We start from the raw sequence: 131627 nt of genomic DNA, 5'->3' as shown, positions 1-131627 counted from the left end.
TTATCAGAAAACTGCGTCCAATGTTGTTTTCTCAGGGAGACAAACAAGCCTGGATCTTTTGGGTCAAAATGATACCTGGTGTTTTCTGTTAGTAAATACAACTGATTATAATCTCAAATGTTATGTTTTGTGAGTCTTAAAAGAGAAATTAATTTATAGTACAGTAAAGCACAGTAGTCTGTAACACTTTATATTAACCATCATTAAAAAAGATAAACTGATAGTCTATTAAACTTTAGTTAATATTTATTTTACAGGTAATAACAATTAAATGATAATAATGTTTACTTACATAGTAAATTAGTTATTAACAGTTTATTGTTGCAAACAGTATAACATGTCATACACTACATTAAGTATTTCTTAATGACTAGCAAATACAAGTAAACCTCTAATAAGCTACTGGTAAAACATCTACAAATTACATTTTATTAAATGAATATTAATATTACATTACATAGACAGATGGATCAGTTATATGTAACACTTTCTTAATGGTTGATAATTGGTTTATAAACCATTTATAAACATTATTTTGATGGCTATTATAAAGTTACAACTGGTGATTGAAAGACCTTGTTAGATACGTTGTAAACCATCTATGAGCATTATTTAGATAGATAGTCACTGGTTAATAGTACAAATAATCTTATAATCATTAACAAATACTTAATATAGTATTTAAATATTATAATGTGTTCATCAGTGTGTGCAATAGCAGCCACGTCCATTTGGAATTAGACTCTGTCCTGCACTGGTGGTATTGATAAAACTGTAATTCTACTCAACCTTAATTTTAGCCCATATCAGGTTCTGACCTCTTAAATAATGTTTACCTGACACAGACACACAAAAAACTGAATTTCAAATATGACATCACACTGTTTAAGGTCAGCAGGGGCTTGTTGCTCAATAACCTTTTTTTTCTCTCATGGTCACTGCTCATGTGTTTCTCTGGCTGCTGAAATTATTGCTGCTGCTTGTCTCTTTATACATAAACAGATGCCCTGAACCGTAAATGGAAACCATTCTCTCGCCACGCTTTCACATTCACACAGAAATAAAAAAAGCCTCTTGTGAGTTGAATTCGAATTTTATTTCAGGTCATAATAAAATAAAATACTCCTGAGTATCAACAGAGAATGAAGAAGTTGATTGTGGTAACGTGTGCTTGGATTAAAGGCTCAGTTAGGTTTTGCGGTGGTGGTTCTGATCATAAGCCCAGAACCAAAGCCCAGTCCAGGCCCTCTAAGCCCAGATCTAGGTGCTGAGCCTCAGCATCCAGACGTAACCCTGAGCCCAGATGGAGGCGCTGTTGCCCCTGCCAGCCCTGACCAGCCCCCTCTTAGTGCTGAATGCGTCTGATGGACTGGATCTTGGGGGTCTGGCAGTGGGAGCCCCAGTTCCTCCAGTGCTGGTAGTCTCCGCTGTGTCTCTCACACTCCATGATGTACTGCTGGCCTCTGTAGCCGGGGTACTCGTAGCACACGAAGCTGGAGGAACACATGGCATCCATGCATTAGATACAGTGTAGCACGGTGCCTTGAAATTATATCACAAACTGCAAAGAACTCATGATCGCACTTTATTTACAAGTTTTTGCTGAGAGAATAAGACTTTTTATAGATTCATTTTTAAAGAGCCTGGTCCTGCTGCTTGTAAGTAGGCCTAGTTCTTCAATAACATATGCAGTCACAGCTGCATTTGTCACTCTCTGTATTCATATTCAACACCTCGGCACATGCACACATCAGAGAAAACAAGCTAATTTAGGACACTGTCGCAGGCATAGAGCTTTTCTTCTGTTGTGTGATGTTATGCTGATGTTATGCTGATTTGATTGCTTATTTGATATAGGTTTTGGGTTTAGTTACTACCATCTCAATTATCCTGATAAAATAAAGTCTAGTAATAAATAAATAAGTAAATAATACTTAGAAAGACAATAAAATGATGGTACAGAGGGTATGACTTGTGCATTGACTTACGCTCCGCACTGCACGTGCATGGAGCCCACCTCGGGCATGCACCAGCCCATGGCCTGCAGGGAGGGGTAGTCGTCGCACAGCTCGGCGCTGCGGCCCATGAAGTTCTCCCTCTCAAAGATTGTCATCCGGCTGCTCTGGTGAGCCTGGGGGTGGGGGTGGGGGGGATACAGAGACAGAGGAGGGCAGAGTTAACTTGAGTTGTGGACAGACAAACGCAACAAGGACATAAGTATACAGCATCTGTTTCTATTTTTAGGCTCCCAGTTACTCATGCGTTTGATTACCCTCTTCTTCTTGTCATTTTGTCATTCACTGTTGTCACCTCTTCCTCACTGTTTCTCACACTTCCTCCTACCTATTTCTCTCTCCGTCTTACTTTAACCTCCTGCCCCACCCCTCTAGATACTCACGGCACAGTAGATGGGGCGCAGGGACATGAACTGCTCCACGTGGTAGGACAGGGAGCCGCTGTAGGCGTCCCAGTGGGGGTACTCTCCCCTCTCCAGGATGAACTGCTGGCCCTGGAAGTCATGGTGCTCATAGCCCACCCAGCTGGACGGGATGGAAGGAGAGGCGTGACAGGGTCAAATGGTTGGCTAAAATGCTGCAAGATGTGGTTCAAATTAACACTGAACATAAAAAGGGACATGCAACAGTGAAAATGGGACGGGGGGCAAAGAGTGGAGGTAAAGGCAGAGAGAGGGGGGATGGACAGCGTTTGGCAGCTTAAACCAAATTGACTGCGAGCATTCTAAAAATGTGAAAATATGTGTTTAAAATAGATAATATCTTTCTAACTAGAGAAATCTTCATTATTTGGTGAAAAGCTAAATCCCCAATATGTCAACTTTCCCAAAACTAAGAGCCTTTCGTGAACTAAGAAAAATGACCTCGTTTTACAGGTTGAACGCTGAGTGTTTGAGTTTGTCCAGATAGTGTTGAAATGCTTTTACAAGCCCAAAGGGGCTGGGAATGTTGTCAACCCTTGACGTACCAGGTAACCTTTCAGTGCAACATGAAAATCAAAAGCTGAGAGCTGAAAGGTCATCACATGACAACAGAGGTATGGCCTTGCCAGTTAGAGGGTAATGGGTGTCACGCTCAGACTCTGAAGCGGGCAGAAGCAATTTGGTGAAAAAAGGCCAGCTCTTGCATTGCCTTGGTGGCTCAGCTGGCCGAGGCATCTGCCATGTAAGTGCAATGCCTTGAACCACTATGAACCATCTAATAAAAGAGCAAAGACATTTCCTTGGGGGAAAAGAAAAATCTGAAAAATTTAAAGCCCCTTTTAATCACTCATTTCTGGTGTACAGTGCCATGTTCCAAAGAAGAAAACACTATATGTGCATTTTTGAACTCTCACTGGAATTAAATGATTACTAAGAAATTTTTGCACCACAAAGTAGTTTAAGTATAAGAAAATGTATGTGTGTGTATTGCCTTAAAATGTTTTAAATAACGAAAATATCAGAGGACGAATATAAAAAATGTTTTGCAAATTCTCAAATTAGCCCATACTCCCTCCCCCAAGAGGCTGTGCCTTTTGCCAGGACGCCACTGTAAATAATTCTTAATGACTGTTTGAATAAAGGTTAAATAAAAAATAATCTAAAAAAAGAGTGCAGTTGGCCCTACAGAACCCCTCACGGCAGCATTAAGACTTGGTTGGACACATGATGATATGGGTAGAAAATAAAACTGCAGGAAATTGCTGAATGCTCCTTTAATATTTGATTAAATGCAAAAATGAAAGGCATAAAATACCTGCATTGAAATATCAATATACCATCCAAGTACTATTTTGTTTAGCAAGATAGTTTCTATTTCCATTTTCCAATTTTCTAAATGGCATGCAAGCCGTCATGAATCATTTCGAGACTCTTGCTTTATACAAAATATCTAGATCTGGTACTCAGCAACTGATTTTGAAATAATCAACAATTTGCACTGATGAATTTCTGCTGCTGAAAGATAAGAAGCCTTTTCAAAAGCACTTCATTGATATTTTCGAAATGCTTTTCTTTAAAAAAAAAAAAAAAAAAAATCTGTATGTATGAGTAGAGTCAGTATTCAGACCAAAAGCAAGCTGTGAGAATTACAAGATAAATAGATCTAGGCCAAGGTCACAGGTCTTAATAGTGGTTTCTCAAAGCAGTGTGGGATCTCTCAGAGTTTGTTTTCTGTTTGAACACATATACACATAGTATAAGTTTATGTTGTATAATTTTATAGAGTGGATGAAGGCAATCAAGTGGCTTTAAATTCTCACTGCGGGTTAGTGCAAGCTTTTGAAGAAGAGTAAGGCATGCGCATCAGTTTTGAAAAGCCTACATACAGTACAGGGGAAATGCCTAGAAATGCCCTTAACACTGGTTTTCTGTCCCTTTTAACTCACAGCAATGGCCCTTTACAAATTCCACCTTTCTGTTTCAGGGCGCCTAGGACAAAAGAGCAGGGGCCACCCCCCCCTCCACACACTCACACACACACTGCCCTCCTGCACACCTATGCTGGGTGTGCACTGCCTGCCCTATGGGATGGAGTGAGGGACGTCAGGGGTTACATGCTTTACGTGCCTGAGAGGCTTTCTCTCTGTCTCTCTCTTTGTCTCTCTCTCTCTCTGTCACACACAGACACACACATGCACACAGTTGCGCAGCTGTCCACACAGACTTGAAGGCGTACAGGGTGTGTGACTCACGCTCCACTCTCCACTCGGATGGAGCGGATGTTGTCCAGGCCGCACTCGTAGATGTTGCAGCACTCGTCGGTGAACTCCTGGCACTTGCCCTGGAAATGCTCCTGCTCAAACAGAGTCACCTGCACACAGGAGCACAGGGGAGGCTAGAGTGTGTGTGTGTGTGTCAGTGTAACGGTGTGTGTTTGTGAGTGTGTGGCACTTCACCTTGAAGAAGGGGGCCATTCCCATGCCAGGGAAGAACATGGATGAAGGCATGTGGGTTTTAGTGGCTCTATTCATCTCTAGAGACAGGGAGAGAACAAGGATTAGAGAATGCAAAATGATGTAAAGTGTACAACCCAGAGGCCTTTATTGTGAAATTCAGGGCATAACACCATATGAAATCAATTAAATGATATTAAATAAAACACAACTAACTAATTTCAGTTTGTAGTCAGTGGCCTATAAAGTCAAGAACTGATCAAGTTCTGGGCAAATATCATTCATCTATTCTTCCTAATAATAAAAAAATATATATATAATAAAAGTTTATGCTGTTTAGACAATAAGCTATAATAAATATTTAATCCAGTAATCCACCCCGTGGGAAAATTCAGTAACAGTGTAACATCCTACCTGGCTGCTCTCCACTCTCCTCTGCACTCGTCACGCACCAATCCTCTTTACATAGACTTTTGTGAGAATCTGGCGCTTCCGTTTTATACCGGCGTCCACGCTTGGCGCACGCGCGTGTCCACCGGCCCCATCCAGGCGTGCTTGCATGTGCGCGCGCTTCCCCGTTGCGCGTAAACGGCCGTGACCACTGAGAGCCTGTCAAATGTCAATTGACCAACAATAAAGCCTGGTTTCCGGTCTAATTTCAAAATAAAGCCCCCATTGCCTCCATGGTGCAATATTTGTTCGTGCCACTTTTTTTTTGAAATACAAAATTACATTTTGCCTTAATGTACCACTCCACGTGGCACACTTTCACCAGGAAAAAGGCCCATTGTCCTAACAACATTAAAAACCCTTTGACATCTATTAGAAAGCTACAGTTGCCCTAATAGTCATTTCACATTGGCACCTTATGTCTGAAGTGTTAATCAAGGCTAGAACAAAGCAATAGAATATTTGTTGTTGTTGCTGTTATTGTGTTTTAATGTGCTAATGGTTATGTTCAGTTTTCTGCCTTTATATATTCCCTCTTAACATATTAATTTGTTATGTTAATAAGTGATTTTACCTTTTTTCCTCTTCAGTGTGTTTTTCATTTTAGTCTTGGCTTTTATGTATTACCCTTTTGATATTGTACATTTGTATTGTAAACCCTTCTGCAACAACTGTAAATCCCTTTGTGTCGGCTCCTGGTGCTCCATGCGTTATATAGATAAAAGTGACTTGACTTGGCCAGAGCAGCAACAGGGCTTGGGTTAAGCCTATAGGTCTGAGGACTGCAAGTGTGCGCAAAGACCCAGTTTCACCCCATAGAATAATAATTCAAATACATGTTATTTATTTTACTCCATCCACTCCAGTGCTTCATTATTTTTCCTTTGCAAAAGTGACAAATGTTACTATGAAGGCAACACTTTACTTTGAAGGATTGTTTCCGGTCCTGTCCTGTCTAACTGAGTGGCTTGACGCAGCTGAGCGTGAGCAGCGCGTGCGTTCGTGTGTCCCTGTTTGTGCGTGAAGTGGCTTGTGTGCGCGCCGGTGTGCCTGCCACGTATTTTTCCCCTCTCTGTCCCCTTTTTCTCCCTCTGTCGCTCTCTCCTGCCTCTTTTTGTTCCCCTGTGTAACCCTATGCGGCCTGTCGACTCAGCAGATCATATACAGCGCGGTGGGCCGCTTGCTGGACAGAGCTGGGAGTGAATGGGAAGCTGTTGTTGGTCTATTCGTATAGGTCAGCAGTGCCATCGTATAGCGCAACAATGGCCCGGGCTATAGGCAGAGAATGAGAAGGATTTGGCACGCCATCGGGGCAGCCAATTTCAGTGGAGGGTCCCAAAAATCTAGGAAACTGAGATACACTAGAGCACTGATACTGCTACTGCTACTTATCCTAATAATAACCATAATAAAAACAGTCATAATTATAGTTAAAAACTGTTAGCATAGTGCTTTTTAGGATGCAGTGACTCTGCTAAGCACCACTCACACTGGAACCATTTCTGTTATTGTTCTGGACTGGTTCTGGATCTGGGATGTTGTGTTTTTATTATTGTAGGCTATGTGTTGTGATTTACTTTAATGTGTTTTAACCAACTTGTGAAGCTGAAGGCAAAATCCCACATCTGTGGACAGTACAGATTATCTGATCAATAAACACAAAAGAATGACAAAAAACTGAATAAAACAATAAAGAGCAAATGCACAGGCAGATTAAAGGAACCATAAACACAAGACTTCAGAGGTGAACTGGCCATTTTGGAAAGCTGTGACCACTCAGGGATATAAAACTCTGTCAAATCCACCTGGAATGCTATGCTGTGGAGTCTGTCCCGGGACTTTGATTGTGTTTGATAGAGACTCTTGATTTTGATAGAGTGCCAGCACCCCACCACCCACCCACCACCTACACACCGACGTGCTCTTGCCTCATCTAACCCTTGACCTGTGGACCAGAGCATGTGAGGAGACTGGGATCATGCACATGCAAGCTTGTATAGACAAAGACACCCTCTCTCTCTCTCTCTCTCTCTCTCTCTCTCTCTCTCTCTCTCACACACACACACACACACACACACACACACACACACTCACGATCGCCTGGTCACTTGACCCTTGATGTCACACGTGATCCTATATGTGCAGTCTCGTTTCGATTTGTGTTTGGACAGTTTGCATTTTCCTCTTTCCTATGAAATAAGCAACTACAAGACCTAGGGATATCCCTCTTGCATCTACACCCACTGCAATGCTTAACCACCCAAATGAGAAAAACTTCAAGCCTTTAATTTAATATCTTTCTCCCACGGTGATGAACACTGAGATATTGTCCATATTATTAACCTCTTTGCTCACCCAGTGGTATTACTGTGAGGTTATTGCTCCTGTCTGCTTATTGCTTTTCTCATGATTGTTTTTTCCGGCGCCTCTTGATTAGAGCTCAGCCTCACTGAGGAGAGAAGAGTGAATCATTTTGGGACAGCCTCTAAAATGCGAAGCCGGCCAGCCTTTCACTATTATGAAACTGATGTCGATGTTAGGGCCCGGAAAACACTTCACGGTTAAAAGCCAAAGAGTGAGTGGTGTCAGTGTGGGAAGAGTCAGGTAATGTTTTAGCTGAAGCTTGAAAAACTGTTAATGATATTTCCCAACCAGGGTGGCAACAGTGCAAAATGTGCCACTATACTCTCTATGTACCCTCTTACATGTAGTGGCTGTGTTGGGCCATGTGACAGATAAATGCCCTCCCTTTCCATGTCTCTGCTTTTGTAAAATGAACAATGTATAAATATATCACTCCTGCCAAATGAGAGGAGCTTGCTGCTTTTTCCCACTATCGCACTAAAGAATTCACAACACGTTCAAGAACACAGATGCAAATCAAGCTTCACTTTATTGATTCACGACATTATCACAGAGCCTGAAATAAGACATGTATGTGAAGGATTGTTTGTTATGCATGTATGTAAAATTCAGATGTCATTTTGCTCTCAAGAATCATGGTGGAAGTAATTGCTTTATGTTACCTTTTCTGGATGGAGGGTTCATCAGCAAAAACAAATTCATGCAATTCCTACAAAAAAACAAGTGAATGTCATATATAATGCTTCACATCATATAATTTTTGGATCAGTTTTGCTGATATTATTGGCCTACGAGTTTAATTGTTTGATTGTTATTACCTGGAAAAATGTGATTTATAGAGTGAATATGAATTGGGATGTGTGTTTTTGCAAACAAGCTCTTCAAATATCTTATTGTGTTTATTTGTTTCTCAAATTAAATCTGGATATTCTTACCTCTCTCTTTATGCCTCTTCTCTGACCCTCTCCCAGTCTCTCTCTTCCTGCTCTAGTCTCTCTCTCTCTCTCTCTGCCTCTCTCTCTCTTTGATGATGGGGGTATTTCTATTCTGTGGGGGCTGTGAGCTCAGCGAGTTTGTTTCTGTGTCTATAATCCCCCCTTGCTGGGCGCCAGCATATAAAAGCCATGAGGGGCCCGGCGCACTCACACACAGACCACCAGTCCCATCCCCGAGTCTACTCCTGTACGCACACACTGCCACAGGTAAGACAGTGAGTGGACAAATACAGATACATACAGAAAGAAAAGCAGGAAGCGGGCAGAGAGGCAGGAAGACCAAGTAAGGCAGAAGCAAGGGAAGTAGATAGCAGCTATAGCAGAAGCACATATGAAGGTCATTCCTTTTATTTAATGCCTACAACTGTCAGATACAATGCACAGGGAGTGTCAGTGTGTACATTAGAGATTATTCTGAATAGAAATGATCATGCTTTGGGCTAATGTTTGAAACTTTGAAAGGTAAAATGTAACATCACATCGATTCCAAAAACGTAGCACCGAAATTTCTCTGCACACAAGGACGGTCGTGCACATTTCCAAGTTTAAAGCTGCAGCTACTTTCTAGCTCCTCTTATCAAACCACACAGATAATGTGACTTTATGGGTATAAAAAGCAGTGTAGGTTTGACGCTATGCATGCCAGTGAGTGGAATTGTTTTTTTTTTTTTTTTTTTTTTTTTTTTTTTTTAATTTTTCCTTTGTACAAAGGAATGAAAATATGAGGGGGAGTATTTTGTATTCTACACTGATGCTTTTAACTATAATTATCAGTGTTAAAGCAGGACGTTTGTGAGGTACAGTTTGTATGGAAATTCAGGTTTGTTAATGCCACCGTATATTCACACCTTTCTCTTCCCTTCTCTTCTTCTCCTCTTTGACCTTCTCTTCTCTTCTCTTCTCTTCTCTTCTCTTCTCTTCTCTTCTCTTCTCTTCTCTTCTCCAGTCATCATGTCTGCTGGAGGAGAGAAATCTAAGGCTGCGTCCCAGACTGACGGGAAGGCTGCTCAGAGCAAGAGGTCTGAGATGGGCATGATGTCCTACAAGGTATACACACCCACACACACACCCACACACATACACACATGCACGTACACTATTACGGCACACAAAAGATACTCAGCACAAAACATTCGCATGACACACCTTGACACCCTCCACCACAGCTCACAGTAAAAGCACACTTGCGGGGCTAATGCCCTATCATCTGGCTGCTGTTGGTTTCCATAGCTATGTGAGGGAGGGTGGGCGATTACAAGTGACAGAGCAAGTCCATGTAAGGCTTGTCTTTGCTCAGGGTTCTGCCTGTGCGAAGAGCGCCGTGACAACAATACAGTCACTTCCCTTTGCTCTCTCCCTGTCTTGTCCCTTTGATCGCTCTCTGCTTTGGAACATTCGTAGCCTTTGCCTCCTATTTCCGTCATCCTGCTGCATCCCACTCGCCCTTTGTTGCTGGACCCTGCTCTCTGCTCTGTAGTCACCTGTCCATCTCCTCAGGGTGCCCCTCCTCCCTCCTCCCAATCTCTGTCCCTCCCTTTAATCTCACTCAGATTTCCTTCGCCGCCTATCTTGCCGCTCCATCACATTACCCTCCATTATTTTTTCTTCTTCTTTCATTCCCACTCCCCACCTGCCTCCGCTCCCCCGCCACCCAGATGTGTGTGTTCGACCAGGAGAACTTCCAGGGCCGCTGTATCGAGATCAACGCCGAGTGTATGAACGTGTGTGACATGGGCATGGACAGGGTGCGCTCCCTGCGTGTCGACTGCGGACCGTAAGTAGCCCATGGGCATATGAATGCACAGAAACATGCACACACACACACACACACACACACACACACACACACACACACACACACACACAAACTCCTTATACATTTTAACTGATGTTTTCATCCTCCAGAGTGACTCATCACCAGTGCAAAAGTAGAATCAGTCTTAATTGCTAGACCACCAACATAACTGAGCATGTAAGAAAAGCGGTCTGGAAATACTCAGATAATGATCATTTAATACGTGCAAGGAATGGAGAAACAGTGCATGTAACAACAAAGAAGGAAGAAAGAGAGAGGTTTTTAAAAGTAGCAGCAAAGAGCAAATCAGAGCAAGCAGCCTGAGATAGGGCACAGGAGAGGTCTGTAGATGATGTCACTGTCACAGATGTCTCTGTATCATGCATGTAACAGAATCACCTTGCTCTTTAAAAAAGGGGTATTGCAGAAAACAGGTTTTTCCCAGCTTTAGTGTAGATGCTACAGTCTGGGGTGTTAACTCAAACAATGTTAAAAGATGCGGTGGGATTCTCTGTGGGAAATGATGTCACCCAGAAAAAAACAAGCCAATCAGAACCGACCCTAATTATTTTGTCCCAGCTGTCACCACCAATCATCAAGAATCTTACATTTGCATAAGCCCGCCCCTGTGGGGGAGCTGTCATTAACAATGCCATGGAGGAGGCCACAACCACCCATACTGCCAGCCAATCAGACGCCAGTGGCTCATTGATAATGAAGGAACGTCTCCACGACGACTTGTTAGATTCTAGATGCAAGAAGAGCGCTGGAAAATAAAAAATGTTTCCTCATTATTTTCTCACATTTAAATGTCACAGCTATGGTTCATACTAAATGGCCAAAAATGATGGAACCACTGTTTATCATATCCTATTCTGAGAAGTGAAGAGAAGTTTTGCTTTTCTAAATCCTCGAAAAATCTCTTCGCTCTTTTCTCACCCTCCTCGCTCTCTTCTCACCTCGCCTCCTGACCTTTCCTCCCCGCAGCTTCGTGGGCTTTGAGCAGATGAACTTCTGTGGTGAGATGTTCATCCTGGAGAAGGGCGAGTACCCCCGCTGGGACTCCTGGAGCAACTGCCAGAAGAACGACTACCTGCTGTCCTTCAGGCCCGTCCGCATGGTAAACTCTATTTCTCTATCTATCAATCAATGTTTTCATCAAGATTTCATGGTTTCATCAAGATTTCATGGTCCACTCACCCAAAAATCTATCTATATCTGCACACATTTCACCACCACCACACTCTGGTTCTTGCTTTCATCTTAATTTTGCCCTCTCGCCCATCATTGACCTCCTTTATCCTCCTCTGCGTCCCCCAGGATCCCGAGAAGCACAAGATCTGCCTGTACGAGGTCGGAGAGTTCAAGGGCCGCAAGATGGAGATCATGGACGACGACGTGCCCAGCCTGTTCTCCTACGGCTTCACCGACAGAGTGGGCAGCATCATCGTCAGCTGCGGAACGTGAGTTGCTGTCGCTATCACAACCACAATACACCCACAATGTTGTCACAACGACGCTAGAGCGGCTCCGAGTGAGATGCCGAGACCGTTTAATGGGCAGATTTGCATAGAAAGACCCTTGAAGATATGTGGCAGCACGCTGGAGGCATTTCCTTGCCCCTCTGAAAGATGAAGAAAGCCCGCGTCTTGCTGTGGCTTCCCGAGGCTGCCTATGAAGCAGGACCTCAATTAAATTAGAATTGCTTCTCTGCATATAGCCGCTGATAGGAAAGACCTACAGATATATTCTTCAGCAGGATCAGCAACTGCTATATAGATAAGTACAAAAAAGGGTTGGTAAGACAATTTCTGACAAGTTCTCAGTCGATGTCCAGACTCACAACGTCATCTTCAAACTCTGACGCGCAGGGCTGTAGTCATTGACCGGCTACCTGAGTGCTTCAAGACTTCACAAGCTGAGCTTTTTTATTAACAACAGCGAGCCAAGAGTGTCATGAGCGTCAGCAGCTCAGTTGTGCACCGGCGTCTGTGCTCTCAGAGGTGTGGCAGCGAACGCTGTGCCTTAACAACTGTGATTGCTTCATTTGTAACACTCCCCTGGTGTTTGAGGAGAAAAAAACTAAAAAAAAAAACTTAAACAAACCACCAGAGAGGAGAAGGCCCTGTGGTTTGGAAGCCTGAAAGCGTGACAAACAGATCGATGTATCTTTATTTGTTAAAGCATGCCCGTCCTCATGGATCTCTGTGTATCACCTTTGTCTCACTCTCTTCTCATCTCCTGGGGCTTCTTTGATTCGGCACAGAGTGTACTTTTGTATTTCGTTTCCGCGCTGACTACTTTGTCTTCATTTTCCCCGTTCAATCATCCACTTTTTTACTCTTCACTTTTGCCATTATTGCTCCTACTGTAACCATGGTTTCCATTTTCATTTTTTCCCCCTGTAAATATAAATTCCCCTCTCTGCCTTCCTTCCCTTCTCTCCTCTTTCTCTCTCCCCAGCTGGGTGGGCTACCAGTTCCCCGGCTACCGTGGCAGCCAGTACCTGCTGGAGAAGGGCGAGTACAGGCACTTCAACGAGTATGGCGCCCGTTGCCCCCAGATGCAGTCCATGAGGCGCATCCGTGACATGCAGTGGCACCCACACGGCTGCTACACCATGTCCGCCAAGTGAAATCCAGTGAGGGCGAGGAAAAGAGGGATCGGAGGAGAGGTGGAGGGTGAGGGAGGGCACAGAGATGGAGGCATCGGAGGAGAAGGGAGGCAGAGGAAAGAGAGAAGAAGGGACAGGGTGTAAACTCTTCCTCCTGCGTGGCGTAATCTCTTGGCAGTGCAAGCACGGGATGGAGGGAAGATTTTTGCTATTCTTTTTTTGAACGCTCTCTGTTTGTTGGATATGGTGAATATCAGAAAAAAGATCAGATGAAAGAAAAAGTGATTTAATAAAAACAGGAAGAAACTGGCAGACACATGTGGGTCTGATGACACACGTTCTCTCCATTTTTGTTCTTACTCCCTCGCTATCTCTGTTTTTCAGCCCCTCCAACCCTCACCATCCCACTCAACCCCCTCTCCTCCCCCACTTTCTCCCCCTCACACGCTTCTCGTTCTCATCTCGACCCATCCTCAGCCCCTCTTCAACCCTCAAACAGCTCATAAGCGACCGAGCGGGGACTGAAAGGGGGTACCAGTGTGTGTGGGGTTCGTGTAGCGGGGGATTCGAGGAGGAAGCCAAAGCCGATGTGGAAGAGCGGGGGGGCCGGGGCGATATGAAGAGATTTTGGATTGGCGGTCTACTGAGCTCTCTCCCATTCGTTGTACTCAGATCCTGAGGCCACATTAACCCTGAACTCCAATAAAGCCTCTCTCACCTTGTTCCACTTTTGTTGTGTGCTTCTTTAATTCACATATGCCTTCGATAGTTCAAAGATAGAGCTGAGATCCTGACTGAGAAGGTCGCGGTTCACTGAACTTGCTCAAGGACCCTTTTATTGTTGTGGGCATTTAGCATTTCTCTACCACCATCCACCTTTTTACATTCACATCTCACAGCACTTCAAGATTTTAAATTTGACAAAATAAAGTACAATTAATCATTTTTTTAGGGGCTCCTGATCCCTTCATTTGATATATTTCCTGATGAATTTGATGTTGGGGAGGGGCTTAACACTGAGAGGCATCTTTCAAAAGACGCCTCTCAGGGCCATTTCAGTTTGTAGTTTGTAACATCCTTTGAGCGCCATAAAAAATAACAAATTAAAATGTATCTCAATAATTGTATTATGTTTTAAATTAATAATTGAAATTTAATTGTTGAATTAACATGCTTTTATTGGTCAGAATTGACTAACATTAATTTGATGGCTGGAACTGCTTCTCTGTGGCGAGATGTCTGATGTCAGATGGTAGCGATGATGATGATGATGATGATGATGAGGATGAGGATGATGATGATGATATTGACAGCTGGTTCTCCAGGTTTGGGTCAGTCAGTCTTGAGTGGAAAGTCTTTGCAGGAATCAGTTTTCAGAGGAAGTGCCCACAGCAGTAGGTCCTCCTAAACAGAGAAGCAAACACAGGACGTGCATACAGCTGTTGTAGCTTTGACCTCACTGACACTTTGCAACTCTGATTTCATGTTGTAGGTTATCACACACAGCAGCTGGCTCCTTATTAAATGGCACAGCAAATATGTTCAGTTCCTTTTGTTCATTTTTCATGTCCTGAAACCTCTTGGCAACTGCATGAAGGAGCTTTGCACACTCAGCAGCACATTCACATGTCACAGCAGGCTTTTGCTCCTGCACAGTAGGGTCATCCTTTTCCAGTTGCACTTGCCACAGCTTTAATTTCACTTCAAATGATTTCTCAATGTGAGGCAGAGAGTTGATCAGCTGGTTGGAGCCTTGAGGCCTTGATGTTCAGCTCGGAGCTGTGCTTGGTGAAGTCCACCATGAACGCCAAATCACACAGCCACTTGCTACTGAGCTCCACAACAGGTTTTGCCTTCATCTCCATGAATTGTTTTACTTAGTTTGGAATCTGCTCGCAACAGTTTTTCAGGACTGACACTGACACACAATTTTACTTTGCAGCTCACCTCATCTATATATCTATATATCTAACTCTACATCTATATCTATATAGACAGAGATATAGATATATGCAGTACATAAAAAGATCCACATTTAGTACATTTGTGTCATTCATTGAATATATAAATATATTCTGGCAAGGACAATTTACTAAAAAGTTGAAAACGTTATGCAAATCATTTCATTTAATTGTGATTTTAATACCAAGAAGACAGGGTCAGCTAAAGTGCAATTGCACTATTATCTTCTGTTGTGTTGTTTGAAAAAGATTTTGATTTTGATTCTGATTTTGATTTAATGAGAGAAAAAAAAAACAATAATGTGCTAAAGTTTTTAAATGGACTAACTTTGTCCTCTCCTGTAAGATACAAACTGTACTTTTATTGACCAATACACAGCTCAGTGGCTCGGTTGTTACACCTTGAGATAGTTTGTGATTTCTCTATTCACAACTCAACTTTTGGCACTCAACAAAATTTGCAGTGCAGGGGAACAGAACTCATTTGCCCAGAGGAAAAACATAATTTTGGCACTTTAACGCTATGGATCTCGAGAGATGAAAGCACTCAACTTGCTCCATCCGAGCACTCAATTTGTTTGTCGGAAGCATCGGGTTATTTCGGAAACTTTTCTGTGCCGTACACCTTCATGCATCATTCATCATCATCATCATCATCTCACCGAAGAGTGCACTGAAGCACCGCGTGGTCTGCATACGTCAGCACTCGAACGGTTTTGAATCCCTCAGATGACGCTCTCTCTTTTCTCGAATATGATAAAGTATGCAGCATTCGGTACTTCTCATTTCTTCCAGTAATGCTCATCAAAAATTCAAAAATACAACCAGCCTGGGTAGAATTCCTCGCTGCCATGTGGTGGATCTGTGGATCTGTGGCTCTTTAGTGATGTCAGCAGTGGTGAGTATATTTACAGAGGTTTTACTTTGCGCTGAGTGTTTCCTGCTGACATCCATTAATGAGGGAACTGCCAGCACAAAAAAGGCAGTATCAGTAAAGATGATCAGTGCCAGCCGAGAAATAATGGCTTCTGTAAGGATCGTGCGTAAATGTGATTTCCCTGATTACAGTAACCATATCAGACCACATTCCATATTCTGACTCTCTCATTTCCCAATCTGTCCATGCATAAAAAAAATCACTGACTGTCATCAACAACAAGGGACGTTCCATTAAGGAAACATCTTATTCCGGCTCTGAAAATGATAGAAACATAAAGATAACAGAATAAAATTGAAAAGCTCATGTCCACTATTTATTACTAGGAGGGAAGTGAGGGAGGGGGCGGTGTGGCTAGGTGGTTACAGTATACCCTATCAGAAAAAGTTGAAACATCTTAGACATCTTCAACATCTTCGAACCAAAGAAACAAAGAGGCAGTGTGACACAAAGGCAAAATTCACAGGACTACAACAACATTATGTGACACATCATTAAAAGTTACATCGTCAGATACTCTCACACTTTGAGATGAAGTTTGCGATCTACTTTTTTTTTTGGGTATATCCACTTTCCCTCAAGCAGCCTCATCTACTTTAGCTCTCCATTGCTGCTGTCCCTGTTTTACTCCTTTAGATGAAAACAGGAATGCCAAGTGCTGTGTTTAACAGGCAGTCCTGAAGTCATTCAGTCCAATCCAACCATGATGTTGGGCAAAATTAGATTCAAGTGACTCAAATGCAAAGTTAAAATCGAGCTATGCACATTTAATGTGGCCGTGGTGAGGCAGCAGCTCCTCCAGTACTGATTTGATTCCTCTCAGTTTGCTGTCTCCCTTTTTCTCCAAGTCTTTTTCATTTTTAATAAGACCATCTTCAGCAGAGAGACACCGCTGCCCTTAAAACCCTTACTTTTTTGTGCACATTGCACACGGTGTACAGTTCTTGTAAGTTCTTGCTCATTCTACCACATTCTATAGCTGCTCAATTCCAAAAAGCCACAAAAAATTCATAGATTCAAATTTGTTTGACCCTCCCCTGGACTCAAATTGAAAACAGTGTACCTTCTCTCAGACTAAAATTTAAAAGATCATGACCTCCCCTGTTTTCTTTGAGTGTACCCCTCCCATGAATTTCGAAAGATCCCTTAGTGGTTTACTACATTTCCCAGAATGCTTTGCAAGAAGCCCCCAGAGAACAAACTTGAACGGTTCTATAGAAATAGCAATACTGATAGAACAGCTACATGATTTCCAGCGGAGTTGCTCCAAAACACAACATGACATGTGGCTGTGAAGAAACCGGTGTCTGTGTCTCCTCTATGCGATTGTTGAAAGTTGGCACAAAACAGTGAGCCTTGAAAGGAGCCTTTGCTCTTTTATTCTGAGGGACTGACACAAAACACAAAAACAGATGGTGATTGCTCGTTAACATTTTTCTGGCTTTAAACTCAATTGTAGGTTTGCTGGAAATGTCTTGATGTGCTGTTGTGCTGTAATGAAAATACAATCCAAATAACATAATGGGGCCAGAGATGCACAGTACTACCACCGGTAGCTGTTTCAACAATTTCTCGGTGGATTGTTTGTTTAAGTACAGCTCACCGGTTTTCTTTGTCATCTTCTTCCTCCCTCCTCCTTCATCTCCCAGTGAAACTGAGGTACCTGCTGCATACATTCCCATGTGATCCCGGTCTAAAAATGCACTTCCAATTCAGATTTCTCTCCATTTCCAACTACAGAGGGAGAGACAAACTTCACCTGGCTCACTGGCACATGGTTTATAAATACATTGATACAAGACACCTACAAGGTGCCAGCAGCCTTCCCTCAATAGCCAGTTAAATATGGATTGGAGGAGTACTGACGTCAGGCTGGCAGGCACACGCACACACAGACACGTGCATGTGGACACATACACACACAATGCAAGATGGCACGCACATACGCGTGTACATGCCTGAGTAGAAACACAGCCAGTCACAGACACACACACACACACACAGCACACACACACACACAGCACACACACAGCTTTTCTCCCTACCCTAGCCCTGCTAGTGATGTCACTCTGTGAATTGGGACTACTTCATCCGCATTGCATTGTGGGATAGCTTTATAAGAACTTAATGACTCCTATGGGTGCAGTAGTAACTAATGGGGGCAGAGAAAGAGATCGTAGAGGAAAGAGAGAGAAAGCACACGCAAACAAAAACTGAAAAGACTACCTGTTCAGTTTTAATTCACTCTCTACCTGTTCCCTTATTGCACATGCCACTCCTGCATCTGCCAGCACGGCAGCTGTCCCAGTGTCTGATCAGCTGTTCAGGTGGATGATCATTCATCACCGACAGAGAGTCATCAACACAGTGAATCAAAGCAGGATGAGCAGGATGAGCTGTTCATTATGTTTTTTCCTTATGTGTCAAAGCCCCTTTTAAGCTTTAAGCTCACTTATGCACAGACCTAGGTGGCTGCAGAGGCAAAGAGCTGAGACACGGACACTTGATAAGACACACTTTCATTTCATATCCATCTAACAGAGAGGCTGTAAACCACCCAACTCCCTGCCTGTAACTCCTCAGGAAATCAATTTAATTTCAACTGACCCCCATCTCCTCCCCTGTCAAGCGATTTGTGAGGAGACCGTGATTGCTGCCATCCCATCTTGTTCTCAACGTGAGCTGCTTTCACCGCATCTCAGTCACTGTCTCCCTCTGCAGCTGCACCGGAACTGCTTACCTTGGATGGAGTTCTTCCCAAAGAGTTTACTCAAAGACCGTACGTGGCGAGTGAAATGCAAGCACAAAGCACGATGATTAGCGGTATTGTGTGGTGTGGAGCACCACACAATAAAGACACTTTTTTTTTTTGCTAGTATTTAGAATGTGTCATCAGCACTAATTTTGCAATGTTAGTTGAGTAAGAAAATCCTACATGCAGCATTATTAATAAGTTTCAGTAGTTAGTAATTTAGATGCTGTCACTGTTGTGCACAAAGCGATGTATAGTTTTGGAAATAGCATGCACACGTGTGTTGAGTAGGAGTCAATTGGCAATTTGTTTTTTCTTTATCCATTTATGAGTAATGCTAGTTGGAAATACCAAGTTGGAGTGAGAAAGGAATGACATTTTGATACATATGGAGACTTCTTCGAGTTGCTATATGACTCCATGAAACTAGTCTCTCTCAAGGTTCGACATATTTTATGCACAAAAATTGCACCAATGCATTTGCACATATTTGCATCCGCTTGACGCCCCGCACACACACACACACACACACACATGCATACATGTGCACATACACAAACATGCATGCACATACACACACATAAACACTTCAGCCTGACAGCTGGTGTGCGTCATGCGGTGTTGATGCTCATTCACTGCCTCTATGAAAAGTCTCAGGCTGACTATTGAGTGATGTAAGATTGATATGTAACTCCTCTGCTTTCTGCTCAGACAAACGAGTGGGTGGGTTGAGCCTTCAGAAAATCAGAAAGATGGATGGGGCAGAAAGGAGGGTGGGGGGGGAGAGAGAAACTCAATGCTTTTCATGTTTTTTGGTTTTAAAGTGGTGCCAAAACCTTGCTGCATCCCAGTAGTGGATGCAGCAAGGTTTTGACAGGTACTTCAGTGATGTCTGAAAGATGACCTTGTATGATTAGTTTGCTGCTGCAAAATGAGTGCAAAATGATGCAATGACTGTCCATTTGTTTTAGTTCTCTGCCTAACCCTGTCTTAACACCTATGTTTCACCCCCTGCCTGTCTGTCTCTCTGTCCCTGTCCTTCTCCCCCCTCCAAGACCCCCTGTGTCTTCCTCTCTCTCCCCCGCTTTCTAGCATCATCTCTCTCTGCCACCCAGGCTTCTTCCCTCTTAGTTTAGTGTGTCTGCATTACGTGCCCATCTGCGTCATCCATGAGACATGCCTGAGTCTGAGGGTTAAAAATAACAGATGAAAGGGGAACAGAAGGATGGAAGGAGAGAGGAGATGGGATTGACGGCTAGAGGGAGGGTAGGGAGGGCAGAGACGGAGAGAGAAAGAGAGAGAGAGAGAGAGACTGGGGTCCTGTGGGTGATGGGAGACTGAGCGATGTTGTCTGAGTTGGAAGGTGGCAGCCAAAATAACCAGAAGTATGGGGGATGTGACGTGCTTATGTGCGTGTGCGCGCGCATGCATGTGTGTGTGTGTGTGTGTGCATGTATGCAAATGAATGGCATCTGGGAAATCTTCAGGTATAAAAACAGGAAAATCGTTTTGCTTATTTCTCTGGGAAAAAGCAAATCAGATTGAGTGGGACTGAAATAGACTGAGAAATTTGAGAAGGAGGAAATGAATATTATCTCAAGGACAGCGAACTGAGGAAAACAGCCTCCACCTGGAGTGTTTAAATGCTAATTAACACGCGCGTGCACACACACACACACACACACACACATACACACACACTGTGAGATGGTGTAAAAGGTGATACATTTGCTGATGAAAGGCAATGTGAGAAAAGTAGGAAAAGGAGTTAACTTTAATCCTAAGAGCAAAACAGGGAACTGAAGTTCATCTATCAGTTTAGTCAAAAAGTCATAAATCCAAAATCAACAGAAGTTCTGAACTGCCAAAAAGTACAGACATAATTTCCAGGAAACAAACGATAAGGAGAAACAACTTTGAAAATATGGAAATTAATTTTGAAGATTAGAAAGAGTGAGAGAGAGACGGAGAATCTTTGATCAAATGCCAGGGACTTCCTTGCTCCTCCAATGAGAAATCAGAAATCGATGATGAATTGTGAGAGGAGGAAGCAGCGAGTGGACAGTGAGCTCATTAGCTGTCCAGAGAGAGGCAGCGAGGGAGGGAGGGAGGAGAGGAGAGAGAGATCCAGGAAGTGGGAAAGTGCAAAGTACAGGTATTGATTCAAGCACATATAGGCTTACGAGCACTTGTTATACAAGTGTGCCTGCTGAGATAAAGAGGTGGAGAGAGAGAGAGACAGATAGCTGCATTCACAAGAAGAAGAGGAGCGAATGTAGCCACAGTGTAGCCACACTCTCCTTTACCTTTGATTTCAGGCTTATGATCATAAGGTGCAAGAGGTGACAGGTTGTGCACATACTTTTGTTACAAAACTGACTAAAATGGAGGTACACCATGTTTTAGTAGTGAACAGAAGGAACAGCCAATTAAATCACTCATCTTGTAATTTGAGTACAAAATGTGCAAGTTGCCACACATGACAAAACAATATGAACAATACAAATGTTTCTAGGTGCACATTTTTCCTTAATTTAAAGGAAATATAACAAGTTACAGCTACAGTTATGTTACAGTATGCAGGGAAAAAAAATGAGAAAAAATATCTCCTTGTGTGTGATGTGGTAATTCAGAGGTTTTTCTTTTTCTTTTTCTTTTTTTCTTTTTTAAGGATCGACTGGTGACACTTAAAAAGTGCTTTCAGTCTTGCCTTTGTCCATGTTTGTGCAGTCCAGTCACTCAAAAATGTAATCTCAAGAGTCAATAATGTGATGTCCACATTTTACAAAAGTGAGAGCTACTCAGGAATCAATACAAAAAAAAAAAAATAAATAAAAATGAACGAATAATACACAATGGTGCTTAGAAGATCATTTAGACCCTTCACGGATAAAACACAAAAGAAAAGTAATGACATTCCCTCCGTAAAGAGAATGCCAAGCATTTTGGAAATGACAAGAAAAAGCTGGCGTATAACATAATAGCCTAATTGCATGCCACTTCAATTGCCATTGCACTGCAGAGTCTGTGCCAGTGGCGGCACATGGTGTGGAAAGAAGTCAGCAGTATATGGTTAAGCGGAAGCGGTGACGCAAAGCACAGAACAAATGAAAAACAGTGACAAGAAGGGAGGGAGTATTAGAAGAAAAGGAGAAAGGCAATGAAGGAGAGGGGAAGTGAACAAGATAGGCACGTTTCTTTGCCATTGTGATAATTGGACCGATACACACAGATGTGTGTGTGTGTGAGTAAGAGAGATAGAAAGAGCACCGGAGAGCAATGTATTAGTTTTGTACAAAAATAATGAGCGGTTGAGTGACCTTGCGACAGTACATGTGCTGATTTTCTTTTGTATGACTGATAGTAAGAACATGCTTTCTGTGGCACTTTTATTTCTCTCAGAATGAGCACGTGCGTACATCATTTTGTTTTCCCTGCATTCTCAGTTGGCATTTCAGCCACATTTCAGCCTATTTGTACACCTATTCATCAAGCGGCTTCGGTGCACGTCATTCTGTCTATATGTGCACCAGCAGATGCACAAAAGCTGTTTTTTTTTCTGGCGATGCAACCAGACTGATAAGGTTAGAAACACTTACTCATTTCATAGGGTGCACCAATGAGGTGAACCCTAGTGAACACTGCTGTCCCTTATTGATTTATTGATCTATTAAATCTGTGCCAGTCTCAAAGGAGGAGATGCAACTCAAGAGAAGCAGATGATGTTTGAGAGGGAGTGTTAAGCTTTAGACTTTTCAGCTTACGAAATGTGGACTGTGCGAAAGCGGACAGCGACTCAATATCAGGAAGATGTCCCCTAGTATTTTGTACACTACCTGTGCTTGACTCTTGCGCACATTACTACACATCCCAGTGCAGAGGGACACTAGATGCGTGCTGTTACCTTGGCAACAGACACACCTCACCCTTAAAAAGCATTAACCCCTACCTGCTACCAGCGAGACCATGTTGACGTCACACAGAGTGAAGCCGCACAAGTAAACCTAAAGCAATTAACTTGGATCAAACGCGCGATCCAGTTATTGCGAGGTGCCTCAGAGCAGAAAGCAGGACGACAACGTGCCTGCTCGGTAGGTGATGTGACGCACCGCCCCGACTGGCAACGCGCAATCGAAGGCAAGTAGGGAGGGAATGAAGCAACTGGACAGAGATAAGAGGGACAGATAAAGACAGACAGACAGATGGACAGACAGACAGGCAGTCAGACCAGCTGGAGTAGGCACAGGCTCCGGGGAAGCCTCTGTTTCTGTGTGGGGATTACACAAACACAAAATCGACACATCATTCGTCACATTCATTCAGGAGAGGGTGCCTACACAGTACCGCAAACCTGCTGTGTGGGTGACTGGCACAACACTGATTGACTGACACTCCGCCGTGGCATTTATGCACAGCCATACCTCCGTTTCACACGCGCATGTATACACACCACATAGACAAATGCATGCAAGCGCACACACTCGTACAGCTGGCGGCGTGGGTGCCACTGAAGGGGAAGCCTGTGCGGTGTTTATCCTGTTCGGCCACTGGGCATGAAAAGCTTACGAAGGTTCAGAAGTCCAGATAAGGATGAGGGAGGAGGTGTGAGGTGAAAACAACACACATCACGTAACAGAGCCCCTCGCTTACTCATTTGTTTATCGGGCTCAGCTGCTGTGCCCTCAAGCTTGCAACTCTGTGGTAATGGGCCGAGCGACTTCTCTCACTTACCCATCGCTTTAACTGTTTAATTCAGTTTGTCTGCCCGCCTGTATCTTTCTGGCTGTTAATCTGTGTCAAGACGTGACAAGGCAGACATGTGAACACACGTCACACTCTCCAAAGATCCTCTAAAAAGATGTTATCAGCAATGTCTTCTTAGACTGCGGCACTACAGTATGTTCCATAACTCTGACAATTTATCCCATGTATTTCCATCCCATTCAGCACAACTGACAGCATGTGATGCTGCAGGACTGCACACAGTAATTTTGTATGAATAAAGTGGATAGATGTGTTATCCTAGGTAATGAGGAAAGGAGTATTGTGTATTATTAAAGAGTGATGCTTAAGTTGTCAGTGTCTATTTAACTGAGAGTGTCAAAATCAGCACTGCAAGTGTTTATTAGAGTTGAATTGACAGTTATTAGCACTAACATGTGGGCCTGTTGTCCTTGTGCAGTGTGCGCCAGCTTGCTCTGTACTACTGTGTTGGCTGCCATGTTTCTAATCAAAATCCCCAAAGTAAATCACTTCATATTTGCTGTACTTGGTAATTTTGCTAAATACATAAAAGAAAAGAAACTCATTTGTTAATGTTTCTTGTGGCTGGCTGAACCAAAGGATGGAGTGAAGTGCCAAGCTGCTAGCTTGCTATCTTGCAATTAGTAGTCAACCACAAACATGGACAGCTTGAGGCACAGACATACAAACTTGAAGTGGCATGCACAGCTCATGCATCTGTTGTGTTTTACCGACTCCCTGGTCTCTAGCTAGTCAGCCTGTATATTTCTCTGTGGGGAAAATGGGTTAAGATAGGCCATAGTGCTTCATTACTCGTCGGCCTCGCATTGGTGTTTTGAGCAAAAATGAGACACCAGATGCCACGGTTGATTTGCACGCTGTAATAAGGACAGGTGTCTGAATCGCTGTACCCCGCCTGCTCAGTGGAAAACATATTCAACTGGCTGTTCCAAATGTGAACAAAATCAGAATATGCTGCTTGTATGATGCTGAATTTTGCTATTTTAGAAAACTGCTTTCTAGAGAACTGTAAGTACAAGAAATAGTTTGGAAAATCACACATTTTTCCATACTCCCCTATTTTTCCATACTTATCCAGACTTGGAATTTATCAAAATCACATTCTATACTTTTCCAGATAGTGTATGAGCCCTGTAATTAACCAAAACAATGTTGGGGCGCCCTGGCACCTCAGGTGGTGAAGCGCATGCCACTTGTTGAGGCTGAGTCCTGACCGCAAAGTCCTGGGTTCAAATTGGAGCCCAGGTCCTTTGCTGCATGTCACCCCCTCTCTCCCCTGCCTTTCCTGTCTTTCTCTACTGTCACTATCAAAAGCCTTAACTTTGTCCCAGACTGTCTAAAGTCCTCTCAATCTGTGAGTGGAGGAAAAAATGCACATTAACCTGCCTAACCTTTTTCAGCCAGTTAAAGAAAAACCGATTTAGCAACATCTCTATCATCAAAAGGATTATGTCAGTAACCATTACTGTGCACAGCATGACTATGGAATGTCGCATTAATAAGCCTCCATCAAATTTAGCCTACTACTCAATCATGGTTGTACTGAATGATTTTCTCTTTTGGCATGCAAACTCTCCTGCAGCTGAATCATAATTCGGGGGCATCCTTTTCATTTTTTTCCTTCTAATCCCATCACTCCCTTCCTCGCTCTCTAAGACAGCCCTTCTATCCACTTTCACTTTATCTGTCTTGGTGAAGCGCGCCGGAAACAGACCATAGCTGTCTATATGAAAGCCAGCCAGGAAACGAGCTGTGCGCGCCTCTCCTACCCGTCCTCCGCTCCTCCACAAAGTCCAGTCATCATTACCGGGCACCGTGCCGTGCCTTGCTCCCCCTCCCTTCCCTGTGTTCACTATGTCACCCTCCCTCCTCTTGTTGCAATGTACGTCGAAGAGTCTCCTCCTCTTGGTGTCTGAGTGCACGTCTCCAACGCGCCTTTACGCGCGCAAGCTCTCCAAGAGAATCCCCTGCGGGTGGCCCCTCCCCTTTCCGTTTTTTGCCGCCCGCGATCACTCTTGACCCCGGATCGGTGACGTAGGAGATTCCACGGTACCCACTGCCGTAGGCAATTACGGGTTTCTCCAGTATATAAGGGACACCAGGAGCCATCAACCGGCACTCTCTCAGTCGCTCCGACTCGGGAACCAGAGCATCAGCGGAGATAGCAGGCTTTACTTCGCCCTCTCAGGCTAACTCGCTTTGGGCTTTGGTTCAGGATGGAAACCTCTACGACTACTCGGAGCCGACGATGCTCCATCATACGCAACTGCAAAAGTAAGTTTCATTTTGTACTATTTGTTTGAGCGCACGGACATCATGTTGGATGATGCTGCCGTTCAGCAGGATTTGTGCAACAACTTCTGAGTTACTGAAAACAAGTTTTCAGAGATGCTTTTGATATAATATTAATATCCTATTGATGCAAAATGGACTTGATGCTTAGCTTCGGAAGTTGTATGAGACGATGTGGTTTATAACTGTAAAGTTGCATGAGCAGAGAGTGTCAAGTCTTTCCAGGGACTTTTGGTTACTTTTATTAACTTTAAAAATTAGTTGCTACGTTTTAACTGTTGGGCCATTTCTGTGATAATGCCGTGCGTAACGGTTGGTCCAATGGAGGATACTGTAGGATCTGGCCAATGTATTTAAAGCAAAAATGAATTAATATTTGTGCATCCGAGCCCGTTAGTCTTTCAAAACCTAATGTGCATGTTCTGAAGCAACCATCACATCTAAAACACCGTTTTAATATTATTGCCATTTATTACACTCTAAACGCATGCAGTTGGAAACAGCGCTGCTTGTTTTATATCGGGACAGCGCCTTTTTGGCGAGCTGCTCTCGGTGCTTAGAGGCTCACCTTTCCCGTTTCTTTCCTCCTCCAGGCGGTCTCTCCCTCTGGCTGGTGGTGTGGCTGGTCCTCGGTAAGCCTAATCCAGCTTCGGCGTGCCCGCACCTGTGTGTGTGCTACCCGACGCCGATGACGGTGAGCTGCCAGGCTCAGAACTTCACCGCCGTCCCGGTTGGAGTGCCCTATGAATCGCAGCGCGTGTTCCTCCAGAACAACCGGATCACGGAGCTCAGAGTTGGCTCTTTTGGCTTTGGAACTCAGGTAAGATCAACTGCCTTATACCGCCTATGCCAAAAGCCGGCCCTGGGTTATAGTCTAGATATGACTGCAGCATGTCTAAAAGGAGAGAGATGCTTGAGCTTGAATATCGGAAAACTTCTTTAAAAATAAAGTTTAAAGTTTAAAGTTTACAGTATAAAAAAAAAAATAATTTCTTGCCTTAGCCTATTCCTTACTTATGCAAATGGAGTAGTATGATCAACAACACATTTACTATGTTCATATGGCCTTATAATATTAACATATTCAAAAGATTATAGTAATCACCATTGTGCTCGTGTTTTCTACAGGTTCTGTGGCTGTTCTCCAACAACATCACGTGGATCGAGGCAGGTGCCTTCAGTGAGCTGAGGGACTTGGAGGAGTTGGACCTTGGGGATAACCCCAACCTCCACAGGTTGGAAGGGGGAGCCTTCCGTGGCCTGGAGAAGCTCCAGAGCCTCCACATGCACCGCTGCCGACTCACTGCCCTGCCCCACGACATCTTCCACAAGCTCTACAGCCTGCAGTTCCTCTACCTGCAGGTAGGCTGCTGGAGAGACATGAGCACACAGGCAAACACAGATGCACTGATACAGATGACTCAAAGAGAGAGAGACAGACATTCATTTATTCTATTTATTCAGCCAGCAAGCCACACACACACACACACACACACACACACAGAAACAGACACAGACATATGCACATAGCAATGTGACAAAAGCCATTGTGCCCAGTCTTCTGACCACCTTTATAGTGATTCTCACCCTAATTCATTTTCCATTTCAGGAAAACCAACTCCACTTCCTGCAGGATGACATCTTCTCTGACCTCATCAACCTGAGTCAGCTTTTCCTGCATGGCAACCGTATTCGCACCCTCTCAGAGAACGTGTTCCGTGGCCTGGTCAACCTTGACCGCCTCCTTCTCCATGACAACCGCATCAGACAGGTGAACCGCCGCGCCTTCCGCGACCTCGGCCGCCTCACCATGCTCTTCCTCTTCAACAACTCCTTGGCTGAGCTGCCCAGCCAGACCCTGAGGGACACCCAGGGCATCCAGTTCCTTCGCCTCAACGCCAACCCCTGGTCCTGCGGCTGTGAGTCCCGTGCCCTGTGGGAGTGGTTCCGTGAGGCCCGCGTCTCCTCCTCTGAAGTGATTTGCGCCTCCCCTTCCACCCGCCGTGGCCAAGACCTGCGCTTCCTCCGGGAGATGGACTACGCTCTCTGCCCCCTGCCCGACCCTGGCTCCATTGCCGGCTCCACCACCACCACCTTCAGCACTAAGACCCGCTGGTGGTTCTCCAAGAACAAGCCCCAGTCATCCACCAAGGGCATCTTTGAGAAGCAGTCAGAAACAGTCAAGGCTGGTTTGTATGGAAAGGGCCCCTCCACCTCCACCTCAGTAGTCAAGTACGAGCTGGGTGAGGAAGAGCTGGCGCTGCCCAAACTCGACCCAGAAGAGTACTGGGCAAACTATGGAAATGAGGATTCAGGTATTACCGTGCGCTGCTTTGAGCTCGAATGCCCACCCGACTTCGACCTCCCTCCATCTTCCTCCTCTCCCTCACCCTCCTCTCCCTCTCTCCTCTCACTCCTGGCCTGTTCCGTCCTCACCCTTTTCCTCAACCTCCACCTGTTATTTGGCTGAATCAGACTCTTAGAGCTAACCCCTTGCCTCCCGGCCTGTTTTAAAGGCTGTGAGGTTCCCTGTTAGAACTCAACACCCCCTTTGCCCGCTCTGCTGAGGTGCTTTATCTAAACCAATACTCAAGGCACAGCAAGGGAGATAGGGGGACGGTTAGATTATGTATCTACCACCCACAGGGCTTAACATTTTTCAGGGCTCCTAAGAGTTCTTCAGCCAAGGCTATATATCTACAAACCTTTACAGGTAGGCTTTCTGCGTCTCGCCTGTATGATGTCATGTCATGGTCACCATGATGCCCTGCAATCAGGGTTATGAGGGCTGAGTCCATCATTAAGATCAGTGCTATTTAATAACAGTTGTGAATGATGCTGTCATTGTTGTCACCTCAATTTACTTAGAACTAACTACCATTGCTGTTAGTACATAACTGGCTGCTACAAATACAGCAATTACTGTTATAATCAGTGCACAGTAATTTAAATACTGTACTTCAAGTGTCATGTAAATAGGTCTGAGTATGTATTATGTGAGTTTGTAGTTATTTCAGCATCTTTGGTCCAGCATAATCACTTTTCATTTGACTGTTGTCCAGAAATACTGTGAAGGCTTGTGTTTCTACAGGGCAGAGCACAACGCACTGTGAGAATGAGAGGCAGCAGTGAGAGGGAGAAACATATACTGTGAAGCAGAGAGAAAGAGAGAAATTGGAGAAAGAAGTGCAGCGTGATGAAAAGGGAATGGGTGGACAGAGATGCTAGCGATAAAGTGGAGGCTTAGAGCCAGGAAACTGAGATGGAGAGATGATAGGAGAGAGCATAATAATGACTGACAAGGGAGACGAGAGTAATGGTTTGGGATGTTAAAGGAACAGGAACAGAGTGTGAGATAAAGAGAGAAGTGGGCGAGCGAGAGATGGAGAGAGAGCAAAAGAGGGAGGAGGTAGATGGAGGGAGAGAGAGAGAGAGACAGGACAGTGACAGAGCTGCAGCAATAAGAGAAGCATGCAGGAGACGCAGGAAAAGGACAGTGCTGGCCCAAGAAACAGCAGCCCGCAGGTGAAAAGTAATAATCCATTCCTTATGAAATGTTTGTTTAGCTGTTCATATTTCAAACCATTGGTCCACCATTTTCTGTAAATATGGGTGTCATTGTGGCAGCCACAGGGAAAGAATGTTTCCTGTCAGACGTTTTTTGGCTTTGGATGTGTTTGTTTGATATAATATGTAAAGATTGTTGATCAGATACAGTAAAAGATAAAGTGAACTTTTCTGAATAATGTTGTCAAGGTTTTCTTTGGGGCAATAACTGGAGACAATATTTAGGACTGTAAACAGCAAAGAGCCACTCTGATAAGATGAATTAAAAAAAATGATTTTTTTTTTTTTTACCAAAACCTGTATCAAAATTATGAAACAAACAGCTAGTCTCTGTGTGACTAAAACATGAGTAAATGTGACTAAAGTGGCCTAAATGACTAAACAAGGGGCTGATGTCACTGCTAGGATCAAACAGAATGGCTCTGGCTGTGATGGGCATCTGTCAGTGTGTGGACGAACTGAGGGTGAATGGACTGACAATCTGGCAACGCTGCAATGGGTAATTACGTCAGTGAGCTTGTCACTCTGCTGATGCCTGATGGAATAACAGGCTGGCAAACCTAAATTGGCTGGTACGGAAATGCACGAAGAGCAAGAAGAGTCTGATGGATGAGGAAGGAGGCCGACCGACAAACTGAAAGAGTCGCAACCAAGCAGACAGAGTGCAACCTAAACTGACAGAGGACTGTGTTAAAAATTCAAACCTGAGAGCTACAAAGGCTGCAGCCACAAAAACAGACTGAGAATGTAAAAAAAATGTATTCGCTCTGCAGCAGCGGCAGTGTGAAAAAAAAAAGAGGCTGGAGTGACCAAATACAGGCATCCTCTTACTCTCCTTCAGCAGTTTATTATCCCTCACTCTCTCCCTTTTTCTCCAGTCGTTTCCAGTCCCTTCCTTCCTATCCAAGTTGCCTTGTAGGAAGCAAAATCCAGTAGGTGTGATGACGTATGTGCTCTCTCCTCTCCTACCTTTATTTTTTTTTCTTCATTTTTTATTTATTTATTTATTTACAATGTTTTCTGGACATCTTTTTCCTGAAGCGCTCTCCATCTCTCCTGACTGAGAAAACAGGAGGGGAGAGGGATTCTATAAGAGAACGCAGCAATAGAGGTGAAGAGGCCAAGGCTAAGATCTAGCAGTAGGAGTGAAGGAGTAGGAGGTAAATTAACACACACACACACACACACACACACTAACAAATCCAGGAGTCATTATGATCCTTGCCTCATCCAGAAACAACCTTGCAATCTATTTCTATTCAGTTCCAGTTTCAAAATACGACTGCCCCTCAGAGAGACTCTGGCGATGTTATTCAGTTGAAACTCGCTGTGCTTTGACTACGATGCTGGTACAAAGAAAGCCTCTGGCTGTGTTATGCTATGTTAACCTGGTGTGTGGTTTGTAGTGAATGTTGTGGATGAGGTCAAACGGAGCTTCAGTTCTCTTCTGTGGTCCTGATAGTGAGGCCAGTAACAGGCCACTACTGTTCTGCTTAGTGTTTGTTTATGTTGTATGTCTGTGTGTGTGTGTCTTCTGTGTATGTCTGAGGAAGAAAAAAAATTCTATATGAAATTTATAGATTGACTTATTTGTCTTATTTTTATTGTAAAGGAAAATGGTATTTACAGAAAGAATAAATACATATTTGTTTTACCAAGTTGTATTTGTGTGGGTGTATCATTCTATGTCTTGGCCATAGCCCAGTCAAATGAAATCAGTACACGGGGACACACACACACACACCCACACACACACACACACACACACACACACACACACACACACACACACACACACACACACACACACACACACACTTACTATTGTATAAGTCTGCCAGGCAAATATTCAGTCAACCATGTAACTATGCAACTAACACAGACAGAGTTCAGATCAAAATGCACTGTGTACTTTATTACTGGACACTAATGCAGTGAGGGATATTGTTCCAATGCAATATGAGTATGTGAAGTTTTTCCTAAGTGAGAAATCCATCAAGTAAATTAAAAGGTAACACTATAAGACACTTTATTACGGCATTAACTAACGTTAATGCCGTAATAAACATTAAGTAACAGGTAATAAACATTAAGTAACAGTTAACTAACCGTTTACTAATGTGTCTAAGAATCATGTACTAATGCTGTTCATGCTAAAGTATTAATTTATATGTTATTTAACGGTTTTTGTAGATATTATTAACATTAGTAAATGCCATAATAATCTTTAACTAACTGTTAATTAACCATTACGGCATTAACTAATGTTAACTAACATTAATTGTTGTACTGTTATTGTAAAGTGTTACCAATCAGAAAAAAATTATTGCTATAGCACTTGCTATAATGATTAGAATGAAAAAAAAAGTAGTAATCAATCAAATGGATAAAAAAAAAAAAACTCACAGGATGGAGTGGAGCATCATCTATACACATAAGATCATAATTGTAAAAAAACATGCCCAAATACTCAAATGAAGGCTCAACAGCACTAAATTGTTGGCAAATAAATGTATGTGGTGCTGAGAGGAAGCAGATGGCAAGATCTTCTTCAGTGAGCTGGATATGATGCTACTTTCCCCAAACACCAGTGCCTTAAGCTGCTGTGCATGTGTGAACATCGCTGCTTAAATGCAGAGAAAACACACACAGATTACTGACACTTTGAATGCGCAGACACATGAAGTCACCGCCGGTTACATAATAATTGATGAAAATGATTGCTACTCTTTGAAAAAAACAAAAAACAACAAAGAAAAAGAGACAAAGCTTTGATGTTAAAAACCAATTCACGTTGCCTGTAATTTCTTTCATCAGGGTTATGCTTTTTCAAGCAATTTTTTTAAACAATAAGTGTTGCCACTTTGTTCCCCAGCAGTAGATGGATTATTTTGTTCCATACTGAGGAGCTGGGAGCCACTGACATATTGATCTTGTCACAGTAAAATGAAACATGACCTCTTCAGCTTGTAGCCACCTCCACATGTCATAACAGACACCATTTTTACAATATATATATATATATATATATATATATATGCACTTTATTGTATTTTTCTAAAAAATCATATTTCTTTTACTCCCTGCATAACAGCATATTTTTTTGCTAAGATTCCAGTGGTTTAAACAAAGTAAGAAAGATACTTATATTAGTAATAATAATAAAGCAAGTTTTACCACCGAGAGGTATTTGAATTCTTTGCTATCAAGTTTAACTTCATCGAACAAACACTACCATTTTAGTTTGACATATAAAGCTATATTTGTTTACTACTTGGTGAATTGCAGAGTGATTTTTTCCTTCGGTTTCTGAATGTCAAATTGCATTGAAAAAACAAAAAACAAAAGACAGGCTGGCCTGACAGTGTCATTGTCTTGAGGAGATTTTGCAGCGTACACACAGTCCATTAATGTGTGTGTGTGTGCCAGAATGGCCTTCAGTCTGTGCAGACAGGCTGCGAGGCATTCACAGATAACAGCTACCATCAATAACAAAGCGTACACTGCAAGCACACATGCAGCCATGTAAATACACATGCACACACACATATACACAGATCAAGGTATTCAGTGGTATCACAGCTTGTCATGCCTATATTAGGATGAAACAAACACCCAGACAACTCACGTTACACATTCTCATTGGTCTCTGGGCTTGTGAGCCAAAAGCTTCTGTGACGCACCCACCTTGTAGAGTACGTACCACTGATGTGGGTTTGATTGGACAGCATCCATGTCACTCAGCAGACAGACACAATCAGAGTCACTGGCATGGGCTGTGAGAGGGGGTGGGGGTGGGACATGGATTTATTGAAGCTATACTGAGCAGATGAACATAATTCTTGGCTTATTCATGAGAGAGACAGACAGACAGAGAGAGAGAGAGAGAGAGAGAGAGAGAGAGGAGGGAGGAGGGAGGAGTTCTTCAAGTGCGTCAGTAGTTTATCACAAGTTGCCTCCACATTGTGCTCACACCCTCACCCCATTATAAGCACCACTACACATTATTTGCACATGTACACTATGCACCGTGCAATATTTGCACCTACTGAATGACACAGAGCACCTGTCAGGCCTCTCCCACACACACACACACACACACACACATGTACACGTACATGCAACATGCACATGGTTTCTCACTCTCTTACGAAGAGATACAACACCACCGTGATGTTTTCACAATGTTATTTTGGTTGTTTTGGTGCACTGAAATGTCACCTGGTCTTGCGGTTCCCGTTTTGTTTCCGTATTTTGTTTCCTGTCTCTGAAGTCCTGACGTCATGTGCGCTGATCTTCCCCTCACAGTTTCACATATCCACACCTTCTCTGTTCCTTTTTCCCTCCACAGCATGACCTTCAGCAAGAGCAGGGAAGCTCGTCTGATTCATGGCTTCTCTCGCTCATGCATTCACTTAACAATGTGTCATTCTGTCCTCCGGTTTCTGAGTTTGTTTGTCTTGTTTGACTGTTGGTCAGTCGTTATGACTAATATCTTCCTGGCTATGCTGTTTCTGACTGCTTTGTGCTCACTGTCTTTTCATTTTTATTTTTCCACTGCCATTATTTAAGAAATATTAGACTCTTGATAAGTATTATAAACGCTGTATGGCCTCATCTCTTCCATGTTGCTTTTCCTCCCTTTTTCCCTGCCGGCAGGAATCGAATTATTTTCTATATCAAAGAGATAAGACCAGAGGTGAGTCAATGCGACAAGAATGAGTGAAAAAGAGTTACTGAAAGTCTTTTCATCTTATGTGTTGCTAGAAAGTGTCATATTTGCAAGACATGCATAATCTGAATCATTTATATCATTGTGCATGGAATACACACACATAAATTACATGCACACACAGGATGAGCATGCATACCTGGCTGCATCACACACATAGTGTGTCAAAAGCACACACACACACACACACACACACACACACACACACACACACACAAATGCATACAGATGCATAGAGCAAGCAGGAGCATACTTAACAGTACAGCCCAGACATTCTGTGCAACTACATGGCCAAGCACAGATCACACGCACTTATGTGCCATTAATAAATGTGTGCGAGGCCTGTGCGCAACAAAGACTGAAAAAGGTGAAAAGTTACTGACGCCATATGGGCTGGAAAACATTTCTTGCTGGTGAAAGGAAAAAAGAAAAAAACACAAATTAGTGTGAAAGAAAGGGAGACAGAGAGAAAGCAACAGACCAAGTGCGACGTTTGAGTCATGTGCTTGGATCACTTCGCTGTAGAGAACATTTGGTGGGCTTATATGTGTACGCAGACGCGCTCACACACACACACACACACACACACTGTGTGAACACACCCTTGTTGGCAGACTTTGTCGTTGCTGGTAAGCCTTGAGAATGGCCCGCTGGGAGACAGACGTTCTTGATCACATCTCACGAGCAGGGTAGTCCACACACATGCATGCATGAATGATTTATGTGACGTGATAATTAATTTTAGTGTGCATGTGTCTGGGGAGAGGAGCACGTCATGAACCCCGCAGTGATCCCATTCCTCCTACAAAGATATATCTACAGAGCTCTACCTTGCTTTTAGAATAATCCTTGAATAATGAGGTATAGCACAAGGGATGTCAAATACAATCATCAACCCAGATGCCAGAGACCCAAAGACCCACCAAAAATGCACACAAACACACCCACACACTTACACTTACACACACACACACACACACACACACACACACACACACACACACAGAGGCACACAGACACACAAAACAAATGTCTCTGGGATTCTGACATCATCTGTCAGGCTCTCATTTAAAATGAGGCGATGCTAGAGAGGAGAGGGAAGTGGGGGAGAAACTACAATGGGCTTGAGAGACAAGGAAATAAAAGAAGAGGAGCAAATGCAGAGCGGTGAAGAGAACTGTGCAGTGCAGACGAGAGGGCAGAACAAAAAGCAACGCAGAGGAAGTGACAAGAAAGGACACAAGCGGGGAGGAATGACAAATCTAAAAAGATTACCTGTCGCTGAAATATCATGGATCCAGGCACAGCACCAGCAAACAAAATGATGCGGCACACAGCCCACATTCTAGCAAAAGCACCAAATACTCTGTCTGACCTACAAGTCTGACCTGTCTCCCTCTCATTTCTTTGACTGTCAGACTACATTCTCGTCAAACCACATTGTGTAATTTTTATTATAATATCATACTGACCTCTGACACACTTAACTCGCTGTAGACTGCAAGGCATGACACTGCCCTGTGAAGAATCCGTTGAAAATGCATCGTTTTTGTGGCGTGGCTTACATCTACTACAAGTTGCTGTTGAGCTCAGACATGCCTGCCAATTGTAATTTTTCTCTGCATATTGCCTCAAGAGAACATTAATACAAGCCAAAAACAATTTAACTGTGAAACCTAGATATTTTCATGGCTGTAAAACACTGGTGGCACATTTTGAAACGTTAATGTCCGCATCCATAAAACAGCCAGTGAGGAATGAGCATAACTTCAGTCATAATGCCAACATTATTAGAGCCATATTAAGCAGTCTATACTTACTATCCACAACTTAAACCTCTGAACAAGCTTAGTCTATATTTTAGAGGAGGTTTGGGGTAGTGGTGGGTGGTATATTATTATATAACATACATGGTACATTATTTGTGTACCAATAGAGATTTAGAAATATTTTTTCTGCCCTACTTGAGCATTAAAACAAAATGGAACTAGACCATTACGCACTGTGTGCCACCACTCAGTTTCTCACCACTCAACCTTACAATTTGTGCTTGCTGACGTCTGTGAGAGAAGGTATGACGTGTGTCCTGTAAACCTCTGGCACTGCAATCAACCTCTTTCTCAGCCTCTTTCATGATATTAATGTTATATTTTGTTTCTATCTTAAGTTTGAAACTTGTTGAAAATGTATTGAAAATAGCTGCCTGAATCCTCTCAAAACAGCTTGTTTTTCCTGGTGTCATTGTCCCAAAAGGTATCCTATATCACATGTAGTGGGAAACAACCTACATTCAGTCAAAAACAGATATCTTAAGATTATAAACCACTTAGTTCAGGTTCAAGTTGAATGCTGTATACCACTACCAAATATAAAATTCAATATCACCATAAAATTTTGCCTATATTGTGCCCCATATAGTCAGGGAATAGTCCCCATTCAAAATGTGTGCTGCAGAGGCAGCTGACAGGAGTTGTGGTCTGTGCTTGTCATGGTAGCAGCCCGAGGAACCCTCAGGCAGACACTGTGGTGAGGCAGGAAGCTAAATTGCAAAAGGAGATTGGATGGCACAGGGGCACTCCTGACTCAGCCAAGAGTGAGGCACTGGCAGACCAGAAAGGCTGCAGCTGTGCAAAGAGTTTGGCACGGCAGTAGAGAGCAACTTTCAGGTCTAAAAGAGGTTCTGGAAAACCATTTGGCAGCTCGGGGAGGCTAACTCAACACACTGCCCAGGCTGGTCTCAGCAGGCACGGGTAACCCTCAGCAGGAAGGTGGAAGACTATGGAGGAGCTCTTGGGGAGTGAGTTTGAGGAACTCCTAAAAGCCACCAGACACGCAGTGGATCCAGCTCGGACAGCATGTGCTGGAGCGGACAGGCAGCCATGAAAATCAGTGCTACTGTGTCCACCAGCCGCTGCTGCGTCATGGCAGATGGACACATGGCATTTTCTTTTTATGCTTCTGATCTATTTTTGCCGGAGCTGCTTCCTTTAGTGAAGTATGGAAATACACTTGTTTGACTTGTGGATGTATAAAAATTAAAGACCTAGGCCTATACCAGACAATGTCTTGAGCAAATCAATGAAATCAATGTATAAATATATACCTAACAAATGACAAATGTTTCTGTTCCTTTCGTGATGCGCTTGTCTTGGACAAAACCTCCAGGGTTGATTTTTATCCCAGGCCATCCACGATTTGCAGCATTTTCTTATTCAGCTGAAACCAGTGACTGACTGTGGACTGGTAGAGATTTGGAGGTTTGCTTGGTCAGTTTCATGATCGCTGCCTGGCGATGTTTGCGGTGATTGACATGCCCATTGTTCGCTAAGCAGTGTTGGAAGATGTAGGACAGTCTGAGCCCATCTCCTTGGCAGATCTCAATGGGTTATTTAGAAAGCTCTTCAGCGGTGAGCCGCGAGCTGGTGGGGTGTGATTTTCATCATGAAATGCTCACGGCATTTCAGTGTTTCATGGCTTCTGGGAACAGTGCCTCTGGGCTGTCAGGATTGGTCTCTTCAAGGTAAGCACTGGACTCTGACACAGATATGCCTCGCAAGGAACATCAGTTGGTTCATTCAACATGTATTTGATATAATTGAACCGATTTTGTGATATATATTAATCAGCATCTCTATCATTATCATGATACATACCTACTGCGATTACTACTCTGATTAGTCCTTTTGTGAATGTTGCCGCGCAAAAATTATAATTTTTTTTTAAAATCCCAAATTCGGTAAATATATTGTTTTGCAATAAAACTCAGGTGAAGCTGCTTTATAATCTTGAAGATCCAGAGGTTTGCCCAACAGTAATTCTTTTGGCAAATGTTAAGAAGCTCCAGAGGCTGTGAGCTCAGACAAAATATTTCTGGAAATGAAGGGGGTGAGCATGTCTGATCTCCATATCTCATATAATCATGATACAGCACCAGTAAACAACTCCTCCTACCCACAGTTCCTATTGCTCCGTGTCCTCGTTTCATTGCTTCCGGTGATTAAAATGGTCACAGAGCAACTACACTGCAAATCAACCATGGAGTAATCGTGATGCCGCCCCTCTGCAGTCAAATCCCCTACCCCTCTGCCTTTTTTGTTTCCCTGTGCACATTTTACTAACTCACACAGAACAGCTTCACCTGTTTACCCCCCCGCACACATCTCTCTTGTGTCTTTCAGCACAGAATGCAGTGGTGAGTTTGCATTCATCTCAACCCTTTCCTGGCTCCTTGCCTCCCTGTCTCCCTCTCCACCTCTCCTTCTCTCTTTCTCAGGCACACTCTGTTCTGTTCCACTGGTGATTACTAGCCGTGTCACTGTGGCGTCACCTCTGCCAACAATCATTTAGTCATATTTCTACGGCACCCTTACTTCTATATTTTGACTCCTCCATATATTCATGTCACTTCATGAGCACAGGTTGTGCACGGAATTATGCACGGAAAACATTACGCTTGTTATCAGTGCACCCTTGCAAAGAGATTTAACATAAATCAGAGATACTTTTTTTTATTTGCTTTCGCTGGGTGACTTGGTGTGGGACAAAACAGGACCCCACATACAGATCAGACAAGACCTGCCACGTGACAATGCCACAATTGCACAAGTATCCAAAGCTTAAAGGGATGACAAACCCAATTAAAAATGGGGATTTTCTTATACAGCATTATTCTTGAGTACTGTCTTCATCATGCACCAAGATGTGAAAGTTCCAATAAAATAAAATAAATAAAAACTGAGGTTTTGCTCTGATTGGATCGTTCTACTCTTACATGTGAAAGTAACTTTTAATCACCAGCAAAACCAATTTGACTCAGGAAAAATCCATCAATAGGTGTGGAAAGGACTTCAAATCCCCAGCGTATGTTTTCTATAGCCAATGATGACAATAATAACAAAAAAAAAAAAGAAAAATTATGTACTCTAGTTTACCATCCCTTTAAGCATCCACTGACCTAATGGGGCTGTTCATGTGCTGCACATATCTGCAACATACAGGCAGTGAACTTTAGAAACATAAAACACTGCAACCACCTTGCTTAGTCTCTTTGTGCATTGTTTAGTGGGGAAAAAACAGCACTGTTCAACAGTACCTGGAAGATATGGAGACATGCAGGTTACCGGTGGACTGATAACAACCTAATTTTTTTTCATTCCTTCTTTTCATTTGAATGTGCAGCATGAGGTCCAGTATACATTTACATCCATTTAATGTCATTGCTTCTGGTCATATCACACCCCAAAAGATAATTACACTGTGTGGGCAAACATATTGGGCCACCTACACATTACACTTACAGGAGCTTTTATGACATCCTATTCTAAATCCATAGGCATTAAATGGAGACCCCCCCCCCACCATCCAGATTTTGGAGTGTGTCTGTGGGAAACCCAGACTCATCCATCAGACTGCCAGATAGAGAAGCATGATTCATCACTCCACAGAACACGTTTCCTCCGCTCCAGAGTCCAGTGGTGGTGTGCTTTACACCGCTCCATCTGATGCTTGGCGTTGTGCTTGGTGATGTAAGGCTTGCGTGCGGCTGCTGGGCCATGGAAACCCATGCCATGAAGCTTCCGGTGCACAGTTTTTGTGCTGATGTCAATGCCAGAGGAGGTCTGGAGCTCTGCAGTTACTGAGTCAGTAGAGCATCGGCCACTTTTACACACTATGAGCCTCAGCGCTTGACGACTTTACATGGTCTGCCACCGAAACGCTTCAACTTTGCAATAATACCACTTACAGCTGATGGTGGAGTATCTAGGAGGGAAGACATTTCGCAAACTGACTTGTTGCAGCGGTGGCATCCTACTACATTACTATTACAGTACCACGCTTGAATTCAGTGAGCTCTTTAGAACGAGCCATTCTTTCACAGATGTTTGTAAAGGCAGACTGCATGGCTCGCTGCTTGACTTTATACACCTGTGGCAATAGGACTGAATGAAACACCTGAATTTAATGATTTAGGAGGTGTGGCCGGTGGACGGTGTATCTAGGTGTTACATGGATGAATAATTCAAGCTGAGTCGAGGTCAGCTTGTTGTACTGTTGTACGCCTACATTTAACTAGCAGAGGAAGCTACCCAGATAGAAATGTGTTGGCTTGGTGGGGTTGTAAAAATCAACCCATCATTTGCTACTAAAAACCTGAAGAGGCATGTAATTAATGACAACCTAGTAGCAACCCATCTGGTTATGTGAAACCAAATATGAACGCCTAATTCAGCTTACTGGTTACTTACAATGCATCTTACAGCCATGACATCATTGTTTTTTTTAACTTCTGGCTTGTTGGACTCAGCCATTAGTCATGTCAGTGTGACATAATTCATTTTTGACCTGATGTTTGCTCAAACTCAATGCCAAAAAAAAAATGTATGTTTTTTTTTTTTTTTTTTTTTTTACTCATAATTTTATCTTCCCACTGGACTCTCAGTAAACTTGTAGACAAATGTGGAACAGTTTCTACAGCATACAAAAAGCTTACGCTGTTTAATGGTTTTATTTGTATTTTTTTTTATTCAATCTAGCATTCCTATCTAATCCTCAAGGAGGAGGTGCTCTCTCTGTCTGTCTCTCTGTCTCTGTCTCTCTCTCTCTCTTTAGAGAGGGGGAGTTTTTGATAAACAAGGATCAATACCAGCACTCTCAGGAAAAATAGTGTTGATTTATTAAAGAGAAGAATGCCAACTTGGTACTACACCCACGTACAGGGAAGAGAATCAAGATGAGAGGAAGAATCTCCTGTAAGAGTAAATATGTGGTATATGCTCCGATATGTACACGTGGGATTTATTAGAGAACTGAAAATTCAAATATGTGAACATAAAGGGGCTGGGGGTTGTTTTTTTTTTTTTTTCAGGTTCCCTTTTTACCAACCTAAAGAACAGCCTAAAAAACACCCAGAAGGACTGGATGAAAACTTATAGCTGGGATGTTTTGTGTGGATAACATTTGGCCATGAGCAGCTATGGAAATTTATCTTATAGTTGAATACTGATATATTTAAAGTGCATTTCAAGTGCATTATATCCTGGAAATGTTTATGCGTTATTGTTGGTGCCTTGGTGTTGTTGAAAGTACCATGAAGCATTGTGTAATAATGATGATGATGATGATGATGATGATGATGATGATGATAAATGATCGACACATTATGTCCTTTGATCACCTGCACAGAATTGCTAAAAAATGGCCTGGCTTCCCTTCATTGGCTCCAAACCCATGGCAGGGAAGACTCTGAGGTCCCTTTATTAACATATACTATAAGATTTGACATGGGCTTGCACCAGCCTAGTTATCTTAATTTCCTCCTATTTCACCCTTTATGCTTCATTCATAAATGTACATATTCTCTCTTTGCTCACTTTTCGTTGCCTCTCTAATGTCTTCCTTTTCCCTCCTCATCTTTTGCGTGTGTGTTTCATATGGAGTATGATTGCCTTGTGTGAGTGACACTGCCTTCCTCCCCGGTGTGATCCCCACCCTCCTCCATTCCCCCACACCCCTTGTACCCTGTCTCCCTCCTTGTCCTGGGGGCTTGGTGGCTGGTCATGTGCAGTGATCCATGCATAGATGCATGTGTGTGTGTCATCTCAAGTCCAGATATTATGAGTTCTGTTCTGAAACTTCCACTCTTCTCTCCAGCTCTTCAATTTTCTTGTCTTTTTGTTTCATCACAGCCTTCAGCTGTTGCACTTCATAAGTTAAATCCAGTGGGCCCATCTGTTGTTTTGCAACCTGAGATCCTCTGACATGAACATCAGAGACCTTTTAACTGCCTCCGTTTCTTCTGCTAGTTTCTTAGTAGCCATTTCTTTGGTTTCTCATGGAAATACTTAGTAATTCCAGGTAATCCACTCTTGCTGATGTGTCAACACATTGTGGCATATGCCATCAAAAGTGCCCAAAACTTAACCCTTTCATGCATGAACTATGAAAGCCTTATGTGTTTTTACTCTTCTTAGGGCATGAAAATTTCTGTGAGTCTCCATACTTCTTTCAGGATGCAGGACTGGTATTACCATGTCATTCTAGTAGTATTAATATATTATCAGCAACAAGAACTGACAGTCTCTGCATAAACCTCAATGTAGGGGAGCAGCAGAGAGCATTCTAACAGCTGATCTGCAATTCCGCCATATAAACCATTGCATTTAGGAGAAAATGACTTTTAAACTGTCTTTTTATCTGTCCACTGTAGTGACCGCTATGCGTGAAAGGGTTAAAAAAAATACCAACAAATAATCCTACAGGCTAAAACCTCACTTTCCTACAAAGCTGTAAGCGTGTCTTTACTGCATGGATGCCAAGTTATTTTTGTGATTTTTGAAGGATTGGTGGAACTGAACAATATAATGCATTGAGCCAGCAGCCATCTTTGATAAATTGGAATTTAAAAATAAACAACAACAACAACAAAAAAAAAAAACTGAATCATGCACAGTTACTCGTTACTTGTGCATTTTTCTGCTTCAGTGGTGTAGGAGAGGGTTTATTTTGGGTTTAATGTGACATGCTGACAGATTGTTTCTGAGCAACCAGTGCTGTTAGACATTTTGAACACATGGGAAAGAGTGGGTTACAGGTTCTCTAATGTGTAATCCATAATGTAAGTGTGGCAGATTAATCAGCTCCATCTTTCAGATCACATGGTTTGTTAATTATTCTTGACAAGCATCACTCTCAGAGATTTTACAATACAACAAGTTTCAGCTTATTATATTTGCCTTCATTCATGCGAACATTTGTGGCAGTATTATGCAGCACAGCCAAAAGGCGTCACTATAGTTAAATATAGCATCCAACTAATGCCACCCTCATGTTACTTTTGGCATAGTTAGTCTCACTGAGACTTACAGATATCAAAAAGATCATATCTAAAGTTGTCAGTCCATAAATTAGTCATTTCCCCACCACAATCTCACCCGTTTAACAGCCACTTGCCTTCTGTCGTCACCACCTCGGTCTATTTTCATTCTTGGATAAATGTGGTAAAATGACTACACTATCTACATGCCTTTGTACTGTTTCTGGATAAGCTGTATCTTTTAGTAAGCTCCATCGTAAGCCCTGAGTCAACACAACAACAGTTGGTGTTTGTCTCTTGCTGATTGTCCTACTCTCGCATTTAAACTAGTTTGCACTGAAGAGTTTGAGATTCAAATGGATGAAAAGTGAGCTAAAAATAAAAAATCAGATTAAAAATAGGCATCTTTCTTTTGTCTGTTTTGTCATCAGCGTTTCGTGGCGCATCATGGGATTTGTACCAACAGCAGTGCTGTGTGGGCACCACCTGTTCAGCTGGAGGGCGGTCGGTTACCTGGAGAGAACCAGCAGTGGAGGGGGGTGGGGGGTGGGGTTGGTGGGGGTGGGTCACACCGAGTGTCTTTAGGGATGTTTTTACCAGGTAATCATTACAAAAGGATTTTATACTTAGCCCTCTAAAACCCATCATCACTTCTACCTGAATCTCCACAAGCTCATGATCACAACCAGTACAAAAAAAGCCACTTTTACTGAGAAAATGAGACTCAGGCTAATTGTCCTTTCAATTTAGTTGAGGTCACCTGGCAGTTGCTAACTGTTTTTTTAATAGCCTGTTCGTACATTTTTGCTCAGGAACTCAAACACTCAACACTAAACATTAACTGACCCACCTGAAATGAGTATAAGCCAACTTACATGTGTACCAAAATAAATGTCAAGTGCAAATATGTGTATATGTAGATGTGAAGTCAGAATAAAAAATAAAAAATGGTATAACTGGAAAATTGGGTCTAACCTATTTTTTGCATGATTGTGCTCATGTTCAGATATTCACTGCTGAAGATGATTTTGCTGAAACCACAGGATGGTGCTGTCTGTCAACACAGGGTGACACCAAACAAAGCACGAGCACGCTGCAGTTTCATAAGCAGCTCTGGGTCAAACAGCAGTTGGAGAAGTCAAATACTACAGTGTCAAGTGTATTGTTAGAAAAGTAGCTGGGGTTTGCCACATGGACAAACTCACCCAGCATTATAATTGATACCATAATTGATTAATAATGATCTGCATGTACAATTTTGCCCTGGCTTGTCCATTCAGACCAAATCTTGCGTATTTCTTCAGTGAACTGTGTGAAGACATTTTATCTGTGGATGAACGGCACTGCTTTCTCTATTCCCCTTTGCCATTTCTTTGTGCTAAAAATGTGCATTTGCAAATCTCTGGTCAACTTCCTGTTCCAAGATATTAACATGTTCTTATATTTCACTGAGATTAGCTCAGCTAGAGTCAAAGCCTCCATCTTCTGTTTGTTTGTGCTGTTGCCAAAACCCACAGCACAGGACAAATGCCCTGCTATGCACCCAACATGCTCATCCACAGCCCACAAAGACACACACACACACACACACACACACAGGATCCCACTGTCAACTTTTCTTCAATCCTTCCTACGTTCTTCCTGACATAAACTCTTTTTGGCTGGTAGAGCACTGACATGAAAACCTTGGGGACCCGGTGTTCCTATCTATCTACACATTGTGATATTGCTATCACGCTAGTAATTATTCATGATTATTTAATTATTAGTTGCAAACAAAACAAAGAGATTCCTCACTTTAATGTTTCCCATGTGGGAGGACATCCTTTCATATGTACAGACTTCTCATCAGGCTAAAGCCAGTCAAGGATGAAAGCAAGGATGAAGGCCTTGAAATAATCAGTGTGCTGTATAATCCCTTTGGGATTCTCTTGTATGTGTTGCCACGAACAGGACTGTACACAGTTCTGGATGAAGGAAATGCCTAACGAGATAGCAGAGGGAGACCTGCTCTGAGACAGAGCAAAGTTATTTTGATGTCCAGCGACATCAGGGAGATTACTCTGGCTCCTGGTGGATAAATTAGAGCTAACCCTGACACAAAAGCAAGTCGTATCATTTATCAGTTTATTAGGAGTCTCTAACCCTTCTAATTAACTTTCCTATGATGAGGTGGTAGGTAACTGTAGCTGCTGCATCCCTTTGCGTGGCAGACACAGGATGTGTGCTGTGCCTATAGATCGCCTGGGGAGGCTGAAGTCTGTTGCCTAACAAGCATTTTGTAATTTTACTGTCAAAGTTCTATTCTATTAAAATTTATAATTGAGATGGGTAGGGTGGTGAAGCAGTAGGCTTATACTGTAGCACAAGGCATGTGGTTCTGAGTATTTCAAAATAATGGCATCTGTTAACAGGGCCCACCATGCAACTCCTAAAATTTTTAATCTTTCTGCATCTATCAAATTTGATGGTAAACTAGAGACAAAATAAAATGTGTTTATAGATTATAACGTTAGGAGGAACAATTTTTCTTTAGGCCTATCAAAGAGCATAAAGTGATGGTAAGTGGTATCCAGGCTGGGCTTTGTTTTCATGGCTATATTATATGTATGATTCTGAATTAACGCATTCTGCTGTTATTTTTGAAGAGAAGACTGTTGTTGAGTTGCAGCCACATCATGTGATACAAAGTCCTGCAACTGCATTTCAAGCAGGAGAGACTTATTACAGGAATGAAAGAGAATGAAAAATCTGAAGTAAGATTAATTTATTCAGAATGAGAGAAATGTGAAATAGATCAAATTTTTATTTTGGATTAGGGAAATAGCCTTTGACGCTTTGATGGATGTAGATCGCCGTAAGAGACGATCCCATGGGCTAAAACCTGCCACATGTGAAAGAGCCTCCCCCTGGAGCCTAAACACTGGTGATGGTGATGAGGAGTGGAGAGCTCGATGATGGGATGTCCTCATGAGAGGGAACTTCTGATCGGAGGATTTGACTGGAGAGGGATCCGGCATCCACATATGAGGTGGTGTCAGGTGGAGGAGGTTCATGAAGACCTACATGTCAGCAGAGAGAGAGAGACAGCACTTTTAAAATTTAACAGCTTACCATAGATTGGCTAAAGGCAAGCATGTCAGGATGTGATCTGATGAAGTCAGGAATGACATAGTGGAGCTGAGAGATAGTGGGAAACTGTGCTTGAGACTCACAGGTGTAAGGAGACAGTCTTCTTGTCTGAAGATTGGTTGCTTGGCTTCATATCACAATACATAGACTTACAAAGCCTTCATGCTTGTGTTGACATGGCTGTAGTAACGTGGGCACTCTTGACTGAAATTACATTATATTAGTACATTATATGCTGCCTGGTCAATGACTGACTTGTGGCACCCAGTGTCAAAACGATGTTACACCTGTTAATTGTGTTACGGAGCTCCACTGCAGACAAGGGAAAGTGGAGCAACATACTTTCCTCCAATCCAGGCGCCAGTAGCAGGTCCAGGTCCAGGTCATGTCCAGGTCTGTGGCTATCTTCTATCAAAAAATAATAACCTTAATAGAGGTTTTTCATCTCCATGGTGGTTTTTCAGTAGAAGCTCACATTGTTATGGATAATCCCTTACACAGAACACTTTGATGCCACAGATGTGTGTAAAACCACATTTACAATTAAAAGCAATGACTCCTACTGGACATTTTTCTCTCAAACTGGAAACTGTCACACTGTGCAGTTATTCACAGTATGACAGGCGACAGGCCGAAGATCCTTACCCTTGAAACTGGTTGGTGGTGAGGGAAGTGGAACTGGCAATAAGACTTCAGTGTGGGAATGGGAAGTGCTTGCAACAGTCCAAGTGTCAGCAACTGTAAGATATCCTCCTGTTCCTCATTTCAATTAACAGATTGCATCAGAAACACCGTACAATACAGTGAATTTCGGCAATAGCTGTGGCAACACATCACATCATGTAGTGCAATTAGACCTTTGGGAGTGGGAAACTGAATGGTGCTCTTTAATGGAGCAGAGAGGGCATTCAGTGAATGTAACTATTTGCCTCCATTACTCAGAGTTAGAATTTGGCTACTGTAATTTACATGTTTATAAAGTCATTATTTCAACTGGTAATTGAAATGAGATTATGTCACTTCTGTAATGTTTGGCTGGACTCTGTATATTATGCTCCAGACGACTTGGAACCGGGAAGCCTCCTACTTTCAAAAAGGAAAGCTGTAACTGAACAACCTTCCGAGTCATCTGAAACAGGGATATTGGATCTTTTGTTGATACCGATATGTATTTTCCAGCACTTTTAGCCAATTGCCAATGCTGACGTTGATATTTTTTTTTCCACATAATTGAAGGGAACATGACTAATGATGTGTCATGCATCTTTAATCATAAATATGGACACTTTCAGTTGTTTTACTGAAAGTTGTTCTGCCATCCCTCTCTTGCAAAAGTGTAGATCCGGAAACTGGTTTTGCTGAGTCGTTTAGCTATCTGAGTACACATATGTCTATGTAATGAAAAATTACTGAAGGCTAATAATGAGGGACTCCCAACAACCACAAATTCTCTTTGTGGAAGCAAGAAAACTTGCAACCCCCTGATCTACTGCATAAAAAAGCAAAGCTATAGGTAAACAGGATCTGAACAGAAGTAACTTAAATGACAAACAACATTTTGACGACGTGTTAAGCTCCACTCGCTGAAACAGCACGGTCAGCATTTCTACATTGTGTGAAATCTCTATTTCACCATAGCCTGTTTGTCTCATTGCACCGCTGATTGCGAAAGGGCCGTTACTAGTCTTGTATGATTTATTTTTTTAAAATATCAGTTGTATTATCCTGATCTCAAACACACCATGGAACAGTGGTCCTGATCCATGTGCCATCAAGAACAAAAAGGAGACTTGTGTTTTTCCAACCAAACACACCAGCTGACTCCTTTAAGTTTGCCCTCTGTGCTTGAAGATGAGCTAATTAATGAATTAAAATATGAGACAAGGTGTGAACAGGTGTAGTGTTTGCTTATGAAGAAAGGCAGTGTTTAATTGGGTTACAATGGCACATAGTGAGGGAACTGGTATTGGGAATAATAAAAATAGCTATAATTCTTGTATTACATGGCTAGACTTATCAGATTGTGCACTTTAAACTGAGCTGTTTTGTAATCCTGGTTACTGCTTGATCTCTGGTTTTCCTTTTTTCCCTCTGTAGCTCTATCTCCTTTGTGCTTTCTCTCTCTGTGCTCTTCACTTTGTGTCCCTCCCCAGGTCCTATGGTCCCGTCCTGCTTGCTCCTGCACTCCTGTCCTGCATCGTCCACATCATCCCTGCCCTTTGTGCTGCCACCTCATTAGTTTTCTCCCTGCCTGTTCTCCTTTTCTTCCACCTGCTCCTGATTTTTCTCATTAGTTCAGTTTTTGTGCAGCTTTCAATTCAGTCTTTCACAGTTTCTCTGTTTATGTTTTGGTCCTGCTGTTAGGTCCTAGTGTTATTTGTTGTCTGATTTGTCAGTATACTAGACTTTCACACAGACTGTCTGCACTGTTATTTGCAAGTGATCAGATCGGATTTGCGTGTCCAGACATCACCAACCTATCTGCGTGAAGTTGCTGTGGTAACGACATAGGCGTCAGTAACTACGTGCGCTGTGACGCTGCTTTCTAACACGAACGCATGAGAAATGTCCAGAGGCTTTCCCCCAAAGTGCCAGCAGACAATGTTTATTTCAGTGTCTGCTGTTCTCTGTGTTGCTCTCGACCCCACTCTGCTAGCAGCAGAGGCTCTGATGCACTTCCATCACTCTGGATTTGAGATTATTGTTATGTGTTGTGTTGAGGGTGATGCAAAAGACAGTTTGAAGTCCTGTTTGAGGCCAGAGTGTCTGGACTGAAACACATCTGTAGAAATCTGATTGGCATTGCATTTGAAACCACCCACAAATGTGGCTTGAATTTTCAAAAATCTCATCTCATTGTTTTTTTTTTGTTTTTTTTTTTCATTTATCCTTTCAGCAGCCTTCCCTCAGTTCATGACTAGATGGTCATGTCTGAATGGTAAGCCTAGATTTGTGAAATGTTTTTCCAAGCAGTGTTTATGCACTGCTTGGAAAAACATCATGCATTATGCACAGTGTTTGTCACTGTGTATGGCTTAGGGTTAGTTAGAGAGTCAAGCACTTCAGTGCTGAATCACATGCACATGTGTGAGTGCGAGAGTTTTGTAAATCTGGGGTTACCATCTAGAGATGACCTCACCACACTGCACGCCCAGCTGGTCAGCGAAGCCCCTGCACTGCCTTGCTCTGCCTTCTGTTTGATCTTTACTGAGCCATGTGTTCTAACCTCTTCAGATCCCCCGTCCGTTCTGATGGACATAACTTTTCTAGGATGTCTAACTCTATGATTACTGTCATTTGACAGATGTAACTTATTTGATTGGAGGTCTGTAAGCCAATCAGTGTTCCTCATCATCCAGACAGTACTGCCGTGGAGCCACACCCCTTTTTTCAGCAGGCATGGCTGAGGCAAGGAGGAAACATTCATATTGTTAAATCTATTAATCCATGTCTTGTTTAACAATATTGTTATATTGTTAAAGTACAGTGATGTAATCGTTTGCGTTTAAATTGTGTTTAAACGTGTCATAGATGTCATAAGACATGTATAGATGTCATGTAACTTATACATGTCAAAATATTAAAGATTTATAGCTTTTACTCACAATTTTACTCCAAAATATCTTTGAGCACAGAATGTTCAACACAGTAGGCTTTGAATATACATCTCTTTGAAGATACTTCACAAATTGAGGACATTTTTTTTTATCAACATTTTGTTAAAATAATGCCAAATATGCAGTATTTTTAAAGCTTTATTGACATGATTCATTCATATTTTATATGAAAGGTAAAATATCAATGAATCCGTGTAAAATAAATAAAGTTATTCATCTAAAATGTATGTAAAATAAACAAATTGATGTTTTTTTTTTTTTTTTTTAGTTTTTTTGGTTTTTTAATATCTCTTAAGATTATTTATTGTCATTTTTACTATTAGCCAATTTGTCATGCTCAAAGTCTTTATTTATTGCACTGGACAGAAAACATAACTTAATTTTTTTTATTGCTAATCTCCATCAGTTTCCATCCTTGTTGGCCACAATCTAATGAAAATTTCACAAGGATTTAAGGGTAGTGTATATGATTCAGTGGCAGAGACAGAGAAAGTGAAGAACTTGCTTTTAACTCTGACTATCTGTATAAGTTCGACTGTCATTTTGTAGGCCTACATCTTTTAAAAAACACTTTTTAATGTCCTCTTGTTTAGATTTGATATTAATTACCCTAGTTAATAACTGATGTGGTGCAAACAACAACGCCTCTAACCCATATGACCACACAGGTTATTTGTTCCAACCCTCAAAAGACTCATTCATACTCAACTTGAATACAGATGTGCATGTGGATGGAGACTTGTGTCCGTACTCGGTGCTCATTTTGTCTGTAATTGTGCATGTTTTTGGGAAGCGAGACATGAGGAATAAATTTCTCTCAGTAATATTAGAGAAAATAATTCTCTGTCCTCCTGTCGTGATGCATTTAATGGCCTCACAGGGTTAGGGTTAGGGTTAGCACAGGTCTTGCTTGGCTTTGAAATTGGGGCAGCTGAGTGAGAGGTGAGCTGAGTCCACCGTCCTCCTCATGTGGCCGCTCCCTTACCACGACACCACAGTGTCCACCTCCAGAGGTCTCTGTGCAAAACTGTCCTCTGTGCATGATGTAACATTTGGGCTTGTTGAATATATATAAAGTAAAAGAGTTCTGCACACAGTATGGATAGCTAACATTAGTTTCATACTTGAACTCTGCAGTGGGCACAAACATGGACATGGCCTCTAAATCAGCTTGGCCTGACTTACACCTCTTCCTGTATTGTTTTTGCCAATGAAGTTGCAGAGTGAAATCTTCTAGACCCTAAATCACTGACACATGATCAACTTCCTGTTCCCTGGGATTGCACAAGAACATAACCCCTTTCTCTCAAGTCCCTCTGCAGTAGTCTATTCTTCATTGTCTCTCCAAGCCCAGGTAAGATTTACATCAGTTTGCTTCCATTTTACATTCACAGTGACATGCTTGTGCAGGACGATATATACTTTGTAACAATCGACAAGCTATTGAAAAATTCTATCAGAAATAAAGAGTGAGAGGGTTAGTGCCATGACAGTGTTTCTCTGATGTTTCATGAAACAACACATGCAACAAACCACAAGGTTTGGGAACATGACAGATGCTGCCTTTCCTCTAAGCGTACAGAGCCATTTACTTTTTTTGTTCCAGTGATCACTTTTCTTATTAGTTAACTTCTAACCATCAGATCTGCCCAATGCAATTTATGTGTGCAGCAGCAAAATGGATGTGCTAATTGCCTATGATTATGATCAGGGTGTTGGATTTTGCCTCTTACCTCCACATTGAAACTGAGCTTCAGAATAATTGCAGTGTGTTTCTTTGGTAAAAGCTGATTTGGTGGGTACCACAGGATATAGAAAAATAGATAAAGAGGTGTGAACACTGGCCAGTAGCCTACAGCTTTTATCTTAAAAGATGACCAGAAACCTGTGAAGCTGTGTATATAAGCTGTGTATATTTCCGACATCTTTTAGGAGGTCAGACCCTTGAATCAGATGCACAGCTGCTTGCGAGCCAGAGTGACTCCCCAGTAACAAGCATGGACACTGATGACAGAGTAAATGACAAAAAGCCCCTTATCAAAGATGGCAGCAAGTTCCAGTTTTCAGGTAAAAAAATGACAGATTAATTTGAAAATGAATTAATCACTGTGTTTCTGTTGAAGTTTAACTCATTGTGGATATTTTTAAAGTTCTTTGCAAATACAAGACTTTTTCAAGACCATTAAAATATAAAAAAACAAAACAAAACCAGAATTCTACATTTAAGTATTTTTTTCTTGAAATGAATTATGGGTAAAATTGCGTTAGTGTGTAAAATTTTCAGTGATTGATACAGGCACAGGAGCCCTCGTGCTGACAAAACACATTACCACCAACCTCAGATCTCTTCATGGTCTTTTACACTGCCACTCTGCTTCCTGTGATTCAGTGCACGAGTTGAGAAAGAGCCCTGTCAGGGCTGCTGCAGTCTGTCTCGGGCTGCTGTGTGTTCTCCTGCTGGCTGGGCTCATAGGCCAGAGAGTCTCCCGTGAGTCTCTCTTTGTATTCTCTTGGTCAAATATTCCAATGCTTTAGCAGTTTAGGTTATTGACACATGCATGTTCATCAGTATTTCACTTCCTCTGCAGATAACAAAACAGAGAGAGACCAACAGATCCGCTACAAAGACTTGGCTAAAGAGAAAGACAACACAGATGAGAATCTGCTAACAGCACTTCGAGAGAAACGGGAACTAAACGGCTTAATGAAAAGGTCACAAGACAGAAAGGATTACTTAACTACGCTGACAACCCGGTTACAGACCAACATCAATCGTCTGATAAAAGAAAAAAGTGATCTTAAAAGTAGCCAAGGCCAGTTACAAATCACCAACAATGAGTTGAAAAAACAGACAAACCAGCTAAAAGATAGTCAAACCCTCCTGCAGAATCAAAAAGATACCTTATCCAAAGCCATAGATTCGGCGCAAACAAAGATCAGTTCAGTGATGACAGAGAGAGGGACTCTTCAGACCACGTTTAACACCACCATGAAGCAAAAGGATGATTTGCAGAACAAATGCAACAACCTGACCAGCTCAAACCAGCAGCTGCAGGACAAGCAAAACACCTTGGTAAAGAAAGTAGAGCAGTTAGAGGCCAGCTACAGCTCGGTCACCAGTGAGAAAGACAAGTTACACAGTAGTCACCTCAACCTGACCAAAGAGAGGGACAATTTACAGGCCAGCTACGACTTGGTTGTAAGAGGGAGAGATGAGTTAAAGGATAGTGTTGACATTTTGGCTGATGAAAGAGACCAGCTAAAGATCAATTACGACAACACGGTTCAAGAGATACAGTGGATAAAGAAGATGCTCTCTAACCTGACTGCAGAGAAGACCAATCTCCAGAATAAAATTGAAACACTGAATTCAACGATTAAAGGTAAGTGAAGCAGAATCAAAAGAATCAACTCCGCATGCCTCTCTGTCAAATGATTCTTTAGGTGCAAGAAGAAATTTGTTGCTGATGAAGATTTGGCAGTTCTGAGTCCCGAGTCTTAAAGTGAACCACTATGTCCTATCAGAGGCGGTCCTGGCTAGTTTTGCGCCCTGGGCGAACCATCCCCCACCCCCCCACCCCCACCACATCGGGCCTATCATTTGTTAACATCCTATTAACTAAGAATAACACACTAGAAATTACTCATAAAGCTATATCACTTATAGCTTACAAAATGTCATGTCAGTGTATAGAAAGTTATTTAGGTTACCATAGACCCACGTATAGCAAAAAAAATTAAAAATTCCACAGTCAGGACGTATTGTTTACCAAATCCACAGACTAACAGGCCAATGTGAACTTGCACTTGCTGTGTTGCAAACACAAACTAGCCTATGGGTGAAATTAATTCCATGACATGATGCCTAAAATTCTAATAGTTGCTAGTTCAGCAAAACTAAAAACCAAAAAAAAAAAAAAAAAAAAAAAAAAATTTTCTGTGGCTAAGTGTGTCAACATATTAGCAAGAGGCTAATAAATAGGGTATAGGCTACTGTTTCATTACATGCACAATTAACGTCACGCATAGAGACTTGCATACCTTTATCTTTTGAACGTTTCTCCTCTTCTTCTCTCCTTCTCTTTCTGAACTGGGCACCTGATGTTTTTTTTGGCCTTTTGTCCATGATACTCCATTGACTTTTTGTTGTTGTTGTTGTTGTTTGGCATTTTCACATAACCCAATAAATTACATGTAGCTATAAGGGGTCTATATTAATTTTATGAATGAAATACAATTTATTTGGAAGCAGCAGTTTGTGTTGTTTGGCCTGGGATCTTTCATGGGATCTTGCTTTTCCTGAGACTCACAACCTGCACACAGCCTCTGCAGTCGCAAGTTGATCCTCCGTGCCCCCCTCCCCCTTGCCTTTTCTTCTGACACACACGACCTGTATACATGACTCTCAGCAGCAAGTTGACGTGATAGTAGGGGCGCTTTAGCGCCCACTGCACCAACTTGACATGGAAATGAGCGATATTAGTCTAGAAACGATTTTTTTTTTTTTTTCGCGGACGCACTTTTTTTTTTTTTTTTTTTTGGACGGCGCTTGTGCGCCCCCAAGTAGATTGCGCCCTGGGCAGTTGCCCACACTGCCCATAGCAAAAACCGTCCCTGTGTCCTATATCCCAACAATCACAATTACTGGTGGCAACCCACTGAAAAAATGGGGGCAGAGCTGCTTTTGTTGACATTTGTTAAAGAAGGTGAACCATTGTATGTATAAGTAACATCTCATGTTTACTTTTAACACAGTTTCAGTTTCAAATCATGTACTTTAACAATATGATGAATAGATTAAAATGTGCCTTATGCTTCCTTCCTGCCTCACCGTCAGCCATGCTTGCAGAAAAAGTGGGTGTGGCTCTTCTGCAATCCACTATAGATGATTTGGACCACTGTGATTGGCCTAAAGACGTCTAATCAAACATGTCTGTGAATTTGGACGGAGTCAAATGACAGTAATCATAGATGTAGACATCCTAGAACAGTTATGTCCATTGAAATGGACAGGGCTGAACAGCTTAATTCATGAATCATTTATGAAACTGAATAATCAGAAAAAACATCTTTGACCTCACAGACCCAACAAAAATGATGATACTTCATAAGTTGCCATTGTTGTCAAGATTTACCTATAATCAATCCATGTATCATAATTACAGATGTGACCTGTCCTGCTAACTGGAAGAAGTTTCAGAATAGCTGCTACTACACTTTGAAAGGAAGCAAGAAGACCTGGGCCGAGAGTAGAGAGTACTGTCAAAACCAGTTTGCGGACCTGCTGATCATTAACAGCCCAGAGGAAATGGTGTGTTTATCGCTGATTGCGCTTGTGTTCGTGCTATATGTGCAATGTATGCGGGCAAGTGTTGATTAATGTTATTTTGCGTGAAGAATACTGCAAAAGAAGGGTGAAGATGTCAAACTGTCCTTGAGCGAGGCACTGAAGCCCTAACTGCATAATTTTTTTACCAAGTTTTTTTTCTGTTTTTTTTTTTTTTTTTTTTTCAAAATACTGAGTAGTTTTTAAACATGAGGCTTCCTCTGATAATTATGTAAACCTGAAAATGCAGTCATTCTTTAGGTGTGCTGTTTACCTCAAGAATGCAAGTCTGTGACAAGGGCTCGCGAGTAGGCCATTTTTTGTTTCAAGGGGTCATGAGCCAAAAAGGTCGAGAATCACTAAATTAGAAAAGCCCTTTAGAAATGCAGTCCATTTACCATTGTTTTTTTTTAATTGAATCTCTTTTCCCTAAAAGGAATTCATAAATGGATTGTATCCAAGCGGCAAAGACGTCTGGATCGGCTTGACCGATGAAGGAGTGGAAGGAAATTGGAAATGGGTCAATGGCAAATCACTGACCACAACGTAAGAAACTGACCTGATAACTCAATGGGATTAAAACAGAAAAAAAATGCTGCTTTTAGTTATTTCAGTTGATAAGGTCATTGTTGTCATTCTGTTTCTGTCCTTACACTACAGGTATTGGGCCTCAGGTCAGCCCAACAGCTATAATGGGAAAGACCAGGACTGTGGGGAGTTCACCCACCGCACCGGAAGGTTCGGGGACTGGAATGACGAGATTTGTGACCGTTCGCAAGAGTGGATTTGTGAGAAGTAGAGGTCTCCCATGTCAAATGGCCTATTTATGTTTTAGAATGATGCAGTGATAAATGAATGATGAATGGGTGTTACTTCTGTTTGGACCACTCCGATGTATCTGCATGTTTTAACCCATGCACTACAATTCCCTTTCCTAAACCTACCAATGACCGTTTTAAAGCACACCATACTAATTATGATGTTTGACTGCATTTCTCAACCTTCCATGCAGACCCTCTTTTCCATGATCTGCACAATGGTATGAAAATCATTTTGCAGATACCTGAAAATTGAGATAGGAACTCCCCAGTCAGACGTCTTTTAGTTAAAGTTACCATATTGTTGTTTGGTGGTTTTGTGTCCACATTCATTCCAGAAGTCTAAATCTCTTCTGGTGTGTTCATACACAGCTCTGACATGTAGGACGTAAAGTCTGCTGCCACAGAGCGCTGCAATCACATGCCATTTAGCTGGAAAAGCAAACTCAAAGAGCCGTGGGCACTCTGAAAATGGGGATATAGATGTGGCCTTCTTTTGTTTTGAAAAAATGAGCAGAGTCTGGCTAACTACCCAGTTGGGCATTTGTTTTTCAAATGTATAGCACGTGAGAGCACCATTCCTCTTTTCCACATGCAACAGAGAATAGCACCTGAATCCAAACATTTTTTTTTTTTTTTTAAGGAGTTGTTCCTCATCTGACGTGAGGGTCTAAGGACAGAGGATGTTGTATTTTCCTGGCATGCCCTTTGAGACAAATTTGTAATTTGTGATTCTGGGCTATATAAATAAATAAAATTGAATTGAATTGAATTGAAACATCTATCACCTCTAAACCCAGGCAAGATTGGGCTCTTAAGGCACCCTTAGATCACTGGCCATTACCTCACTTAGCCTCTATCCACCAAAAACAATTTTTTTTAAAGCAATATTTGTAAAAATCTTGTGTTTTTGATCACACTTACAGTAGACAGTGTTTCTCTGTCCAGTAACTAAGGAGTAATGACTTTTTTCCAGCAAGTTTTGCTCGTTAACTGGATTAGAAATGACTAAAATGGACGGGGCTTCTTGACTCTCATATGATTAGATAAGAAACCGCAATTTGTTGAAGTAGCCTGGCATGTATTTCAGTTATAACAAACCTCTGATTTGGCTCACTGCCCAGTCAGAACTGAGTATTGAAAAATCTGTAACCTAATGAAAATAGCTGCCACGTCACATCAGGGTTTGCTTGGTGTACATTCTACCTTATATATTTAATTATATATATGATTTAAATTGCGCCTTTTCTGAAAATTATTAGTAGCTTATTAATCAGCTTTGAGAAGAAAAATTACTGCTCAAAAAATTATGGCTTGTGGCTTGCTTTTTATCTGTCTCTTTTCTGTTTGGCCATTCAGCTTATGCAGTTTACCCCCCAAACTCACAAAAATAGACTGTTAGCACCCAGTGGTTTGTTTTCTGTGTGGTTTGTTAGCAGAAATACTTAAGACCTAAAAAGAAAAACTAAAAAAAAAAAAAAGACTATTTTGTGTCAATGTCACCAAGCCAAATGATGCATATCCTCTGCACTACGCTGAACTCTCCTTCAGTATGTCAGTATATGATGCATAAATTAACCAGATGAAATATGTGCTTTTCATTGTTATCACAAACTTAATCCACTGGAACTGGAATCCCATGAAATTTGATCTATTTTGCATTGTATTACCTAAAAAATTTCATCGCGTGACCAATTAAGAAAACTATTAGAATTAAAAGACTTTGATATCCTGTGTGTGTAGTCAGCATTTAAATATAATAAAATGTGTAATCTCACAGTCTATGTTTGCTTCAGTCATTTTAAATCACTCACTCATTACATGTTTCTTATGTTTTTTCTGTCACAGTAGTTACTGTTTTTAATCATTGCTCTGTAATGTCATAGCTCGCCCTGCTCATAACATCCGACACCCAGCAGAACCATCATTAATAAACGCTCTTTACTTATGTTTGTAGTAATTTATCCCACTATCAGCACAAGGCATATAAGGTGCATTCTTTTATTTGGAATAAATCATTATATTTTTTGCATGAATGATTGGAGCACCGCAGTACAGTGAGTATGAGTAGATAGAAAAAGAGCAAGATACTGTTAAAGAGAAAATGAAAAGTCATGATGTGATCCATTCATACTCGGAGGAAAATTTTGTGAAATATTATAATCAATATATTGCATACATATTATCTTTAAGATAAATATTGCTTCAAAGTTTCAAACTTTTCACAAGGGAAAATCTGGCATGGCCATGTTCAAAGGGGTCCCTTGACCTCTGACCTCCAGATCTCTGAATGAAAAAGGGTTCTGTGGGCAGCCATAGCTCTCCCCTTTGCAGACATGCCCCATGCTAATGCCATGCAGTTTGGGCCACAAGCCATGCAGTACAAATGTGTTCTGCTGGCTTGTTGTAAAATGGTGTCTTTGTGCAGACTGAGGCCTAAACAGTCTTGGAGTTGCAATAGTCGAGTTTGACTGGAAAGCAGGAGAACTATTTTGACCTCTATGATAATCACAGCCCCATGAAACTTTACAAACTAGAGACCAAACGCATTCAGAGGATGTCTGGTTTTCTAGCTATATTCCCAATTGCAGGACTTTCTGAGCAACTTCGAGACACAAGTAGTCGCCATTCAATTTCCAATGCAATTGTAACAGAAATCTCCAGGTTTTTTATGCCAAATCAAAACATGAATTTTGCTATGGTGTTCCTCAAGGTTTTTGTGATGATCATTTTTACTAATTCTGGGGGTGGTCAAAAATGGTCCAATTTTGTACCAAATCTGTGCAACAAGTGGTATGGAATGAGCACATGTTTTGTGAAATTCACTCATCACTTGATCATCCTTAAACAATCACACTAGCCAATGAGTCTGACATAATCTGACAGTGCTGCTTTCCGCATGAATCCGCTGAATGACCCATTTCAGAAAAATATATATATTGCTATCGGCCTGTCATGATTGATGCATTATTGTGTTCATCACTTTAATGTTGCGGCTGGTGAAAGTGGAGCTAATTCTAATCACTGTGGTAATTATTAAATATAGTGGAGCAGAGGTATAACGTAACATTAAATGGAGATACTCAAGTAAATACAAGTATCTAAAACTTGTACTTGACTACAGTACTTGAGTAGATGCACTTAGATACATTCCACCAAACCTCAGTTTCTCCAGCAAGCTACAGTGATGTGACAGCACTGGTAAACTGATTTTGTTAAACATTAAATCCAAATGCAAAATTACTCATTACAACAAATTAAATTTAATTATGGACATTGATGATACTTACATACGTATGTGATTTGGCTAAATAACATTTTGGATTATTTGGAGTGGAAAATATCTGCTCCAGTTATCTTGCTATTAACACCAGTAACTCTGAGAGCAGACCCTGTTATTCTCTTAATGTGTTTTGCAATATTTTTTACCATCTGGAAATCTGGAGGGGGAGCTCTGCTGTTGCTTCTCTCATTTCAAAACCTGTGAAACAAATCTGGAGAAGCAAGTGGCCGATTGCTAATACTACTTCAATATGTTGGATCCAAGCAAATACAGTATAACTCAACCCAACAGAGACACAGCTTTGACATTACATCAGCAGTGCAAAACGCTTGGCCAGAGAGGTTAGCTTTAGATGCACCACTGGCCATTTGATATAGAAAATATCACTTCTCACATATCCACTGTTGTTGTTCATCACAGTTCTCATCATTCCAGTAGACTTGCGTTGCCACACTGTACCAGACATCCACACAGCCCTGGTTTTTGCCGTTATAGCTGTTGGGCTGGCCTGAGCCACAGTACCTGTAGTGGAAAGAGAAGCATACAAAGGGAGGGAAAATGTTGTTTAAATTACTTTACAATCCCTGCATTACTGAAATCAACAAGGAGGATATGGTTTAACTAATGACTTGTTTTTCTGTTTTCATCCCATGGAGTTATGAGTTCAGTTTCTTACGCTGTGGTCAGTGCTTTGCCGTCGACCCATTTCCAGTGTCCTTCCACTCCTTCATTGGTCAGGCCGATCCAGACTTTCTCATACCCCTTTTCCACCAGGGCTGGTTCGGAGCCGGTGCCTGACTTAGCACCAGTTTTTTGGTTTTCCACCGCCCAATCAGGGGCCAAACTGGTGCCAAACTGGTTCCAAACTGGTGCTAGGCAAGCACCGACTCCGAGCAGGGGCTAAACAGGAGCCAGAGAAAGAACCGATGACGCGGCCCACCGCGTCAATGGTGGGCGGCGTTACAAAAACAAAACAGGAACTGCGAACGCTATAAACATAAACAATAATCCCCGAGAAGCTGTGGGTTATACTGATTTTACAGCGGCATGGAACGCGGCTCAGCAAATTACATTTAAGGATGAGAAGAAGAAGTTTCAGCGGCTTCAGGACAGGACGGGCGGACAGAGACAGAGACGCTGCAGCCGCTGTATAGTATGAGTGTGCAGTTTGATGTGTGTTGAAGTGATGAAGCTGCCGTGACAACGTAATTTCCTTCAACAGATTAATAAAGTATCATTCATTCATTCATTCATTCATTCATGACGGTTATTGTGATTCTGAGCGAGCGTCTCGCGCACCCAAGTCATCACGTTTTCTGATGACGTCATGACGTGGCTCTGAATTGGCTCCACTTTGCTCTTGACCGGTGGAAAAGCAAACCGGTTCTTCGTTGGCACCAGTTAAGCACCGGCTCTAGCACCAGCTCCGAACTAGCACCAGGTTTTTTCTGGTGGAAAAGGGGCATCAGATGTATACAAACCATTTATGAGTGTCTTTCAGGGCAGAGAGATTAAATAAATACATCAATACAATATTTGTTGACAAAAATGAATGTAAACAAACATACACCTGCTTGCATACACCGAGCACTCAGGGATAAATACACCATTTCCTCTGGGCTGTTAATCATCAGCAAGTCCGCAAACTGGTTTTGACAGTCCTCTTTACTCTCGCTCCAGGTCTTCTTGCTTTTCGAAGTGTAGTAGCAGCTATTCTGAAGTTAAGAGGACAGGTCACATCTGTAATTTTGATACAGAGATTGATTATAGGTAAATAGTGACAACAATTTACGTTTTTAGTCTTCATTTATTAATCTTAATTAATAATTGATAATTAGTAATTAAATCCTTTCTCTCTGTCATCACTGAATTTATCTTTGTTTGCATCGAATCTCTGGCTTTGGATAAGATATCTGTTTTATTCTGCAGGAGGGCTTGACTATCTTTTAGCTGGTTTGTCTGTCTTTTCAACTCATTGTTGGTGATTTGTAACTGGCCTTGGCTACTTTTAAGATCACTTTTTTCTTTTATCAGACGATTGATGTTGGTCTGTAACTGGGTTGTCAGTGTTGTTATGTAATCCTTTCTGTCTTGTGACCTTTTCATTAAGCCATTTAGTTCCCGTTTCTCTCGAAGTGCTGTTAGCAGATTCTCCTCTGTGTTGTCTTTCTCTTTCACCAAGTCTTTGTAGCGGATCTGTTGGTCTCTCTCTGTTTTGTTATCTGCAGAGGAAGTGAAATACTGATGAACATGCATGTGTCAATAACCTAAACTGCTAAAGCATTGGAATATTTGACCAGGGCTCTATGGACCGCAGGGCCGTGCGGTCCATAGGGCAGGTTAGACAAATGCTATAGGTGCCATCATGCCAGAGGGTGACAGGGAGTGAGTTTTTTTTCCCCATTCTATTCAAAAAAATTAGACAAGCACCGCGGTCCCTCACTGCACCACATTACCACCATCTGAGGTTGGTGGTAATGTGTTTTGACAACATGAGGGCTCCTGAGCCTGTAGCAATCACTGAACATTTAACACACTAATGCAGTTTTAGTCATAATTCATTTATAGAAAAAACAATACTTGTTAAATGTAGAATTCTGATTCATTTATTTTTTTAAAATCTTTTAATGGTCTTGAAAAAGTCTTGTATTGGCAAAGAACTTTAGAAATATCCACAATGAGTTAAACTTCAACAGAAACACAGTGATTAATTCATTTTCAAATGATCATTTTAATTGAGAGTCACTCTGGCTTGCAAGCAGCTGTGCATCTGATTCAAGGGTCTGACCTCCTAAAAGATGTGGAAAAAAACCCAAAACATTATATACATATTTTCAAGCCTAAGCTTTACAGGTTTCTGGTAATCTTTTAAAGAAAAACCGTAGGCTACTGGCCAGAGTTCATGATCTTACACCCTGATCATACTCAAAGGCAATCGGCACTGCCACTGCCCTAAACAGATCTGATGGTTATAAAAGTGATCAAGGGAGACATAAAAGCATTAACTAAGTAATTAACTAACTAACTAACTAACCAACTAAACTAACTAAATATATGTATTTTTTTATTTGGTTCTTTACTTCTAGTGATCGCTGCCTTTGAAAGTCCAGTATAAAGAACACTCCAGTACTCAAGATGACTTAATATGAAGGGATGGACAAGCTTCTAAGCATCTTGTTGGGTTACAGAAGGTCTCCTTTTAGCAATATTATGCAAATGAAAAAAATGATGTAAAGGTAAACCACCAGTACCAACAAAAAAATAACCATAAGAAAAAGAGGATCTCGTTTTACCTGGGGTCTGATCTGTGAATGTGAATACGCCTTACTGAAGTTAATTTTTTCACTCTAACTTTGGAGCCAATAATAAGAACTTCAGTTTTGTCCATGCTGAGTTGTAGGAAATTATTTCCCATCCATGTGTTAATTGCTGACAAGTGATTGATTAGTTGTAAGACACATATATCACCGATATATATAAAAACATGTCATCAACATAATGGAAAATCACACTGTTCACTGTATGGAGCATCTACAAACAACCTAGTCCACTGCTTTGTGCTACACCATGACAAGTGATGACAGTTTTTGTATGATGTATGATGGCCCAGTTGAACAAAAAACTTCTTTGCAGTGATACAAGAATGAAACCATTTCAGAGCTGACCCAGAGAGAGCAGCCCTGGTCTCAAGTCAGTTCAACAAAATGTGTTCAGTAGTGTCTAACAACAAAGACAGACACTTTTCCTGCATCGTTCACAGGGGAAAGTCTCAGTACTTTCAATCAAACTTTATTTATAGAGCACTTTTCATGCAAAAGGAGCAGCCCAAAGTGCTTTACATAAAAACACATAAAAACAATAAAAACAATGCAGCACATAAAAACAATACACAGGATATACCCCCCCCTTCTCCCACACATAAATACACACACACACCCACACACGCACACACACAAATTTAAAAACACTAAAGAATAAAAAAAAAAAAAACACTGAAGAAACACTATCCTACACTCACCACTTCGAAGTGAGGAAACACTAGAGAGAAGATAATCCATATTAAAATTTTAAATTCAGTAAATATCAATAAAAATAAATAAATAAAAGTAAATAAAATAAATACAATTCAGTTGAAGGCAAGACTAAAATGGTAAAATAATCAAATAAATAAAATTCAACTGAAAACCAGTCTTAAAAGGTAAAATGAATAAACAGACAAGTAAATAATAAAATAAATAAAATTCAGTTAAAAACCAGACTAAAAGGTCGAAAATGATAAATAAAATAAAAAATTCCTAAAATAACATTTAATTAAAAGCCATACTAAAAAGGTAGGTCCTGAGTTTGCTTTTAAAAATGTCCACTTTCTCTATTTTCCTCAGGTCCTCAGGCAAACTGTTCCACAAACGTGGGCCGTAATGGTAAAATGAGGCCTCACCATATGTTTTGGTTAAAACTTTTGGGATAATTAAAAGGGCGCTGCCTGAAGACCTGAGAGTTCTAGAGGGCGCATAGGTTAAAAGCAAATCAGATAAATAATCAGGACCAAGACCATTAAGAGCTTTAAAAACCATTAAGAGGATCTTAAAATCGATTCTGAAGCAGACAGGTAACCAGTGCAAAGACTTTAAAATTGGCGTAATGTGCGCTCTCTTTCTGGTCCTTGTCAGAACTCGTGCAGCTGAGTTTTGGAGATGCTGTAGTGGAGTAATAGTTTTTTTTAGAGAGACCAGAAAGAAGAGCTTTACAATAATCTATTCTACAAGTAATAAAAGCGTGCATTAGTTTCTCTGTATTTGCCTGAGATAAAAATGGCCGCACCCTGGCAATGTTCTTGAGATGATAAAAAACACTCTTAACTATACTTTTGATGTGAGAATTAAAATTTAATGTTGAATCTAAAATAACACCAAGGTTTTTTACCTGTTCAGATGTGTTAAAGGCCAGGGCTTTGAGTTTTTAACTGAGTTTTTCTCTGTGTGCTTCAGGACCGATGACAAGTACTTCTGTTTTGTCCTGGTTGAGCTGTAAGAAGTTACCTGCCATCCATAACTTGATATCTAAAATACATTTTAAAAGGGCATCTATTGGCCCAGTGTCATCAGGAGACACAGCTATGTAAAGATGTGTGTCATCAGCATAACTATGGAAATTAATGCCATGCTTCCTGATGACATCCCCCAGTGGCAACATATAAAGATTAAAAAGAGTTGGACCTAAAATTGAGCCTTGGGGGACACCACACTTCAATTCATAACTTTTTGAGGAATATTCATCCATGCTTACAAAAAATTCTCTGCCATTAAGATATGATTTAAACCAATTAAAAACAGTACCAGAGAGGCCGATCAGGGTATGAAGTCTGTCCAGGAGAACTGTGTCAAATGCTGCACTTAGGTCAAGCAAAACAAGAACAGAACGTTTCTTCATATCTATATTGCGCCTTAGGTCATTCACAACTTTTGTTAATGCCGTCTCTGTACTGTGTTTGGTCCAAAAACCAGATTGATATTTTTCAAAATTATCATGAGAGTTTAAAAAATCATTCAGCTGATTAACAACGAGCTTTTCTAAAATCTTACTTAAGAATGTCAGATTAGATACAGGTCTGTAATTTCTGAGAACCGATGAGAAAGATTGTTTCTCTTCAGAAGGGGCTTGACTATTGCAGTTTTAAGAGAGGATGGGAAAACACCAGTCTGAAGAGAACAGTTAATAATGTTTAGTAAATCTTTGTCTAAAAAGCCATAAACTGATTTAAAAAAGGATGTGGGGATGGGATCTAAAACACAGGTTGTGGGTTTAAGTTGAGAAATCACCTTTATCAGCATCTCAGCATCAACCAGGACAAATTTCTCTAGTGTTTCCCCACACAGAGGTTCATGGGTGTTAAGATCCAAGGTTTGACAGTTGGATAAGTTTGATCTTATGGTATCTATTTTTGTATAGAAATGGGCTGCAAATTCCTCACACTTTGCGTTAGATGACATATTATCTGTGCTATTAAAAACAGGATTAATTAAACGATCAATTGTTGAAAAGAGAATTTTTGGGTTGTTCCGGTTATCACTGATGAGTTTTGAAAAATGCGCTTGTTTTGATTGCTTTATTGCCTTGTTATAGATAATCAGCTGTTCACGGTAAATTTGGTAGTTGAATTTGTTTTTCCTCCACCGTCTCTCAGCTATTCTACAGTTTCTCTTTAATTTTTTGATTTCTTCGTTTATCCAAGTAGGAGTTGGATTAGAGACTATTTTTTTTTTTTTGTTTTAGGGGGGCGACTGAATACTATGATTTTTCTTAAAACCATGTTGAAATTTCTCCAGAATGTTATCAGTGAGATCTGCAAGACCCATGCAAACACGTCTTTTTCTATAACTTTGCTCAGGAAAGGTAGGTTTACAATGGTCCATTCACCTTTTCCATTTCATTCAGTTTGTCATTAGGCAGGATCAGGCTGCCCATCCAAAGCAATGGTGATTAGAGTTCTCATTGGGCCTGAAAATTAAGACCCTACCCTAACCGGGCCCTACTGGGTCAGCCCGAGGCCCTACCCTACCCTACTAATTAGCCGAATTTTAGGCCTGACAGCCCGACAAAGCCCGAAAAAAAAGAAATGAGAGGGAAAAACAAAAAGATCGCCAAATTCGCCATTATGTAGCAGCACCGGTGGCTCAAATTCTAGTAGCAGTGAGAGAACGGACATAATAGGCTAGTTGGTGTTGGTGCCAAGTTTATTACTGATAGTCACATGTCACGTGGTGTGGGCATCACCGACTCACCTCAGTAGTGAAATCAGCTGGTTTGAGAGCGGGTTTTTTCTTTTAATGAGCTGGAGAGAGGGGGTCAGCGGGGGAGGCTCACATTTTGCTGACCACATTGCCAATGATTTTAAATGCTGTTTGGTTTACAGTTTTTAACAATAAAGGTATGAACTGCAGCATCGGATCCAGGGATGGTTTTTGCTATGGGCAGTGTGGGCAACCACCCAGGGCGCAATCTACTTGGGGGGGCGAGTGCCCTCCAAAAAAAAAAAAAAGAAAAGAAAAGAAAAGAAAAGAACAGAAAAGTGCGTCCTCAAAAAAAAAAAAAAAAAAAAAGCTAGTTTTCTAGACTACCTTATTGACCCGCATAAAAGACGACCCTGATTTTAAGACAACCCCTCTTTTGCAAAACCCTTTTTTGGAAAAAATAGGCTACTTTTTATATGGACAAAGTCTTGTCTGAATAAAAAAGCCACCGGTCGGCATCAGGCGGGCCGGACGCAGCACCGGCCTGTACCGCGCCCACCCGGTCAGGTCTGCCGGATCTGACAGGTGAGCGGCCGGTGCCGCGGCCGACTGGCGCTGCGGTAGGAGTAGTAACATGGAAGGGCGCAAGCCAGTAATTTCGCCTAGGCAGAACTGCCACTGATCGGATCATCGCTTTATTGACAGCCAGTCAGCGAGTCAAGCAGGTAAAATTCCCTCGTCTTAGCCTCTCGGCGATATCAAAATGTTTGTTGATAGTCGCCTAATAGTTGGCGAAAGACAGTTTCACATGTTCAGTTGTTCATAAAACATGCTAAGTTATGTAGTTCTGCACAAAATGGTTTAATTTAGCACTAAACTGTTATCCCTGCTCTTCTCTCTCTCTCTCTCCTTCTGCTTCATGCCTGCGTCATTTATATGTCGTCCTTCAACGGCGACAGTAAAACACAGAACCAGAACCCGAAGCCCTACCCTAACCGACCAGTTCACATACATTTTAGGCCCGACCATACCCGAAAATGTTGGGTAGGGTCGGGTAGGGTTGGGTTCAGGCAGAATTTGAGAACTCTAATGGTAATCCATGATCAAGATGCTGACCCTATCACTCCCTGCCCCAAATATATTTATTTATTTATTTTATTTTATTTTATTTTATTTCATTCATTGAAAAACAAAACCAAAAAATACACTATAAACACAACATTCCCAAATCTTGAATGAAAGGGAGCAGAAACAAGAATAATCTTATTTAATCTGCCCCTTTATCCCCAAAAATCATTTTGCAAAGCACTTAAATTAAAACAACAACAACAAAATAAACAAAATTAAAATAAAATATCTGCTGGCCACAACACAGACAGTCACATTCTTTTTCCCAAATTCCAATCCAATTTATACCATTCAAGTGTTCAAACATCCATTTATATACATATATATATACACACACACACACACACACACACGTATATATATATATATATATATATATATATATATATATATACACACACACACACACACACACACACACACACATATAGGCTACTATACCTTTCATGACAACGATTATGACAATCATAGGTAAACATAGGTAACATATTTCATTATATTTCCTTAACATACTGGCTTTAATTGTTCTTTTAAATGTAACTTTTAACTTGGATTCTTTGGTTTCTTTGTTCAGATTGTTCCATAAACTGATTCCTTTCACAGAAATGCAACATTCCATCACTTTAGTTCTGAATCTTGGTTTTTAAAGATCTCTGTTCTCTGTAATTGCTTATAAAAACTGGTAATCTAGGATTTTGTCTAGCTTGTAGTGAGTTAGTCATTATACATTTTCCTGCACAAGGATGTCAGATAAGGACCTAAAAATACTCTGAGTGTAAGTTGGAAACAAACTGATGTAAATCTTACCTGGGCTTGGAGAGACGATGAAGACTAGCTTACTGCAGAGGGAGCTGAGAGACAGTGGTAGTCCTCTTGAGCACTCCCAGGAAACAGAGGAAGTTAATTGTGATTTTGTCAGTAATTTCTGAGAGAAGTCAGCCAAATGCATTAATTTTGTGTGACATGTTACACCACCCTTTAATTTCTAGTGAAATTATCTTTTACTTGTGGCCAGCAGGGGCAAATTGCCTTTTAGGGGATCTGTATTTTTTCAGAAATGCTGGCAGACAAGCTGTGGAACTGACGGACAAGACTGTGTGTCCTAAAAACCAACCTTTTCTTGCTGTTTTTCTCTGGTTTAGATCTTATTATTATTATTATCATTTTATTCAGTAGCAATGACATAATCTAGTCTGATTTGGTTTTATGTTTTAATGTGTTTTTGACCCAATTTTAATGTCTTAATTTTTTTTTTTTTTTAACTTGCTTTATTTTGTTCTAATGTTTTTATCTTTCTGACATTGTGTAGCATTTTGGTCAACGTTCTGTTGTATTTAAATGTGCTATATCAATAAAATGACTGATGTACAAGACAGCTCCAAGTTTGCGTGATTTCATCTCTCAAGGGTAGAAATTATATAGAGCAGGGATGAGCGACCATGTGGCTAAGAGTGTGCAGCGATTTCCCCCCAGCTATACTTTGGTGCAGTTCACCAAATATTTTCCCCTAATCAGTGAAAACAGTTGCTGCAGTGTTTGGTTTAAAAAGAAGAAGAAGAAGAAGAAGAAGAAGAAGAAGAAGAAGAAGAAGAAGAAGAAGAAGAAGAAGAAGGACCTCCTTAAATTTCTCTTCCTGGGAAAACCACTGAAAAATTTTCCCCATGGCAGTGATCCCAGTGGTAGGAATAACAACCTGCTCTCTCTTCAGGATAATGAAGATGAGCAGTGGCACTTTCTCAATCATTGGTTCAGTGTGATATGAAAAAAATATGAGGAAGTTCAAATTTTACAGAGAATATTGTGCATGCAACTGAAAACATGCTGTCAAAAACATCACAGACTCAGAGGTCATCTACCATGTGTAACATTTGTCACTCGATAAAGACAGTGTGGCTCAATGAGAGCGGACTGTTTCTGCTGTCATGAGGTTGAACTGGAGACCTGGTCAGGTCGACTGAGCAGCACGGCTCTGTGCATTCCTGTCAGGAGAGCTGGAAAGCAGGAACTTTAAGTAACATCTTGGCTCGCCAAAAGGGGCACCAAAAGGCGTGCCACGCTTTGACATACTATGACAGTGGCCAAACTGCTGGGAGGGGCCAGAGCTGTCCCACCCTCGCTAAGAGGTGAGACCCATCGGGGACCCGGCAGGGAAGGGGCCAATTGGGCTACTTTTGGCACTCTAAATGAATAAAATTTAGGATCATAAATTTGGGCACTACATCAAAATGGCTGACACACTACTGTCAGCCATACTGTATGCTGAATAGTGAATGATTTATAGCACAGTCACACACACACACACACACACACACACACACACACACACACACAATTGCACTGTTGGTTACACAGTTGTTAATCAGGAATGCAACACAAAGGGTCAGGGCAGGAGCAAATTCAGTGCTCCTACAAGACATGACTACCTCTGTCCTTTACTATCCAGAAATGCCTACTGTGCTCAGGTGCTTCAATCATTCATGCAAATGAGATGTAATGATTGATTCTAAATAAAAGAATTCACCATGTATGTCTTGTGCTACTAAAAGCAGCCTAACATAAGGTAATAAAAGGTAATATAAGAGTTGCCTTCAGATGCTCACCAGAAACATATTTGCAGTATTTATGAGTTGACACACACACGTTAATGCACAAAATCACACAAATTCAGCTGTCCAGCGGCATCCTTTTTTTTCCATCAGGTTGCTATGGGATGACTTTGGTCTTCACTTTCCACATATTTTGCAGTTCCTCTTTCAGTCCTTCCTCAGTTTCTTGTGTTCCGTCTTTGCCATGTTAGTGCTTGCTACATCTATAACCACTGCCATTTTCTGTTCCTTGTCGATTACCACAATGGGCTCTATTGAAACGATCTAAGTGCATGGCCTGAAGAACAGCATGCAAGTTCACTGAGGGTGTGTCCAAGTCCACTTTTGTTGTTTTAACAGTTGAAAAAAGGGTTATTATTCCAGGCGTGTGGTTCAAAAGGGTTCATACACATGGGTGTGTTTTGGGTGCAGTAAAACAGCAGTGCCATCTCCCATTCCCTTTAATAGCGAGTTGTGCTTGCCCATTGGTGGACTGCTATTATAATGTATATAAAGGCTAGTATAATGTATCTTCCATGAAAGAAGGAAGGCTTCCCTGCAGAGGAAACCGATCTGCTCGTGCACACAGCGACAGTGCACAAGCAAGATTCCTATAAAGCTCCCTGAGTATTACTATCTTCATAATGCGCCCTTAAAATAACATCAAAAACTGCACCATGGACTTCAGATCTTTTTTTTTTTGTTGTTGTTTTTGGTCAATTGTGCAACAACTTTCAACTGCCCCAAGAAAACAACGCACCAACAGTGAGCCTGATCACACCTCATTTTAAAACCAAAAGGCCCATGGGCACTCAGATGCATTTGTGCTGAACGGGAAAAAGACAGTTGGTGCAGGTGTGACTCTTAGACTGCCTCGGCCCTCTCTCCACCTCCCAGCACTTGATTTCCTCCCTGCCAGCCACAAGTAAAAGAAAATTTCACAAGAATTTGAGGGAGGTGTAACATGACACACAAAACCAATGCATTGGTTGCAGGCTGACCTCTCTCAGAAATCACTGACAAAAACATGATTAACTTCCTCTGTTTCCTGGGAGCGCTCAAGAGGACTACAGCGCTCTCTCAAGTCCCTCTGCAGTAGCCTATGCTTCATTGTCTCTCCAAGCCCAGGTAAGATTTACCTCAGTTTGTTTCCAATTTACACTCTGAGTATTTTTAGGTCCTTATCTGACATCCTTGTGCAGGAAAATTTGAAAAGAGTAACTCACTGCAAGTTAAAAAATTTCTATAAGCAAATTCTGTCAGCATGGAGTGAGAAGGTCAGCAGCCTGACAGCCTTGGAGTAATAAAATATTCCTGTGACGATTAAGGTGTTGTATTTAGTAACAGCAGCAGGGGGGGACAGTATGAGAGACATTGCAATTTGATCAAATACAATTTCTGTCCAACTTCTTTTCAGAGGCAAAATATCTTGTTTTCATAAGTTCCTGTAAGACTTTCAGGAGGTCAAACCCAAGAAGCAGGAGCAAAGATGCCTGAGGGTCAGACTGAATCCATGGGGCAAACAATGGACATTGATGACAGTTCAAGTGATCTTAAGCCCCTCACAGCGGCTGGCAGAAAGTTTCAGTTTTCAGGTAATAGTAATTTTGAAAAAAGATAATTAGCCACCGTACTTTAGTTGAACTTCAACTCATAGTGGATATGTCTGTTTGTCATTTAAAGAGTTTTTCAAGAGTTAAAAAACAAAAACAAAACATTTTTCTTGAAATCAATATTCTGCATCACTGTTCAGTACTCATGGAACATAAATGCTTATGCTGACAAAACATGTGACCACAAATTTCTCAGATGCATGATTTTTTTACACTCTGCTTCCTGTGATTCAGTGCACGAGTTGAGAAAGAGCCCTGTCAGCACTGTTGCAGTCTGTCTTGGGCTGCTGGGTGTGCTTCTGCTGGCTGGGACCATAGGCCAGGCAGTCTCCTGTGAGTCTCTCTTTACATTCTCTTGGTTAAATATTCCAATGCTTCAGTGGTTCCCTCAGGTCACAGTAAATATGTTGACACATGCATGTTCATCAGTATTTCATCTTTTGTGCAGATAACAAAACAGAGAGAGATCAACAGGACCGCTACAATGCCTTGGCTAAAGAGAAAAACATCACAGAGGAGAATCTGCAAACAGCACTTAAAGAGAAAAAGGATCTACATGTCTCTCAAGCCAATTTAGAAACGAGTAACAATTACTTGTTTCAAAGGAGACAACAGTTACAGACCAACGTCAATATTCTGACTAGAGAAACAAATAATCTCAAAACAATTCAAAGCCAGTTACAGAAAAACAACAATGATTTGATGAAAGAGAAAGACCAGCTAGCAATGAGTCAAAGCCAACTGAGTAATCTTACAGATACCTTATCTAAAAACCAGAGTAAATTAAAAGGCACTTACGATACAGCCGTTAAACAAAATGCTGAGCTTAAGTCCTCTCACAAGTCATTGCAGAAAGATGTGAATAACTTGCAGAACCAGTACAACATCCATGTCCAAAAAAGAGAGGATTTGCAGATCAAGTACAACACTTTGATTCAGAAAGTCGAGCAGTTACAGTTAAATCACAACTTCACCAACACCGAGAAGGACAAATTACACAGCACTCACGGCAACCTGACAACAGAAATAGAAAATCTACAGGAAAGTTTTTTCAAACTTGTGAGAGAGAGAGACCAGCTTCAGGCCAGCTATGAGTCTTTGGTTAGCGATAAAAACAGCTTTCAAAACAGTTACAAGAATGCATCCACAGAGAGAGACAACCTGAAGGAGAAACGCGACACACTGAGCGCAGAGGTGGAGCAGTTACGGACCGAAGCTGACAGAATGAGTAACCTGACTGAAGGTTAGTACTAGAGAAGAAAACAAAGATAAAAGAATGGATTCAGCATATTTCAAATGACTCCTTATCTGGAAAAAAAAAAAAAAAAAACAACAACTTTATTCTGGACCACTGTGATCAACATTAATGTTACAAGCAATTTAAGGAATGCCAACAGGTATGGGAATTTTTTCTCTGGAAACCAGTGGTCCCTCGTTTATTGCGGGAGTTACGTTCCCGCAATAGGCGAAATCCGCGAAGTAGTCAGCTTTATTTTTTACAATTATTATAGGTGTTTTAAGGCTGTAAAACCCCTCACTACACACTTAATACACTTTTCTCAGACAGGCATTAACATTTTCTCACTTTTCTCTCTTGTTTAAACACTCTCAAAGTTCAAACCTTCGTAGAAAAATAAGTCCAGTATTATAGAATGAACACATTCTTTACTGTACAGGAGACACGGCACGGAGGAGATTGATTGAAATGGTCTACAGTCCCTTAGCCAATCAGGACACAGAACACAATGGGCTCTCCCTTAGCCAATCAGGACGCAGAACACAATGCGCTGTTAAAAACAAACAAACAAACAAACAAAAAAAAAAACATGCAAAATTGCACTAAAAAAAATCCGCGAAACTGCGAGGCCGCAAAAGGTGAACCGCGTTATAGCGAGGGACCACTGTATTGGAAATTTTCAGGAGATTTTTGCTGTCACTTTTTTTCCCCTATTTTTCTGAAAATTCCCGGGAAAATTCAGCTCGGGAATTTGGGGAATTTTCGTTTTTTTTTTCTTGTCATCAATTTGAATGAGATTTTTTAAAAAGTTTCCATGGAAATTTAAAATTGGGAATTTTGGAAATTTTCGTTTTTGTTGTTGTTAACTTAATGTGAATGGGGCAAAAATAAACAATAATCAATAAAATGAATGTCAACATCAATATCACCTTTTTGGAAATGGAAACCCTAATCTCCTGAACTCAGGACTCACCTCTAACCAACAAATGTACCAACAAATTCAACTGTACATATGCAAATAATTTCGAATCATCGAAAATCGAAAATCATCAATCAGTAGCCTATACTCCACTAGGCTACAGCACTTCCACTGAGACAGACGATCATCACATCAGCATCACGATTCAATTTCCTGCATTTCTATGCATTTGAATGGATAGTTTGAACCACTTCATATGCACACCTTAACAATAGTACTGCACACAGTCCTATGCCTGAATTAATAGCCCACACCTCTTACTAATGCTGTATAACTGCTGGTTGTTGCATTAATATCCTACAACAGAACAGACATAGGATTATTATGAAGAGAAAACTCGTTGCACACGGGTGATGCCATTAGTATCTTAATATAGGATAGTTACATAAAATGGATGGATGGATCAGGTTAATTTCATTTCCACAACAGATTTCCCAAGCATTTACATGGGCTACGCAAACTTCAATCCACATGATAAAAATGAATCCACGGACCACCAAAGTAACTTTTGACTGTTTAATTAAATCAACTTAAAATTACTCTGGCACGGTTGGAGGGGGTGAGCTCCAGTATGGTATGGGCGCTCATGCACGAGCACATGCACGGTCACGCATGCAGCGCGTGAACATGGATATGACATAAATCATGCCGTCCTGCTGCTTCCGCAAAATTGTTTAATGCACGCAGCGCGATTAACTGTGAATCGCGGCATTGCATAATCAATAATCAACTGATAATAATAATCAACCAGATCCGGCAGACGTGACCGGGTGGCCAAGCACACTGTGCGGTGCTGGCCGGCACCGAGCAGGCACCGCTCCCCCAAAATTTCACAATGTTTCCAGCCAGGGGAGCTCATGTCCCCACCAGGGGAGCTGTGCACGCCTTTGCTCCCCCTTATTTCGCACACTGGTTATGCCAATATTCACGACAGTTTGACTCAGCTAGGGAAAATTCCCGAAAATTCCCTGGAAATGCATTATAATGTAACATGTTTGCATGCATATCTGCTTATAACAAACCAAAATGTTTATTATGTATACATGTATATGACCGGGTGAATGCAGTAAATATAAATTCCTGAACATTCCCCCAAAATTCCCATTTATTCCCTTTAATTCACATAAATTTCCGAAAATTCCCATGGAAATTTTCCAACTTTGAAAATTCTGGGAATTTTGCAACACTAGATTGCAGTCTGGCCTTTGATGTCACACTTCCCATTTGTAGGATTCCTCATCATTTTTGTTCTTTCAGCCATGAAGGAAAACGCATTACTGAGAAAAATGGGCTGCTTTGCTCCGATCACAGCAGAGATAAAAAGTCATGCTTGCTAATGGTGCCATTTGGGGGAAAAAGCCATATTTTGATTACAATCTTTGTTTATGAGGAACCTTCAAAAATTAATGAAAAAAATATAATTTTCCAAAGACATGGTTAAGGGATGTTCTCTGTGTTTATTTTTGTTGATCAATACAGATAAATCCTGTCCTCCTGGATGGAAGAAGTTTGAATCTAGCTGCTACTTCACCTCTGCTGGCAAAGCATCCTGGCAAAAGAGTAGACAGAAATGTAGAGACAGAGCGGCAGACCTGGTGATCATAAACAGCAAAGAGGAAATGGTGTGTTTTATCGCTGTGTGCTCTTGCTTTCATACCATGTATGTAGAATGTGTGCTGCTGTTCGCTTGTAGACACTGATTTCTGTGAAAACTGTTGTAATATTTTTAATTGTATCTCTCTTACCTCAAAGACATTCATAAATGGCTTGTATGCATCTGACAAAGAAGTCTGGATTGGCCTGAGTGATTCAGGAATGGAGGGAGAGTGGAAATGGGTTGACGGGACACCACTGACCACAGCGTAAGAGACTGAACTTATAACTCCATGGAAAAAAGGGGGAAAAACCTTGCCACCATATCCTCTATACTAATTTCAGTTATCCAGGGATTGTTCAAGTCATGGAGGCAGTATTTATTCTCCTTTTTTGATATCTGTCTCTGTTCTGCAGGTTCTGGGGCAAAGGCCAGCCCAACAGCCATAATGGAAACCAGGACTGTGTGGAGGTCTGGCACCGTGCGACGGGGCAAGGGGACTGGAATGACGAGAACTGTAACGACGAACAAGAGTGGATCTGTGAGACCTAGGTTTCCTAGAAAAAATCGCCTGTAGCTTTATCCAGCTTTACAGACTCTGGTGCCAAACTAATGATCATAACGTATAGAAGAGTATTGCAGTATCTCTGCTGGGTAATGTATTCGAAATATACCGTATTTGCCTGGTTCCAACGCTTTGAAATGCTTTCAGCCACATCAGCATTTACAAATCCATTCAAAGCATGTGTCTTGACCTCAGAGGAGGAAAGCAGAGCTCTCATTCAGCCCCTGTATTACCAGATAGTGTAAACATCATTAGTATGAGATGAGTTACAGTAAAAAAAAAAAAAAAAAAAAAAAAGCCTATTACACTCTCCTCTCACTTTAGCGGTATTAGTGGCAAAATATGGCCTTCTGAGTAAATCTTATGTTCTAAGGATAATAAGGGTACAAATGTCATGTTTAAATAATGCATAACTGGAAATCTCTGGTTCTTCTAACTGTTTTTCATCTAATTTGATGACATGTGAACTGATGTACGACTTAACGAGAAGTGAAGGTTCACAAAACGATGACCGAGTAAGTGTTAAGTGATCATATGAACTCATAATGATGCTATGATTTATTAATATTGAGCCACAGGAGTTCATGATACATCATGCATTAAGCCATGCAAATTTATAATGGTGAGTCATGGTTTAGTTATGCTTTAATTAAGTGTGCTTTTATTATAAAGTGCTACCCAGATATCTTCATTTTCAAATCATCCAAGTTATATTTGACCAAGTTACACACAAACATAAAGCACCGCTAAACATGAGGAACTGGGTAATGAGCAGTCTTGGAACTGGATCTGGCACTGCACCAGTTGGATTTTTTTTTTCAAGCTTCTACCAAAAATATACTTCAGTGTCAATCTTATAAACATGAATGTTGCAGGTTTACTTGATTATAAAGTTACAAAATGGATGAGGCTACTTGTGGAGTGATATGATTAAATGTCAAACAATGTCCTATTTTTCAGAAATACCAGGCATCAGAATGCCTGCATCAGCCAATCAGAAGTGTGTGTTTAGCATGGCTGTGTAATAATGCAAAACGAGACTTGCTTTGACCTGCTGCCCAGCTGTGCACTGTCCCTTGAGCTTGAAGAGTTTCAGCTTTTGCCAACCTCAAAGCCAAATAGAATAATCTGGAGACACAAGTGGAAGTAGAGGAATAACCATCAGGTTGCCCAAAGCAAATCTTATTTTGCATTATTGCACAGTTTCTCTCACTTCTGATTGGCTGATGAGGCCATTCTTACATACATGATGTATGTGTATATATGTATATGGTTGCACACACTTTTTAAAAGATTTTTTGATCGATAAAGCAAATGCTTGTTGTTGGGTTACTTAGTTGGATTACTATGAAACACATTTGGAAGGAAAAGGAGAAAATTGTGAGATTATGACACTCATGTAATTTTGTTCATACTTCATATGAATGATGATTATACAGTAAATTACACATTAAATCAAAATCTTTAATGATAATAAATTGCTTGATTACTCATGCTAAGATTTTTGAAGCAATGCAATGATTCCCTCTGTAAGGACAAATTCAACAATTGATAAAAGGGTTTAGTACTTTTTTGTTAGGATGCGGGTTTGTGCTTGTCAGTTGCTTTTCCTGTTACTCTTCTTGTGATTTGCTGTCATTACAGTTTTTTTATTCCTAAATCATAAATTAAAGTTGACTACACCAATCATTTAAATCTTTTTTTTTTTTTGCATTCATTAAATGATTAAACAATTTAATATAAACAATTGTTAATCTTAAGACTTAAATGACAACTAATTTTTAACTTCTCGTTTTCATTGTAAATCTTATTGCACTGCAGTAAGTTTTTTGTAAATTCAAACAGAGAAATGGCTCATAACTATCGTAGTTCATATCAGTGAATTATATGAGGAACTATGATCTTTCTGTGCTGCTGCCTTCATTCTCAGGTCTTTGCCCTCTCCTCCAGTCTTTGCACTTCTTCTCTCCTTGCTGAACTTCCTCATTTCAGCCAGATCGCTCTGGTCTGTTGAATGCCCTAACTTGTGCTGACCCTGCCTCCATGGAGGGTTTGAAACTACACCAAGACTACGTAACTTGGGAGGTATGAAATGGAGTCCAGACAGAGCTCTTGGGGATGATGTTGGGTCTCATGTACATGTGAGCCAAGGACCTTGTAACATAGGTCTGGATAACTGTACGGAGGAGCAGTTTTGATTGGTTGCTTGAGATGAAACTCAGCCTCTTTTGAGTGATCAGTAGTTCATAGGTTTCATTGTCGGTGACAGACTGGGATTATATATATATTAATTTTCACTGCAGTGGTTTTGATGTGAACAGCAGGGCTATCGCTCAGGTTCTCCTCCACTCAGGTCACATTTTACCGACATCTAAAGGCCTGTTGTTCAGTCCTTGCAAGACACACATCACCGCATGCCACCATAGCCCACGCACGTGCATGGACTCTCGCAGGTCCAGTCTGAGGTTGATGTTTATCCACCAGGAGGAGACAAAGGTAATGTGATGCTGGAGAGGAGGAACGTGTGCTTCACATGGCGCTCTGTCACCCCCCCACCCCCACACCCCCACCCCGCCCACATGCAGCTGTGCACAATGTCCTTTGATCCCTGTCTCTCTAAAGGGAACAAGGTCACCATTCTCAAGCCGACAGAAACCTCAGTCAAAGTCGGTGCTGCTGGTTGTAATGCCATGATGTTAACACAGTGGCAACAAAACAAACCTGTTCATTTATTTTTCTCTAGTAATTCAAACAGCAACAGAAGGCTACCCGTTGAAGTGACAGCACAGAGATATCAGACTCACGCCCATCTACAAACCAGTCAGTGTCAAGAATAATTAGATGCAGGTCACACAGGTGATGACAACAAGACATAGGTATGCCATGTAAACTCCTTTAGTGCGCTTGCATAATTGCTAAGTGAAACCAAAACTAATGGGATCAAATGTATACAATGCAACAAAAAACATAAACCTTGGGTTTCAGATGTCAAAAGGCCCCAAAGTTTCTCCCAGTTCATCGGTAAAAGTTGATTGGTTTGAATAGAGAACTATTAGCTAGAAACTCTTCGTGCTTCAAGAACTCTTATTACTAAGATAAAATACTTTGTGCATATGTCATATGACCATATTGCTATATTTCACAATAAATAAGGAGTTATGGCTGTTTCTTCTTCACATCTTTGTGCTAACCAAAGAACATTAATAGTGCAGCAGCACACAATATGAAGGATTATCAATCTGATCAGTCTACAAGTAGAACTCCGAGGGTCCAAGTGGCTGTCAGTATGCACTGCTGACCTTTGCACACTTATTATGATAGTTATGATTATTATGATAAATTGAATAAAATATAGGTGTGATGATCCTACAAAACTGGGGCTCAGATGTAGATAGATGCAGGACTCAAAAAATTGTTCAGAAAGAAAATGAGAGAAAACATAGTAACAAAAAAATCTTTACTTGACAGTTCAGAGGCTATACGCGGAAAGGCAGTCAGCAAAAGCAGCAAAATCCAAGCAAGGGAATCACACAAAAACCAAAGTCCATAAATCTAGGCAGAGTCAAAAACCATGCAAACAAGCACAAGGAGAGAGAGAGACAGAGAGAGATAGATAGGGGGAAGGGAAGTAAACACAGGACACAGGAAGTAAAAGGAACAAAAAACACAAGGAGAAGAACAGGAAATGGACACAACACAAAAACACATGAAACTATCAACTTGACAGAACACCACAATAGGGATTAAAGTGTGTACTGACTGATTTTACAAACATGATCACAGTGCTGAGTTCAGTCACATGGAGGCTGGAGGCTTTTGTCTATAGAGGCTGTGCACCCATAATAATTTTACATGTTGTGAACATGCAGCTAAGAATAAATCACACTGACACTTTTGCAAAAGACAAAGAGTGGTGAATCATATTCTTGGTGTAGGCAAAATGAAGACATACCAAAGTGGAACCGACATGTGGACATATGGATATTATAGATGTTTTATATGTAGCCCCTACAGCAAAGGAAATGATTCTCATCCTATCTTGTCTTGCTTTATGTCTCTATAGGTTTGCAAGAATTAACATTTTAGTGAAGTTTATTGCTCTTATTGTAAATACATACTGACAACAGTATACTGCAGAGACAATATATCTGACACACCTTGCCACAGCATGTTATTGGCAAACTAACCCATAGTATTTGCATTCAGTGAAATCCGTTTATAGTGCATGTAATGAGATCTTGTCACAGTCTATCAGAAGGACAAGTTGAATCTTGACTGCACATGCTCTCTTGTGGTGTACTTTACGTATTGAGTGACTGTGTCTCTAGGGCAGAGCATGCAGCCAGCTGCACTAGGTAGAAGATTTAAGGTGAGAAGATATGACATTTATAGTTTTCATTGCATACATTGTCTTATCTGTTACAAGATTCAGACATCTTACCAGTTCTAAACAGGCTCAGCACAGTCTAAGATCTGGAAGCAATCATTCTGGCAGTGTGTCCTATTTTCTCTTCTATGTTCAAGCCAACTAAAGCAGAAACTTCTACTTTGTCATGTGTCAAAAACAACATCATTGTGCATGCCTGTACATAATAGTTTTCTCTTGTCAAGCTCAGCCGCTCCACACCACACCCATGCTGTGTGTGAGCAACACCACGTGACCCAAAGCTGTCAGCCTCCCACCCCCCTACCCCCTCTTTTTTTTCCCCCCTATCCGCCTGGGAGAGGGGAAACAGACTCTCACTGTCTCTCTCTCCCTTATCTTTTGTTAGTTATTAACAGCAGAGAACCATGGTTGTAGCACAGGTTTGGACTCTCAAGCAACACTTTGTGGGTTTCCCTAAACCTAGTGACTTTGAGCTAAAGGACGAGCAGCTGCCTGAACCCAAGCATGGAGGTCAGTGTCAACAATCACCGATCGAATAACATATCCAAACTCATCCGTGCAAACTGCTGTCGTTGTTACATTCCACGACTCTTTTCTGCCATCATGGTCTTCCTGCTCCAAAATAAAAGGCTAAAGGTTCACTGACAAAAACAACAGCTGGATTTTGTCAACTTTTAATTCATTTTAGAATTCTGTGAGGCGCTGACTCTTGCAAACTCAGTCAGGGCGGGTCTTAATTTTAACAGACTAAAATTAAATACATATCTCATCAGACAGAAGTTTAAGCATGTTCTTTTTTATTTTATCCAACACAAATATAGGACTTCTGCCCCATAGTTGCATGTATGTGCAGTGATATACTGTACGTTGACAGTTGTCCCTTTATTAAACTTGCTCAGAAATATTCCTTGTACAGTTATTGTTTTAGACATTTAAAAGGAAGTTTTTGGGAAGACTGTCACTTCATTATTCTAGTATCAACTCAGTAGTTTTTGGAATTTCCCCTTGTGGGATTAATAAAGTGTAACTTAACTCAGTAGTTTCTTGGTCTATTCACTATATTGTACATGAAAGTGTTATAACAATGTTTCCAATTTGCGGCAGTTTTGATTACTGAGCAGAGAACTTGAACTGTGAAGAAGTAACACTGAAGTCAGGAAATAACCTGCTACAGTATGACAGCAGTATAGCAGTGGAAGCGGCTTCAAATTTACAGTGAATGCCTCACTGCTTGTATTGTGTTTTCAGAGGTGCTATTAGAGGCTGTGTTCCTCAGTGTGGACCCGTATATGAGGTTTGTAGAGTTACGTTGCATAACACACTCCTCCCTTGCAATCTCTGAGTAACTGTGAAAAAATGTATGCTTCAAGTTATGTGGAACAGCTGTCTGCAGACGGTCATTGCACCCACTCTGCTTTAAGTATGCACTGTGAGCAACAAAAACTACAGCTGAGAGTACACAACACAGGTTACTAAACATAAACTGTGAGACTGCAATCCAGGATGAGTGCATTATAAAAAACAGCATCCAAAAACTAAATTTGTTGTTGGCTAGCACAGTTTTTCCATGTACAGATTGTTACTGCACTGTTAATTCAACTGTAATTATTTGACTTTTGAAGTTAATTTTTGTAGAAACAAACAATGTATTCAAGACATGCATTGACAGTGAGCTGTAAAATTACAGCAGACAAACTGAACAAACACCAATTTCATGCTTTGTCTTTTCCCCTTGTTAACATACTTGCCCGTAATTTTACTAAGCTCCATTCATATTTTTGCCTGCTGGTTCCTGTTCATCCCCACAAACATTCACACTTATGGGGAATTTATATTTAGCTACCTTGCATGAGTTTGGGCTGTGGGAGAAAAGTCTGTTCATTTACTTGACTGCCTATCTGTGTGTGAATGTGTGTGTGTATCTGCCTGCCCGCCTGGATGTCTTTCTGTGTGGAGCTTACTATTCTAAAAATGTTTTGCAATATGCTGTCTAGAGTGGTACAGGCCTTATCTAATCAGCAGTTGTGGGTTTTCCCCTCCCGTGACTTGTGGGAAGAGAACAGATATTATTATTATTATTATTATTGTTATTATTAATTTTATATGGTTCCTCGTGGAATTACTAATTTTGCTTAGAAACTGTCACAGTAGAAAACACGGGCAGAAAACACTTGAAACCTAAGAATTCTTAAGTTGGCCACATTTACATTTGCACATCCATTTTAATGATCAGTCAGCTATGTTGGTTGATATCTCAGCTATTTTTTCCCTTCTTGTAGGCCATACAGCCGGATGACGATGAAGGAAGGAGATGTGATGATTGGAGCTCAAGTGTCCAAGTATCTTGCAACAAAAATACACCTGTGCTGTCTCAATGTACTTACATTCTAACAATGCACTGCAAAATCTCCAATTTATCAAGTCAATTGCTCTCATATTCAATCTTAAATTCTTGTTTTTCTTGTGATAAGTGAAAAGAAATTACCAGTGGGCTGAGAAAAGTCCACTTGTTTCTAATACTACCCAGCTTGTTTCTAGAATTTTCTTGGATCCACTGGCATTGTCTTGATCCTAGTGGGCTGATCTGCCTTATTCTGCCTTGTTTCAATATATTTATAGTTGTTCCCAGAAAAATTACTGAATGAACTGAAACCACATTGGTAACATGTGGGATTATCTCATCCCAGTGGCAGTTTTTTTTTCCACAATTGTTTTAAGAAAAGCAAGATTTTAACACTGAATATTAGACTAAATGTCTTGTTTTGGCAGTGTAGTTAGAGCCACAGATATGGATGAAACACACACTCACACACAGATGTTTGTCATTCATACAGCCAGTCACACTTTGTCTTTCTCTCTGGTGCTCCTCTTCTTCCTCTTAACCTCCTCCACATTCCCAGGGTCATCCAGAGCCATAACCCTAGTTTCCCAGTGGGGAGTCATGTAGTGGCCATGTGTGGCTGGAGAAGTCACTATGTGTGTGATGGGACTGGACTGACCCCTTTGCTGCCTGACTGGCCCCAGGACATCCCTCTATCACTGGCCCTTGGGATCATCGGCATGCCTGGGTAAGATGAGTAGAAATGGAGGGGTTAGTAAAGGTGGTTAATTTTGTTCCAGCCTGCACTAATCCATGTTTCTCTCTCTCTGTCTCCCTCTCTCTCTGTCTATCTCTCTGTGTCCCATTCTCTCTCTCTCTTAGCCTAACAGCCTTGTATGGACTGGAGGAGGTGTGTCAGATAAAGAAAGGAGACACTCTGCTGGTCAATTGTGCCGCTGGAGCTGTGGGGTCAGCAGTTGGACAGATCGCCAAAATTAAGGCATAGTGCATTTAATCCTTCAAGCCTTACCTCACACAGTGTCACTCCACCACAGCCCTTAAGATCTGGTATGGTCTGGCAGTAGGGCTAAAGTGGCTGATACAGCTATGATACAGCTGTTTTTATTTTTTATTTTTTTGTCCATTATTTTCCATGTTGGAGTCTGTGATAGTGAGAACGGATTTCACTTTTATTTTAAATTCTCTTGGTTTATTGTCTATTCTCAATCCTAAGGGCAAAGACTGATCCAATCCCTGCCTGTCATTGTTATGTGCACTCGTCATAAGAAGCTCATACGCTTCCTTGAGGGATTCACATGTACAGGGTGACTGTCTGACAAAAAAAACAATATTTCGTACTTATCCTATAAATTGTGTTCTTTGTTTCCTAGTTTAGTTATTAAATACTGGTACCCTTAAAGCCTTCTTTCCTGCCTCAGCTTCTGCATTTGGATCCTACCTACGTCCACACATGACAGAATTAACCAACCCGAACTGTACCCAGTGGAGACCAACCCTTTTTGGGGCACTGGCATTTGGGGGTTGCCAAAGCCTCCAGCTTGGCAGGCACTGGTGTGCTAGCCAATAGTGTGCTAGCCACCTGCATGCTAGCCTCCAGCCAGCTAGCCACTGGCATGCTAACTTCAAGTGTGCCAGCCAACGGCTCCAGCCTGCCTGGCTAACTGGTTCCTTGTGCCTGTGCTGCTGCCTCAGCCCTTGTCCCCACAGCCCAAGTAGCAGCCCCAGTATTTTCCTGAGATCATGTGGCAGCCTCAGACCCAGTTCTGAGAGCATGAGTGGCTCCCCCAGTTCCTAGAGCCCAAGTAGCAGTCCCAGATCCCTTCGCTCATGTGGCTGTCCCTGTCCCACTTCTGTGACCCTGAGTAGTAGTCCTGGTCCAATCCCAGCCTCCCATGGCCATGCTGGTGCAGTTCTGGCCTCCTGTGTCACTGGTACATCACTGGCTCATCAGCTCTCACAACTAAGTTATGTTTGCAATAGGGCAAATCACTGGACATGGTAAAAAAAACAAACAAAAAAAACCAAAACAAAACCACAATACAAATCGAACCATGGGTTTATTGAACCGCCTTAATCTATATACACGGGTAGATCTGTCTCTAAAGTTAAAACTGCCTGAGCTGAGCAACTGCTGAGTGTCTGATTTCTCCTCTAATAAAGACTAAATCATCAGCCTTAGATATCCACTCTAACAATCTGCTATACACTAATTGCACATACATAACTGTTATCAAGCTGTGATTCAGTGATAATGATGTCTATCTATGGAGTGCTTTAAGTGTTTTCATAGTGTTTTATTGAAAACACAAAAACAGATAAAAGCAAGATACAGGTTTAGAATGAGTGTGTCACTAACTCCCAGAGTGCCTGTATGTGCCTATGTGCTATGATGATAGCTGTTATGACGATTATGGCTCAGCGGGTAGGTCTTGGCATTAACACTAACCGGTTTAGGTGTTTTATTTCCTGCTGGGGCCAGGAATACTAATTAAAATGATGATATTATAATGCATGTTGGATGACAGTCTCCACCACCAAATGGCATGTGTTATGTCTGCTGTAGATGTGGATGATGATGGTGTTGATTAGTCTAATGCAGATTATATTATGCATCTGACTGTGGCCTCTCTGTGGCCGTGTGCCCAGGGTTGCACTGTTGTGGGTTCTGCGGGGACGGATGCTAAGGTGGCCTATCTGAAGGAGCTCGGCTTTGATCACGCCTTCAATTACAAGACCGTCTCCTCGTTGGACGAAACCCTCAGAAAGGCTGCACCCAATGGATATGACTGCTATTTTGATAACGTGAGTGTGATGAGAGATAAGCATAATTCAGTTGTCAGTGAACCATGTGTAAACACATTCTGTGTTTTTTTTTTTTTTTTTCACCTGATTTTAATCCTGTGAATTTGTATGTAATTGTTCCCGGCTGTGAGAAGGTGATAAAGGTTGTTTCTTGGAAAAATAGCTTTTTGAAGAGCAAGTCAGCACTCTGTCATGCTTTCTTTTTAAATTGTTAATACGGTTTCTGTATAGCAAATAGCATTAATCTTATACTTTATGTAATTTTCTTATTTTAAGCAAATCCCACATCCCCTTTTTGGGGCAGAATATTGTCATACAGCTTATCAGTAATGTGAGGGCAGGTATTTTGCCTTTGGCACCATCAGATAATTTTCCGGTCATTAAATTGTTTGCTGTAACAAATCGAGATAGCTGATGCATTATCGCAGACATCCTTGTTTGACCTCACTTAGCTTGGCACAGTTACAGTTACTCAGTATTTATTTACAAAATCAGAAGGCTGTGATAGGTTGGATACATTATCTTTTTCATTTTTTTTAAGCATTTCAAAATTTGCAAGCGGAGACTGGAATTGTATATACACAGTTTTGAATGCACAGACATAGACACAGAGTGGTAACAATGCCAGCCAGCAATTTCACCTCTCTCCCTCTCTCTGTCTCTGTCTCTGTCTCTCTCTCTTTTCCTCCCCACCACTACCACACACACACAGGTAGGTGGTGATTTCTCCAGCGTGGTGATGCCTCTGATGAAGCATTTTGGCCGTATCGCTGTGTGTGGGAGCATCTCTATGTACAATGATACAACTCCTCAGAAAGGTAGAGCGAAAAGTCACAGCCTCACGTGCTTGCTAACTTTTTCTCACAATGCAGATCAGGACTGGCCACACATGGTGATCATACATGCTTTATTTCTGGTCATATTTACAGTCATGTATAGCCTTATGTTTGTGTATGTCAGAAACTGTGTATTGTTGGTTAATCGTGTGTGTGTGATAATTCATCAGGTCCATACATACACGGCCATGTCCTCTTCAAACAACTGCGTATGGAGGGCTTCCTGGTAACACGCTGGGAAGAAAAATTCCAGGAGGGGTTCCAGAGAATGATGGCCTGGGTCAAGGAGGTATAGTTGGATTTAAAAAAAAAAAAAATAAAATAAATAAATAAATAAAATAAATAAATAAATAAATATATAAATAAATTTAAAAAATGGGAGGCTTTAGTCAGGAATTCACAACATCTCAAAGCCACTCAAGCATTTTTAAAAATCTAATTTAAGCACGATTTACATGGTTGGCTCATTTTTATTAACCATAATTTGATGTGGGGACTGATAATTACAGTTTCATGTGTCAGTCCTTCATTGCAGTATATACCAAACATGCAAACAGTAGATTAGATTAGATGGAACATTATTATGATTGTACAGGGCACAGCAAAATGTAGTTAAGCATCAAACATGTAGTGCATAGCAATATAGATGCAAAATATATATGACAACTTTATAATAAGATAATGACATTGCTGTACCTGTGTTTGTGTCTGTGTGTCACTCAGGGTAAGCTGACGTGGACTGAACATGTCACTGAAGGCTTCTCCAACATGCCCGCTGCCTTCATAGGCATGCTGAGAGGGGACAACACTGGCAAGGCTGTGGTCAAGGTCTGAGGGCAGACGAGCTAAGAAATGTGTTTTATAGTAAAATTACTTCCATCATAAAAGTGTTATTGTGGTGATTACGAAAGTCCTCAAGTTGTAGAAAATCTTCCAGAAAATGTCGATTGAACGGAATAAGAAGAAAAATAAATGAGTGAATGAGTGTCTATGAGTATGTATCAGTCGACAGTGCGGTCAGATAGATGCGGTCCACCCAGATGAATAGGCAGACAGTCTGACATGTTCCCACTGTCCTTATTAGTCTTATCAATTTCACCACTAATTCAGTTTTTTATCTTCATTTTTACCTTCAGCTTTCCTGAAATGAGGCTGCAAGTGTATTATAAACTGTATAATTTCTGTGTACTACAACATTGTTTATTATGTGCATTGTTGATTGGTTGGTGTGCAATTGATCCACCTATACTGATTTTTAAAAATAAACTGTCTTTTGTGACTTTATTCTTAGTCTCGTTTATTGTTTGATGAGTAATATGCAATTTTTTTTTAAGCATTGGGGAAACTGAGCAGTCTGTTCATAAAGTACAGTGTGAAAACAGCAGACATTAACCTCCTTGAATGATTGGCTGCTTGTATGTTTACTTGGATCTCAAGTTTTGATAAATTATCCCAGAAAGAAAACTCATGGGAGACATGAAATCCATAAAGTGGGTATATGGATATGCATATTGGTGTGTGCCTTCCTCCACATTTTGGATATTATTCTATTTTTTTTCTTTTGTCAGATCTACAGAAAGAGCAAAGTTCTTAAGTTGTAAGTTGTAAAAAGGGTGGGGCTTATTTTTGAAAATGAAAACTTAAACACTCACTTTTTTTTTTTTTTAATTCTCTGCATGTTTCCACCATCAGATCTGGTTGATTTAGTTCTCCCTCTCACTTCAGAAAGTGGTTGCTTCTCTATGCTTGTATTGTCTGCTATGTTTGCATTGTGTGTGTGTGTGTGTGTGTGTGTGTGTTCATCCTTGATCCTGTAATCAGGCTCGCCCATAAAGTTTCCCGCTCCTCCTTCATGCCCAGCCTGTTTTATGAGCTTGACTTTGCCTTCTACCTACAGACTTGCCAACTTTTCCTGAGCCCTTTAGATTGTGTTGGACTCCTTTTGTCTCCTCAGCTTTACTCTACTTTACTTTACGAATGCTAGCAGACCATGGCGCTTTACCTATCAATGTCATCACATGTAGACTCTCTCAAATCATCTACCACTACAAAAATCCAAAGTTTTTAACAAGGGAGTTCTACACCAACCCACACACCAGCTTCGAAAACATTTGCTAACATATTGTTTCAGTGCTAGTAAGATCCACAGCTATTTTAGTTGCAACAAGCGAAATAATTTCACTTTGCGGGACTCTGGTTTGGTCTTACCACGGTCCAGACAATAGCATGACTCTACAACGGCAACTGAGGCCCACTCAGACCTGCTGAAGTGGATTAATGCGGAAAATGCAGCTGGTAAAATTACATTTTTATTATGGTTATTGACTTTTCGGAACTCTCATTTCTTGGTGTGATGAAGAGCGCACTCAAGAAAAATTCAAAATAAGAAAATCCCTGTTTTTAAACAACATAACCTAACCCCTAACCCTGACCCTGTTTTTAACCTGGTGTGACACCCCAGTAACCTTTATTTATTGAGGGACATCCAGGGCATCAAACCAGCAACCACGAGCCCACCTCTCTGACCTTGAGGCCACAGTTGACCCCAGATGCGTTGTTAAAAAATAGTAATAAACATGACTGGCACCCACTGACTCCATCAGTTTCTTTCTGTTACACATCACAACAACAAACACAAACAGCTTCAAGCATGAAAAGTTGAGTACAAAGGCGTGTGAATAATACCTGATACCTGCATGACAATGATACATGTTTCTGACTATATGAGGTTCTATTGAGGCAAAGTTCAATTTGACAGAGATTGTAAATGATATCAGGCATGTCCTGGTCCAGATTTATTGCAGCATGATTTCAACACTTAACTCTACTCTCCGCCCATATAAAACTTCACCATCAAAGCGAGCACCTTCATATCAAGTCTCTAGAGGCTTGATTAACCCATCATGGGTCCCCTCCAGGTAAGCCAGTTTTTCATTCCAGATGTAATATATGGGTTATTTTACTATGCATTAAAATTCATTTTGTAAAGCTGCTTTTAAGGAACCTTGTTTTTCAGAAAGTAAACTAGCAAATGTTTTGGGTTGATGAGTCTTTACTGTATTTTGTTTGCTCTTCTCATCTGTATGATGAACTGAACATGATAGGTGTACATATTAACTTCGTACAAAGGTGTCATAAACCAGAAAGTGGTGGAACTTTTTTAGATTAAAATCATTTTCCCTCCTTCAACAGCTTTGTCATTGACTAACTAGAATAGTGTAGAGAGATACTACACCCACTCTGCTTGCATGTAATGTCATTTTAGGGTAACCGTTTACAAAGTGGAAAATAACTGAGTGAATATAAAAGTGATTATTTTCTGTTGATCAGGTAGTTCATAGCCTATAGCCTACCTGTAAAGAAGGATCAGTGAGCTCAAGGAGGAGGAAGAGATAGTAGCACACAACGTATAAACAATACTATAGCAATCATACATTGGTTATTTACTGCACAACAAGAATACAAACACAAGAAAAAATGTAATTGCAACAAAATCATGTTCAGCGTGTCCTGGGACATCGTGCTCAAACAACATGGGGATACTGGTCTAATACTGCATTTTGTTTAGAGGACTGTGCCTGCAGTCTTTGATTTGGGGGGGAAACTAGCCCAGGTCTTTGTTTAAATGTGAAATATCTTCTAAGTTTGACTGTAACTTGAGCAGAACAGAGTGAGTTATGTGAGTTAACAGCTGGCACACAAACAGACAGAAAGTCCTAGAAAGTCCTTCATCATTTTTTCCAGTGGGGTTGTAAATATTGATAGCAAAACTGTCCAAAAGTGCAATGGCTCTCACCTTTCATGCCACAGATCTTAGATAATGTCACCTTTTGATCATATGCGGTGATGATGACGTCATGATATTTCTTGATATGCTTGTGCAACACATCTGCAGGATTTAATGGCAGTGTGGTCCAAAGGTCTGAAGGTCTAAAGTCCCAGCTGAGTGTTCCCATCTTGTGGAGGATAACACTGCAAGGTAAAAATCCGCAGCAGTTCTGTAGGCCTTGAGAGGTCACATGGTGAGAGGAAGCCAGGTCTTCTCTGAGGATGAGTTCAGCCGTGCCCACTTCCTGCACACTTGCAGGACGTGTTGACTCTGTTTTTTAGACAATGAATTTCATCAGGGTAGAAGATACTTTATACTTCCATTTCAGGATAACAAGGGGGATGCATTTCGGTCATTTTGCCCATAAGGGGGATGCCCTCCTTATCCCCCTCCTCAAATCGTCTACTGATCATACTGGCACATATAATTTATAAGTCACCCAAGCTAATAGCAGGACTGGAAAATGTCTCATACAATTGTCTGCAGCTGTCCCGTACAACACATACATCATGGGGTCAGCACAGCCAATGAGTAATCACTTTGTTGTTTTGGATACTTTTCAGGATGGATGTGAAGAGTCTTGTGTCTAAATTCTCTGACAATTCTCTGTCAGAGATGCCTGCTGACTCAAAGAACATGGCTACTCCTGCCACAGGCAAAAAGTAAGCAAACCTTCCTGGAATATTGTAGCAACTCCTTCGTATAATAATGCTACCAGGATAATTTTTTCCTGTTTAAGGAAATAGCAGAAGCTTATGGTCTTGTTAGGGTAATCAAAACCAACCATTTTAAGTATTTTAAATGCAAACACAACAAAACAACACATTTGTGTAATTAAGGAGTAAAACAGCTAATTATATAATAACCTAACTATAAACCAGTCATAAAACCTTTATAAGGGTAGTCTTTTAAAGTGGGTGCCAAATAAATATAATAGAAAATATTTGATATTTGAAATATAATTGAAAATATAATATATGGTCCTGCAAATTATCTTTTTTTTTCTGCCTAATTTTCAGAATGACAGGCAGTCGGCCTAAATCCTGTGGTCCGGGGTCAGAAATGTCTGATGATTCAAAGGATTTCCGTCCACATTTCACAGGCAAACCGTAAGCAACCAGTCACAGTTATGACTTACTCACAGTTTTTCTCGCAGTTGAGGGGGTTAATGATGGAATTGAATCGCACTGTAAATGCTGCCAGATGAGATTATATCCCTGGCCTCTTAACAGAACACTGATATAATCCCACAGGTGGTTTCAGCACTACTGACCGCCTCATCAGTGCTCCAATATATTAAACATTACCCTGTTGAATGTGAAAATGTCTTGATGTTTTTCACTGGGCAAAAAAAATTGAAAACATTAGAGACCACGTTATTCCTGATGACTGCAAGCTGGACCTGCACCATGCTCAAGCTTTCCAGGACACATCCCACCTCAAAAATTTCTGGATATTGCATCACGTGAAATTCGCTACCTGTTCCTTAGACAATTTACCAACAACATTTTGAAAAAGAAGCAAGTACAACCATTTACCAGTGTATTTTATCCATCATTAACACAACATATTTGATTTTCAGGTTTAAGTCGCCACAGTCAACATCCAGCAGCTATGTGTCTTATCATTCCCGGGATAGTCCTCTTCTTTTCAAAAACGAGCAGTAAGATGACACACTTTGCATAGATTTGATTTAAATAAATTCTTCTATTCATCTTCTAAACTGCTTATCCTCACTAGGGTCGCGGGTGATTTAAATAAATATACATTATAATCCTGTTCAAATGCTTTAGATATGGTGACTGTGTGGTTTTGACTATGACTATGCCTATGTTTTGACTATGTTTGAAAAATATGATGTATGAATACATGAATTTTACTTTTTTTGTTTTCCTGGTGAATTTTCAGAATGAAGGGCAAAAGGTCGACATCGTCCAGTCGAGCGTCACAAATGTCTGATAACTCACAGGATTTCCCTCCACATTTCAGAGACAGACAGTAAGGAAGGAGTGATAGTAATATCATGCTTTACTGTAAATGTGTCTACCTCGCAGGAGTTTATTACTGCCTTAGCACTAACCAGTAATCATCATTAGGGATAGCAGATTCACTAATGATTCATTTTAAACCATAACTTTATCCCACTGATCCAGAAACTCTCCAGCTGTTCACAGATCAGCAGCTGGCAGCTTCATAGTTCAGATGGTGATGACAACATTTTGTAATTGCCAATCTTTATCTGTATACACTACAGAAAAGAAGTGCTTTGCTCTGGCACTCTGTAGATAATAGTCAAACAAATCCACTGGAATCTTCACAGCAACACCTGTCGGTCTGGTGATTTATTCATAGAGCTTTTTCACAGTTCAGGAAAGCAAACAAATAGGGGAGAGTGGGGTAATTTGTGCCAAGGGGCAAGTAGTGCCACCCCTGTTATCTAGAAAACTATAGAAGAAGTTGGTCATGTGACCACATATTTTTGAAGAGGCATCCATTTCGCTCATCCTGCAAAGAAGGGAGACACATGGCTTGAGAGATAAGCACATTTAAGTTCAAAAAACATTTTTTTGCCCTCCAAAGTAAAATTTCTATGATCAAGGTTTTTTGATTGCTGTGTTTGAACAATTATAGAAAACTTTGAAAACAGTTCACACAGGTTTTAGTACTTTAGTAAGCTACACCATGAGTCTATACAGTTAGCATGATGTTAGCTCAAAACAGCTGGGGGATGCATTTTTTTCAAAATGGTGGGCTTGGGGTAATTTGTGCCAAAGGGCCTTGGGGTAATTTGTGCCAGTGGCACAACTTGTGATTACATACTATATATTACTTTCTTGTGTTTTATTGTTATTGTACATTGTCTTCTTACCTTTGATCACTAAAACTATTCAGATTCAGATGAAGATGATTTGCAGGTGCTCATTTTGGACTTTTTATTTTGTTCTGGGTATGTGTTCATGTGGCGCTAGGCCTCATTATAGAAAAGTGGCCTGTGATCTTGTTAAAATAATAAATAAATGTTAAATAAATAATTTTGTATTGAATTTGTTTTGCTTTTATATAGCATTATCATTTGTGAGATTAAAATGATCTGTTTTACTTCAATTATCAATGGCACAATTTACCCCAGTGTATTCTCTCTAATGGCACAATTTACCCCGCACTGGGGGCAAGTTGTGCCACAAAATCACTTTTTTTTCAAAAGCTATATTTCTCAAACAGTTTATATAAGATCCAAAGTGATTGTTCCCAGGGATGCACAACATCCCAAACTATATGTCCATATTTTAGTTGGAGGCATTACTGTAATCTCTTCGCTTTAAAGGCACTTTAAGTAAAAATTGGCACTATTTACCCCACTCTCCCCTACTAAAAGAAATATGGATGTAATTCGTACACCAAGGAGATTTGTTAAATAAGAACCATGCTGACTCACTGCTATTAGATCCATCTTCAAGATGTTTATTTTGTGTCTGATTCTACATCTATATAGTGAACAGAGTTTTAATGTAAAACACAGGACATTGTGTGATGTTTAAAACACTGACTAAAACTGGAATATGACTCTCCAGGTCAACATCCAGCGGCTATGTGTCTTATCATTCCCGGGATAGTCCTCTTCTTTTCAAAAACGAACAGTAAGATGACACACTTTGCATAGATTTAATTTAAATAAATGTACAATATAATCCTGTTCAAATGCTTTAGATATGGTGACTGTGTGGTTTTGAATATGCCCAATGCTGTCCTGTTTGAAAAATATGATATATGAATACATGAATTTTTCTTTTTTCTTTTCCTGACGAATTTTCAGAATGAAGGGCCAAGGCTCGACATCGTCCAGTCGAGCGTCACAAATGTCTGATAACTCACAGGATTTCCCTCCACATTTCAGAGACAGACAGTAAGGAAGGAGTGATAGTAATATCATGCTTTACTGTAAATGTGTCTACCTCGCAGGAGTTTATTACTGCCTTAGCACTAACCAGTAATCATCATTAGGGATAGCAGATTCACTAATGATTCATTTTAAACCATAACTTTATCCCACTGATCCAGAAACTCTCCAGCTGTTTACAAATCAGCAGCAGGCAGCTTCATAGTTCAGATGGTGATGACAACATTTTGTAATTGCCAATCTTTATCTGTATACACTACAGAAAAGAAGTGCTTTGCTCTGGCACTCAGTAGATAATAGTCAAACGAATCCACTGGAATCTTCACAGCAACACCTGTCGGTCCGGTGATTTATTCATAGAGCTTTTTCACAGTTCAGGAAAGCAAACAAATACTAAAAATATATGGATGTAATTTGTACACCAAGGAGATTTGTTAAATAAGCACCATGCTGACTCACTGCTATTAGATCCATCTTCAAGATGTTTATTTTGTGTCTGATTCTACATCTATATAGTGAACAGAGCTTTAATGTAAAACACAGGACATTGTGTGATGTTTAAAACACTGACTAAAACTGGAATATGACTCTCCAGGTCAACATCCAGCGGCTATGTGTCTTATCATTCCCGGGATAGTCCTCTTCTTTTCAAAAACGAACAGTAAGATGACACACTTTGCATAGATTCAATTTAAATAAATATACAATATAATCCTGTTCAAATGCTTTAGATATGGTGACTGTGTGGTTTTGAATATGCCCAATGCTGTCCTGTTTGAAAAATATGATATATGAATACATGAAGTTTTCTTTTTTTCTTTTCCTGATGAATTTTCAGAATGAAGGGCCAAGGCTCGACATCGTCCAGTCGAGCATCACAAATGCCTCCACATTTCACAGACAGACGGTAAGGAAGGAGAGATAGTAATATCATGCTTTACTGTAAACGTGTCTACCTCGCAGGAGTTTATTACTGCCTTAGCACTAACCAGTAATCATCATTAGGGATAGCAGATTCACTAATGATTCATTTTAAACCATAACTTTATCCCAATAATCCAGAAACTCTCCAGCTGTTTACAAACCAGCAGCTGGCAGCTTCATAGTTCAGATGGTAATGACAACATTTTATAATTTTTTATTTTGCAAACAACAGTAAGATGGCACACTGCACAGGTTTCATTTGAACAAATTTACAGTAGAATTCCCTTTAAAATGCTTTAAATCGTTTCTGTCTCTGTTGTGTTTGTATCTCCCTGTCTCTTTTTTAAAGGTAATAGGACATGTAAACTTAAAAAAAAAAAAAACAAAAAAAAAAAACATCCAAGGCACACATACAAAAAATGTTTAAAAGCCATTATTGTTACATGGCTAAGTGGAATTTAAAAACCTGGCCAGGTTTTAAAATCAGTTGATTAGACATTAACTTAAAAATATATTTTCCATTAACCTGTCTGGTTTTCATACATCAGACAGTTTCCAGTTAAAGATCTTGTTTAAATTCTACATACATATCACATACATCACTTTGCTACTTTTGCAACAAGTAGTCTCTCAGCCTATGCTCAGTAGCTTCAACCAGTTTCAGATGACAAACCACAGTCGTCCAGTAGGTGCTTAACTTGCAAATCCTGTCATGCGCATGTACAACAGAATTATGAAGGCTGAGCAAGTAGTTATAAATTATACAACTGAATTTAGTTTATTTACATTCTATCAGTTTCCTCCTGAAGCCAAAAGTTGTCTTTTTAATTACAACACAAAGTGGGTACCTTCCCAATTCCCCATATTATTGCAAGTTGTCATTTAAAACTGCTAATGGTCATATTTTCCCCCTGCAGAATTGTTCATACAAAAACAGCTACTGGAGTGCCTCAGCCCTGGGGACATCACATGTACATCCAGCAAACATCTATGTATGAATACATCTTTCTTCTTTTTTCATTCTTCATTGTGATGTATATTATAGTAACTTCTCTTTTTTACACTGCATAATTTTCAGAGTGATTAATTTTAATAGCTCCGTTATTTGAAAAAATAATATATGATCCTGTCATTTATCTTTTTTTCCCTGTATAATTTTCAGAATGACACGCAAATGGCCTAAATCCTCTGATCATGCGTCAGAAATGTCTGATAATTCAAAGGATTTCCCTCCACATTTCACAAGCAAACAGTAAGGAGCCATTCAACGTAATATTGACAGTATATAGCTACTGTAAATGTACCTTGAGCTGCAGGAGTCGGTTATTGGCTCAGTATTCATCAGTTATTCATTATGAGGAGCTAATGATTCATCTGAAACTGTAACTGTGTCACATGAGTCCATAAGCAGACTCAGCACTGAGAAGGAAAATTCTCATCATTTTTCAGTTCAGTAAATACAGCTTTTTGGAATTACCATTCTGTATGTGTGCAAACTACAGTTTCTGTGTATGTAATAAATAGATTAATTGACTAGTGTCCTAACATTTGCAGGGCCACAGCAACACCTCTCACATGATTAATTCATAGAATTTTTTCACAACTAAACAAAGCAAATCAGAGTAAATGCATCACAGAGAGAGTTTTTTTTATTTATAGGTTAGTGATGCGAATCATAATTCACCCAAACTTCGCTGCTTGTATTCTGAAATTCAAAGGCTTAATTTCAAAGGCTTGGATGCAACATCTTGGTCGCTTTTTTATTTTCCATCTCAAACCACCATTGTGGCCTCTATCTTGTATATGATTTCTCTCCTGTGCATCTAAAGTAATGTGGCTAAATACTGAAATTTCATGATATTTCATGAAGAATTGTTCTCCACGTTTCAGGGATATTTTAAGGGTGAGTAAGATAAAACGTGAATTAAGTAAAGGCAAAATAGTTAATGTGCTATTGAAATCCACCCAGCCTTAGGTTTATATTACTATAGCTATAATTTCTTGTAGCTTCTAATGGAAGAATATTGAGGAGACTGGGAAATGTAATAATAAGTACAGTCTTTTCTGACTGGGTTTCTCTAAATCTGTTATTGTTTTTATAGAAACTATGTGGAGAGGGCACAATCTACATACTCTGACACATCTGGATACTCGTCCGCCAAGAGTGTTGAATCTGGAGATTGGCATTATGACATGGAGGACACATTTCCACATGACATGTGAGACACTTTATATTTACCTCATTAATATAGTATATACATGAGGCCTGACATAATTATAAAAGCAGTGAGCAGGGTCCTATAGTGACAGTCAAATGATCCTGCATCCTGTAAATTCTCACAAATTTTCACAAAATGAATGACCTTTGTCTTAGAGAAAGACTCAAAACTTATAATGAGGATATTTCATCAAGCCATCAAGTGATGGCTATCCCTCATCTTCAAATTTAAAACCTTATTCAGAAAAAAGAAAGTCCTTATGCTCCTTAATTTTATAAAATAATAATAATGATGAATAGAATAAAAAAGAATGAAAGAAACTTTATGCCTTCATACTTATACTTATATATATATATATATATATATATATATATATATATATTTTTTTTTTTTTTTGGTTATGTTTTTCAATGAAAATAGACAAAGGGAGGTGATGTGTGAAATCTGCCACCTGGCTAAAGCTGTGAAGACCTGCTTGACCTGCAATGTCTCCCTCTGTGAGTTCGATGTGAGGCAGCACTACAAAGTGGAACCGATGCAGAGGCACAAGCTGTTAGATGTGTCCGGTGAGGTCGAGGGCAAGCGCTGTCACCACAACCACATGCCTCTAGATTTCTTCTGCAGGACTGATCAGATGCCAATTTGCCGCATTTGTTCAGAGGGAAATCATAAGACACATGACATCATCTCGCAGAACAGACAGTGTGGTGCAGCACAGGTGAGTGGCGATTTTTTCTGAAAAAATAAAACAGAAATCAGAGGATAGAAAAACAATTGAACAAGATTTTGTTGCTCTCAGTGTACCTTGTTCCTTAGTTGTACTGATTCTGTTTCAGACTAAGCAGCGCCAAGCCCCTTTCCGACCTGATACAGGTAATGCATACAAACATCCGCATACATGCTGCATTAGCTTATATGGCTCCTCACCAGGGATTTGTCAGGCTGACTGGACAAAAGTAGAAACAAGCAACCTAACTTGTCAGCACCACAGAAATCTCCCATGTGCTGAGTACCTGCAAACTCCATCTTGACTGAGAACAGTTTTCGCTCATTTCAAGCAACTCAACATATAAACTGACCCCCACCATGTTGTCCGGTTATTACACATTATCAGATGCGCTTTGGATTGGTGCTATAGGAGCTGCATGAGGCTGCATAGAGGTCAACCTTGTTGAGTTGCCTTAAGCACAAGCTGTGAATTAACTTGGAAAAAATGTTTTAGTAACACATAGGCAAAGATAAAAAAAAAAAAAAAAAAAAAAAAAAAACTACTGATGTGCTAAGTGGTACAATACCCATATAAAGACCCTCTGGGTTTTAAAAGGAACCCCGACTATGATGACATGTAGGCTTTATAAGATTAATGTTGGTATCAGTCATATTAATGTGATACGGAAAACATTACAAATGTCTTCGTTTTTATAAAATTTGAAATTATAATTTCACTCGTAGGTCGCCATTGTTGTTGACGTCGCACTGCATTCTGGGTAATGACGTCAAATGGTTGTCCGCTTATTCCACTGGGCCCGTTTTTGTGACTTTACAGCAACAAACATGTCATCTGTCCAGCCTTTTCAGTTTGAACCCAAACGAAATGTTTACTACTCCCCCCCCCCCCCCCCCCCCCCCCCCCCCCGGCACCGGGGCACCATCAGTTGGCATCAGGCGAGCCGACCGCGGCACTGACCGGCATCAGGCAGGTCACCTGTCAGATCCGGCAGACCTGACCGGGTGGGCGCGGTACCTGCCGGTGGTGATGGTGCCGCCTGATGCCGACTGACGGTGCCCCGGTGCCGCGGCATGTGCGGGTCAATACGGTAGTCTAGAAAACTGGCGATTTTTTTTATTTTCTCGTGCGCCCCCAAGTAGATTGCGCCCTGGTCGGTTGCCCACACTGCCCATAGCAGAAACCGTCCCTGATGAGGCGAGAGTGGGGCGAAATCGATGGCGTCTGTACAACAACTGCGTCTCCATGACAACCGAGAGAGAGAGTGTGTTGTCGAGAGCTCCAATTTTTGTCAGCAGCTGTTCAACGTAAGCATATAGATCCATAAAAATGATTTCAGATTTAGCATCCACCGCGGTCATGCATTACAGCCAACATTATGGGGATATGACAGTGAAACGCACTGACAAGATGCTTACGGGTTTGATCATTGTTGTAGATATGCCGTGCATCACAGCACACGGGAACTTTGATGCAGTTTGCATCAACCGAGACGTCTTATGGGCTGCCCTCGTCAGCCTCCAGGACCGGGAGAGCGCTAGCCTACCAAATCGGAACCGGGTCACCAACAGGTAGCAGGGCTCTCAAGTTTTGAACTGAGTTCAGAGTGAGATATTGGCGGTGGCGGTTTTATGAGGAGGCAGATAATTGCGGGGGGGGAAATGGATACGTGAAAAAGAAAAACCCCGACGAGCAGCCGATTCAACATGTGTAATAATAATAATAGTAATAATAGGCGCAAAAGCTACCGCCGACCACGTACGACGGCCGAGATCGCGTGTGTGTCAGGGTCATAATAGCCAAGCAGACCAAACATAGCCTGTACTTTTATATTTGACTGTATTTTCATTATTGAAAACACAGTCAAATATAAAAATGCAGAAAATACAGATTCCTCTACCTGTTCCACTGGTGCTCTTCTCCCCAGTGCAACCTTTTTACGTCACTGCCCCCAGGGTGCATTGCGCAGGTAAAATAATGGCTGCCTCCGTAGGTAAAATATGTACTAAACAATGTGGATTTTTAAAGCAATGGCCGTATTTTATCTGTTTCTAATAACATATTCAAGTATAAGAGAACAATCGTGGTTTATTAAGGCCTACAAGTCATCATAGCCGGGGTTCCTTTTAAAACATGTTTTTTCTCTACAACTCCAAAGCCAGTTACAATATAGAAACACCTTGTTTGCTTGTTGAACAGTAAAACCAGAATTCCCTGATTAATGATAAATTATAAGTTCATGATTTTATAACTAAGCCATAAGATGATACAGCAAGACAGCAAATGCTCAGCAGTCATATGTAGGTTGACTGAAATATGTGACACTGTTTATGTGGTGCTAAATAATTTCTTGCCATGTCTTATTTTTGCCAGTGGTGCCCCCTCCTGGTAATATCCAGTTTGTGTCAGTGAAGCCAGACAAAGTGACTCTAAGCTGGCAAGTTCCTGAGGGACTGGAGGGACCCAAATCCTTCAGAGTGAAGTGGGATTCTTCTGAAAATGCTGAGAACTGCATAACCATCCAAGAAAATAATTTTGAAATAAGCAATCTTAAAATGGGTGAAAACTATGTCTTCTCTGTGGCTACAGAAGACAGCAATGGCAATTTAAGTGAATGGATCACAGCATCTGTTTTTACAGGTAATTTCAAATACCAAGAAATTTCATATCCCTTTGATAACTGTTTGCTTACATTTAACTGAATGAGTTTAAGTTAAACATCTTCATAGCCAATTTGTTTCTTTTTCCAGCGGTGCCAGCACCCCAAAACTTGGTGAAAGAGCAGTCAGAGGCCACTGCTCTGTTAGTAAAATGGACAAAAGGAGACAAAATGGAGAAGATCCCACATAGATTCCTAATAACTCTCAAGAGCCCAGGAAAAGAGCCATTGGCAATATACACTGAAGACAGTCACAGGCTGTTGTCAGACTTAAAGCCTGACACAGAGTACATCATCTCTGTCTGTTCGGTGCTGAACAATCAAAGGCGTAGTAAGCCTCTCTCTATAACCATACACACAAGTAAGATATACATCTTTTTTGTAAGTCTTTTTGTGTAAATCTTTTCAAAGCATAAAAAATACCAGTGTAAGATAATTATAGCAATAAATCATATAGAGAAGTATCAGCCCATAGTTACAGCCAATGTAAAATGTTCTCTAACATTTTTACTTAACAAAAAATGTCTCACATATAGTATGACAAATGAGACCAGTCAATGAATACACAAACAAACTAACACACAAATTATAAAATCCATAAAAGTATATAGTTCTTGATAATCCTTCTAATCCTTCTGAAATGCAAAATATGTCATGGTCTTAACATATCCTGGTCTGTTCCTGTTGATTTGCAGAGCCCTGTCTCAAGGAGGTGCTATCAGAGATTGGACTTAGAGAGCGGTATGAAAACAAGCTCACACTGAGCACTATCATCGAGATTGATCAAACTGATACAGCAGAGAATAAACCTGAAACCATGCAGGAACTTCCATGGGCCTTTTTGAAGAGACTCATGATGATGGATGTGAACGCCAGGAGTGTCAAATGCATTTCCAGTGATGACAGCTTTAGCAGAGTTAACAATAAAGGGATTCATCCTCTGGACATCATGTCAGCATTACTTCACTGCTCAGATGGCTTACTTCAACAGGAGATAGTTAAGAAAATGTCACTATGCCAATTTGCCATCCCACTCTTGTTGCCTAACCAGGAAACAAATGAAATCACAATGCTGCTGTGGTCCATGCGTGAGATTGTAAGGAAGTTTAGACTTTCCAGTCTTTCATTCTCAAAATCAGCTTGTGAAGAAAGAATTGTGGTCTCTAATATTCCTTTAGTTTCATTTGTCAGACTAGGGAAAACCCACTTGTCCAAGTCTCAGATCTTGAACCAACTGCTGAGAAACCCTCAGGACCGCCATGACACCTTTTGTCATCATAATATGGAGTGTGGTGATGCTCCCAAGAGGATTTCGGATGGGCTAGTAGAAATCAGCTGGTATCTCCCACTTGGGGTCAAGAACCAAGACACTTTTACTGAGCCTGTCGCTGTAGCCAACCTAAGAGGAGACATCAGGGTCTTTGACAAACAATTCTCTTTCCTGTGTGAGACATCCGCAGCTGTTTACATTTTCTGTGATGAATCAGAAGCTGATTACTTTAAGATTTTAGAAAGCAGAGATGTGAAGGCAGAGCTGTTTTTGGTTATCCGTTCTCTGGGAAAACATTTTATGTTAACAAGGATGACAGTGAAACCAAGCTTAAGGATAACAAATGTGAGTCTTAAGAAAAAGAATGAGACTGAACTGGTGAAAACTCTTCAGGAATCAGTTGCTAAGATGCTACAAAACCCTACAAACACAGTGTCATTGGAAAATATGGCTTGCAAGGCTCGTTCCTGTGGGATTCAGGTGGATGAAGATTGTGAGGAATGCCAGAGTTCCAGGAAAAATGTAGAAAAGATCACCAGGAACATAACCAATGCCTCAGAATTCAAAGACAAACAACTACCCTCCCAGGGTCATGTCTGGAAAAAACTTTCTTTGCTGGAAAATGAGAGCTGTAGACTACGAAAGCTTGGGAATCAAAGCATTGAGCACTACCGCAAAGCTCTGAAATCACAGGAGGAAGACCTCAGAAGGAAACAGCAAAGACTTCAGATGACAGCTAAAATGTCTGAATTCCTTCATGTATTAGTAAGTTCAGAGGTGCAACAATACTATTTCCTCAAATGGCTGGAGATTGATTTGGACAATCTCACTCGGCATCAGGTATCAAGTTTGCAGGATCAGTACAAAGACCTACGCCAGAAGTCTCCCCAGGAAACAGAAAGACTTGCAGAGATTGACAAGCAAATCTCTGATTGTTCTTTAGGGCTGGGACACTTTCTCCGCGAGTGTGGGCAGTTATATACACATGCATGTAATTTGCCAGAGTACAGCCGTCAAAGAAACCTCTTGGAACACCTTCCTGCAATGTGTGCTCAGATGCTGTTGGATGGGTTCCCCCTTGAGCTTGTTGATGGAGATGCATCAAACATCCCAATGAAATGGATCACCAGTGTACTTACTGAACTCCATGATATTATGCATACCAACAGTAAGATCAAGATCATTACAATCATAGGAGCTGAAAACACAGGGAAATCAACTCTGCTTAACACCATGTTTGGTCTCAGGTTTCCTGTTGGAGTAGGACGATGCACCAGAGGTGCTTTCATCCAGGTAATCAGTATCAACACAGAAGTCAGGGAGGAAATGGGATGTGACTGCATCATGGTCATTGACACTGAGGGACTGAAACCACATCAACTGGCTCAAGATGACAACAGTCATGAACGTGACAAGGAGGTTGCAAGCCTTGCTGTGGGACTAAGTGATGTCACAATTGTCAGTATTTCCGAGGACAACTCCAGAGAGATATCAGACATCTTAGAGATTGTCCTACAGGCATTCAGTAGACTGGGGAATGTGGACAAGAGGCCATTGTGTCATTTTATGCATACAAATATTTCCAACATGTCTACTCATGAAAGGAAAAAAAGAGATAAAGAGTTGATGGAGCAGCTGAATGAAATGATCCGGACAGACTCTAGGATGAGGAGGGACAACATCACTGACATCTCAGATTTGATGGAGCATGATCCAAAGACTTGCAACTGGTACATTCCTCAGCTGTGGAATGGGACTCCCCCTATGGCTTCATTCAGTGCTGAGTATAGCGACACAGTGCACGCTTTAAAAAAGCGAGTAATCATAGACCTGAAAAAACGCAGAGAAAGAGATGATCTGACACATTTTGTCAAGAACATAGAAAGCTTTTGGAAAGCTTTATGAGAAAAGAAGATTCAGTATATCTGAAGAAAATGCAGATAATGTATTTCTTTGCATTAAAATGTATAAAATTCTTGATTTACCTGTGACTAAACCAGTGGAGCAGAATTTTTGCATAACACAGACAGACTTTAGTGCCATTAAACTGAAAAGAAGTTAACATGGGAATGGAAAAAAGTACGAAACTGTGTATGCTTTTTCTTGGCAGGCGGTCACATCTGTCACTTCTCTGTTTTTGCCCCTGTTTTGTTTCTTTACCTTTCTATGTTTGTAATATATTCATCTACATATCATTTTGTACAATGAAATCTACATTTCAGTGTACAGTATTAGATGAATCACAAAATAACACGATTGTTCCACAAAAACCTGAACCTATAATTTGGAACCATGTACTGTAGATGATAAGGATTAAAATGGTATTTTTACCATTCTTTGTATCTCATATGTTTACATTTTTGTTATATAATAAAGGAAAATTATGATTTCATAGTCTGATTCATTTTTTATTATTTACAGTGTATATTTATTTAAGATCTGTTGAGATACAAACAAAACAGATAGCATGTAAATTATTTTTTAAAAATACACATATACATTGACATAAACTTCTGACATCAGTTTCAAAGATTTCAATATGAACAGAGAAGAATGGACATTTATTAGAGATTGACTTCAAATCTATAGGTCAGTAGCAGACATTTCCAGTGAAATAACAAAACCCGTACTATTATTGCTATGAAATCTGTATCAATAGGCTTTTTAAAATCAAAACCCAGATGCAACAAATCAAATTGCCCAGATCACTGGAACTGTCTCTTAAGCTTAGCCACATGGTGTAAAGGGCTGATTTAAGTAAATAATCAAGCTAATTGATGCCTCATGACTTCATGTGGGGAAGGGTTCTCTTATTAAATTATTTCTTGAATTTCTACAAATAAATTGTGAATTATTTTGTAGTTGTAATTTCAAATCTATTCACAATGTGAGTTAGATAGGACCAAGAGAACGTTTCAATAATAATTTGAACAGTGAGATGAAACACTGAGATGAAAGTAAACTTTGAGATGTGGCATTATTGAAATTTTGGATATGGCTGATTGAGCTTGTTCAGACAAGCTACCTACTAAACTATTAGAGCTCTATCCAGTGAGGGATTCAAATAATCTTGGATGCAAAAATAGATCTAAGATATCCAAGCTGCAAAGCTAAGGGAAGAGGTGTTCTGCTACGAGCTTTCTCTGTGAGAAACTTTGTTGAACTTTAATTCAAATAAAATGTTTATTCCCATCTGAATCTCAGTTGAAATTTAACTATCTCCTTGCAGAGCCATCATGCTCCATAATCTCTTATTAGTTATTACATACATATTAAATTCCCACAACAGCAGCATACATCACATTAAGAGGACTCTCTTAAACTTGAGAGATGAACAATAAATAAAATACAGACAAAAAGACACCATTAAATCTGTTTACATCAAATAGAATTACAAGAATAGTAACATGAACAGTGCATGAAGTCTGGTTCATATCATTGTGTATAGTGCAGCAGAGGTTGGGTTGAGCGCAGTGAGGTTTGGTGAAGAGTCAGCGAGACATCATTCGTACAAACTCTGTGGGAAGAAAAGACATGTTGATCATTTTAACTCTATCCAATCTTTCCATTATCTTGTTTTCCCCCTTTGCATAACTTCAATATCCACCTGTTGAGCTCTATATAAGTGCATGTTACACCACTGAATAGGTTGGATAGACCATCCATCCTCTAGCCTCTACCATGCATCAAATAATTTCATTAAATAGGTTTAAAAGGAAATTGAGTCCAACATTCTTTGAATTCAGTCTCCAGTTTCAAACATTTTCTGAGGGAAACTATCATAAATGCCTGACAAGTTCATCTCCATCTCCTGCATCAATCTCCTGTCCTCTTTCTTGATGTCTACATTATTGTTGTGTATCCAGCTCTATTCCCTCTCCATTGTCTCTATTCCCTTCATGCCTACTTCCTCTTCTCTTTCCTTCAATTCTACATCTCTCCCACCTCTCAGTCACCCTCAATATTTTCCTCACTCACCTTCAAAGTCCACCTGCCCATCCCCATTGAGGTCTACATCTCGGAGGATCTCGTCAATTTCACGGTGGTTGAGCTGCTCCCCCATCAGCTTTTTCATGGCTTCCCTCAGCTCTGCTAGGCTGATCTGACCATCACCGTCAGAATCAAACTAGAAAAACAGATGGAGGGAATGAAGAAAGTGTGGGAAGAGAAAGGCATAAGATAATGAATTAAGTAGAGAGAGTTCTAGATTTAGGTAGGGATTGGATTCGAGAACCGGTTCTTGTTAAGAACCGGTTCTCAGTTGTCCAAATCCTTGGACTCGTTTGCCGAAGTGCTTAATGATTCCGCTGTCGAGTCTGCTACGCATGCACTATGACGTCTTACGCACGCTGCGTTGCTACAGAGTCAGCATGGTGTCGAGGCAGAGGCATTCAAAAGTTTGGTTATACTTCACGCGGAGGGACGACAACAGTCACTTGCAACGCTTGCAAAACTTCTAGTTCGACAAATGGATGAAGTACTAGCAGCGTGCAGAAACATTTGGCCACACAGCATGCAATTACTGACTCTAACGTTAATGAATCTCAGCCAAGAAGCAGCAGGAGTGCGGCTAAAGCTAGCGCGTCATGTGTTGTCGAATGTAAACGTAAATGCCCAGTGAGATTCGATAAGAGAATCGTTAAAGAATCAAATTAATAAGTAGATTCGATCATGGAATCAGAATTGCTAAAATCGTATCAAATTCCATTCCTAGATATAGGTAAATGAGCAGGCAAGGAAGTCCACTAGAAATTATATGGTCATTTAATTAGGGATGTTTCAGGTTCCCAAAAAAAAGAGGCACAATGGGTGAAGTGATAGCTGCAATATTAAATTAAATTGAATAAATTAAATTTGATGCCTCGGGATCAGGGCCAAGAACTGCCAGCAGCCTGGTACTAACCTCTCTGAAGGCGTCTCTGAGCTCCTTGACTCCAATCATATCTGCTGTTTCAGCCAGCATCTTGGGACCCATCAACTCCACAAAATCGTCAAAGTCCACTCTGCCACCACCTAGTGGGGGGTTAAAATAAGTTAGTACCAAAGAAACTGTAGTGAGCGCAAAATAAATGTCTATTAGAGATTAGTCCAGCGGCAGACCAAAGACCTAACCCTAACAATCAATAACCTAATGCCATTTCTATGTGTATCCTGGGGAGAATGAGGTGGGCGATCCTTGGAGTCCTCATGTATAAAATAGCTTGGTGATTTTCTACGTGCTCTGGCTGAGTAAACACATGAATTAAATATTTTGTTCAGAGATTCCCTGAGTTTCATCAACACTGTGCTACCACAGCACTACCACAGCAGGATTGTGATCACTGAAAAAGAGCATTAATGTGCAGTCACTGTTTTCTTTAAAATTAAAAAAAAAAAAAAAAAATACAACTAATTTGACAGTAATTTTTAATTCTGAAGCATGTAAAATATCAGTAATACCTCAGTCATCTTTACCCTTTAGCCAGGGACAATTTTATAAAAGTATAGGTATAGTGCAACATTTTTAAATTGATATACATCTCATTATCTCATTGTGTGTGTGTGTTTGTGTGTGTGGCAGCTGTGCATGCAGGACTCACAAATCTGCTGGCTGAGTTCTATCAGTTCCATTTCTGTAGGCATGTAGCCCATAGTCCTCATGCACTCGCCAAGGTCCTTACAGCTGATGAAGCCATCCTTGTCTTTGTCAAACTCCCTGAATGCCTCACGCAGCTCTGTATGAAATGCATGAGTGGTAACACAGTGTGTGAGAAGGAGAGAGAGAGAGAGAGAGAGAGAGAGAGAGAGAGATCCAATAATTAGGATGCAATTGGCCTCATCAGTGACTCTGTCATTCTTGTCTCACTCGTAGAACTTCTGTAAAACCCATGTGATATGCAACTAGTCATCTGCAACCACAATTAACAAAAATCTGAAGATGTGTGACAGTCTAAGATTTCATAATAAATATCCTTTTTCATTCAAGAGTTTGCATAGTTAGAGTTTGTTGAATTGTCTTTTGTTGTATGCATCTCCCTTTGTGTCATGACCATGTGGCCCAGGTTGTGAGAACATAATCACACAAATATTTGCTTGTGTTTCCCATTTTAAAAGCATTTTTACAGAAACCATAGCAGGTTACAGTTATTATTATTATTATTATTATTATTGTTGTTGTTGTTGTTGTTGTTGTTGTTGTTGTTGTTGTTGTTGTTGTTGTCATCCCCTTTTTTCCCACAAAACTGTAGTACTGTTTCTTATTCTTGTGAATGCGTAAAAGTAAAGTAAAGTAAAAGTAAAAAGTGAAGTAAACGGCAGACTGGGGCAGTGCTCCATTTATGCAGAAAAATACTTTCCTTTGAATAATAATGTAATTAAACGACAACAATCAGACACTGGCACATGTGACAATGACATGACACAAACAGTCGCAGAATGATATTCAGGAAAAGTCACAGTCGGGAAAGGTGGTACACTCTTTTCAGACTCCACAGTTTAAAGACAATCTCAAAGCCTCTCAGAGCCAAAGAGAGGTTCTGAACGGGGACGTGGGGCAGGGAAAAAGGGGGAGCGGCTGAGAGAGCGAGAGATGGAGTGGGGATTTGGATTAAGCTTTTGATATCTCTGTACCTTCCATTTCCTCTGGTCGTAGATCTCTGTCCTACAGTGGTGCAGGTGGCAGACAGAACAAACATACAGAGAAACGGAAAGCCAGTCAGGTTATACACACTTTCTCTCCCTCTCAGGGTGACTTTCTCTCTCTCATGCAACACACATGCAGGAAACATGCTTTCAATGTGAACAGGACATGCCTTGACTCTTTTCCCATAAAGCAGTTTTGTTTCATGTTCATCTGTCTGAGCAGAGATTTGATGTCAGGCTTACTGGGCTTTTGATCCGATTGACCTTCATAACAGTTTGGTAATTCTGCTAGACAAAACTCTTGCCCAATCGCCCATTTTTGCTGATAGGGAAGCTCCATAGCAAGCTTTCAAAGTGAAATAAAAGCTGAGGTACACAGACTCCCTTTACTTTCTGACTCCAAATGCGCACATGCCTCACACACACATACACAAAATCAATACCAGAGTACGCGCTTGTGTGTTGACAAATTTCAGAGAAAAAAAAAACGTCCCCTTTCTCCAATTCTGCCAAAAGAGGCTCAGGAATTTGACTTGTTGAACACTGAGCGGGTTGTCACATTATACATTGAGCAAAATGGTGCATGAACACATCATGAGAAATATTCAAAAGAACAACCGTCTTCATCAAAACACTCAGGAACTAATCTCCACACTCATCCCATAACGACAGTTGCTACAGTGTGTTGACTTCTGATGGTACTAGTCTCTCTTTGGAGACCTGAAGCATCAGTAGTTAATAGCTGAAGTCTGCAGGTGTCCAGTTGGACTGCTGAGTCAGCAAGGGGGATGGTTGGGGGGGGCTGTAAGGCCACATGGGGTCATTTTTTCACTGGAGGACAGTCTCTTAAATGATTACAGTGGCAGTCTCTTGAATGATTACAGCTGTAGGTGTCCTGTTAAATCCTCTTTGAGCAAACATCTGCTCCTACTCACACATTTTAAGGGAATGAAATGGCAGATGTGAGCACTTAGTGGAAACGTCAGTGTAGCCGAAGCCAAATACCAAAGAGAAAAAACTCTCTCACTTTCACCACAGCCAGCCAAAAACAATTTGCAGCAATTTCAATTGGCCTACAAGTACGCTGGCATTGGCTGAGATGATGCCAGGAGGGGTTTGTTCGCAACATGTTCCATGAGATTGACAGGCTGTGACATCACCAGCAGGAATATTACAGGGTCGGATTAGGGAGATGCAAGGGAGAGAACAGTGGCAGGGAGATTACAGGGCTAAATTGTATTACAACTCACAAAGGCTTATCTGTTTTTCATTTTCCTATCTGTTGATTTTTTTTTCATCTGCCAGCACTGCACTTCAGCACTTGATTACTTGATTTACACACCTGCATAGGCATCACATATGAACATGTACATTACACACACAGCTGGTATGGCCGCTGGTCTCAGATTGACAGACTGACTGTCAAATTGAACTGAGCTGAGTGAAGACAGCGAGGAGGAAAACATTTTCCGTGTTAAATTTGTGCACAGTTTTGCTGCTTCCCCTTGCAAGCAGCAGAAGGATCACTCATGCAAAAATCAGACACAATTTCTGCATTCAGCTTCAACAAAAGTTATTAAAGGGTATCAAACATCAAAGGAAGAATCCCTGTGTCATATCACAAATCCTAATAATAGCCTTTGTAGCATGATACTGATCATTAGCTTTAAGGAGGGTTTCAACAAATTCATCATCAAAAGTCTAGCGCAAGTGACACTAAGCACAAAAAAAAAAAAAAAATGGTATAGAAGAAAACTCTTGGTATTATGCTGTTGCCAAAAGAGCACCACCAGTTTTCCGTTTTAGAGAACAAAAGGGATTACAGGGGATTAGTGACCAGTAGAGGGTATCATTCACACCCTATCCATCTCACGGACTAATCTGTATACTCTGTCAAGGAATCCTATACTACTTTCTTGAATCCATGAGTTTAAATAAGTCCATTGGGTGTTTCTGCAAATTCAAGGCTGCAAATTCAGGCCTACATTACAAAATAATATCTTGTAAATAGCCTAAAATGCAAGATGTAGAACACACTAGCAAAAAAGACCATAACAAATCGTATTTCATCCCTGTTTTAATCCAGTACTCTTCCACTCCTCCTTTAGACTCAGCCCAAGGTCCTTAAAAATGTCAGGACCTCTGCTGCAGCTAAAGCACCTGTTACTAGTGACTACACCACTTCCCTAATGGCTTTCTTCAATTAGCACCACCAGCCACACTATGAAGAAATTACCCCGTTATTGATCTCTGCTATCTCCTCCTTCTCTACCACAGACATTAATCTGGAATAAGTGGGATGCTTGTCGGAGCCCACATCGTTAGGAGCTGAATCTGTGATCTAAATTACAATCTGTGCAAACGGCAAGGCCAGTGACTCTGTCACAGTGGTGCAATCTGTTACAGTCTGCACTTGTTTTACACAGGACTCCTACAGGAAGTATAACAGCAGAACATATCCCTTCACTTCTTTAAAAGTACATGGTGAACAGCTGCTGAGGGTCGACTGCAGTGAGACCTTCTTGACTGAAGTGATACGAAATAAGCACACCATTTGATGGCTGAGTTTAGAGTTCCCATGCTTATTCCACATTTTTGTTGGTTGAGTAAACGGCCCTCATTTCAACTGGTCCTCAGCAATTTTGCATAGCGCACCTTTAACACAAAATAGTAAACACATTTTGACATTTGCGGCTGAGAGACAGAATGAATACTTTTCTCCAAACAGGGAGTTGTAGTCCAAGTTGAGATATGCACCATTTGAGAAAAGTGTTAGAAAATCACTGCGGGCATGAAATGCACTGTATTCAAGGTTAAAGTAAAGAATAATATGTAAGTGAAGCCACTGACTGACGAAATGGTAACAATTGTTCACACATACTGGAGATTAAAGTGGATATGTACCTCTCCACATGTATTCATGCACAACAGATTGAGTTGAATATGATGTGTTATTAATGGGATGCTGACTCTCACAGGGTGAACTTGTATGTGAGGGTGGTGGTGGGTATCACGCTGAATTAATAAATGACTTTTACTTGACCTTGCTAAAAACAATGATAATGCTGGCTCTATGACATGAATGGATGATGATAATTAGACATGATTTTGGCAGCTGACATTTTGGCTGTGTTGCACCATGCATCAGTGTGTGTGTGTGTGTGTGTGTGTGTGTATGTGTGTGTGTCTCATACATACAAGTTGGCTCTGTGCGAAGCCCTGTCTGAGGAAGATACAGGCGGGCCCCACTATGTTGTGCAGCATGTTGCAGTTCTGAACCAGAGTACACAGCGGCTCATCGTATTCCCGCTCGCATGCTCCTTCCTCCTCATCGTCTGTGTCCACCTCACCTGCACCACTCACTCCCCCCAACATGGCCGCAGCCAATGGGGCCCCGCTTCCTTCCATGGGTGACACCCCCTTAAAGGAGGGGAACCAATCAGATTAGGAGACAGGTAAAAGGACCACTTAGCAGGTTTCTCTGATCGCAGTGAACCACGTTCATTCAGAGAGCTTCTATTATTGTTTGGAAAAAGTAACCATATCAGGTAAAATCTGAAAAAAATCAAAACTTCAAAAAAATCCAGCATGGTGGCTAACTGTTTTTGCCTGCTGTGTGTTACTGAAGTTATTCACTGCAGCACTTCAGTTCCCAAATTAAGCTGTCAGCACTAAGCTGAACAAATCACAACTAATGCCAAGTTTAGATGTTGACATCCCCACAGTAATACTTTACATGTCCTATTTGTTAAAAATATTTTTTACTGAATCATGAGCAACTGAATCATTTCTTACCTTCTTCATTTTGTTCTTTTTAGACGCTTTGTTGATGTTTCCCATCACCTACACCTATCGGACTTTTTCTCTCGTTCCCCCTCTCTCCCACCACCCTGTCCCACCCGTTTCCTGCTGTTTTTCCACTCTTCTCCCTTACCTCACCCCTGTGTCCCCCTCTCTGTTCACTTCTCACATAAATCTCCAAAGTCCAACAGAAGGCATCCAGTGCATCCCATGGGGCGATGCTTTTGCCACCCCCTGATACAAAGGCGAATGTTTCCAGTTGTAACACTACTACTGAAGGCGAGGACCGAGGACTCCTCTGAGCACACGTGCCGCGATCCAAGCTGCTATTGGTCCAATGAGAGGCAAGGTAGGCATATGATGTCGCACTGAATCCTAAACTCCTATAGGTTACTGAGGGCTCTCATGCTGGTGGTAGAGAAGTGTACTGTAAAATTATGGAATGGCACCAGGGCAGTGGAGATTCATAGAGTCGGGTGGGAGAGCCAGGTCATATCTGCGCTGATTTACAAACAACCTGCTGTCAGACTCTAGCCCTGATTGCATGACTCGACCATTCTCTCCCTCTCTCCCTCTCTCTCTCTCTCTCTCACACACACACAGGCGCACGCACATACACACTTTTTTCTCACTGTTTATCCATGTCCACCCCACCCCCCCACCCCCCTTTCTGTACAGTAAGTGTTCCCTTGAATTCCAACCAACTTAATCTAATCCATCCCGCCCACCTTCCCCTCTCTCTGCCTCTCAAACATCATGCTTATATTTTCAAAATGCCTAGTCTGGCATAACTGTGACATAGGGAGAGAGAGAGAGAAAGAGAGAGAGAGAGTGAGAGAGAGAGAGAGAGAGAGAGAGAGAGAGAGTGAGAGAGAGAGACTAGTGAAAGGGGGAGGGGATGGGTAGAATTATAGCTGGAGAGTTGGCTGCCTGTTTAATCCCCAGCATTTCAGATTAGAGGAAAAGAGTTATGTTGACAGGACACGGGGAGCAGGGAATGGGTAGGCGAGTAAACGCTGAAGGATATTTCACAGGGCTCAAGAAAATAAAATGAAGTAAAAGACAGGGGAAAGAACAGGAACTAGAGAGGGACAGAGCGCTGAGGGAAGACAAGGAGCTGAAAGGCAGAACGAGAAATGAGAAAAGCGGTCTAAAAACGAGCCCTTTTAACATTCCCAAATTACATTGCACAACGTAAAATGAAATGAAAACAAAATGAAGAAAAGGGCAAGACACAAAAGACTGCACAGAAGACATAGAGAGGAACAATGCACAACAATATGGGCGGAAGTGAAAAATAGATATCTGTTTATCATACGATGTGCATTAACACATGCTGATCCTACTATTGTCCACTGTATGGACTTTTTTCTTCCTCTTTAGCCATTACTGTACTATGTTCTGTGAATCTGGAGCTTTGAACACCAGCTTACATTTGGAAACAAGGTCTTTAGCTGGCCAATTAAATGTGGATTTAACCATCAAGGTGTTAACTTCGTCAAATATTAGGACATCTTGCTTGAATATGCCACAGAAAGCATTAAAGCCAGTTAATCCAGATTGTGTGCTGTGCAAAGTGCTTAGAAATGATTTTGCCCTGCGATTACTGGCCCATTTTCATTCCGGCATCCTTATTTATATGACTGAGGCCTTTTGCCCTCTCCTAATCAGACTTTTTGACTGTTTGGTCCAACAGATGGGCGCCCGAGCTTGCTTGTGTATCAGGATTGTTCATTATACAGTAGCAAAGTTGAGAAACAGGCCTTTACGGCTGTTTCTGAATATCCGTGTGCTGTTTGCCTTATTTCTCTCACTCCAAATATGAAAGTGATGACATCAGAAGAGAGGATGAGAAAGAAGAGAGGAAGAAAAGAGGTGTGGTTGTGCTTATGTAATTCTCATATTGCAACTGCAACCAGTTCATATTTCCCATTTTTTCCCATTTTTGCATATTGACATTATATGTATTTAAGTTATACATTGTATGTATGTATATTATATATATGTGTGATATATGTGTGTGTGAGGTGGCCCCTGTGAATGTCTATGCACAACATGTCTTTGTGCATTTTCATGTGTTTTTTGTGTTTCTCTGTGTGGGTGTATAGTGGTAAAGATGTATTGTACAAGTAAGTAGTAGGTACTTACTTGTAGGTAATACTTGAAAAATTAGCACAGCCTGCGTAGAGAGGCCATAAGCGCTGAGACTGATCAATCCTGAACCCCCAGTGTGAGAGAGCCAACACACTCCTCTCTGTCTACATTTCCCTCTTTTTCTAACACACCACACTTTTCTCTCCATCTGTTTCCTGTGTTTCTGTATCGTTTCTCCCTTTGTATTTTGCTCTGCATAGTATTATTTCTCGATTTTTATACCACAAGACCCTCTGATTACACTAAACTCTGATCCTTTGTTCTCATGATCCAAGTGTTTTCTGTTGTTTTCTTCTTCGAACCTCTGTCATTTTTCTGACAGTTGAGCTCAACCAAATCAAGTCTGTGAATGATGCATTTCTCTGATAAAGCTTGAAACTAATTTCTCATTTGTCTGATATGTCTGTAGGAACGAATCCACAACTGCTGCTACCACTACTATTGATTAATGATAATCATGCTCTACAATGCAAAGTTGACACCAGCAGAGTGCAGCAAAGTAAATCTGGTTGCTGATGCAAAATGAATTTGTTCCCAGGAGTAATACTTATGATTCACCACTAGATGTCAACCAAATGCAATGCTTTGCTGCTGGAGACACCAGTCCAGTGGTGATTTGTTTACTACCCATCATTTTCTGTTTTTGTTATGACATATTTGAGCAAATGTCAGTGCCATTAAATAGAAAAGAATGCAGTGAGGGTACAGGGGAGAGAGAGGGGAGATTCAGCAGGACGTGGTGAGCAGGGAGCTGGGTTCAAGAGTTGACTGTAAGGATCAACAGATTATCCCAAAAGACAAAAAAGAAAAAAGAAAAAAAAAAGAAAACAAAACAAAGAAAAGAAAAGGAGTGGCAAAATGAATTGGAAGAAAGACTGTGCGATGGGATTTAAGCCAGAGTTACATGGAATGAGTCTCAGTTACATGGAATGTGCCTCAGCCCCCTGAGCCAGCTGGACCACCCAGGATATTATTATATGTTTTGATTTTATTTATTCATTTATTTTTACACTTATTTTGCTACAAGCATTTATCAACACTGACTAAGTTCACGTTTTTAAAAATCTATACCAAACTTTCTGCATCAACATGCAGCTTCACACAGCAGTTCTTGTCATGCCTTCTCATGCCTAAAATACAACAAAACCACCAAAACACCGCAAGTCCCACAATTGAATGAATCCACCGAAACACAAGCGTTGTTTTTCTCTTAACAGCAGCACACCAGCACTCAGATTGTAACACAACACAAGGACCAGAGATGAGAACAGTGACCTAAAAACACAAACAAGCAGCATTACAGTCGACAGTTTGCATGTCTTTGAAGTCTTTGTGATGTTATTTTCTTTTCTAATTCCTCTCTCTTCTGTGAAGAGAGTATCTCCTAGAAAATGCAGAAAAGATATTAGAGAATATGCAACAATGTAAGAAGGAAAAGGCTCAAGTTTTTTGGCATACAGATAATGAAAAGTAATAAAAACAAACATTCAACTGCAGGGATCGGCTAAAATTTATAATACAGTTTCCAGTAACTGTAAAAAAAAAAAAAAAAAAAATAATAATAATAATAAAAAAAATAAATAAATAAACTTGCACCAAAAAATAACCTCTCGCTGATTTTAGTCTACCTAGTCCTCATCATCTGAGCATATGTTCTCATCAACATCACACGTTATGTGTTCTCTCCATGCCTGATCTGTCCCTGTCAATCTTCTGAAATGTCCTGGCATGGAGGGGCTGTTTGTGTCTCATTTAGAAAACCTCAGTCATCAGTTTCTCACTATTTTGCTCTGTGAACGTGATATCTAACAAATCTATTATTACTGAATCTACCCAAATCTATCATTTATGATTTAACTTTTAAATTACTTGTGACAAGAGTGTGTATACTTTTGTAAAATGGGCTGGAGATACACAAAGTTTTGCTGCTGGTTGAGTTGTCTTTCATTTCATTTCAGTCTCTCTGTCATTCTATCTATCTGGAGCGAGCACAGGACCAGAATTTCCCTAGCTGTCTTCAGTGCAACAACATTTGATACTGTGCCTCAAACAACAACCCGGCATGAACAGAGAGCTTTTCAGCCCTAAAACCCACAAACAACAGAGCAGTTGGGTGAGAACGGACGTCCCATCCCTCGACAACAGCAAGCACACCAGATGCGTGAATGACAAGGATAAAGGATGGGCCTACATTAATAAATTCTAAAATCCAGTGTTGGGAGTAAACAACATGCTGGACAGATTCCAAAAGTCAGGATTTTCCATGCCATGCTGACAGTTTTGAGCAGGTTAGGTCAGGTCAAGCATTTTGGCAGAAATGATGTGTATGTGTGTGTGTGCATGCATCAGTCTTGTAATCACATTACATTTGTGTGTAATACAATAATGTAACACATTACTGTTCCTAAATTCAGAAATCACATTAAAATTACTCATGAAACCATTATGTTGTTACTTGTGGTACAAGAGTTATTCAATTATCTGCATCGTGGGCGGATAAAACAAAAATTCTCAAATGTGCCTTTCATGCACACTTGCGCAACAATGACCTGACCTCTCATGACTTTGGCTAGATTTTGTGCAGTAGCAGGGAGGTCTATTATACACAATACTCCAAATTTGTTGCACAAACATATCAGAAAGCAAAGTGCACACAAGTTCACATAGTGACCTAAATGTTGTGACCTATAACTTAGCCCACCAAAATATAAAAATAAATGATGGCTGTAACCCAGCTGTTCAGTGAATCAGACAATAATTTCAACGGGATTGTCATACAAAGATTGAACAAATTTGTGCTCTTATTGGTCAGCTGGGATTGTCCCACACTTTCAAACTGCATGCTGCTTAAAACAGGTCATGTAATCCCAGTGCATTTACAATCATAGCCAGAGGATGGGAAAACACTTATGTGTACAAAGCCTTTCTGACGTCAGTGCATGCATAGGATCATAAAGTACTCATCTGCTCTTTCACCTCTTTGTCCTAATCCTAAATATACCATACAACAAATAACAGGATGACCAGCGTCCCTTGACCTTGAATGTGCATTAATCTCTCTTGCAAATGGCGTTTTTAAAGAGGAAATGTGACATTTGTGATAAGACTGAGTTCAGCTGAGTGAAACTGAGTTTAGAAGAGTTTGAATATAAAGTGGATGTTACATGTGAAACTTTTTCATGCAACTTGGTTCCAATGCCAATGATTTTTTTGGTTTTCCATCCAATGAAAATCATCAATTGGGACTGCCTCATCATTTGAATCTAATTTGGAGAACCAATAAAAATCATAAGCTGTCTAGTGAATCAAGTGGCATAAACACACCCATAGTTTGGAATTAGACCAAACCTACAATTAAACCATTTCTGGGGAATTGGATTAAGCAGTAATCCCTTGTCACTAGGATAATGATAGTGGTGACAGTATGTTTTTTCTATAATGGTGCAGTAGACCATGTGAAACACCTTATGAATGAGCGCTGCAGAAAAAAAAATTAACCCACCACTACTTTTCTCCTTGTAAGAGCAGGGACAGTAAAACTGTACAACAAATGGAAAGCAACATTTGTACCTACAGTACCTTGCATGTTGAACAAAGATCTAAATTTTTGGAATGATGAGCTGATTGGATTTCTCATCCACCCTTATCAAAGATAACAGATAAAGCAGATGGTATAAAAATTACCCTATTTTTGTTTTTTATTAGATCTAGAAATAAAATATGTACCATTATTATTGGAACTTAAATTGTGATGTATGTCAGTATGTCATAACAATAAAGCACTGGGGGAAATTACTGAATTCCTGCGACTGTTGGACTCACTATGGTATGTAATTTGTTTTGTTAAAGCTGGGGAGAAGCTGAAGCAGTGTCTGAGTCAAACAGGGGGGCTGCTGGCAACGGCTCGGGGATGGAAGCTAAATGTTGACCTAGGGAGACAGCTCAAATTCCCAGAGAACATTGTGGAAACCACACTCACCAGATATGGTGCTGGTGTCAGAAACATCAAGACAAGTGGTACTAGACCGGATGACCGGATGGAGGAGGCTTTTGAAAGGAAGAGGGACAAATATGAAGAGCTGACAGACCTAAATATACCATACAACACATAACATAATGACCAGTGTCCCTTGACCTTTAATGTGCATTAATCTCTCTTGCAAATGGTGTTTTTAAAGAGGACATATGACATTTGTGATAAGACTGAGTTCAGCTGAGTGAAACTGAGTTTAGAAGAGTTTGAATATAAAGTGGATGTTACATGTGAAACTTTTTCATGCAACTTGGTTCCAATGCAAATGTACATTGTATATACACACACACACACACACACACACACACACACACACACACATACACACACACAACATTCAACTAATTGCATGGAAATTGCACCGGCCTAAGTGTTATGGCACTAACATGACCCATCCGTTTAGAAGAAGGCCAATATCATATGCCAGGTCCATGCAGTAATATAAGATTAGGTTACAACTAAACAGACCTCTTTTTCCATCAGGCAACATTTGTATTGATTAAAAAAAAACAACAACAACAAAGGGACATTCAAAGAGTATATCAATGTATACATTCAACCTCCTTTTTTTGATTTCAGAAAACTCTCAGAAATAAACATTAAGTTGCACTGACAAGGACGGAAGGAAAACCGATCATGTCTAGTGATGGCTGTTTAACTGAACACTGTTTTTGTAGATTTCTTTATGAAACCATTTGTTAAAGACCTTCACAGACCTCACACCAACAAGGTCCTGGTTCGATTCCTGGCCAGTCAGGGGTCTCTCTGTGTGGAATTTGAAAGTTCTCACTGTGTCTGTGTGGGTTTCTGCTGAGAGTTCGAAGAAATGTAAGTCAGATGAAGTGAAGATACTAAATGTCTTTAGGTGTGAATGTGTCTGTCTATAACTGTGTCCCAACTCAGCGGCTGCAGCCTTCAAAGTATGTGCACTTATCGGCATATATATCTGCATATCAGCATTGAGAGGAGGAGTGGAGAGCAGCAAATAAACAGGACAACAACAGTAAGTTTTTCTATGCTGCTTCATCAATGAATTCACTTTTAATATTTTTGACCTGAGAAATCAGCTGTGTAGATTCCAAATATTAGCAGTTTTATGAAAATTGGTGGGGAATCAAAAATTCAATCCTGTTTTTGGAGTTTAGAAGCTCCATAAATCAGAGAGATGCCAAGTTAAAGCCAGCCAGCTGATAGACTCCACTATGAGCTGTTTGGAACTCTGTGAAGATACTGCTCTCGTAGACAAGAGGCTTTTATTTCCCCAGCAAGTCATCTATGTAGGCCCAGCAGCACAGCAGAAGCCTGTGGAGAAAGATCAGCACCTCAACTTCATGGGAGCACTCAAACGGTTTCTCTCCCTGCAGCTGGTTGCTAGGCTCCAGCACCACACGACCCTAATTAGACTAAGTGGCTTGGAAAACGAATGACTGAATGAACGAGGAATAAATTTCCTATAGAGAGGTCAAGGGGACAGCAGTGAAAGCCTGCTTTACACCTAATTATGCTAACCTGGTCAGTAAGAGTGTGTCTGAAATCTGAAATCAGTTTTTGGGTCACTACACTGATGATATGTTGATGATCTGGTGTGGGACCGGCTTAGAACTTTTAGACCAAATATCAAGTGAATTTTCACCTCACAGGCTAACGGGAAACTAACACAATTTTTTTTCCTACAGTTGAAACATGTCTCAACTCACATGGAAATGTGAGGGCAAAAAACAGGCTGGAACTTCACAAGAGAACAGGTTGAACAGGCTGGACTGACAACGAGCAAGACAAACAGCAGGATCTCACAAGATCTCAGGATCTTCCCTATCCTTCATCCAGTTCTCTAATATAACTTCTCACTTCTCCTGCACTTCCTTTTCAGTAATTTCCACAATATCAAAACTTTTCTGCTGCATCGATAAACTCTATTCTCTCAGATTTCCTCTCTTCCTCGGTAGCACAGTTAATCAACATGGCTGGAAAGTCTAAAAATTTCAATTGTCTTTACTTGACAAAGATGATGACCAGATGATGACTGACAAAAAGCTGCCAGCTGACAAAACTTAAGAAATCCAGCTTTTCTTTTTCTTCCTCTCTGTCCTTTCCTTTTGTTATTACATGGATATACAAACCAAAATAATTATACCCGGTGCCAAATCTTTGTCCAGATGCAATGAGATGAATATGTTGATTCACTTATTAAATCCTGCCAAAAGAAAAAAAAAAAAAAAAAAGGCTAAAACAAGTGTAGTGAGACCCCTGGGAGAATTCTACAGAGTTACTCCTCTTTCATAAGTTTGAGATATTAGAACTAACACAGGAACTTTTTAAAGAGTTTAAAGATAGGTAATGTAGAATTCCAAGGAGCTAAAGGCAAGGTACAATGCACAATGCAAATTAACCACAGCTGTTATTGCTGGCAAGCTGTAACTGACCACATCAGCATGGTCACTTAAAAAACACTGGATCCATGCTGGACATATTATTAATATATTAATAATATTTCCCAATCCTCATCAGGAAGGACACACATTGCTCAAGGCCAGTGCGTGTCACCCCCAAAAACAACCTGGCATTCTTTGGTTAAGGAAGGAAACGGCTGAAAAAATCCACAGGACTGACCTCAAAATAAGACTTTTAACCACTCTACTCACATCATTGCACACAGACCCAATTACAGGACGGCACTCTTCTTGCTTCCCCTTGATGGTGCTGGGATACCATCCCGGACTTCCTTTGAGGTTAGATCAAGAGCACATGTTCTTCCAAATGGAGGAGTAGACTGTTAATTTCAAGTGGACGTCCGTACATAGTATGCAGAATAACAAACCTATGAAACTGTTCTGTTTAAGTATCATCAGGTGGAGGTTGTAACTGAGAGCTGATTTATGTAGCCATCTAATCCAAGGCATTATGTTGGATTGTTAAACTGGGTAACAATGGGTAATGGCCCCTGAGTGATTAGATAACTTAAACATACATACAATAATTTATCAATGACCAGTGATGACCAATACCACCGAGAGCCAACCTCCCAGGTTACTTGCAATACACAAACAAATAATGGAAAAGTTGATAAATGCTGAGATCATTTACATGGTTAAGTAGCTGACAGGATCTGTGTGTTTGTTTGTTTGTCTAGTGAATCAAGTAGGATAAACACACCCATAGTTTGGAATTAGACCAAACCTACAATTAAACCATTTCTGGGGAATTGGATTGAGCAATAATCCCTTGTCACTAGGATAATGATAGTGGTGACAGTATGTTTTTTCTATAATGGTGCAGTAGACCATGTGAAACACCTCTATGAATGAGCGCTGCAGAAATGGAGGAGGATGTACCGTGGGAAGACCGGATGGAGGAGGCTTTTGAAAGGAAGAGGGACAAATATGAAGAGCTGACAGACAAGTGCTGAAGCAGGGGATGGCGAACCCGATGCTGGATTGGAGCTCGACGTTGGATTCAGATGTTTCGTCGGCCAGTCCCTCATTAGAGCACTCAAGATGCTAGGAGTGAAGGGACTGCAAGGAATGCAAGGAAAGCCATCAGGAACATCATGGATGCCACAGAAAGGGCGTCGAAATGGCTGTGGCTCAAGCGCGGAGATCCATGGACAAACAAAGCCACTTAGACACAAGCCGGGACCTGATCAACCTCAGCTGGGTCGCCTGGGTGAGGGTGTATGATGTTGAAAGACCCGAAAGCACCCAATGACCCCAGGATACATCACTGAAGATGGGTCTAAGTCACACCAAGTGGTGTATACTAGAACAAAATTTCTAACCCACGAGAGACAGAAACCTCTCAAAATGATTTTTTCAATCATAACTATTATGTAATGCATGAAAATACCAAGTCCCTATATGGCCAACCCATTGGTTAACTGGCAATCATGTCTTTCACAAGTCAAATATACAGTAGGATACAAATAAGGATCAAACTATCAGGCTGATGATGATGGCACGCCCCTTCACTTACTAGTCAATGAAGAGAAAATATTGTGAAGCCCTGTTTTACACACTCCAAATCTGTTGATTAATCAGTGCAGTCTTTGATTATTTAAAAGGGTAAAAGTTTGACAAACTAACTTAGTTTCGAGCCTTGTTTGAGCAAAAATATACCGCAGACTAGAACCTTAGAGTGGAAAGTTAACTCAGTGGCTGAAAAGTCATTTTATTTTGAAGCTTGCATATGCACTGCATATTTTAGGGCTAGAAATGTGGGTACATCAACTGAAATTACTTTGATTTAATGCTCAGCACTAACCACACAAAAAAGGAGGGAGACAGAAAAAAAAGTCCAAACACTATCTCATACCTCAATCAAACTGGGATTCTTTTATCGCCTATTCTGTGTTGTTCTGGCGATGCTTCAAAAGGATAGAGTTAAGGGTAGAGCAGGAAAAGAGTTGGGGTGAGAGATCCTCAAAGTGCACTTTTTCTATATCCTAATTTTTATTTATTTATTTATTTATTTTATTATCCTTGTTCATTCCTCTTTTTCTTCTCTTTGAAATTTTGTTAATTAATTTTTTTGGGAAAGACAATTCTGATCCTGTCTCACATCCTGTCGTGTTTTGCCAAGTGTCCATTCTTTTTAGATGCTTTTACCATGAGTCTCTCATTACACAAGTTCAGCAATTATGATTGTTCTCACGGGGTGCTTTGAGAGAGTTTAGCTCTAATTAAAGCAAACACAAACTAGTAATTTCAGCGTTCCAGAAGTTGTACTCGCAATTTAAAATGTGAGCTGCAGTGTTTGGAGTCCATCTGGAGATGTGTGTCTATGAGAATCTTACTTTTATTTACTGACTGTATATAGGACTACCTTACAAAAATATTTAACCCATCAGGAGACACAGTAAGTTAAAAAAAAAAAAAGTTAGTACCCACTAAGTAAATAGTGGGTACTAACTTTACCCCTTTGTTGATTTACCTAATTTGCATATGAAGTGACCTATATTCAACTCAATAGAAGGGCAAAAGCAATTTGCACATGGGGAGATCTGCAGACCTCACATGACACCAACCACTAGTTATGTATGAGAGAGTAATGGGAATGACAGAAAGACAGACAGACAAAAAAAAAGGGAACACGGACTTCCATTTAATCAAGCCCTGATCAACACTGAGTGTTGATGTAGAGTGCAGGAACGATGAATGAATGGACGGACAGCGTGGGTGCACTCTTTGGAGGTTACATTTTAACCTCAAATGATTTTTCAGACTAAGACCACATATGGCTATTTGGGCTGTCCCACTTTCCCTGCTGTCATTCTCAGCTCTATATTCCCAAAGGGAGGATAATGCCTTTGCACCTGTCCAAATTTGTGTATGAAAGATCCTGTGAACTAACATGTGGATTTGAGCTTTCTGTGATGCCCTGCAAGTTCTATCAATTGGACATTTACCTCAAAAATAGGATGCAGGGCTACAAATACAGAGACAGTAGCAGAAAAATTGGAACCACATGTTCTTTTCTCTCTATGGGACAGAGCCGCTGCTCAGAGCAGCTGTCTCATAGTGCTAATGTTACATCAAATAAACTAATAAATCTGTCTGTTGAAGCTGTTATTGTTTCTTTTTTTTTTTTTTTTGAACAACATTTTTCTCATTGTAGAGAGAGGAGCTCGGACAGATTAGAGTTGCTGCTCTTCCACGTTGAGAGGAGCTGTTTGAGGTTGTTTGGGTATCTAATTAGGATGCCTCTTGGACGCCTCCATTGTGGAAGTGTTTGGGCATGTCTGACTAAGAGGAGAGACGGGGTAGGACAAGGACACACTGGGAAGACTACATATTCCAGATGGCCTGGGAACGCATCGGCATTCCTGAGAAGTTGTGGCTGGGCTGCGCTCCTCAGCCTGTTGCTGCTGTGAGGATGGATACTTACAAATAAAATATTCATTGCTTGCTTATTTTTAATTGCATTCTCCCTTTAGACTGGGGTAATGCTGAAATAATGAAATGAGGAAAACTTGTATCCTCCCGCCTTCTAATATGGTCTCTTTTTCTGTGATTGCCCCTGAAGCCTTGGACACCTTTAGGCCATGGGCAGTCATGGCCTAAAGATGTGATGTTGCTGGTTTGATCCCTGAGACCTAGCCTTGATGGAGCTCCCCAATTTCCCTTGGATTTTTTGTTTTACTGACCAGGATTTTTTTGGCCTCTGCTTCCTGCTCTGTGGATTATGTTCCCCAGGGAAAGCGAGCAGCTGAAAATGAGTGTTCATTGAAATATGGAGCTCTTGTTGGCAACACTCAATCATACTGGTGAGACTTGCACAGATCACTGGGCCCACCTTGCGGTTGTGGCGCTGTTTTGTTTGTTGTTTGCTGTCAGAGAATCATTGTGTCGTTACTCTGACCTCCCAAATAAATCTCCTAAAAACCTCCTAGAAAAAAAAAAAGAAAATCAAAATGCGCTGCTTTCCAAGCTTAACTCAATCATCAGTTACCTTGGCAATGCTTTCTAAGATTTGGCATGGCTTTATGGCTTTCCTGTTATTAGTAAAGTAATCCCTTAGTTTCAGCACGGTGCATGAAGCTTGGTAGTTTGGTATGAGCTTTTAAAAAGGTCTAACCACACCTTTCAAGGACTATTATTTTCTGAGAGATTATGCTTGATCCAGCTGATCCTAAAAAATGGTTAAGTGTATTAGTAATTCATTCAACCCTTCCGTCAGGGCAGTGTGAATCAGTGGTGTCACATGTTGTATGAGCAACACAAAGGGATAAAGCAGGTTGTATAAATCTGGAGATCCCCTGTGCCTTTGACACTACCCTACATACTCTGCAGCCAGCAGTTTTTCTTTTGGTAAAGTTTGACAATATGTCAAGCCTAATGAAAACTGATGCAAAAGAGCTCTGGTGAAAAAAGAAAGACTAAAGTACTCTAAATATTAGAATGATAGAGCACACCAAACTACAAGCAACCAGTCTATAAAGTGTTCCTAAATTGTGTTAAAATAGAACTTTTTAGAACTTTTTATTTTTATTTTCAGTGTTTAACACACTGAAAATACAGAAAGCCAAATCTAAAAAGTTCACTTTAGATATTACACCAATTTTTAATTGAAAATATATTTCATAGTGTGTTTGTTGAAAGTTCTCTATATTTCAATGTTAAGTGTAGCCAGAATACACATTTAAATAAATGTACTAGGTGATATTTCAATATATTTTAAATAGACATACATACATTATCTTTTTTCATGAGAATATGTTGTCTTTGACTGCAAAAACAGTTCATAAGAAATCCTTTTTAAACTACACTGCATTGTAAATAAATGCTGTTAAATGCTTCTTGAAATAGCTCTAAGTATTATTATTAGTACTAATTAGCATGAGGTAGTTTCCTGCTCTAGACAGAGGAGGCAGGAACAATCAGTTTGCCCGCTCAGTAGTAACTTACACTAATAATAAGTGGAGTTTTGCATTTGACAGCGGAAAGAAAAGAAGTTAAGCTCAATAATCAACTCATAGAAAGCTTGGATTAGTGTGCATCTCTCTGCATAGCATGACTCTCGTCATCTTAATTTAGACACCGAGTGACTCACTGATTCACTGATTGAAACACGATAACATTAACACAAATTCATATTTTCAGGTGCATTTTATTCTTCAAAGTTTAACTCTTCTCTCCTCAGTGTGAGAGAATCTGTCTCTGACTGACAATCTTATCCTCTGGTTCGCTTAATCTCTTCCTGCTAATCCCCCTTTATGTCCCAATCAATCTCTTCTCTCCTCCTTTATGACATCTATCACTCACTGCACTCTCTGGTCCTCATCCCGGCTTTTCTCATTCACTCCATCTGTTCCCCAGGGTATGGATGACTCATATTCCAATGAGAATCGAAAGTAAAAAAAAAAAAAAAAGAAAAAAAAGAAAAAGAAAAAAAAAAAGAATGAGAGACACAGATAGTGAAGGAATCCAGAGAGAGAAGAGACAAGACCAGAGCCTCCTTGTATTTTGAGGAAATGGACATACGTTTGGGGAGTGTTACCAATGAAAAAAATGACATAGTACTTAGCCTGTTTGACTTGAACAGCTGCTTGTGCTTCTGAGTGGTTGCACCAGTCAAAATAGATTCTCAGTAAAGCTGAAAGGGAGTGTAATGTGAGCATGATGTTTTCAACATCTCTCTGTTTTTTCAAGACACCAGACAAAGCCATAGCTTGCCAAAAACCCACTGGCAGCTCAGTAACCAGTAGTATTACTGAAAAAAAAAAAACATCTTGAGAAACCACTGCATGTAAGACAAATGCAGAATAAATCAATAAATAAAACTGTAACCAGAACCTTGTACAGCAGAGCAGATGGAAATCATTTATTCACACATTTCAGACCTAAATTTCAAAATACTATGATTGCAAACCCGACAAAACATAAGGAAGCCATTAACAGCAGCTGGCACATTTGGAAATCACTGAAATTCAGCAAAACAATCTGAAAATGAACAAATGTCCGTGATCCAATAAAATTTAACAGCATAATTAGTCGAGGAATTGAGCAACCGTGATACCACACGTAGTAATAAACTCAAAATCCCACATTCTTGATAGTGGGATGCCTGGTATTCAGCCATGGGCATAAATCAGACTCAATTAAAATCATTACACTGGCCTGCAGATGCTTTTCCATCTAAGCTGCTATTCAAATGCAGCTGAACCAAAAGTCCAGATCAAGCATAATTAGAGAACATAATATCGGTGACCAGTGTCCATCTGGATGCACATATGCATGTACGCACACATACACATACACACACACAACTGAGATAAATCTACAGCTCCATATACACACAGACCTCCATAAAGCTTAAGTCCTGTTCAGATGGGATAAGTTTTATTCAGGACAATATCTGTTAAGTAATAATTATTGCAGGACCTTTGTAATGCATTTGACCTATTGGGACGGGATAAAAGTCTCAGTAAAAGCAGAGATGGACATAAACTAGATGAAACTCGAGTGCGTCCTCCATTATCAAGACCCCAAAACAAAGAATAAAAATAGGGAAATTCGTTTTACCTGGGGTTATTTTTACAGAGCATTTTACAGTGGTTGAACGATGGTGGGATTTTTAGCGACACAGGAGTGAGCAATCCATGAAAGTTATTAATATGGCGAATTCGGATGCAACTGAATTAGTGGAGATACTCTGGTAATTATTACTGTACCCCACGTAAAAAAAAAAAAAAAATCAGGCCCAAATAAGCCTTTAGAGCTTTAGAGCTGGCTTAAATTAGAGAAACTGTTTACTTTAATGTTTCTGAGGAATTGTATGGTGGAATACTGATTTCAGTGTATTTCACTTTCTGAGGCCGATTTTTCTTTTCAGAGGACAATTATTATGGTCTGTTTTTATAAGTGCTGCGACTGACCCGTTTATTTCTCAGTCCTACAACTGCAACTTCCATTTTGAATGTACTCATAAAGAAAGATTACGTGGATGCTTACATGCTCCATAGCTGGACATAGCAGGATGGGATAATCAGTCAGAGACTCTGAGGCTCTTTGCATCTCAAGCTGGAATCGGAGTGATAATTCTTTCATTGTAACTTTTCAGCACAGGAGGTCACTGACCCTGAGGTTCATTGACGGATTCAATTCCCTTTTGTCCCGTGTTGTTTTCCTCTGTGTTAAACAGTGCCTTTCTCTGTCCTTTATTAGATGTTTTCAGTTTGTGTGGCATTCAGAATTGCCACACAATCCAACTTGACTTGCTCAGTCATCACTAAAGACATTATACAGAGACATTTTCAGCTGCTTCACACGAACATGGTCTGCAGCTCACTGTTAGTCATATGTAACTGTAACCCATGGTAGGTGGTTTAAAAAGAGGGAGTAAGGTATAAAAGTACAAAAGCTCAGAAGTGCTCTTCCCACCAGTCAGTCTTATAATCTTTTAACACCTTATTTTTGCAACAAATTGAAGCATAAAGCTTTACTTTACACCTTCTTCATACCTCACACAGAAAGCAGTTTTGTGCCAAAATTTTTACTTGTAACTAGTTAGTGAGCAAAGCCAGAGCATAACCATGTCAACACAAATTATGATGGTATTCCTGTGAATGTCAAGCTTCCTGCGCTTTCCATGAACCTTATCAGTGCCTGAAGTTGAAACACCATGGCATTAGCAGTTGTTTTAAATAGGGCAAACAAGGAAACTAAGAGTTTATATCTTCAATCAGACCCCAGGTCCTTGAAGGGAACCGATAAATCAAATAGGAAACACAATTTAAAGCAAAACAGAACTTAGGAACTTGTATTATAGTATAATGACCTCTGTCAAGTTCTTATCTAGTAGGGTGTGGAGTCATATTCAAGTGTTTTCTCAGTCTCAGTCAAGATTTCCAAGTCCTCAGCGTCATTTCGTACAGTGTACTGCACTTTACCAGTCAAGGATAAAATAATATTTACAGGCCAGCCAACTAACAGGTCTCATAAACTTTTCTCTGTTAGGCTTGGGGTTATTCATTCATTTTTCATTCAATATTCACTCAGACGTCAGCTAACAGGGTGTTGGATGTCCAAGTTTAACAGCTTTGAAATGCTTTGATCAAAATGTATCAGACAGATTCCAGATAGACAGTGTCACTGCCAACATACCCGTGTATCAAGTAGATGAATAACAACAACACACAGGCACAAAATGTGTTATCACTGTATATTGACACAGTAGGTACTGTAAGCCTAATATCATTCTAAGGGATGGTAAACCCAGTCAAAAATGGGGATGGTAATATTTAGTAAGAGGCTATTCTTGAGCTCTATATAGTCATCATCCACCAAGATTAGAAAGTTTCGGAAAGCCACCCACTGATTTTCAAAGTTTTAAAGTCTGCATTTGCTACACTAATCCATTCCAGCATGACTGAGTGGGCATTCCCCCAGAATAACATTATTGGAAAAGACCAACCAGTCACAGTTCCAAAATCTGTTCCACAGTATGACAGAAAATGTTTTTTTTTTTGTTTTTTTTTTCTTTTCCCATTTGATTTCATTACAATTCATTCATTACATAACAACATCAGATGGTGTAATAAAAACCAAGGTTGTGTTCTGATTGGATTACAAACTATAGCTTTTTTTTTGGCACTTCTGCTTATTTGATAGTGGCAGTCAAGAGAGACAGGAAACACAGGGGAGAGAGAGAGGATGACGTGCAGGAAAGAGATCAGGCCTGACTCAAACACAGGCCACTGTGGTAAGGACTTAACCCTGATTCCTGGTGCGCGCTCTAGCAGGTGTGCTACCAGGGCACCCCCTGATCACCAAAGTTTTTGTGTGTGAAAGTAACTTTTTAATCCCTCCCCAGCAAAACTGCCAGTTTAACTCAGGACAAAACAACCAACAGGCCTGATGTCAATCTTTCTCTGCATAGAAAGAACTTCAGATTCTACACTCAACCATGACAATAAAATAATTTCAGTGAAAAATTGCACATTTTAGTTTACAATCCCTTTAATGAATATTCAGAGATAGAATGTGTGTGGTCCTGAATTAGTCACCCATGGCAGATCACCTTTAAGAGTGCACTCACCCAAACACTAAGAAGGTTCTGATGACCCTTTGAGTGTCCTACCTGTCCAAAGACCGAGTCGACAATTGGCCTCAACTTCCTCTTGTCTCCCTCTCGGAGCCAGAGATCCTCAGGGTCTCCCACAGGGGATGACAGACTCAAGGTCTTGGCCTTGGGCTTTGGAGGCTTCTTCATACTAGCTGAGCTCCATCGCCGAAATGACTCTATCTTTTTCTTAATGGAACCCTGTGGAATGTAAAATGGACTGCATTTATATTGAGCTTTTCTCATCTACCAAACACTTTATGATAATACCTTACCCCTTCACACAAACACACTGATGGCAGAGGCTGCCATGCAAGGATACAAGATTCCCATCAGGAGCAGCTAGAGGTTCAGTGTCTTGCTCAAGGACACTTCAACAGACTCTCCAGAGGAACCGGAACCCTCAGATTACTAGACAACCACTCTGCCTCATGGCTCATGAGACAGAGTGGCCCAGTAAGTTTGACAAGCAGGTAAAAGCAAGTTATTTCACTTTTTTCTGTCTTGGCTGATGCTGTCAGCCAAGAAAGATGGGAACAACAGGACAGAGAGGATGACATGCAGTAAAGGGCCTGGGCCAGTATTGAACCCGTGCCACTGTGATAAGGACACAGTCTTGATACTTGGTACGAGCTCTACCAAGTGGCTTCTGGGGCGTCCCTGAAGGCAGGTCACTTTACATGAAGTAATGCATGAATGCATGGGTGGATGGCTAAAAAAGCAAATGAATGATGAGCGAAAGAGGATTGAATGGATGAATGATTTTGTCTATTTATAACACAGCAATTAATTCAGCAATAAAGTAAATGATGAATGAGTGGGTGAAGCAATCAGGTATTAAATGAATGAATAAATGAATGAACTGCTTTAGGGAAATCTGGGTCAAATGCTGAGGTGAAAAGGATTACAGACTGTTACAGCACCGCTCAGACTTCAACAACATACACACACACACACATACATATACACTCACACATGCAGACACACACACACACACACACACACACACACACACACACACACAAACACATAAAAAATGAATGTTTAAAAAATATTTGTAAACAGTGTTTGACCCATTTATTACACACATACTCATGATGGTGCCTCCATGCCAGCGAGGCCAGGGTTGGCAAACACAGTTCCACCAGATTACATGTTCAGTTGATAAGAGGAACAGTGCCAAGATCTAGGACAATGAAAAGTCCCACTTTGACACACACACATAAACTGACCTTTTTGACAAGTTTTCCCTCAGGCACCTCCATGGATGACATGCTTCTCGCGTCATTCATCTTTGCAGCCCAGGTTGCATTCACATGGATGTTCTGTCTCTCCCCCTGACACGCTCTTATCCACTCCTCCTCTTTATCTGTCTCTAGAGCATCTGACACTGGTTGATAATCTGAGGCACATCTCCTGCTGTTGTTGCTCCTCCTTCTCTCATCCCTCTCTCCCTCTCATCCCTCTCCCTACATCCACATCCATCTCTCTTTCATCTCTGTTTATATCCACATCCCTCCCTTGCATCCCTTTTTCTCTTGGTTTCTCTGTGTTTATCTCTGCCTCACACACATGCACATAGACACACATGCATACACATGATTGCATGCACACAGCTAGTGCACACAGACAACAACAACAACAACAATTCTAATAATGATAAACTTTTATATCACTTTTTGAAATGCTACAAAGTGCTTTACAAAACAAATGGCAAAAAGGGCAAAAAACAAGAAGATTTAAAAAAGATTAATAAAAGCAATACAAGATTAAAAACAATAAAAGATTAAAAGCAATAAAAGATTAAAACAGAGAAAACAAAATAGTTAAAAACGAAAAGGTCATCACAAAAACAAAGGTCCTAAGCAATGACTAAAAAAACTATACTGGAACATGGATGTCACCCCTGGCAGCAAAAATGGCATGAACGGCCCTGCCTGCTAATCTTAACAAGATAATCTTAAAAAGGATAATCTTAAAATCAGATGTGAAAATCACTGGCAATATCAGAGAGACAGGATCTGATATGGGATAAGT

The 131627-nt window shown here is 40.7% G+C and overlaps 8 protein-coding genes across 9 annotated transcripts; 6 read left to right on the top strand and 2 right to left on the bottom strand.

Annotated features, from left to right (window-relative positions):
* Positions 1-1208: 1208 nt before the first annotated feature.
* LOC115363842 (beta-crystallin A1-like) lies at positions 1209-5416 on the bottom strand. Its single transcript, XM_030058169.1, has 6 exons — positions 5305-5416; positions 4894-4970; positions 4690-4808; positions 2399-2540; positions 1989-2131; positions 1209-1493 (listed from the first exon to the last, which is right to left on the bottom strand). Exons 2-6 carry the CDS (start codon positions 4966-4968, stop codon positions 1346-1348), a joined length of 627 nt encoding a protein of 208 aa, XP_029914029.1. The 5' UTR covers positions 4969-4970; positions 5305-5416; the 3' UTR covers positions 1209-1345.
* A 3450-nt stretch (positions 5417-8866) lies between these two features.
* Positions 8867-13146, top strand: crybb1l2 (crystallin, beta B1, like 2). The gene is made up of 6 exons (XM_030056769.1): positions 8867-8906; positions 9646-9746; positions 10355-10473; positions 11482-11614; positions 11815-11957; positions 12958-13146. Exons 2-6 carry the CDS (start codon positions 9651-9653, stop codon positions 13127-13129), a joined length of 663 nt encoding a protein of 220 aa, XP_029912629.1. The 5' UTR covers positions 8867-8906; positions 9646-9650; the 3' UTR covers positions 13130-13146.
* Positions 13147-25666: 12520 nt separating this feature from the next.
* On the top strand, positions 25667-28438 carry rtn4rl2a (reticulon 4 receptor-like 2 a). The gene is made up of 4 exons (XM_030058562.1): positions 25667-25796; positions 26408-26634; positions 26943-27176; positions 27424-28438. The coding sequence occupies exons 1-4, from the start codon at positions 25739-25741 to the stop codon at positions 28282-28284; spliced, it is 1380 nt and encodes a 459-aa protein (XP_029914422.1). The 5' UTR covers positions 25667-25738; the 3' UTR covers positions 28285-28438.
* Positions 28439-50980: 22542 nt separating this feature from the next.
* Positions 50981-56486, top strand: LOC115368891 (C-type lectin domain family 10 member A-like). The gene is made up of 7 exons (XM_030065314.1): positions 50981-51028; positions 51607-51741; positions 52064-52162; positions 52263-53057; positions 54840-54985; positions 55437-55546; positions 55661-56486. The coding sequence occupies exons 2-7, from the start codon at positions 51672-51674 to the stop codon at positions 55797-55799; spliced, it is 1359 nt and encodes a 452-aa protein (XP_029921174.1). The 5' UTR covers positions 50981-51028; positions 51607-51671; the 3' UTR covers positions 55800-56486.
* Positions 56487-70582: 14096 nt separating this feature from the next.
* On the top strand, positions 70583-75830 carry LOC115366080 (low affinity immunoglobulin epsilon Fc receptor-like). The gene is made up of 7 exons (XM_030061351.1): positions 70583-70673; positions 70963-71140; positions 71393-71491; positions 71607-72401; positions 74854-74996; positions 75127-75236; positions 75385-75830. The coding sequence occupies exons 2-7, from the start codon at positions 71035-71037 to the stop codon at positions 75518-75520; spliced, it is 1389 nt and encodes a 462-aa protein (XP_029917211.1). The 5' UTR covers positions 70583-70673; positions 70963-71034; the 3' UTR covers positions 75521-75830.
* Positions 75831-80292: 4462 nt separating this feature from the next.
* Positions 80293-87133, top strand: LOC115363299 (prostaglandin reductase 1-like). Its single transcript, XM_030057416.1, has 9 exons — positions 80293-80430; positions 81169-81214; positions 82200-82259; positions 82821-82988; positions 83123-83240; positions 84908-85063; positions 85776-85881; positions 86070-86188; positions 86623-87133. The coding sequence occupies exons 1-9, from the start codon at positions 80325-80327 to the stop codon at positions 86731-86733; spliced, it is 990 nt and encodes a 329-aa protein (XP_029913276.1). The 5' UTR covers positions 80293-80324; the 3' UTR covers positions 86734-87133.
* A 10069-nt stretch (positions 87134-97202) lies between these two features.
* LOC115362421 (up-regulator of cell proliferation-like) lies at positions 97203-103330 on the top strand. The gene is made up of 5 exons (XM_030056344.1): positions 97203-97487; positions 97606-97642; positions 99870-100136; positions 100247-100516; positions 100851-103330. Exons 1-5 carry the CDS (start codon positions 97203-97205, stop codon positions 103328-103330), a joined length of 3339 nt encoding a protein of 1112 aa, XP_029912204.1.
* Positions 103331-104798: 1468 nt separating this feature from the next.
* On the bottom strand, positions 104799-130950 carry cabp2a (calcium binding protein 2a). 2 transcript variants are annotated; one of them, XM_030063743.1, is made up of 7 exons: positions 130823-130950; positions 129609-129791; positions 108035-108065; positions 107005-107139; positions 106329-106438; positions 105404-105551; positions 104799-104942 (listed from the first exon to the last, which is right to left on the bottom strand). In XM_030063743.1, the coding sequence occupies exons 1-7, from the start codon at positions 130880-130882 to the stop codon at positions 104917-104919; spliced, it is 693 nt and encodes a 230-aa protein (XP_029919603.1). In that variant the 5' UTR covers positions 130883-130950; the 3' UTR covers positions 104799-104916. The 2 variants fall into 2 exon arrangements, with proteins under 2 accessions (XP_029919603.1, XP_029919593.1); XM_030063733.1 differs by lacking the exons at positions 129609-129791; positions 130823-130950 and adding exons at positions 111245-111466; positions 111842-111920.
* Positions 130951-131627: the final 677 nt, after the last annotated feature.

Source organism: Myripristis murdjan, chromosome 1, assembly GCF_902150065.1.
Source record: "Myripristis murdjan chromosome 1, fMyrMur1.1, whole genome shotgun sequence".
In the NCBI taxonomy this organism is placed as follows: domain Eukaryota; kingdom Metazoa; phylum Chordata; class Actinopteri; order Holocentriformes; family Holocentridae; genus Myripristis; species Myripristis murdjan.
The sequence above is the reverse complement of the archived record's forward strand: the minus strand, read 5'-3'. Positions and strand labels throughout refer to the sequence as shown.

Excerpts from the sequence above, each read along its gene's own strand:
- LOC115363842 (XM_030058169.1), bottom strand. The coding sequence starts at position 4,968 with ATGAATAGAGCCACTAAAACCCACATGCCTTCATCCATGTTCTTCCCT. Across the intron at positions 2,541-4,689 it reads ATCCGAGTGGAGAGTGGAGC|CTGGGTGGGCTATGAGCACC; the intron begins GTGAGTCACACA and ends CATCCCGTCCAG. Across the intron at positions 2,132-2,398 it reads TGCGCCCCATCTACTGTGCC|GCTCACCAGAGCAGCCGGAT; the intron begins GTGAGTATCTAG and ends CCCCACCCCCAG.
- crybb1l2 (XM_030056769.1), top strand. The coding sequence starts at position 9,651 with ATGTCTGCTGGAGGAGAGAAATCTAAGGCTGCGTCCCAGACTGACGGG. Across the intron at positions 10,474-11,481 it reads CTGCGTGTCGACTGCGGACC|CTTCGTGGGCTTTGAGCAGA; the intron begins GTAAGTAGCCCA and ends TCCTCCCCGCAG. Across the intron at positions 11,958-12,957 it reads ATCATCGTCAGCTGCGGAAC|CTGGGTGGGCTACCAGTTCC; the intron begins GTGAGTTGCTGT and ends CTCTCTCCCCAG.
- rtn4rl2a (XM_030058562.1), top strand. The coding sequence starts at position 25,739 with ATGGAAACCTCTACGACTACTCGGAGCCGACGATGCTCCATCATACGC. Across the intron at positions 25,797-26,407 it reads CATCATACGCAACTGCAAAA|GCGGTCTCTCCCTCTGGCTG; the intron begins GTAAGTTTCATT and ends TTCCTCCTCCAG. Across the intron at positions 26,635-26,942 it reads CTTTTGGCTTTGGAACTCAG|GTTCTGTGGCTGTTCTCCAA; the intron begins GTAAGATCAACT and ends TGTTTTCTACAG.
- LOC115368891 (XM_030065314.1), top strand. The coding sequence starts at position 51,672 with ATGGACACTGATGACAGAGTAAATGACAAAAAGCCCCTTATCAAAGAT. Across the intron at positions 53,058-54,839 it reads ACTGAATTCAACGATTAAAG|ATGTGACCTGTCCTGCTAAC; the intron begins GTAAGTGAAGCA and ends TCATAATTACAG. Across the intron at positions 55,547-55,660 it reads GGCAAATCACTGACCACAAC|GTATTGGGCCTCAGGTCAGC; the intron begins GTAAGAAACTGA and ends CTTACACTACAG.
- LOC115366080 (XM_030061351.1), top strand. The coding sequence starts at position 71,035 with ATGCCTGAGGGTCAGACTGAATCCATGGGGCAAACAATGGACATTGAT. Across the intron at positions 71,492-71,606 it reads CATAGGCCAGGCAGTCTCCT|ATAACAAAACAGAGAGAGAT; the intron begins GTGAGTCTCTCT and ends TCTTTTGTGCAG. Across the intron at positions 74,997-75,126 it reads TAAACAGCAAAGAGGAAATG|ACATTCATAAATGGCTTGTA; the intron begins GTGTGTTTTATC and ends CTTACCTCAAAG.
- LOC115363299 (XM_030057416.1), top strand. The coding sequence starts at position 80,325 with ATGGTTGTAGCACAGGTTTGGACTCTCAAGCAACACTTTGTGGGTTTC. Across the intron at positions 81,215-82,199 it reads AGTGTGGACCCGTATATGAG|GCCATACAGCCGGATGACGA; the intron begins GTTTGTAGAGTT and ends CCCTTCTTGTAG. Across the intron at positions 83,241-84,907 it reads GACAGATCGCCAAAATTAAG|GGTTGCACTGTTGTGGGTTC; the intron begins GCATAGTGCATT and ends CCGTGTGCCCAG.
- LOC115362421 (XM_030056344.1), top strand. The coding sequence starts at position 97,203 with ATGTGTGAAATCTGCCACCTGGCTAAAGCTGTGAAGACCTGCTTGACC. Across the intron at positions 97,488-97,605 it reads GACAGTGTGGTGCAGCACAG|ACTAAGCAGCGCCAAGCCCC; the intron begins GTGAGTGGCGAT and ends ATTCTGTTTCAG. Across the intron at positions 97,643-99,869 it reads CCCTTTCCGACCTGATACAG|TGGTGCCCCCTCCTGGTAAT; the intron begins GTAATGCATACA and ends TATTTTTGCCAG.
- cabp2a (XM_030063733.1), bottom strand. The coding sequence starts at position 111,886 with ATGGGAAACATCAACAAAGCGTCTAAAAAGAACAAAATGAAGAAG. Across the intron at positions 111,467-111,841 it reads AAAAGAACAAAATGAAGAAG|GGGGTGTCACCCATGGAAGG; the intron begins GTAAGAAATGAT and ends CCCTCCTTTAAG. Across the intron at positions 107,140-108,034 it reads ACGACCAGAGGAAATGGAAG|AGCTGCGTGAGGCATTCAGG; the intron begins GTACAGAGATAT and ends CATTTCATACAG.